The sequence below is a fragment of the Schistocerca cancellata genome, chromosome 1, assembly GCF_023864275.1.
Source record: "Schistocerca cancellata isolate TAMUIC-IGC-003103 chromosome 1, iqSchCanc2.1, whole genome shotgun sequence".
NCBI classification, from domain to species: Eukaryota; Metazoa; Arthropoda; class Insecta; order Orthoptera; family Acrididae; genus Schistocerca; species Schistocerca cancellata.
Genome location: NC_064626.1, coordinates 1,062,424,492 through 1,062,568,670, shown reverse-complemented (window position 1 = coordinate 1,062,568,670; position 144,179 = coordinate 1,062,424,492).

The window sequence follows — 144,179 nt, the reverse complement described above, 5'->3', positions numbered from 1 at the left end:
CGCGAAACTCTGGAATCACAGTGCTTCGCAAGCTGGCAATCTCTACAATAGATCTGTCCAGAATAGTGAGCAGAGGGCGGAAGTGTGGTTCCTGAAACAGAAGATATTCCCTGACTAAACAGATTTTGTGCTTCGCCGTGCTTATATTTCAGATGGTTATATCTTACATTTTTAAACAGTTTTGTGCTCAGTTTTTAGAGAACTGAATAAAAAGACTTGCTTCACTGATATCACATATATAATAAAGGATGAATACAGGAATCAATCGTGCATCAATATTTATTTTATTGCAGATTTGTCTAGATTTCAGCTACAGTATAGCCATCACCATTGCTTTTAGAAGCGAGTCACATAGACCCAGAAAGCTCTTATGGATAGTTAAAGGGCGTTTTAACAACATGTACTTGTACAAGAGTTCAGGGTATATGTGACACGCTACTAAGCGCAAAAAATGGTTCAAATGGCTCGGAGTACTATGGGACTTAACATCTGAGGTCATCAGTCCCCTAGAACTCAGAACTACTTAAACCTAGCTAACCTAAGGACATCACACACATCCATGCCCGAGGCAGGATTCGAACCTGCGTCCGTAGCAGTCGCGCGGCTCCGGACTAAAGTGCCTAGAACCGCTCGGCCACCACGCCCGGCTACTAAGCGCATTATGGTGGCTGTACTGCAATTGAAATCTAGATAAATCTGCAATAAAATACATATCGATGCGCGAATGTTTGCTGTGATAACCCCTGGTTATAATCATTTCACAGTCGCTGGGCAGAACTGTTCCTAATGGTATCCAACCTCATCTCACATATGTTTATAGTTAGTTGTACGGAATTTATATGTAAACATAGATTTCAAAGACAAAAGTCGTCCATTGAAGAGAGATTACTCGTCTGGGTGTTGAAGGTATCTAACGCATGCTCGTACGGGGTGGCATCCGTCTCGGAGATAGCCGGATCTAATGGAAATTTGCATAGATATTAGTTAGCTAGCGAGGGAGGAGAGGTGTTGGTGCTGATCATTTTATGATAACTCGAGTTGGGTTGCCACGTTGGAACTATGCCTCCTGCTGTTCGTAAGGGGATGCCATTTGTACACGATTATGCACTGCCCCAGTTCGATATTAAAAGCCGGGTGTACACTGTAAAAAGAAGCAAGATGTTTAAAATTCTGAGGAAGCTGGAGTAAGATATAGGGAGAGACGGGTAATACACAGCATGTACAAGAAAGGAGAGGAAAAAGTAAGAATGGAATCCCAAGGGCGGAGTCTTCGGATTAGGAAGGGTGTAGGAAGCAGTCTTTCAACCTTACTGTTCAATATAATCACGGTAAAAGCAATGATGGAAATAAGAGAAAGGTTCAAAATTGGGATTAAAATTCAGCGTGATAGGATATAATTATAAGACTCGCTGATGTCTTTACTATCCTCAGTGTACGTGAGGAAAAACTGCATGACCTTTTGAATGGAATGAATAGTTTAATTAGCACACGCTATGGATTGAGAGTAAACCGATGAAAGACGAAAGTAATGAACACCAGAGATGAGATTAGCAATAAACTTAACACCAAAATTGTGGACAATGAAATAGATGAAGTTAAGGAATTCTGCTAGCATGGAAGCAAATAACACATGACGGACGAATCAAGGAAGACGTTAAGAGTAATTGGCACAGGCCAGAAGGGCATTCCTGCCCAACAGAAGCCTGATGGTGTTAATCACAGACCTTAATTTTAAAAAGGAAATTTCTGAGAATGTACGTTTGGTGGACAGTGTTGTATGGTAGCTAATTACTGATTGTGTTAAAACCGAAAGAGCAGAGAATCGAAGAATTTAAGATGTGGTGCTAGAGAAGGATATTGAAAATTAGGTGGACTTACACGGAATTTAGAGATTCTATGCAGAATCAGCGAAGGAAGGAACACTGACAAGAAGAAGGGAAAGGATGATATGACAGGTGTTAAAGCATTAGGAAAGGACGTCCATGGTATTATAGAGCTGTAGAGGGAAAAAACCGTAGAGGAAGACGAGATTAGAACATATCCAACAAATAATAATTTGAGGACGTAGCATGCAGGTGGTAATTCTAGGTGAAGACATTGGCATTAGACAGGAATTCGTGGAGAGCTGCATCAATCAAGTCGCAGCGGTAAGCAAACTGGACTCGCATTCGGGAGGACGATGGTTCTAATCCGCGTCTAGCCACCCAGATCTAGATTTTCCGTGTTCCGTCAAAATCGCTCTATGAAAATGTCGGCAATGTTCCTTTGAAAAGGCACGCCCGATGTCGACAGGACTTTAAACCCTACCCTTATTTCGTTCCTTCCTAAAAACCAGTCAGAAGACCACTGGAAAAAAAGGCCGAGCTACACAAACCCTCAGGAGGGAAGGAGCGAAAGAGAGGGTGGGTCGCGAGAGTTCAGTACAATCGTCAGACTGCACTGCTTCTCTTACTACGAAGTTACACGAAGTTGGTGGTCTACCAAATCCTGCTAGAAGGTCGAGAACAACTGACTGACAGGCTCCTAGCTCGCTGGAACACTGTACAACAGGCAGCTGTATTTCAGACAGTGGAGCAAAAAATTATGCTCCACTGCAGTGCATACATTTGGACTGGCGGTGGTCACTTCGGACTGTTTTATCAGCTTAGTTATCGCTACAAAGTAACTTCTTGATATTAATAAAAAAAAATATTTATTTCCGGCTTGATCTTTTCAATGACATTCCTCGATCCTGTCCTGCAAATATCATTTGTATGCCGAGACTTTCCGGCTTCACCTAAGTACCAGACATAAATACGCAATCATCCAGTTCACTGATCCTATGGGCGCAAATCCTGGGACTTAATGCGCTACCAAGTGATATTAGTATCCTATCTGAAAATCATTAGATCTGAATTCCTATACTTCTCGACGATATTTAAAAATCTTATCAAAATTCAGTGAAAAACTTGGGTGTAACTTTGAGTGAGCATGTAAACTGAGCAGGAAATTCTATCACTACATGCAGGAAGTGTTCCGATTGCCTCTAATCTTTTAAAACGTTTCGGAATATATATCCACAGGATGTGAAACGTACACATAAGTATTGGGCGTTCTACAGAATGAACACGATGTAATCCGGTGCGGCATGAGGTTGCAACTAACCACGAATGTTTGTGTGCATCACATCTGCAACGTTCGTCTATTTGGCCACAGGTATCAGAACTTCATACTCCCAGTTAGGTTGGTTGCGGCCAGACAATTCACGTCAGTAATGTACGCTATGTTCATTCCATCGGCTTTTCATTGCACATGTACGCCAGTACAAGTCAGCTCATCATAATCTAAACACAAGGTCGCATTCGTCTGGTACACTCAACAACCGAGCTAGGTTAATAATTGGCTCCTTTTACCGACCCCCCGACTCAGCAGCATTAGTGGCAGAACAACTGAGAGAAAATTTGGAATAAATTTCACATAAATTTTCTCAGCATGTTATGGTCTTAGGTGGAGATTTCAATTTACCAGATATAGACTGGGACACTCAGATGTTTAGGACGGGTGGTAGGGACAGAGCATCGAGTGACATTATACTGAGTGCACTATCCGAAAATTACCTCGAGCAATTAAACAGAGAACCGACTCGTGGAGATAACATCTTGGACCTACTGATAACAAACAGACCCGAACTTTTCGACTCTGTAAGTGCAGAACAGGGAATCAGTGATCATAAGGCCGTTGCAGCATCCCTGAATATGGAAGTTAATAGGAATATAAAAAAAGGGAGGAAGGTTTATCTGTTTAGCAAGAGTAATAGAAGGCAGATTTCAGACTACCTAACAGATCAAAACGAAAATTTCTCTTCCGACACTGACAATGTTGAGTGTTTATGGAAAAAGTTCAAGGCAATCGTAAAATGCGTTTTAGACAGGTACGTGCCGAGCAAAACTGTGAGGGACGGGAAAAACCCACCGTGGTACAACAACAAAGTTAGGAAACTACTGCGAAAGCAAAGAGAGCTTCACTCCAAGTTTAAACGCAGCCAAAACCTCTCAGACAAACAGAAGCTAAACGATGTCAAAGTTAGCGTAAGGAGGGCTATGCGTGAAGCGTTCAGTGAATTCGAAAGTAAAATACTAGGTACCGACTTGACAGAAAAGCCTAGGAAGTTCTGGTCTTACGTTAAATCAGTAAGTGGCTCGAAACATCATGTCCAGACACTCCGGGATGATGATGGCATTGAAACAGAGGATGACAAGCGTAAAGCTGAAATACTAAACACCTTTTTCCAAAGCTGTTTCACAGAGGAAGACCGCACTGCAGTTCCTTCTCTAAATCCTCGCACCAACGAAAAAATGGCTGACATTGAAATAAGTGTCCAAGGAATAGAAAAGCAACTGGAATCACTCAACAGAGGAAAGTCCACTGGACCTGACGGGATACCAATTCGATTCTACACAGAGTACGCGAAAGAACTTGCCCCCCTTCTAACAGCCGTGTACCGCAAGTCTCTAGAGGAACAGAAGGTTCCAAATGATTGGAAAAGAGCACAGGTAGTCCCAGTCTTCAAGAAGGGTCGTCGAGCAGATGCGCAAAACTATAGACCTATCTCTCTGACGTCGATCTGTTGTAGAATTTTAGAACATGTCTTTTGCTCGAGTATCATGTCGTTTTTGGAAACTCAGAATCTACTATGTAGGAATCAACATGGATTCCGGAAACAGCGATCGTGTGAAACCCAACTCGCTTTATTTGTTCATGAAACCCAGAAAATATTAGATACAGGCTCCCAGGTAGATGCCATTTTCCTTGACTTCCGGAAGGCGTTCGATACAGTTCCGCACTGTCGCCTGATAAACAAAGTAAGAGCCTACGGAATATCAGACCAGCTGTGTGGCTGGATTGAAGAGTTTTTAGCAAACAGAACACAGCATGTTGTTCTCAATGGAGAGACATCTACAGACGTTAAAGTAACCTCTGGCGTGCCACAGGGGAGTGTTATGGGACCATTGCTTTTCACAATATATATAAATGACCTAGTAGATAGTGTCGGAAGTTCCATGCGGCTTTTCGCGGATGATGCTGTAGTATACAGAGAAGTTGCAGCATTAGAAAATTGTAGCGAAATGCAGGAAGATCTGCAGCGGATAGGCACTTGGTGCAGGGAGTGGCAACTGACCCTTAACATAGACAAATGTAATGTATTGCGAATACATAGAAAGAAGGATCCTTTATTGTATGATTATATGATAGCGGAACAAACACTGGTAGCAGTTACTTCTGTAAAATATCTGGGAGTATGCGTGCGGAACGATTTGAAGTGGAATGATCATATAAAATTAATTGTTGGTAAGGCGGGTACCAGGTTGAGATTCATTGGGAGAGTCCTTAGAAAATGTAGTCCATCAACAAAGGAGGTGGCTTACAAAACACTCGTTCGACCTATACTTGAGTATTGCTCATCAGTGTGGGATCCGTACCAGATCGGGTTGACGGAGGAGATAGAGAAGATCCAAAGAAGAGCGGCGCGTTTCGTCACAGGGTTATTTGGTAACCGTGATAGCGTTACGGAGATGTTTAACAAACTCAAGTGGCAGACTCTGCAAGAGAGGCGCTCTGCATTGCGGTGTAGCTTGCTGTCCAGGTTTCGAGAGGGTGCGTTTCTGGATGAGGTATCGAATATATTGCTTCCCCCTACTTTTACCTCCCGAGGAGATCACGAATGTAAAATTAGAGAGATTAGAGCGCGCACAGAGGCTTTCAGACAGTCGTTCTTCCCGCGAACCATACGCGACTGTAACAGGAAAGGGAGATAATGACAGTGGCACGTAAAGTGCCCTCCGCCACACACCGTTGGGTGGCTTGCGGAGTATAAATGTAGATGAATGTAGATGTAGATGTATCGTAGCTATGCCTACCCATAAAACAAAAACATTTGCGAACTGTCGTCCTCCTCTGCGAACAGCTACCTTGAAAATTCAATGCCCTGTTGCTTTAAACAAAAAATGAAGCACTCTTTTTGCCACCTACATAACATTTTCCCAAAAATTGAATATATAGCCACTTTCCCCTCTGTCGAATACTAACGCATATTCTCTTCTCTTCTTCAACTTACGCCCCCTTCTCTTTTCATTACTCCAACAGTGACGTCTTTTTCTTTTCCCCTGTCTTCCGCATCGACATCTTTCTTTTATATCCACTGCTGCTAGTCCTCGCCGGCCGCTGTGGCCGAACGGTTCTAGGCGCTTCAGTCCGGAACCGCACTGCTGTTACGATTGCAGGTTCGAATCCTGCCTCGGGCATGTCTGTGTGTGATGTCCTTAGGTTAGTTAGGTTTAAGTAGTTCTAAGTCTATGGGACTGATGACCCCAGATGCTAAGTCCCATAGTGCTTAGAGCCATTTGAATCATTTGCTAATCCTCATAGATTAAATCTGCTCTGTTTTTCCTCCTGTATTCTCCTGAACGATCGTAAATTATGTTTATCTTTTTCGTCCCCTTTTTGCACTATACTAATTTTTACTAACTTAACAGTGTTGTATATTAGATATAACGTGCCTATCGTAAAGAATGTAAGGCAAAATGGGTACACAATACGTACAGTACTTGTCTAGATGTTACAGAGGGACAATAAATAAATAAGAAATAAATAAATTTACTATCCTCTGTGAAAAAATTCTGACAGTAAAGGTTACGGGTACTTCGTACGCTGAAAGCGAATTTGGCACAGTAGATTGGACCATTCATGACGTTATCTTTGGTGCTGATCAACAATCTCTAATCATTTTACAATCAGGGAATATGGTCAGTCCAATCTCACATTCAGATAACTACCTCTGTCAACTATATAATAGATTCCATTCTATTTGAATGGAATTAGCAAAGAGTAATATGGATTGGCAGAAAGATTAGCGGTACCGTTATCAAAATTCGGGAGCACGGAATAGACGAAGTGGAAGGATTCTGTTATCTTGGAAGCATAAAAGCGCCTGGCGAGTGAATAAAATAGGAAACAGGTTAGCACATGCAAAGATGGCACTTTATCCTAAAATAGGACCTCTAGTATCAAACAGTAGTCTTAATCTCAGAAAGAAATTTCTGAGAATATACGTTTAAAGTACAAAATTGTATCTAAGTGATTTATGTGTTGCGGGAAAAACGGAAAAGACGAGAACCTAAGCGTTCGAGATGTGGTCCTATACATGGATGACAGGAATTATGTGGACTTTTAAGGAATGGGGTTCTGTGTGGACTCGACAAGGAAAGGAACATCCGCAAAACGCGACAAGGATGTGTGCTAGGTCGACAGCGAATAACTTACACGACACAGATACAGAGGGTAAAAGCTGTAGGAGCAGACATATATCAGAATATAAGCATAAAAAATTGTCGACGTTGTGTGTAAGAAGAAAGTTGCCTGTACAAGAAAAGGTCGTAGCAGGCCCGATGTGACCAGAAGAGTAATGCTGTCTCATCTCCTCCCCACCGTAACCCCCCCCCCTCCACCTCCTCGCCACACAGAAAAAACCGTATAGTACGATATTGAATTCATGATCGATATACGAAATCGTCCACCTCTGTAGCTGAGAGATTAGCATGTTTATTGGCTCTGAGCACTATGGGACTTAACATCTGAGGTCATCAGTCCCCTGGAACTTAGAACTACTTAAACCCAACTAACCTAAGGACATCACACACATCCATGCCCGAGGCAGGATTCGAACCTGCAACCGTAACAGTCGCGTGGTTCCGGACTGACGCGCCTAGAACCGCTCGGCCATTGCGGCCGGCCTAGCATGTTTAATTGGTAAGCATTCCATCTCTAGGGTTGGTGAGCATTTTTCTTTAATGTACTGGAAAAGGTTCCACCTCGCATCTTTAAGATTACTGAAAACCCGCTTGAAGGGCAAACACCCACTCTGGGCTTCGAAAGCCGACGCTGACGAACAGTGGAGAACTATGCGCGTGCTTCTAGTAACTGCCGTGCAATCGCATCCTAGAGCAGAGAATGAAACAGCGGTCTGTTAGCGTAGTTCTACCCCTTGGGTTTGCCTGCTGTCACCAGGATTAATGGCAGCTTCCTCTTCCGCACTTCTCGTTACTTTCGCCGCATCATGAGATGTCCACTGTAAGGGGGCAAGGGACACAGTAAGAGGAAAGCGTCTTATGCGCAAGCGCAGCACCAGTAATGAAGTCCTAACGGTAAACATCAGCCGTCTTGTTTTTAATGTGGTACGTGGCCAAACTCTGTTGTTCGGTATGCAACGTCACTGACACCTATCGTGCCTATACAAGCATTTGTATATTAGGTACAGTAGTAGAGTCCAATACCGGGAGCGGTTGCACATAGCAAAGCGGGCGACCGTGGCGCCACGGTGCCGCCTGCGCGAGAAGGCCGCAACACACAGATGGCGTTCCTACTGCGCCGGCTCAGCCGTCGCAACAGGTGCGCATGCGGTGCCCGGCTAGCCGCTTTTGAGTACAATTGAGGAGAAACGGGCGTCCTTCACACTTCCCGACGTTCTCTGCTGATTAGGCAACCTTTAGTCATAAGTACAACTGCTTACAGATTGTAAATAACCTGCGTAATATGAAACCTGCCTGTCTAATTACAGTAGACGTACGAAGCACTTCACACGAAGGCGAACGTAGATGGATACGTAACTGTAAATAGATGCTAAGCACGTGTTTTGAGCTACAGGGTGTTTCAAAAATGACCGGTATATTTGAAACGGCAATAAAAACTAAACGAGCAGCGATAGAAATACACCGTTTGTTGCAATATGCTTGGGACAACAGTACATTTTCAGGCAGACAAACTTTCGAAATTACAGTAGTTACAATTTTCAACAACAGATGGCGCTGCGGTCTGGGAAACTCTATAGTACGATATTTTCCACATATCCACCATGCGTAGCAATAATATGGCGTAGTCTCTGAATGAAATTACCCGAAACCTTTGACAACGTGTCTGGCGGAATGGCTTCACATGCAGATGAGATGTACTGCTTCAGCTGTTCAATTGTTTCTGGATTCTGGCGGTACACCTGGTCTTTCAAGTGTCCCCACAGAAAGAAGTCACAGGGGTTCATGTCTGGCGAATAGGGAGGCCAATCCACGCCGCCTCCTGTATGTTTCGGATAGCCCAAAGCAATCACACGATCATCGAAATATTCACTCAGGAAATTAAAGACGTCGGCCGTGCGATGTGGCAGGGCACCATCTTGCATAAACCACGAGGTGTTCGCAGTGTCGTCTAAGGCAGTTTGTACCGCCTTAAATTCACGAAGAATGTCCAGATAGCATGATGCAGTAATCGTTTCGGATCTGAAAAATGGGCCAATGATTCCTTTGGAAGAAATGGTGTCCCAGACCAGTACTTTTTGAGGATGCAGGGACGATGGGACTGCAACATGGGGCTCTTCGGTTCCCCATATGCGCCAGTTCTGTTTATTGACGAAGCCGTCCAGGTAAAAATAAGCTTCGTCAGTAAACCAAATGCTGCCCACATGCATATCGCCGTCATCAATCCTGTGCACTATATCGTTAGCGAATGTCTCTCGTGCAGCAATGGTAGCGGCGCTGAGGGGTTGCCGCGTTTGAATTTTGTATGGATAGAGGTGTAAACTCTGGCGTATGAGACGATACGTGGACGTTGGCGTCATTTGGACCGCAGCTGCAACAAGGCGAACGGAAACCCGAGGCCGCTGTTGGATCACCTGCTGCACTAGCTGCGCGTTGCCCTCTGTGGTTGCCGTACGCGTTCGCCCTACCTTTCCAGCATGTTCATCCGTCACGTTCCCAGTCCGTTGAAATTTTTCGAACAGATCCTTTATTGTATCGCTTTTCGGTCCTTTGGTTACATTAAACCTCCGTTGAAAACTTCGTCTTCTTGGAAGAACACTGTGTTCTAGGTGGTGGAATTCCAACACCAGAAAAATCCTCTGTTCTAAGGAATAAATCATGTTGCCTACAGCACACTTGCACGTTGTGAACAGCACACGCTTACAGCAGAAAGACGACGTACAGAATGGCGCACCCACAGACTGCGTTGTCTTCTATATCTTTCACATCACTTGCAGCGCCATCTGTTGTTGAAAATTGTAACTACTGTAATTTCGAAAGTTTGTCCGCCTGAAAATGTACTGTTGTCCCAAGCATATTGCAACAAACGGTGTATTTCTATCGCTGCTCGTTTAGTTTTTATTGCCGTTTCAAATATACCGGTCATTTTTGAAACACCCTGTAAATACATCACATCAGAAATATGTAATCCGCTACGTATAGATTCTTTGATCTTGGAAAGGGACAATACTTCTGCTACACGGAAGTGAGCCACAATTCAGTGGTTCGTACCCAAGGGAGACACAATGTTTCCTTTACTTGGATATAACTCTCTCGGCGATATCTCAAGCTCCCGACGACCTATTCCGCTATTGTCGCCAGGTGCTGACAATCGCAACTGAACCTCTCCATTATTTTATGTGTAAAAACTAGATGAATTGCGTTATGTTGACACTGTGCAGAATCCAAGGCATTCACATATTCCGTCAGAAATTATAGTGGTGCCTGCACGCACCTATATCACGGAAATATCCGCAGAAAACTCCACAGGGTAGGTGTCAGTGACTGCACAACTTGCCCCTCCGAGGAAATATCATTAAGTTCAAAAGTTCAAATGTGTGTGAAATCTTATGGGAGTTAACTGCTAAGGTCATCAGTCCCTACGCTTACACACTACTTAACCTAAATTATCCTAAGGACAAACACACGCACCCATGCCCGAGGGAGGACTCGAAGCGCGACCGCTACGGTCGCATGTTCGAATCCTGCCTCGGGCATGGATGCGTATGATGTCCTCAGGTTAGCTAGGTTTAAGTAGTTCTAAGTTGGAGGGGAGTGATGACCTCAGATGTTAAGTCCCCATAGTGCTCAGAGCCATTTGAACCTTTTTGACGACTCGAACCAACGCCGGGACCTGCCGCACAGTCCATGACTGCAGTGCCTCAGACCGCTCGGCTAATCCCGCGCGACTATCATTAAGTGATATAATTTATCTGTTGTTTTGTTGTGAGCATTATAGAGATCAGCAAGACACTTCGCGCAACACTACCCTAATCTAAACACCAGTTTCCCACTTGTATCGCAGCTGTCCTCGAATCAGAAAGCACAACATCTTACAGAAACATTAGCGGTTTTTTAGAAGGTCGTAACCCATACACATGAGTGTATTTGCTGAAGATTGAGCAGGAATGTCACTACGGAACAAATCAGTGCATTTGTATTTTGCCTGACGTTATTTTTCTCATCAAATTAAGAAACTATATTTGTTACCAATTATAATAATGCATTATTATGCTTGTCTGATAGAGAAGGAAAGAAAAGAAAAGTTGTTGTATGATACGACAGATTGGTTGGAAGTAGTGGTTGAAGTGAAGTAAGACACGGCTGTTGTCTTCTACTAGCTCTTTATCATGTACGAAGCTCGTTCGATAAAAAATACCGGTACATTTTTTTTTCTCAAATTTCATTCTTAAGAAGCGTTAAAATCTGATGCAATATCAATCAAAATCTCTTTTACGTGTACGATTTTTCTACACAATCCGCCAGCGTTGCATAAGAGCATGTATTCCTAGTTGGTAAAAGCCATTGTACTGCGCCTGTAGCCATGTTTTCGTTGCATTAACTGCGCTTTCGTCACCTTCAAAATGTGTCCCACGTACAGAATCCCTTACTGGATCCAAAAGGCGTAAGCCCGAGGGCGCCAGTTTTGGACTATGACGGCAATGGTGAAAGTGTTACAGCCACGTTTCGTTACCTGTAACGATCCATGACATACAAGCATTTCCATCGACATGAAACTGATCCAAAACGTCAGATGAAACACATATTTTAAGGAGGTGTCCATCTGCTGGGTGCCTGGTCATGTAGGAATATGGGGCAATGAACAGGCCGATCGGGCTGCCAAGGAAGCCTGCAGAGAGCAGGATGTGGTCCAGGGTCCTTTTCCCTTGCATCTGTCATTTCTGCACTCCACAAGAAGTGCATGGAGTTGTGGGAGGAAGAATGGCTGGCGGTGACGGCCAGTAAACTGCGGTTGGTGAAGTCAACTCGGTCGTGGCGTTCCTCCTGCCGGTTGCTCAGGCGGGAAGAAGTGACCCTCACGCGTCTCCGGATTGGGCACTGACCTCTCACACGTAGCTTTCTATTACGGCGGGAGAATCCCCCGTTTTGTGATGCTTGTGGTGTGCACATCTCTGTCCTCCACATTTTAACAGACTCTGTTTTATACTGTGCTGCAAGAGCAGAAGCACAAGTTGATGGGGATCTGCCCTGTGTTTTAGCTAATGATGAGATGTGTGTGTGTAGGGTTTTAAAGTTTTGTGATGTGTCTGGACTCTGGCCTAAACTTTTAGGCTGGAGGTTTTAGTGTATTGCACAGTGGCTGGCTCCTCCCTTTTTCCTTGCGGTCAGCCACCCACTTCCATCTGCTATATTGTTTTAGCTCCCTCTACCACTTTCTTCCTGTGTTGTCCATGTTTTACTGCTGGCGGCATGCTTCGTCCCACACTTCAGTGTGGTTAGGCCCATATTTTTCCAAGCTTGTTACCTGTGTCTTACTTTCAGTTTTATCTTACTGTTCTGAGTCTTTTCTTGACACCCGTCTCAATCTGTTACTGAGCGGGCGCTGAAGACCTTGCCGTCGTGCGCCCATACAACCCTCTCCATCTATCATCATCCTTAAATATCCAAGACGCCCAGTCCTTGCCCACGCACTTACAATGTTAATCCATACCTGATTATCCAGTTGTCGATTTATGATGCGCCTGTCTGCGAGCATAATGGAGCTTAGGTTTTGCAGTTAGTGACAGATAACTCTCTATTTACTGATCTACCAAACATAATTCTATTAACTGCGTCACTGCCACACATTTCACACAAATGTATATTGATTAATATCTCGGTTTCATTTTTTGCAACCGAGAATTCAGTAAAAGTAGGTTGGTTGTTACGAGTGTCTTGCGAAGACACCATTTCGATGGTTCACCATGGCCCTGGAATATGTCGGAATTGTTCGAAAATTAGCACATATGCTCGTATATGACAGACTTTATTATAAAGATGCTAGAAGTGTGTACTTAAATACTGTACGGTGTATATAACTGCAGAATTAATACAGTACCAGCATATATCATTCTAATGGCAACTTTATGTGCGAAAGAATAAAACAATTCTTACCATTGGACGTAGCTTCAATTTTTCTAGGTTCTGAATTTTCTTAATAAGAGACAGGCAACCACGAACATCCTTGCAGCGAGAAACTGATGTAACGGACGGCAGAGGCTAATTTTCGCGAGCTACACTCCTGGAAATGGAAAAAAGAACACATTGACACCGGTGTGTCAGACCCACCATACTTGCTCCGGACACTGCGAGAGGGCTGTACAAGCAATGATCACACGCACGGCACAGCGGACACACCAGGAACCGCGGTGTTGGCCGTCGAATGGCGCTAGCTGCGCAGCATTTGTGCACCGCCGCCGTCAGTGTCAGCCAGTTTGCCGTGGCATACGGAGCTCCATCGCAGTCTTTAACACTGGTAGCATGCCGCGACAGCGTGGACGTGAACCGTATGTGCAGTTGACGGACTTTGAGCGAGGGCGTATAGTGGGCATGCGGGAGGCCGGGTGGACGTACCGCCGAATTGCTCAACACGTGGGGCGTGAGGTCTCCACAGTACATCGATGTTGTCGCCAGTGGTCGGCGGAAGGTGCACGTGCCCGTCGACCTGGGACCGGACCGCAGCGACGCACGGATGCACGTCAAGACCGTAGGATCCTACGCAGTGCCATAGGGGACCGCACCGCCACTTCCCAGCAAATTAGGGACACTGTTGCTCCTGGGGTATCGGCGAGGACCATTCGCAACCGTCTCCATGAAGCTGGGCTACGGTCCCGCACACCGTTAGGCCGTCTTCCGCTCACGCCCCAACATCGTGCAGCCCGCCTCCAGTGGTGTCGGGACAGGCGTGAATGGAGGGACGAATGGAAACGTGTCGTCTTCAGCGATGAGAGTCGCTTCTGCCTTGGTGCCAATGATGGTCGTATGCGTGTTTGGTGCCGTGCAGGTGAGCGCCACAATCAGGACTGCATACGACCGAGGCACACAGGGCCAACACCCGGCATCATGGTGTGGGGAGCGATCTCCTACACTGGCCGTACACCACTGGTGATCGTCGAGGGGACACTGAATAGTGCACGGTACATCCAAACCGTCATCGAACCCATCGTTCTACCATTCCTAGACCGGCAAGGGAACTTGCTGTTCCAACAGGACAATGCACGTCCGCATGTATCCCGTGCCACCCAACGTGCTCTAGAAGGTGTAAGTCAACTACCCTGGCCAGCAAGATCTCCGGATCTGTCCCCCATTGAGCATGTTTGGGACTGGATGAAGCGTCGTCTCACGCGGTCTGCACGTCCAGCACGAACGCTGGTCCAACTGAGGCGCCAGGTGGAAATGGCATGGCAAGCCGTTCCACAGGACTACATCCAGCATCTCTACGATCGTCTCCATGGGAGAATAGCAGCCTGCATTGCTGCGAAAGGTGGATATACACTGTACTAGTGCCGACATTGTGCATGCTCTGTTGCCTGTGTCTATGTGCCTGTGGTTCTGTCAGTGTGATCATGTGATGTATCTGACCCCAGGAATGTGTCAATAAAGTTTCCCCTTCCTGGGACAATGAATTCACGGTGTTCTTATTTCAATTTCCAGGAGTGTATTTATAATATGGCAAATGCCTGAGCACAATTTCTTCCGTCTGCAAGCTGTGTTTGAGGAAATCTCAACACTTCCCCAGCTGCCGGCACCACTTATATTTCCACAGTAAAATAAATACTTCGCGCAGTATAAGTCTACATGGGAAGAAGCCATGCGAGAGAGATCATAATCGCAACATTGTAGATTTACTTCTTAAAGAACTCTGTTACAAAGAAACGGATAAACAAAGAATTTAAATAATTTAATGACCACGGTTCTCTAGTTCGACAACAAGAAACACAATTTGGTTTACAGCTCTCTGGAAGTAAAGACCCATAACATATTCGACAGTTTTGTGGAACATTGCATCTTATAAAAATTTTTTAATTTCCCTTCACTGTTACTATTTTGAATTGATTATCAAACCGTAAATATGTGTCATCATAAATCGCCGATACACCTGCCATTTATTTTTTGAAACTATGTTATGAAATACTAAAGTGTTTGTGTATTTTTTTAAGTCCGTAAATTTCGCAATTTGCAACGCTTTACTGTTAAATCTTCAGTATTTTCAGGCACTGCTTTGTATCACTGTAAACTGAATGGTGTCAAAAAATTAGTTTGCAACCTTTCAGTAGAGGAGGTGAAAGAGAAACATTTTCATGAGAACAAAATATCACAGACATATAGTTTCTGTCTGGATGTGCTTAGTGTGCTTTTCCTGCAGACACATACAGAAATGCATTGAGTCTATTAATGAAGTAACGCTTTCAATACGACTAAGAGATTCGTGAATAATCGCTGAAATATCAACGAAGCAGGAAGCTAACTGGTGTGGAGACTCTATCGGTGCTGCATACGACAGTTGCTTAATATCCTTATAGAAAAAGAATTCCTTAGTTGTTAAGCTGAGAGCAAAAAGTAGTCAAAGCACTGATTTACTTCCGGGAATTGATTGAGTACGTGAAAACTTCTAATTCAAATCCATCAGCAAGTGATGATCACTGTGTGATAGGTGAATGTGTGTACTTAAAGACCTTAAGTGTTTTTGCTTCACTGCACAAATTAGTTGCACGTTGATGGGAGTTCTGCAGTTAGCGAGTCTCCTGACAAAAACAAGACATGCCGCTCTACTTGATGAATAACCCGGAAAAGCCAAATGTGTGCCTGGAAGGATAACCGTACGTCTTAGAACTAGTAGAGGTTCCCCATATCTTTGACGTGAAGGCACTTCTTATCATAAGAGGAAACTAATAAGTACTACGTATAGTTACTTATAGTATTTCATTTATCATTCGCCACGAGGAAACGAGTAACTTCCGTTTCAGCGCAGGAAAACATTGCAGTTTCAGTGTATTCGTCTTCACTAGGAACGTGCTTTCTTGGTCTGTGGTTACAAAAACCGATTGACGGCAAATATAGCGACCGGCAGCGTACGTCAGAATACGTGGTTAAATGGTTCAAATGGGTTTAGGCACTATGGGACTTAACTTCTGAGGTCATCAGTTCCCTAGGGTTAGAACTACTTAAACCCAACCAACCTAAAGACATCACACACATCCATGCCCGAGGTAGGATTCGAACTTGCGACCGCAGTACGTGGTTAAGCGAGAACTTTTATTCGTGACGTATCACGAATGTGACGATACGAATCTAACTGTTGTATGTTCATTTCAGCATTTGCAACAAGAGGGAGCTGTCGTCTTTTTTTTCCTTTTCTTTTTCTTTCTTTTTTTTTTTTTTTTTTTTTTTTTTAACGAAACAGAGAGAGAGAAAGGAAGGGAGCTTATGGCTCAACGTTCTAGAAGAATCATCGTAATATTTTTAAGGAAAGTCCAATTTAAACGCTCTCTACAAGTACGTGAAATCTGCAGTATGTGAAAGTCTGTAAACTGCTGATCTTGCTGGAACGGTAATCGTTCTTTAGCTATGCTCTAACAGTTCTAAAAACAGAGGACAGTTTCCTCGAGGGGCAGTGATAGGCAGAAACTAAATATTAATCATATACCTCTTTCAAGTATCTTTAGCGTGTAAACAGTGCATTTCACAGACTTATCACATAAAGAACGGCATTTTCTTAAACTCCTCTCTCAAACCTGAAACGATGTAGTTGACGTTAGCCACTCACTGTGCAAGCGTCATTAGACACTTACCGGCTTCTAGGCTTACAACTAGCGCCTTATTGTAACCCTCATTCTCAATAATAACCTCTAATCTTTCTGCCTAAATTCTTTCTATTATTATTGCACAACATACGTTTCACCTTAGAGCGTCATCAGATTTGTGGTACAAAGAAGTAACTTTATAATGGAAGAAACACGCTTTCATAAAATAACAGTGTTTAGAGTAATTTCGGTGACGAAGAAGTTGAATAATACTTTATGGATTCACAGTAACTAGTCAACGCTAAACACCTTATTCAGCATCAGAGGCCAAACAGGCTTTCTCCAGGCGGCGCATTGCAAAGTAAACATTTTCGTTCACCGGATGGCTCAGTGTACGGCGTACACAGAATATGATTTCCACTGCAACTTTAATGAGAATCAATTATTCCCTTCCATAAATATTCTGCAGCCTAAACGTATTACATTATAAAAAAACGTAATTGCTTTACAATAAACGTTATTGTGCTCGAAAAATGTGTAATTTCAATCACATGACACTATATATAAAATATAATTTTTAAAAGAAGACAAATTGCAGTTGATACGTTTGCAGGAGAAACATATGACTGGACTACTATTACCAAAAACCTTAACTAACGGTGGTTCATTCGCTACCGCACGTGTATCAACTGCAGGTTTCGTTACTTTTAAAAATTTATAATCTGAGTGTAGCCTCATGTGATTCAATTATAAATATTAAAGCACAATAACGTTTAATGAAGAATAATAATAATGTGTTTCATAATTAATACGTTTACACTACAGTTATAATACATAGGGAAGGGGATAATTAGTCCACATTAAAATTCCATGGGAGATCCTATTCGATGTTCGCCGTTCACTTCAGCCACCTGGTGGCCGAACGTGTTTATTTTGTTATGCACTGCTCGACGAGAGTCAGTTCGACCTTTGACGCTGAGTAAGATGTTTAGCTTTGACTAGATACTATGCATCGATAAGGTATGTAATTCTACTTATGAGTCACCACTATTACTCTAGACATTATTTTATGGAAGTCTGTTCCATCCATTCTAATATTAGTCCTTCGTACCACAGATGTAGTGACGCTTTAAGGCGAAACGCGTTATAAGGAGTAATAACAAAAAGAAAAAAAATTGCAATGAAGACAAGAGTATATTATTGAGCCATACTTACCGCAGATCAAATGAACGACTTTATGTCCAGAGTAATGGTCTTCTTCTGTCATCTCATGATACGCGCCCGATACATACTATTAACTGCGCTGTCTTCGTACTTTACACGTAACCCTTTCAATATTTCCTGAACCGTTTTATTTTCTTACTTTGTGAATGTAGCCTTAAACCCACACTTACAGGAATATTTGTGTAGCCAGTGAAGTGCTTCACAAAACATTAAATGACCCTCTTTATTACTCGTGCAACCAATTTTGTGTAATGAGTGGAGTATTGGTGGTGTTTTGTAGTATCCTCACATAATTTCTTCCCAGTTTTATTTCTAACATTCTCCTTATAAGCCATTCGCGATAGAGAAACCTCAGTACTCCACACTTCACAGCTTTCAAGTATATACACTACTGGCCATTAAAATTGCTACACCAAGAAGAAATACAGATGATAAACGGGTATTCATTGGACAAATATATTATACTAGAACTGACATGTGATTACATTTTCACGCAATTTGGGTGCATAGATCCTGAGAAATCAGTACCCAGAATAACCACCTCTGGCCGTAATAACGGCCTTGATACGCTTGGGCCTTGAGTCAAACAGAGCTTGGATGGTGTGTACAGGTACAGCTGCCCAAGCTGCTTCAACACGATAACACAGTTCATCAAGAGTAGTGATTGCCGTATTGTGACGAGCCAGTTGATCGGACCCCATTGACCTGACGTTTCCAGTTGGTGGGAGATCTAGGGGATTTGTGCTGGCCAGGGCAGCAGTTGAACATTTTCTGTATCCAGAAAGGCCCGTACAGGACCTGCAACATGGGGTCGTGCATTATCCTGCTGAAATATAGGGTTTCGCCGGGATCGAATGAAGGGTAGAGCCACGGGTCGTAACAAATATGAAATGTAACGTCCACTGTTCAAAGTGCCGTCAATGCGAACAAGAGGTGACCGAGACGTGTAACCAATGCCACCCCATACCATCACGCCGGGTGATAAGCCAGTATGGCGATGACCAATGCAGGCTTCCAATGTGAGTTCACCGCGATATCGCCAAGCACGGATGCGACCATCATGATACTGTAAAGAGAACCTGGATTCACCCGAAAAAATGACGTTTTGCCAATCGTGCACCCAGGTTCGTCGTTGAGTACACCATCGCAGGCGCTCCTATCTCTGATGCAGCGTCAAGGGTAACCGCAACCATGGTCTCCGAGCTGATAGTCCATGGCCCTGAGCACTATGGAACTTAGCAGCTATGGTCATCAGTCCCCTAGAACTTAGAACTACTTAAACCTAACTAACCTAAGGACAGCACACAACACCCAGCCATCACGAGGCAGAGAAAATGCCTGACCCCGCCGGGAATCGAACCCGGGAACCCGGGCGTGGGAAGCGAGAACGCTACCGCACGACCACGAGATGCGGGCTGATAGTCCATGCTGCTGCAAACGTCGTCGAACTGTTCGTGCAGATGGTTGTTGTGTTGCATACGTCCCCATCTGTAGACTCAGGGATCGAGACGTGGCTGCACGATCCGTTACAGCCATGCAGATAAGATGCCTGTCATCTCGACTGCTGGTGATACGAGGCCATTGGGATCCAGCACGGCGTTCCGTATTACCCTCCTGAACCCACCGATTCCATATTCTACCAACAGTCATTGGATCTCGACCAACGCGAGCAGAAATGTCGCGATACGATAAACCGCAATCGCGATAGGCTACAATCCGACCTTTATCAAAGTCGGAAACGCGATGGTACGCATTGCTCCTCCTTACACGAGGCATCTCAACGTTTCACCAGGCAACGCCGGTCAACTGCTGTTTGTGTATGAGAAATCTTCCTCATGACTGCACGCTGTAGGTGTCGCCACCGGCGCTAACCTTGTGTGAATGCTCTGAAATGCTAATCATTTGCATATCATAGCATCTTCTTCCTGTCGGTTAAATTTCGCGTCTGTAGCACGTCATCTTTGTGGTGTAGCACTTTTAATGGGCAGTAGTGTGTCATCTAGAACTTCTTGACCACGATTCAGTGGGCAAAGGATCATCGAGAATGGACCTTGGATATGGAAACGTGTCTCCTGATCGGATGAATCCCATTTCCTGTTACACAATGTCGACGGCCATGTAGGGATACGCCGCCATCCAGGCGAACAGCTGCCCGAGCCGGCCGCGGTGGTCTAGCGGTTCTGGCGCTGCAGTCCGGAACCGCGGGACTGCTACGGTCGCAGGTTCGAATCCTGCCTCGGGCATGGGTGTGTATGATGTCCTTAGGTTAGTTAGGTTTAAGTAGTTCTAAGTTCTAGGGGACTTATGACCTAAGATGTTGAGTTCCATAGTGCTCAGAGCCATTTGAAAGCTGCCCGAAACACACAATGTGCCACGGACACAGGCCTGGTCTGGAGTTCGTTCTATGGGGGGAAATTCACAAGGGCGTCTATGAGACCTGTGGTAGTACTGGAAGACGCCGTGGCTCCTACGGACTATTCCACCATTATTACGGAACACCTGCGTCCCCTAATGCGTTTCTTCGACTCTGATGGCATATTCCAACAGGATAACCGCCCGGCCCACGACGCCAGAATCTTGCTACAATGGTTTGAGGAGCCTGGCAGTGAACCACGTTGACGGCTATCACATTGTCTAATCTGAAACCCATGGAAAACATCTGAGATGCCATTGGGCCGCCTCTGCACCCTCAAACCAATGGTACGTAATTTACAGGAATTGCTTGAACTGTTCGTTGGCATCTGGCACTACATTCTCCCGAAAACCTGCCACGGAGTTTAGAGTCGTTGTCACGCAGATTCCCTGCTGTATTGCGCTCCATATAGGGTGTCATATGTTTTGCCTCATCAGCGTGTAACTTCGAGCTGTGAGTAGATTTTCAACTACCACTTATCGAACGTCGACAAATTAACAAATATGCGAGTATCGTGCGCAGAGACGCAAATGAAAATTACAGTCACCGACCGTTCGAAATGAATATAATGTAGTTAGTAACAGAGTGAAAGAGACATTTACGCCAGTTACTCAGTGTTTCTTACTGTATCTCAGCAGATGGAAATGTTGATCTATCACGCGATATTCTGTATCCATTTTGCTTGCACTTACTCACTAGATAATTGCCGGCCTGGGTGGCCGAGCGGTTCTAGGCGCTGCAGTCTGGAACCGCACGACCGCTACGGTCGCAGGTTCGAATCCTGCCTCGGGCATGGATGTGTGTGATGTCCTTAGGTTAGTTAGGTTTAAGTAGTTCTCCGTTCTAGGGGACTGATGACCTCAGAAGTTAAGTCCCATAGTGCTCAGAGCCATTTGAATCATTTTTGAACTAGATAATTCAGTTTAATCAAGTGAATTAATGCTGCACGATAAGAAAATTTATCACTTACTGTGTACCTATGAAGAAGAAGACATGTGAAGATGATAAGAGCTGGCAGTAGCTACAAAGAAGGAGAACAACTGAATATCACGTTGTAGCGAAACAAGCGCTGTATCGTTTGTGAGATACAGAGAAGAGCCGGGACTTACCCCAGTTCACTGCTAGTAGCGCCACATCAGAATACGCGTCTGTCCGTAGCGCCCATGATTAAGAATAAAATAATAAAAGTTAAAGAAGTTGTTTTTTCAAACTTTGTAGCATATACTTGTATGTAATAATGTTTAAACTGCCGTGTCTCAGATTGATTAGTCAATATTTTACATAAATACATCGTTTTAAGAAAAAGAATAAGTGGCGCTAAATAATAAAGCTAGAAAACCAGAAATTAGTCATAATGTGCGAACGTATGTCAAAATTAACTGATGTAAGTCTCAAAATTAAACAAAAATTGTTGTCAGAATCCAGGTTTTAAGAAAAATTGAAGGCGCTAAATATTAGACTTAAGTGAAAATTTGTATGATGCTTCAGTTCAACCTGAAAATAATAACTACTTGGCCCCATTAAGATACCTCTAATAGTTTTGAAAATTTACAGAAAACTAAATCTGGAACTAAAACGTTCTTATTTGTAGTAGATTAAGTCTCTGTTATATTAATGCTAGAAAATTTTGGTTCCAGCATATGATAAAACCTATTAAATAATAGAGCTATAACAAGTTTAAGGACCGTGATGTTAATAACAACCAATACTAGGTTTCTTAAAGCTATAGTTCAGAGGTAATGATCTACTGTCAATTCCGTGCTAAAAATTCTAGAAGGCGGATTTTTATGCAAGCGACCTAAAACTTCTTCTGTGATCTCAACCAACTTTACTACATGCATGAAAAATTTATGAAGATTCTATATTGATTCGTAACACTGTTATTAAATATTATATGTCCGAGAAAGCGGCCGTTTGGTGACTGCTGCCGCGTGCATAGGGCGGATGACAGCAGGTGTTCGCTTGGCCGTCCGCTGCGCCACATATATAAATACAGCCCGAGGGGCAAAACAAGGCTTCACTTCGCACTCAGCCACTGCAAGATCCGCGTCAGTTAAACGCCGGAGTGTGCGCTGCCTCGGATGACGTCATAGACAGGCTGTTGCAAAACGCTTATTTTCAGTAATAGTAGATAGTGAACTCGCGAGGACTGTACACCGTACTGGATCGCTTATATTTCGCAAAAGTAACTGTAAGTGTGCCGCCCATAATGTTAACAAATGTGCGTGGCAACTGGTGCCAATTATTTTCCACTTTTGTGGCGAACATTTATTTTATTAGTATCCAGGGAGAAAGACAATTGTTACGAACTTACCGTAGAGCTCGCATGTGAACTGCTCATTTTGCTGTTTAGGATAGAGAGATTTATTGTCAATATGAACATAATGAATATCACAAAGTTGTGGACCGGCCGGTATGGCCGAGCGATTGTAGGCGCTACAGTCTGGAACCGCGCGACCGCTGCGGTCGCAGGTTCGAATCCTGCCTCCGGCATGGATGTGTGTAATGTTTAAGTAGTTCTAAGTTCTAGGGGACTGATGACCTCAGATGTTAAGTCCCATAGTGCTCAGTGCCATTTGAACAAAGTTGTTCGCGTCAAACTTTACCAAATATATGTATCAATTAGAACTCAAAATCTTCATTTATAATCATAGTCCTGATCCCGCTAAGCAAATAGAGAATAGAAACATTTCTTTCAATGGGCTGGACAAAAATGTAGACTTGCAGACTGGGAACTACGGTCAGTACGTTCTCCATCGCTTTCTGACTGACCACAAAAATAGTTACCAGGCTATCGTAAAAGACGGCGAACGACATTCAACGAATAGTTACAACACTTCCAAAGACTAATGATTATTATTATTATTACCAATTCCCTCCAATTCTTACAATTAACATCTACCCGCCACCCCACAACGTATTGCATCGTTACTAGTAATGGCGTAGCGAAACGTGCCTGGCAACACAACCGCAACTTTAACAGATGAAGCATCAAAATGTAATCTCCCAGTAACATTCAAACGAAATTCGACCAGAAAGTTGAGAAAAGCTTGACAGCTATTATCTCGGCCGCAAACGGCCCTGAAACTAGGACATAACGGAAAGAACACTACTATTATTACTCTACAAATGCCAAAGGATACACTGCGACATCTTAACGGAGATCTGAGTAATCTATCAGGAAGATCGTGTATCGCATCGAAGGCATTGCTGAGCACAAGATAATATACACCCCTGGAAATGGAAAAAAGAACACATTGACACCGGTGTGTCAGACCCACCATACTTGCTCCGGACACTGCGAGAGGGCTGTACAAGCAATGATCACACGCACGGCACAGCGGACACACCAGGAACCGCGGTGTTGGCCGTCGAATGGCGCTAGCTGCGCAGCATTTGTGCACCACCGCCGTCAGTGTCAGCCAGTTTGCCGTGGCATGCGGAGCTCCATCGCAGTCTTTAACGCTGGTAGCATGCCGCGACAGCGTTGACGTGAACCGTATGTGCAGTTGACGGACTTTGAGCGAGGGCGTATAGTGGCCATGCGGGAGGCCGGGTGGACGTACCGCCGAATTGCTCAACACGTGGGGCGTGAGGTCTCCACAGTACATCGATGTTGTCGCCAGTGGTCGGCGGGAGGTGCACGTGCCCGTCGACCTGGGACCGGACCGCAGCGACGCACGGATGCACGCCAAGACCGTAGGATCCTACGCAGTGCCGTAGGGGACCGCACCGCCACTTCCCAGCAAATTAGGGACACTGTTGCTCCTGGGGTATCGGCGAGGACCATTCGCAACCGTCTCCATGAAGCTGGGCTACGGTCCCGCACACCGTTAGGCCGTCTTCCGCTCACGCCCCAACATCGTGCAGCCCGCCTCCAGTGGTGTCGCGACAGGCGTGAATGGAGGTACGAATGGAGACGTGTCGTCTTCAGCGATGAGAGTCGCTTCTGCCTTGGTGCCAATGATGGTCGTATGCGTGTTTGGCGCCGTGCAGGTGACCGCCACAATCAGGACTGCATACGACCGAGGCACACAGGGCCAACACCCGGCATCATGGTGTGGGGAGCGATCTCCTACACTGGCCGTACACCACTGGTGATCGTCGAGGGGACACTGAATAGTGCACGGTACATCCAAACCGTCATCGATCCCATCGTTTTACCATTCCTAGACCGGCAAGGGAACTTGCTGTTCCAACAGGACAATGCACGTCCGCATGTATCCCGTGCCACCCAACGTGCTCTAGAAGGTGTAAGTCAACTACCCTGGCCAGCAAGATCTCCGGATCTGTCCCCCATTGAGCATGTTTGGGACTGGATGAAGCGTCGTCTCACGCGGTCTGCACGTCCAGCACGAACGCTGGTCCAGCTGAGGCGCCAGGTGGAAATGGCATGGCAAGCCGTTCCACAGGACTACATCCAGCATCTCTACGATCGTCTCCATGGGAGAATAGCAGCCTGCATTGCTGCGAAAGGTGGATATACACTGTACTAGTGCCGACATTGTGCATGCTCTGTTGCCTGTGTCTATGTGCCTGTGGTTCTGTCAGTGTGATCATGTGATGTATCTGACCCCAGGAATGTGTCAATAAAGTTTCCCCTTCCTGGGACAATGAATTCACGGTGTTCTTATTTCAATTTCCAGGAGTGTATGTATGTTAGGGAAGTTTGTGAGATCAGTAACATTTCCTGTTGAGTTTCAACTGTGGACCGTGTTGTTAAACAAGAGTGATGGAGAATTTTGCATTTTATATCTCTTGGAAATATTTCGTCCCTGTGAAATAATAATAATCGTCAAATAAAGCGTACTTGGTCGATGTCTACGAAGTGGCCTCATTTTACAACGGAACGGCAGAGTTTGATAACTGAAAGACTTTACATCTGCACCTACATTTATACTCCGCAAGCCACCCAACGGCGTGTGGCGGAGGGCACTTTATGTGCCACTGTCATTACCTCCCTTTCCTGTTCCAGTCGCGTATGGTTCGCGGGAAGAACGACTGCCGGAAAGCCTCCGTGCGGCTTCGAATCTCTCTAATTTTACATTTCATAGCTTTAATATTGCGCAACGATATAGCCGGATCGTCTGATAACTCTATATGTTTAAAATTAACATGAGCGAACTTTTTCCTTAAAAGTATGTCATAGAAAAGTCACATATGTATACCGGTCAGAATAAGAATTATATAAATTCATAGCGGACAAAAAGACAAGAGCAAATTTGCGAGATTTGATGGCGTGTCACTGAGCTAGCATTTCTGAAGTTTCGACAGCTGATTTTAGTCAGACCCGGCTGTATTGGTGTACGTTCCTTGAAAGGTTTCAACTGGGTTAGTATACGGTAACAATCAAGATCTCCACTTGTAACGAATCGTCTACAGCAAAATCCCTGTAACACAGACACTACGCAGTAAGCACTCTAAAACGTCGTGACTAATTCGATAATAACAAATAACCCGTTCGAACAAAAGGTAATGCAAAACCAGACATTGGTAGCAGCGAAAGACGTTGTAAAGTGACGACAATAGTGAGAAAGTATCGCCCCGTTCACCAGCGTCTGTTTTCCCTCGTAGCCGATATACACGCTTCGTAACGAGACTGTGGCCAGTGGCCAAATAGCGTAGCGCCAGTTATTCCCGGTCACGGATGGGTGTCGTTTTGTTGCTTGCCGTCGCAACAGTGGTAAAAATCCGTTTGTGCAGCAACGGAATCTTTAACTGTTTTGGTTACGCTTCATACTTCCCGCTCCACGAGTTCAGTTAATGATGTAAGTTTTCGAGAGCATACGCAATTCATTTTTCGCAATAAACATATAATGTTCAGTAGTTTTGTTGCAAACAACGTTCTTATCAGCTGGAATTTCGTTTGAAATACGTTCAGTATTGCAACCATCGCCGGCCGGTGTGGCCGTGCGGTTCTAGGCGCTTCAGTCTGGAACCGTGTGACCGCTACGGTCGCAGGCTCGAATCCTGCCTCGGGCATGGATGTGTGTGATGTCCTTTGGTTAGTTAGGTTTAAGTAGTTCTGAGTTCTAGGGGACTGATTTCTACGTTCTAGGGGACTGATGACCACAGATTTTAAGTCCCATAGTGCTCAGAGCCATTTGAACCAATATTGCAACCATCATTAGTCATTAGTCGTTCCACATGATCACACACAGTGACATGCAAGGCAGCGGCAGCAACAGTTTACCCCCGAAGAAGGACATGATGTCCCACGACTGACTTGGCATTGTTCTCAGAATCTCATACACAACAATTTTGTTCGCCGCTACTATCACATTGATGCTACAATCTATGTACTAATTTGATAGTGCTCCAAGACAACAGTGGTATTGAAAATTAGTGTTCAGTGCCTAGACATCGTTTAAAATAAGCGCGCAACACTAACGTGTACTCATGCAGTGAATAAGGTGATAAAAAAATAAAATTTGAAAATTTAATGACTTCAGAAAGGCTATTTTTACTAGCCCGTAAAATAACTTTTACGATAACCGTCCGAAAGGCTTGTTAATTTTGGACTACTGAAGACTTTTCTTCAAGACTTATGTTCATCGAGAACAAGGGAAAAATATTTCTTTACGACCTCCGGAGATACGTGATGGTGGGTTTGTAAGTAGGCCGTTTAGGTTTTCATGTTGCTAACGCCACGTAGCGCTCTGTATGAAAATCACTGACTGTGCTGTGTGCAGTATGCGGCTGGTTTGCATTGCTGCAATATTTGCTATTGTAGTGTTAGGCAGTTGGATGTGAACAGCGCGTAGCGTTGTGCAGTTGGAGGTGAGCCGTCAGCAGTGGTGGATGTGGGGAGAGAGAGGCCATAGTTTTGAGATGTTAATATGAGCGGACGAGCTGGACGTGTGTCCATCAGAAAAAGGAAATTTGCCAATCTGGATGTCACAAATTATATATATGTATTATGACTTTTGAACACTATTAAGGTAAATACATTGTTTGTTCGCTATCAAAATCTTTCATTTGCTAACTATATGTCTATCAGTAGTTAGTGGCTTCAGTAGTTAGAATCTTTTATTTAGCTGGCAATATTGGCGCTCGCTGTATTGCAGTAGTTCGAGTAACGAAGATTTTTGTGAGGTAAGTGATTCATGAAAGGTATAGGTTATTGTTAGTCATGGCCATTTTTTGTAGGGATTGTTGAAAGTCAGATTGCGTTGCGCTAAAAATATTGTGTGTCAGTTTTGTGATGATTAGGATAAGTAAAGAGAGAAATGCCTGATTATGTTCAGTTTTGCTCAGCTATTTGAAAATCAAATAAGGAAGAGGTTTTCCAGCACTGTCATTCATAAGTTATTCTAAGGGGACGTTTCACGTTAATGTACGTAATTAAAGAAAATCGTATCCAGCCAAATGACTCGCACGTCAAAAAGAAGTCACGTAATACGATAAAAGTAATAACTTTTGAGCAGTGTAAGTGGAAGTTTTCTTTCGACGCAGACGAAAAGCGTTCAATTGCTGAGAGATGATGCTAGGCAAATTTAACGCTGAAAGCTTCGATACTCCTGATTTGCCTCCGGTGTCCGTCGAATATCGCGAACACTAAAAATATATATTGGCTAGAGGTGGTTTATTAGTATGAAACACCTTGTTGATATACTTATTGGACAGATTCAAAAGCCGTACAGGATATATGAGCAATTAGTTTTGAAATTTCTTGCGTTTAGTTATCTGCGAACAAGGAGTAGTTTCCTCGCTTTGATCACTTGGGCGTCTTTAAAGGGCGTGATTGGCGCTGTACCGGAAAGCAACCGTCAGTGCGGCGATTACGCGGTTAAGATAAGTTGCTCCAAAAGAAACTGCTCCAAGACCAGATTTTCTACAGATACGTTGTGTCCTGTCTTCTCTACACACAATATCAAATTCTAAAATTTTGGCTCCATCAGCATATGGCCTCACTTCATAAAAATTTTGGCTCCATCAGAATATGGCCTCACTTCATATATATAGTGGCTAGTCATCTGCGAGTCTGACATTCAAGCGTTTTTCACGTAACTGCTACGTACGTTTCTCTAATGCTTCAGAAAGAAAACGATAGGTATACGTTAGTGACGGAAAATTTGTCTAACTTCTCATTTATAGACTTTACGGCTGTTGGACGTTTTTGTTTATCTGTCCAGTACGCGTTCCATATGTTGTTTTTCACGTAACTGCTACGTACGTTTCTCTAATGCTTCAGAAAGAAAACGATAGGTATACGTTAGTGACGGAAAATTTGTCTAACTTCTCATTTATAGACTTTACGGCTGTTGGACGTTTTTGTTTATCTGTCCAGTACGCGTTCCATATGTTGTTTTTCGAATGCTTGGAACTGTCATTAATGATTGAAATAATGAGACACTACACGAGTTACGTTTTCTCACGCATTTATCTGTTGGATTATGTTTAAGTAATGATTGAAATCATGAAACACTACACGAGTTACGTTTTCTCACGCATTTATGAGTTGGATTATGTTTAAGTAATGTTAAGATTGACAATAAAGTTCATCATAATCGTTGTTTTTTCGAATGCTTGGAACTATCACTAATGATTGAAATAATGAAGCACTACACGAGTTACGTTTTCTCACGCATATCACGACGAGTTACGAAATTTATTTACCTTTTTCAAATTCAGCTATTTATATTGGTATTGTATATGTTTACCCGCAATCGTGAAACATAAAGTTGGAATCTTTCGGACGTTAATGTCAAAAAATACGAAAAAAACATCATTTTCTAACATTAGCGTCTAAAAACTTCTAAGATTCATATAACATATTTTTTTCTATTGCAATAAAACCATTGAAACTAGATTTCAGGGCAAGACTAGCAGAACAACACACAAAAGTGTACATCACACCCAGTCTCAAGATAAATGATTGGAAATGATAATGCGTCGTCTTATGTTTGAGAAAAGTCACTGATGCAGCGTTTTATTATTTAAGTCATTATGATAGATTGTGCATATATTTTTCAGGACAACCTGTGGCACTGTCTTATTATGGTCGCCACCTGCTTTTTCGAATCGTATTTTCATTACACATTTAAGATCCTATACGCTGACATTACTACTGTTCCCATAATTTCGAAAAACTGAAATACGTAACCCAAATACGTAGAGGCAGTGTGTGAGCACTGACACATAGCGCCACACGTTGCCAAGACAATCGCAATCACGGACCATCTATGTTACGTTAATTTAAATGTATCCACCTGATGACAGAGGTATAATTGAAATGCGTAACGGAAAGATAAATGCGACGGGTTATAATTGTTAGTATGTTTAAATCGATATTCATAAGAGTCATGTCAGACTTAAGCCTAATTTGAATTGTTCCCATTGAAAGCACGTGATGTTGAATGCTTTACTGGCTACATTTATTCGCAGTAACAGAGCAGCCCCTGGTTTTGGGTGTTGCACAGCTGCGGTGTTCCCGGAGGTGTTACCTGTGGATACGGCGTGGAGGGCTGGACGACGCCGCCGGTACCAGACAGCGGACAGCAGAAGCGGTGGAAGCTGCGACCGCCTCGCACCTGGCCAAGCCGCCGACTGCCGCCGTCGCGCTCGCAGCTACCGGCCTGCGATCCACAGGCGCCGCTGGGCGCCAACGCGGCTCTCGCGCCGACCGCGCATGCGCGGATCGGCCGGCAAGTGGGGGGGCGTGGCGGACCGCCACCTCCCGCAAGACTGCACACCGAGTCGGACCGGCCAGGTGGTGCAAGCGCCGAACGGCTGCTACCGGCCTACGCGAGCGCCCGCGCGCCTCGAGCCAACACGGACTCAAAGCAAGACCTCGGCGCTTGTTCGTGACGTCACGTCAGCTAGGTACGGCGAACGTCAGGTCTGTTGCAGGCATACTCAGAATGGTGGTGTCTCCCTCTCTGACACAGCAAAATGTGAAACTATTGGCGGTAGTTGACCAACACACATTGTTGAAATGGCTCTGAGCACTATGGGACTTAACATCTGAGGTCATCAGTCCCCTAACACTTAGAACTACTTAAGCCTAACTAACCTAAGCACATCACACACATCCATGCCCGAGGCAGGATTCGAACCTGCGACCGTGGCGGTCGCGCAGTTCCAGACACACACATTGTTCTGAGAGATTTCTGCAAACAATTAATTGTGCAATTCATTACACTTCTTAACAAATATTGTACTCCTGAACTTAGATTTCCACCTGTTTCAAGGACTGACATACAAAAACAACTTCATGGTCCAGCAGCAACAGAATTCCTGCTTCAATACCATATTTGTAAATCTGAGGAAGTTACGTTTGTACTGGGTTGCTTTTACAAGAAACTGTGAACATATTGTTGCTCTTCTTTAGGTATCTTGGTTGACTATGGTGTGAGGAGCACTGAATGTCAATGAAATATCTTGCGATTGTACAGGTTCGGGGAGGAGGTGGGGGACAGAAGAAGAGGCAAAAGAGAGATACTTGTTTTATCAAATAAAAGTTTTTCATCTTATAAAGTTTCTCTTTTCAGTTGCAAGAGGGGAATATTTATCTTTTCTAATGTGCACGTTTAAAAAAGTATAAGCTCAGCAGTATTTTCGAAGTATGAAGCTATTTTGTTTTCTGTTTGGAATTCTTTCGTTGAAAACGACTGTAATCTAATGACTGGCAACAGTTGGACATTTACACATGGAAATTAGTTCACATTGCCAGTGACGATGTCAAACGAAAATAAATAACTAATAAAAGAAACGAGTTCATTGTAATGGGGTTGAGGTAAGTTTCGATAACAAAATGGATCAAGTAAATATAGTTACTTGAATGTAAAATTTCCGAAGCTTACAATGGGGAGAGCATCTTCTCATATTGATCTACGTTTGTTCCGACAGGATTCAGTAATACATAGCTATAATGTTCATTTGTAGCTTTACGATAGTAAGAAAATCTTTCATCTAAATAAAACTGCAGAATCCAAAACAATACCAAACATTTTGTCCAAAAATAAGAGATTTATAGTGATGAGCACGCCCACGCGTTTCTGCCTGCAACAGACCTGGCGTTCGCCGTGCCTAGCTGACGTGACATCACCAACAAGCGCCGAGGCCTTCCTTTGAGTCGCTGTTGTTCGAGCACGGGGGTGAACGGCACCTCCGCGCAGTTAATGTTTCTCAGCCAAACAGTGAAGAATGTTTTGCCCTCATTGCTGCAATGAAGGTTCTTCAAATCTTTCTAAGAGTGAGAGATACACTTATCTGAAATACAGTACAGTAGAACATCGCTAATCCGTCCTTTACGGGACCGGGAGCGAGGCCGGAAAGCAAAAGAGATCTTATCAGAGGAACACTTTTATTGACCTATAACGTCACAATACAGTACAGCACAGCTTTGATGTACAGCTGGAAATACCGTCTGAAATATTGTTTCATGTTAAAGCAGTAACAAAACAAAAACAAAACGTTCATAGATTAAAAAATCTTACACGATAGTGTAACATACAGTAGTGCCTGTACAGTGAAATACGTCTGTATCGCATGGTAAGATTTTATTGCTGCTAGTGTGTGACCTCCCTCTTACTGAGCAGCCTATCCTGCTTGCGATATAAAATACACTCCTGGAAATGGAAAAAAGAACACATTGACACCGGTGTGTCAGACCCACCATACTTGCTCCGGACACTGCGAGAGGGCTGTACAAGCAATGATCACACGCACGGCACAGCGGACACACCAGGAACCGCGGTGTTGGCCGTCGAATGGCGCTAGCTGCGCAGCATTTGTGCAGCACCGCCGTCAGTGTCAGCCAGTTTGCCGTGGCATACGGAGCTCCATCGCATTCTTTAACACTGGTAGCATGCCGCGACAGCGTGGACGTGAACCGTATGTGCAGTTGACGGACTTTGAGCGAGGGCGTATAGTGGGCATGCGGGAGGCCGGGTGGACGTACCGCCGAATTGCTCAACACGTGGGGCGTGAGGTCTCCACAGTACATCGATGTTGTCGCCAGTGGTAGGCGGAAGGTGCACGTGCCCGTCGACCTGGGACAGGACCGCAGCGACGCACGGATGCACGCCAAGACCGTAGGATCCTACGCAGTGCCGTAGGGGACCGCACCGCCACTTCCCAGCAAATTAGGGACACTGTTGCTCCTGGGGTATCGGCGAGGACCATTCGCAACCGTCTCCATGAAGCTGGGCTACGGTCCCGCACACCGTTAGGCCGTCTTCCGCTCACGTCCCAACATCGTGCAGCCCGCCTCCAGTGGTGTCGCGACAGGCGTGAATGGAGGGACGAATGGAGACGTGTCGTCTTCAGCGATGAGAGTCGCTTCTGCCTTGGTGCCAATGATGGTCGTATGCGTGTTTGGCGCCGTGAAGGTGAGCGCCACAATCAGGACTGCATACGACCGAGGCACACAGGGCCAACACCCGGCATCATGGTGTGGGAAGCGATCTCCTACACTGGCCGTACACCACTGGTGGTCGTCGAGGGGACACTGAATAGTGCACGGTACATCCAAACCGTCATCGAACCCATCGTTCTACCATTCCTAGACCGGCAAGGGAACTTGCTGTTCCAACAGGACAATGCACGTCCGCATGTATCGCGTGCCACCCAACGTGCTCTAGAAGGTGTAAGTCAACTACCCTGGCCAGCAAGATCTCCGGATCTGTCCCCCATTGAGCATGTTTGGGACTGGATGAAGCGTCGTCTCACGCGGTCTGCACGTCCAGCACGAACGCTGGTCCAACTGAGGCGCCAGGTGGAAATGGCATGGCAAGCCGTTCCACAGGACTACATCCAGCATCTCTACGATCGTCTCCATGGGCTAATAGCAGCCTGCATTGCTGCGAAAGGTGGATATACACTGTACTAGTGCCGACATTGTGCATGCTCTGTTGCCTGTGTCTATGTGCCTGTGGTTATGTCAGTGTCATCATGTGATGTATCTGACCCCAGGAATGTGTCAATAAAGTTTCCCCTTCCTGGGACAATGAATTCACGGTGTTCTTATTTCAATTTCCAGGAGTGTATGACCGTGGATCGCGTGTATGCGTGTTATACCGGGTGATCAAAAAGTCAGTATAAATTTGAAAATTTAGTAAACCACGGAATAATGTAGATACAGAGGTAAAAATTGACAAACATGCTTGGAATGACATGGGGTTTTATTAGAACAAAAAAAAAAAAAAAACAAAGTTCACAAAGTGTCCGACAGATGGCGCTGGACAGCAAAACGTCAGTTACTACGCATGACAATCGTGTATAAAAGGAGCTATAATGAGAGAGAGAATCAGATGCGCCAGCAGTCGCAGCATGTTGACGTTACCTGAAAAGGCGCTTTTAGTGAAGCTGTATTACCAGAATGGGGAATGTGCTAGTTCAGCGTCACGATCCTATCGCCATAGGAAGGGGATTCCAACGGGTAAAGGTCCGTTGACAAATGCAGCCGTGGCGAGAATGATTTCGAAGTTCGAAGCCACGGGTTGTTTAGACGATAGATTCCGTAGTGGCCGCCCGAGCACAAGGCGTAATGCTGCTGAGACAGTTCAGGACGAAATGGAGACTGTAGCGGGTTTGTCTGCGCACGAGGAAGTCAGCGCTCGTGCAGTCGCACGTCGCACCGGCATTCCATGCACAACTGTTTGGTTGGCACTGAAGCGTACCCTCCGATGCCATCCGTACAAAATCCATCGGCATCATGAACTGTTACCTGGCGATTTAGTGAAGCGGAGGGCATTTGCGGTGTGGGTGTTTCAAAAGATAGCGGAAGATGACGATTGGTTGAGTAACGTGTTGTGGCCCGACGAAGCTCATTTCACGCTACGACAACCTGTCAACGCCCACAACTGCAGAATTTGGGCTACTGAAAATCCCAGAACTGTCGTGGAAACTCCATTGCACGACGAGAAAGTCACGGTATGGTTTGAGTTCTCACATCTACCGTTATCGGGCCTTTTTTCTTCGAGGAAATGCGTGATTCTGGTTTTGTAACTGCTACTGTGACGGGTGAGAGGTACGCCGATATGTTACACAATCGCATCATCCCCAGCGTGGCTGATAAACACCTGCTGGAACGTACGATGTTTATGCAGGATGGCGCTCCACCCCATATTGCTAGACGCGTGAAAGATCTCTTGCGCGCGTAGTTTGGTGATGATCGTGTGCTCAGCCGCTACTTTTGTCATGCTTGTCCTCCCAGATCCCCAGACCTCAGTCCGTGCGATTATTGGCTTTGGGGTTACCTGAAGTCGCAAGTGTATCCTGATCGACCGACATCTCTAGGGATGCTGAAAGACAACATCCGACGCCAATGCCTCACCATAACTCCGGACATGCTTTACAGTGCTATTCACAAGATTATTCCTCGACTACAGCTATTGTTGAGGAATGATGGTGGACATATTGAGCATTTCCTGTAAAGAACACCATCTTTGCTTTGTCTTACTTTGTTAGGCTAATTATTGCTATTCTGGTCAGATGAAGCGCCATCTGTCGGAAATTTTTTGAACTTTTGTATTTTTTTGGTTCTAATAAAACCCCATGTCATTCCAAGTATGTGTGGCAATTTGTACCTCTCTATCTACATTATTCCGTGATTTACTCATTTTTCAAATTTATACTGACTTTTTGATCACCCAGTATATGGGTAGCAGGAGCAGGAGCAGTATTGCCATGAGGTAAAAATGTTCTGTTCTTAAGCTGGACAAGAAAAGTCTTAACGTGATTTTGCTTAGCAGACGACAACTTTGATTCTGACGCCATGATTCGCCATTTCTTAATCCACAAAATGTCTATTGGGGTGGACGTAACTCTTTTTTCGATGTTCTGAAGGCGTATAACGAATGCAGTTTTAGCATCTGTGTGTGATACTCGAGGAGTAGGTTCGTTGTAGTCATCATCTAAATCTACATCCACATCCATACTCCGCAAGCCACCTGACGGTGTGTGGTGGAGGATACCTTGAGTACCTATCTGTTCTCCCTTCTAATCCAGTCTCGTATTGTTCGTGGAAAGAAAGATTGTCGGTATGCCCCTGTGTGGGCTCTAGTCTCTCTGATTTTATCCTCATGGTCTCTCCGCGAGATATACGTAGGAGGGAGCAATATACTGCTTGACTCCTCGGTGAAGGAACGTTCTTGAAACTTCAACAAAAGCCCGTACCGAGCTACTGAGCGTCTCTTTTGCAGTCTTCTACTGAAGTTTATCTATCATCTCCGTGACGCTTTCGTGATTACTAAATGATCCTGTAACGAAGCGCGCTGCTCTCCGTTGGATCTTTATCTCTTCTATCAACCCTATCTGGTGCGGATCCCACACTGGTGAGCAGTGTTCAAGCAGTGGGCGAACAAGTGTACTGTAACCTACTTCCTTTGTTTTCGGATTGCATTTCCTTAGGATTCTTCCAATGAATCTCAATCTGGCATCTGCTTTACTGACGATCAACTTTATATGATCATTTCATTTTAAATCACTCCTAGTGCCTACTCCCAGATAATTTATGGAATTGCCTGCTTCCAGTTGCTGACTTGCTATATTGTAGCTAAATGATAAAGGATCTTTCTTTCTATGTATTCGCAGAACATTACATCTTTCTCTTTCTCATAGGCTGTTAGAGTTAGAGCGTCAATGACTTGGTCGTCAGTGCAGTCAATGTCGGCTGTACTGATGCACTTATTCACGTCACTGGACTCAACGTTCGGTTGTATCGACAGTCTCATGCCAGCCGAAGTGGCCGTGCGGTTAAAGGCGCTGCAGTCTGGAACCGCAAGACCGCTACGGTCGCAGGTTCGAATCCTGCGTCGGGCACGGATGTTTGTGATGTCCATAGGTTAGTTAGGTTTAACTAGTTCTAAGTTCTAGGGGACTAATGACCTCAGCAGTTGAGTCCCATAGTGCTCAGAGCCATTTGACAGTCTCACCTGTTGACGTTCAGTTGGTGCCATAATTTAATTTTGCGGACTTTAATAAGTAAGAAAAACACTGTAGCTAATTAATAAAACAAATGCGTGCACAATAATACTTCTTGGTCGAGATAGTAACAAGTTTTTTCATACTAAAGTAATCGAAGTATCACACATACCAACGGGAAACTGTCCACTGATCCGTAAGGCAGACGGCGAGTCATCGATAAGTCCAGTCTTCACTGGCCCTTGTAGGTAAAGAAACACCGGAAACTGGACGGTCGGCCTAAGCGGAGATTTGGACCAGCCAAAATGGATTAGCGACGTTGTACCGCAGCATTAACCCTAGTAACAGCAACATATTTTCCGAAACGTATATTACGAACGAGCGAGGGGGGGGGGGGGGCGGCGGGGCGGCATATTTATTCCATGCCCACGCTAAAAAATTTAAAGAAAGCAAGATTCCCAAAATTTCAAATTGCATTAAGAACATACTATTTAAAGAGGTGCGGATGTGTAAGTGGAATTTTGAACCTGAAAATAATATCTAGCACATTCATAGCAAAATCAACGCACTGTCAATATACGAATTACCAACCGGTGGGAGGGGGGAGGGGGCTAATTTATGACGACCACCACCAAAAACGTTTTAAAATATAAATTTCATCAATTGTCGTTGACTTTTAGTCACAACGTATTTGATGCGTAAATAGCGCCCTAAACTTGAAAATATTGAATCTGACATGCATTGTGAACAGTCACACGTGCTACTAAGACTTCAGTTTTTAGTCGGACACAACTTTATAGTCTGTGCAGCCACAGTTGTTGAAATTAATGGTAAACTGCATTCCAATAAATCGCAAACATTTGTTCAGTGAAGATTTATCAGCGACAGGATTCGCTGCGTTAAAGTAGTATATTGAGATTGTTCTACATAGGAAAGGAAGCATGCTTGCAATCTACATATTAAAAAATTAAGGAAGGACAACCAGTAAAAGTCAATCTAAATAAATCTACTTACGGTAGTGTAACATAGATAAGGATACGGAGACGTCAGTTTCATGTACTGGTATACTTGGACATGCAGTTGATGATAGGCACTTCTCGGTTCTTACTAGTGTTTGGTAAAAATCTTAGATAAAGTTTATAACATTACAAGGTATTTAATATGATTGAGTCTTCATATACATTCAGTTTGTACATGGATGCACATGCAAATCAAACAGTTTCATTAACTATACGTATGTTTTTGGATAGCAAAACACAATTTTGTTTTTTAACCCAAACATGTTTCACTGTGGTTGAAGCATCTTCAGTGAGCTTTTATTTTTCATCTGTTAAAGATAAAGAATGTTATTTACTGTTTGTATACATGTAACTATTAGGTTTTAAATCGTAATTACAGATATTTGAAAACACACATAAATTATGAATTCATACCTTTTTACCACATGGTGTGGTTTTTCTGATGTGTTGTGTTTCTACAGTGACTGTTTTGTTCCACAGTTTGTCATCTGCAACCAGTTACACCTTAAAGTAGATAAATTGTTTCAGCCAAAAAGAACGATTTGAAAATTGTTATTTCTATGCCTGAAATTTAATTCTATGTGTATGTGTGTGTGTGTGTGTGTGTGTGTGTGTGTGTGTGTGTGTGTGTGTGTGTGTATGGGTGTAGGTGTCTAAAGGCGGGCCCTATCCAAAAACATACGTATTGTTAAAGCAAAACACGGAAAAAAGAGCTTAAACCCCAAGATGATTAGTTTCATTAACATCTTGCTTCTCGATTTTTAATCTTGCCTAATTTTATTCTTCTGGAGTTTTTTATTTTTAAATTTCCTTTAGTTTACGTCTATGGTTACTAATTTTTTGTCATAAGCCTACCGGTTTCGGTCTATAATGACCACCTTCAGATCTGCAGCAAAATACGGGAAAAAACATAAATACACTAGCAGACTGTCTACAGCTTAAAACAATAAAATAGACCATAATGACTGCATATGAGCGCACTGAGTATGAAGAAGAACACCTTTCTCATTGTTTCATAAAAACATGTCCTAATATACTGGAGCCATAGTAGCATCCTCAAATGTTAAACAAAATCAGCAGCAGCATCCTCAAATATATGTAAATAACAGCGTATGCAAGAGTCATCTTGTCAGCAGCACTACTGTTAGAAACAAACTGCCTCACAGTAGCCACAAAATGTTTGTGTTGCTAGTTCACCAGATGCTATACATAAAGAGGAGTTCAGTGATTAAAGTAGAACATTGCCAAACAAAGCAAAGTAGGCAGTAGGCACAAAATTTCTGTGCCAGTTAAGCAGTTTTGTTGGTTCTTTCTTTTTGCTTTATAAATTTCAAGCTCCTCTAACAAATTAAGAGCACGGCCTTTTTCCACCCTGTGGAGAATACATATACTATTCACAATGTTTCCTACAGAAGGCCCAGTTTCAGATGAACGCTGTCCCAAAGTTCTTTTGTTCCGTGGCTGTGAATGTTCTTTAAAACTAAAATGGAAAGAGCGGCCCGCTTGACCGACATAATATTTGTCACAGCTACTGCAATCAATCCTGTATACTCCAGAGCCATCAAATTCTCTACTTATCTCTACTTATCGAGTCTTTATGTTTATATGATTCATGTATCTGGGCCCTAATCCAGTTGATCTCACTTTTATTTCTGTCTGCAGAGTAACGGGGCTGGTAATGAGTTATACTTCTCAGACAAACGCTCCAGCGATATATCTTACTTGTGCTTCTTGTATTACATTTTATCCACATTCGTACGCTAGATACGGTTCTTGTTGTCACAGTGCCTCATCCCTTGCGCTATTCGCTACAATACCCCACCGATTATTATTTGTTGACGACTTCGCTTCTTCATGGGGATGAATTATGTGACAACGAACTTTGCGGGCGTCTCCGTATCGTAGCTATGTGACTCTACTGTGAGTAGTTTTATTTAGATTCAGTTTTATTGGTTGTCCTTAACCAATTTTTAATAGATAAATTACAAGGATACTGTCTTTGTTATGTAGAACAACCGGAAGATGCTGGTTAAACGCGGCGAAACCGGTCCTTATAAATAATCACTTAACAGTTGTTAACGGTTTATACAAGTTCAGTTTACCTTAAATTTTTGGGTTAAGTTTAACTGAAAAATTTAAAACATTTATGGAATGTAGTAGAAGACTCCAATGATAACAATAAGCATTATTTTCTAAATTCTAAAATGTAAATTAACTGACTAGATTTCCCTCCCAACTGGTATTGCGAGGGTTAATACGCCCCCTCTCATAATGTAAAATGTGACTACATAGGCTTCCCCGGCGTATTTACTTGTGATACTCTTCTACGTTCTGCAGCCAGATCATACAATACACAGTAATTTATAATAATTCATAATAACTCAGAATACCGTGCGAGGTGGCGCAGTGGATAGCGCACTGGACTCGCATTCGTGAGGTCGACGGTTCAAAACCGCGTTCGGCCAACCCGACTTTTTTTTCCGTGGTTTCCCTAAATCGCTTCAGGCAAAAGCCGGAATGATTCCTTTGAAAGGGCACGGCTGATTTCCCTCCTCATCCTTCCCTAATACTATGAGACCGATGACCTCACCGCTTGCTCCCCTCCCCCATCAACCAACCAATAGCTCATAATATTTCAGCGGCCCATCAGGCCGCCATCTCCAGGTAAGAAAACAACATTCTCACTTGAAGATGTCGGCCAGATCGACAGCGGAAATATTATGAACAGTTAATCGCATGAAGCGGCTACGGACCCGACAAGAACACCGATATTGTAGAATCCCACAATCCTTGGGAGACATCTGCAATCTTTGGATGTCCAGGACTGCATGTCCATTAGTCAAGTTATTTGTTGATTGAGGTGTTTTTATTTTTACAAATAACTAACATTATTTTTTTTCCGGAAACAACGACACAACAAGTGAGACCCACTGAATTATGAATACAGCGTCATACTGAAATTTACGGTCTGTAGCTAGCAAAACGTCTGCATTTCGCACCTTTCGATATAGTGCCTGAGCTGACCGCAAATGTCCACGTTCAGCTCAGCTTGTTCCTCTTGCTCTGGTATTTTACGGTGTCACTCCTACGGCATGAAACAAGCCCCACGTCAAAATTACGACGTGACTTACGAATCAAATTCAGTTTCACATAAATTTAAGCTAGCCTGATAGTCAATTATATGGATAATAGGTAGCACCTGAATGTAATTCGGAGAACACAAAGTGCCATTCTGTTCGCATGTAAATCATGTTTACAATATTTTGATTGAATCAGGTTGAAAGCGGAGGTGCAGAAGCTTACAAAAACAAATATCACTAGCAAAATGCCAAAGTAAAATTCATACCGAATTTTATTGTGTTGTGTTCAAAATAGCTCTGAGCACTATGGGACTTAACTTCTAAGGTCATCAGTCCCCTACAATTTAGAACTACTTAAACCTAACTAATCTAAGGACATCCCACACACCCATGCCCAAGGCAGGATTCGAACCTGCGACTGTAGCGGTCGCGCGGTTGCAGACTGTAGCGCCTAGAACCGCTCGGCCATCTCGACCGGCTATTGTGTTGTGTATCAAACGATTCCGTTTGATTACAGAGTTACGAAACCGAAATGTGATTTCGTCAGGGCAGAGTATTTCGAGATTCATCTACGTAGCTTCATCGATGTTTTAATTAATTAATAGTAATTAAAAGATATTTGAAATTAAACTGGTTATCAAGATCGAGATATTTTAACCCCGTATTTGGACTGAAACCTGGTAAATATTTCAAAACGCATTTTCTAAAAAAATTAAAAATTAATTGAGCATTGCTGTCTTATCAAGTTTTCCTGGATTTCCTGAAAGTTATCTTCCACACCCCTCTCCCACCCCACTAAACAAATTACGTCGCTTCGAACAAGTTATGGTTCTGATATCCATTACATGTTAGTAATGATAGGCATTATTTGAGAAAGAAACTAAATACCAAAACCTAAACCAAACGAATAAAATTAATAAAGTAAACAGTTGTGAAAAGGTCGATATGGAAATGGGACGGATAATTTCAAGCACTTTTACGGAGCGGCTGAAAGTGTCAGTTGTGTTACATTAGAACCTTTATTACATGAAATTTTAGGTCATACTTCCTAGAAGAATTTTCATTTGAAGCAACTGACTGGATGTAGGTGGAGAGATATTAATTGAGCTCAGACTGACAAAAATGGCGGAGAGTTCAATAGAATTATATCACAAGTGTGTTCCATCCCTGTAGTGTGTTCCTGGAAACTGTGGAAAATATCCATTATCGGTATCCATTACGTCTTCATTTGACTCAAAAGTTTTAGTGATGAAGCTCCAGTTATCCGTGGTTAAAAATCTTCAATTTACCTGCTGCTATATGACCCTGGCCAACATATACACTACTGGCCATTAAACCACCTCTGGCCGTAATAACGGCCTTGATACGCCTGGGCATTCAGTCAAATAGAGCTTGGATGGCGTGTACAGGTACAGCTGCCCATGCAGCTTCAACACGATACCACAGTTCATCAAGAGTACTTACTGGCGTAATGTGACGAGCCAGTTGCTCGGCCACCATTGACCAGACGTTTTCAGTTGGTGAGAGATCTGGAGCATGTGCTTCCCAGGGCAGCAGTCGAACATTTTCTGTATCCAGAAACGCCCCTACAGGACCTGCAACATGCGGTCGTGCGTTATCCTACTGAAAAGTGGGGTTTCGCACGGATCGAATGAAGGGTAGAGCCACGGGTCGTAACACATCTGAAATGGTACGTCCACTGTTCAAAGTGGCGTCAATGTGAACAAGAGGTGACCGAGACGTGTTACCAATGGCACCCCATACCATCACGCAGGGTGATACGCCAGTATGGCGATGACGAATACGCACTTCCAATGTGCGTTCACCGCGATGTCGCCAATCACGGGTGCGACCATCATGATGCTGTAAATAGAACCTGGATTCACCCGAAAAAAATTTGTGCAACCAGGTTCGTCGTTGAGTACACCATCGCAGGCGCTCCTGTCTGTGATGTAGCGTCAAGGGTAACCGCAGGCATGGTCTCTGAGCTATTAGTCCATGCCGCTGCAGACGCCGACGAACTGTTCGTGCAGATGATTGTTGTCTTGCAAACGTCCCCATCTATTGACCTCAGGGATCGAGACGTGGCTGCACGATCCGTTACAGCCATGCGGATAAGGTGCCTGTCATCTCGACTGCTAGTGACACGAGGCCGTTGGGATGCACGGTGTTCCGTATTACCCTGATGAACCCACCGATTCCATATTCTGCTAACAGTCATTGGATCTCGACCAACGCGAGCAGTAATGTCGCGATACGATAAACCGCAATCGCGATAGGCTACAATCCGACCTTTATCAAAGTCGGAAACGTGATGGTACGCATTTCTCCTCCTTACACGAGGCATCACAACAACGTTTCACCAGGCAACGCCGGTAAACTGCTGTTTGTGTATGAGAAATCGGTTGGAAACTTCCCTCATGTCAGCACGTTGTAGGTGTCGCCACCGGCGCCAACCTTGTGTGAATACTCTGAAAAGCTAATAATTTGCATATCACAGGATCTTCTTCCAGTCGGTTAAATTTCGCGTCTGTAGCACGTCATCTTTGTGGTGTAGAAATTTTAATGGCCAGTGATGTACATCTTTTGCTATACAATTTTTTTTTCTTTTCAGGTACTTTTTCACCCAATTGGTTCTCAAGACTTGCGTAGTATTTGAACATTGCAGGCTGTGCTACTTTCTGTCTAAATAACGGATATCACCGATCTACTGGTTGTTTCAGGAGGAATAGGATATAACAGGAGCGATCATTCGAAGCAAAAAGATATGGTAAACGGCTCTAAATTACGAACCTTTCGAGTTATTAGTATGAGAACTTTTTCATCTTCTATACACTGAAACAAATGTCTTCTACTGCAAGCTCTTTACTTTCCATATTTTGGGAGAGGGTGGTGTGGACCAAAGCAAGAAAATACCGGGTGATCAAAAAGTCTGTATAAATTTGAAAACTTAATAAACCACGGAATAATGTAGATAGAGAGATAAAAATTGACACACATGCTTGGAATGACATGGGGTTTTATTAGAACCAAAAAAGAAAAAAAAACAAAGTATTTACTAGACGCGTGAAAGATCTCTTGCGCGCGTCGTTTGGTGATGATCGTGTGCTCAGGCGCCACTTTCGTCATACTTGGCCTCCCAGGTCCCCAGACCTTAGTCCGTGCGATTATTGGCTTTGGGATTACCTGAAGTCGCAAGTATATCGTGATTGACCGATATCCCTAGGGATGCTGAAAGACATCTCACCATAACTCCGGACATGCTTTACAGTGCTGTTCACATTATTCCTCGACTACAGCTATTGTTGAGGAATGATGGAGGACATATTGAGTATTTCCTGTAAAGAACATCGTCTTTGCTTTGTCTTACTTTGTTATGCTAATTATTGCTATTCTGATCCGACGAAGCGCCATGTGTCCGACAGTTTTTGAACTTTTGTATTTTTTTGGTTCTAGTAAAACCCCTTGTCATTCCAAGCATGCGTGTCAATTTGTAACTCTCTATCTACATTATTCCGTGATTTATTCAGTTTTCAAATTTATACTGACTTTTTGATCTCCCGGTACTTTCTAGTAAACACGCACCCTAAATCGCATACATTAAGAGATACGAGCACGCTTTCAGCAGAAGACCTATTTCACTGTAGCAAAGATGACCACTTGCTTAAAGCTCTTAAGGCATGCAGTTCAGAGCCCATGTTTACAGAAATTTTTTTCTTGTTTTGGTCCTTACTACCACCTCTCAAACAATTAAAAGCAAAGACCTTACAGTAGAAGAGACCTGTTTTACACTACCTAAGATGAAGTAGTACTCATATCTCTTCAGATTTGCATTTTAGATCCCATTTTTACTAGATCTGTTTGCTTCGAATTATCGTTCCTCACATACCCATAAATACTGATCAATCCTTCAGGAACACCCTGTGAGATAATGATCAGCGATCCTTAGGAACCAGGCTTTTCCTTCCTACTAACACATTCCAAAATAATTAGTTTCTGCGTTCCTTTCCTGTTTTCCTTTTTTAAAAAGATCAACGAATCAACTCAAATCACGTGATATCGCAACATCTAATTAACGTTACGAATAATCAGATTAATATTGTCAATAAACGAGTGAATAAGGACCAGAAATATCTTAGAGTAAATATTTTTGTAAGTGGCGATGTTTCAACAGTGATTATCAATTTGAATGAAATTTTTCGGGGCTTGAGGCCGAGTCATTCTGATAGTGGATTTAGTTTCAAAATCATGCGTGCTAATGCCATGAAGGAATTTACTAAAATATTTTTATGATCATAGACGATTTGGCACAAGAAAATATATTTTAAATGAAACATAGTATCTTTTATCCTGTGTTCATATTTTATGACAGGGACAGTGATCTCACGTAGAGTCTGCTTGCTGCGAAAAGTGTCGCCAAAATATCCGTGATGTCAAATACGATGACAAATCTTCGCACGCCCGTCCTCGTGGTACCCAGTCTCTTTGTTTACTTTTTATCCAACGCTTCCCGCGCCACTACACCAACAACGTTACATTCGTTCATAGCGAATTTCATATCGCGACGATACCGTGACTACAAATAGGCGACCAATGTCGCACTGATAGTAACACATTTTAGCCGTCAGTCACAGAGGGGCTGTGAATTCATTTAAAAATTTGTCATGTATTCTGCAAAACAGCTGCAAATATCGACATGTTACTTTCATTCTTTCATCAACATGTATCTGTATACATAAAAATGTAAATGTTCGTTTGTTCAAAATCGTGTATCCCCGAAAGTTCTTATCTTCACACAAACACACACACACACACACACACACACACACACACACACACACACACACACACACATTATATATACATATATAAGCTTACCTTATATATATATATACGTGTGTGTTAAAAATAGGCGTATAAAAACATACATACGCCAATGAAACGTTGTGTCAAAATTTCAAAGTACTGGATCAAAAACGTTCGGAGATTTGCGATTAGGAACATTTACACTTCCTAGACAAATGCAAACGTAGATTTTCGTATCTTCAAAATCTCAGATCTCAGAAAGTCATTGTCGAATCTCTTTGACAATTTGACACAACACTGCATTCGAACACTCACGTGTTTTATGTATCTACTGGAACGCCATTTGGTATATGCAGGGTGAGTCACCTAACATTACCGCTGGATGTATTTCGTAAACCACATCAAATACTGACGAATCGATTCCACAGACCGAACGTGAGGAGAGGAGCTAGTGTAATTGGTTAATACAAACCATAAAAAAATGCACGGAAGTATGTTTTTTAACACAAACCTACGTTTTTTTAAATGGAACCCCGTTAGTTTTGTTAGCACATCTGAACATATAAACAAATACGTAATCAGTGCCGTTTGTTGCATTGTAAAATGTTAATTACATCCGGAGATATTGTAACCTAAAGTTGACGCTTGAGTATCACTCCTCCGCTGTTCGATCGTGCGTATCGGAGAGCACCGAACTACGTAGGGATCCAAAGGGAACGGTGATGGACCTTAGGTACAGAAGAGACTGGAACAGCACATTACGTCCACATGCTAACACCTTTTTATTGGTCTTTTTCACTGACGCACATGTACATTACCATGAGGGGTGAGGTACACGTACACACGTGGTTTCCGTTTTCAATTACGGAGTGGAACAGAGTGTGTCCCGACATGTCAGGCCAATAGATGTTAAATGTGGTGGCCATCATTTGCTGCACACAATTACAATCTCTGGCGTAATGAATGTCGTACACGCCGCAGTACAACTGGTGTAATGTTGCCGCAGGCTGCCACAATACGTTGTTTCAAATCCTCTGGGGTTGTAGGCACATCACGGTACACATTCTCCTTTAACGTACCCCACAGAAAGAAGTCGAGGGGTGTAAGATCAGGAGAACGAGCTGGCCAATTTATGCGTCCTCCACGTCCTATGAAACGCCCGTCGAACATCCTGTCAAGGGTCAGCCTAGTGTTAATTGCGGAATGTGCAGGTGCACCATCATGCTGATACCACATACGTCGACGCGTTTCCAGTGGGACATTTTCGAGCAACGTTGGCAGATCATTCTGTAGAAACGCGATGTATGTTGCAGCTGTTTGGACCCCTGCAATGAAGTGAGGACCAATGAGGTGGTCGCCAATGATTTCGCACCATACATTTACAGTCCACGGTCGCTGTCGCTCTACCTGTCTGAGCCAGCGAGGATTGTCCACGGACCAGTAATGCATGTTCCGTAGATTCACTGCCCCGTGGTTTGTGAAACCCGCTTCATCGGTAAACAGGTAGAACTGCAACGCATTCTCTGTTAATGCCCATTGACAGAATTGCACTCGATGATTAAAGTCATCACCATGTAATTGCTGATGCAGCGACACATGAAACAGGTGAAAGCGATGACGATGCAGTATGCACATGACACTACTTTGACTCAGTCCACCGGCTCTCGCAATGTCCCGTGTACTCATGTGTGGGTTCATGGCAACAGCAGCTAACACACCAACTGCACCCGCTTCTCCTGTGACGGGCCTGTTAACGGACCCGTTTGCGTGCTACGACCATACCTGTTGCATACAGTTGGCGGTAGATGTTTTGCAATGTGCGGCACGTTGGATGCTCTCTGTCCGGGTACCGTTCTGCATACACCCTGCAGGCTTCAGCTGCATTTCGTCGACACTCGCCATAGGTGAGTATCATCTCCGCCTTTTCAGAGTTTGAATACACCATGGTCACAGTTCCTACAACACTACACTATCACAGACGTCTGGTAACACGGTGTACTACAGTTGGTCTGCATGCGGAGACGAATGCAGAATAACAATAGCAGCAAGTGCTACATGCGGACACTGCGACAGCTAGACCAAACCACAACAGTGCACTACAGCCACACTCGTAAACACGGTCGTCATCGTAAACATGTCCCTGCAGATGCTGCTCACCGACCGTGGCCCGTGTTTGTTACAACACGCAACTGAACGTCGGAGGTTTCAAGCGTCAACTTTAGGTTACAATATCTCCGGATGTAATTAACATTTTACAATGCACCAAACGGCACTGATAACGTATTTGTTTATATGTTCAGATGTGCTAACAAACGTGGTTCCATTTAAAAAAAACGTAGGTATGTGTTAAAAAACATACTTCCGTGCATTTTTGTATGGTTTGTATTAGACAATGACACTAGCCCCTCTCCTCACGTTCGGTCTGTGGAATCGGTTCGTCAGTATTTAATGTGGTTTACGAAATATATCCAGCGGTAACGTTAGATGAATCACCCTGTATGTAATATACACTCCTGGAAATTGAAATAAGAACACCGTGAATTCATTGTCCCAGGAAGGGGAAACTTTATTGACACATTCCTGGGGTCAGATACATCACATGATCACACTGACAGAACCACAGGCACATAGACACAGGCAACAGAGCATGCACAATGTCGGCACTAGTACAGTGCATATCCACCTTTCGCAGCAATGCAGGCTGCTATTCTCCCATGGAGACGATCGTAGAGATGCTGGATGTAGTCCTGTGGAACGGCTTGCCATGCCATTTCCACCTGGCGCCTCAGTTGGACCAGCGTTCGTGCTGGACGTGCAGACCGTGTGAGACGACGCTTCATCCAGTCCCAAACATGCTCAATGGGGGACAGATCCGGAGATCTTGCTGTCCAGGGTAGTTGACTTACACTTTCTAGAGCACGTTGGGTGGCACGGGATACATGCGGACGTGCATTGTCCTGTTGGAACAGCAAGTTCCCTTGCCGGTCTAGGAATGGTAGAACGATGGGTTCGATGACGGTTTGGATGTACCGTGCACTATTCAGTGTCCCCTCGACGATCACCAGTGGTGTACGGCCAGTGTAGGAGATCGCTCCCCACACCACACCTTAATGCCGGGTGTTGGCCCTGTGTGCCTCGGTCGTATGCAGTCCTGATTGTGGCGCTCATCTGCACGGCGCCAAACACGCATACGACCATCATTGGCACCAAGGCAGAAGCGACTCTCATCGCTGAAGACGACACGTCTCCATTCGTCCCTCCATTCACGCCTGTCGCGACACCACTGGAGGCGGGCTGCACGATGTTGGGGCGTGAGCGGAAGACGGCCTAACGGTGTGCGAGACCATAGCCCAGCTTCATGGAGATGGTTGCGAATGGTCCTCGCCGATACCCCAGGTGCAACAGTGTCCTTAATTTGCTGGGAAGTGGCGGTGCGGTCCCCTACGGCACTGCGTAGGATCCTACGGTCTTGGCGTGCATCCGTGCGTCGCTGCGGTCCGGTCCCAGGTCGACGGGCACGTGCACCTTCCGCCGACCACTGGCGACAACATCGATGTACTGTGGAGACCTCACGCCCCACGTGTTGAGCAATTCGGCGGTACGTCCACCCGGCCTCCCGCATACCCACTATACGCCCTCGCTCAAAGTCCGTCAACTGCACATACGGTTCACGTCCACGCTGTCGCGGCATGCTACCAGTGTTAAAGACTGCGATGGAGCTCCGTATGCCACGGCAAACTGGCTGACACTGACGGCGGCGGTGCACAAATGCTGCGCAGCTAGCGCCATTCGACGGCCAACACCGCGGTTCCTGGTGTGTCCGCTGTGCCGTGAGTGTGATCATTGCTTGTACAGCCCTCTCGCAGTGTCCGGAGCAAGTATGGTGGGTCTGACACACCGGTGTCAATGTGTTCTTTTTTCCATTTCCAGGAGTGTATATGCAATAAAATCGGAAACGTTATAAAAATGTAAATGTCGGTTTGTTCAAAATCGTTGATTTCCAAAGGTTCTTGACCGCTTGCTTTGAAATTTTGACAAAACGTTGAAATCTAATGTGGGCTTGTTATTAGGTAATAATTCTTTAATGTACCGGGTGATCAAAAAGTCAGTATAAATTTGAAAAATGAATAAATCACGGAATAATGTATATAGAGAGGTACAAAGTGACACACATGCTTGGAATGACATGGGGTTTTATTAGAACCAAAAAAATACAAACGTTCAAAAAATGTCCGACAGATGGCGCTTCATCTGACCAGAATAGCAATAATTAGCATAACAAAGTAAGACAAAGCAAAGATGATGTTCTTTACAGGAAATGCTCAATATGTCCATCATCATTCCTCAAAAATAGCTGTAGTCGAGGAATTATGTTGTGAACAGCACTGTAAAGCATATCCGGAGTTATGGTGAGGAATTGGCGTCGGATGTTGTCTTTCAGCATCCCTAGAGATGTCGGTCGATCACGATACACTTGTGACTTCAGGTAACCCCAAAGCCAATAATCGCACAGACTGAGGTCTGGGGACCTGGGAGGCCAAGCATGACGAATGTGGCGGCTGAGCACACGATCATCACCAAACGACGCGCGCAAGAGATCTTTCACGCGTCTAGCATCCTGCATAAACATCGTACGTTCTAGCAGGTGTTCGTCAGCAAGGCTGGTGATGATGCGATTCTGTAACATATCGGCGTACCTCTCACCCGTCACGGTAGCAGTTTTGCTGTCCAACGCTACTTGTCGGACATTTTGTAAACTTCGTTTTTTTTTTTTTGTTTCTAATAAAACCCCATGTCATTCCAAGCATGTGTGTCAATTTTTACCTCTCTATCTACATTATTCCGTGGATTATTAAGTTTTCAAATTTATACTGACTTTTTGATCACCCTGTATGTATATTTTCAACACATACACAATATTGCGAAATCTTCTTAGCGAACAGGGAAGTTGCATTTATTCGTTGATGACATTGCTATCCTGAGTGAAAGTGAAGAAGAATTTCAGGGTCAGTGAAGGGAATGAATAGTCTAATGAGCACAGAATATGGATTGAGAGTAAATGGAAGAAAAACGAATGAAATAAGAAGTAGCAGAAATGAGAACAGCGAAAAAATTAACACGAGAATTGGTGATCACGAATTAGATGAAGTTAAGGAATTGTACAGGTACTACCTAGGCAGTAAAATAACGAATGACGGACGGAGCAAGGAGGAGATAAAAAAGCAGATTAGCACTCACAGAAAGGATACTCCTGGCCAAGAGAAGTCTGCAAGTGTCAAAGATAGGCCTTAATTTGAGGAAGAAATTTCTGAGAGTATACGTTTGGAGTATAGCATTGTATGGTAGTGAAACCTGGACTGTGGGAGCAGAAGGGAGTCGGAGCATGTGAAATATTTTGCCACAGGAGAATGTTGAGAATTCGATGTACTCTTCCGCAAAATCGGCGAGGAAACGAATAGGGACAAGATGACAGGCCAAGTGTTGACACATCTGGAAATAACTTCCATGGTTTCAGATGGGGCTGTAAAGGAAGACAGAGATTGGAATGGATCCAGCAAATAAGTGAGGACGTAGGTTGCAAGTGCTACCCTGAGCTTAAAAGGTTGTCACAGGAGAGGAATTCGTGGCGGGCCGTACCAAACCAGTCAGAAGACTGGAGAGAAAAAAAGAGAAAAAGAAAAAAAACCGCTGTGTAGCTGGTGGCACGGGTAGGAAGTCCTGCACTTCGGTGGACATCTCTTCGTTAAGTGCTGCATCGATGCAACTGCAATTGGTCTCGTCGGCAGTTACGTGTACGAGCACAAACCCGCTCCCCAACTGCGCGAATCGAAGCACCGGATTTTGTTACCAGGATGCGGCTTCACTGCAGTGCGGCTGACTACAGTGCTCGCTGGCTCATCACCTGCGGTTGTTGGTGCTGCCACTGGTGTAAAGTCCAGTATTCTATGTAAATCACGTGGGAAATACAAGGTACGGATGTCGTGGCTGTTACCCGTTCACGTCACGGTGCGAGGGCTTTATGCACACCCTGCAGCCGGCGAGCTTGCCTTGGAGGACCCGGTCATAAGCGCATTTTCTATGGTTGACCATACCTAAGTCGATACACATTTCTCAAAAACTATTCGGGATCAGACCAAATTTGAAACGTGCATAAGGTTTCTTATCTACTTCAAAGTGTACTGCTTATATGACTGTAGCACTGTTATTGCAGTTAAAATTTACAGAAAAGGTGGTGACCTAAAAAATCAGCATTTTATTTGATTGCCATAGTGCTACAACATTGTAATGAAATTTGTGTAATAAATATCTGTACTAATTTCCATTGGCATAGATTATTAGTTTCAGAGAAAATTGTATCTAAAGCTAAAAATTTCATACTTTCGGAAAAAAGTATTTAAAGTTTTTGATAGCTTATGTTCAACATACATTCAAAGTTAAAACTCGCCAGCTCCATAGCCATAATTGTTTCGGGTTGCCATATCTTACAGCTTAGGTTTGGAGGTTCTCTTTTGAATTCTAGCCTCTTTTGCCATTTGTAGGGTACTTTTCTCAGCCTCCCGCACCCTCAGCTGGTCAACTGACAGTACAGCTCTCTTTATTTTCACTCTAGGTTCTATCCTCATGTCCGCTCTCTTTATCTTCACTCCAGGTTCTATCCTCATATCAATCTAAACTTTCGGCCTGCTGACTGACCCATCATTGAAACACAACACTGCCTCCAAGACGCCAGTTTTTACGGTTTTGAGCCGCGCGGGGTTAGCAGAGTCAGTCATGGACTGTCCGGCTGGTCCCGGAGGAGGTTCGAGTCCTCCCTCAGGCATGGATGTGTGTGTTTGTCCTTAGGATAATTTAGGTTAAGTAGTGTGTAAGCTTAGGGACTGATGACCTTAACAGTTAAGTCCCATAAGATTTCACACACATTTGAAAATTTTTTTACGGTTTTGAGACCCACAAATACTGCTTTAGGTATTCGTTCCAGCACACACCGTTAATGAAAATTTCGTGGAGATTTTGAGTTTTCGCGGGATGCTTGTAGTAAGCACGTCTTTGCCAGTTAATGACTTCGGCCCGTGGACCGTGATTTCGAGCGTTGAGCTTGACAAGTTTCTGACGCCATAACATGGAATAGCGCGTTGGGCAGTCTTTCTGAACGCGCAGAGCAATATCTAGCGTGTCAGATATTCTGAATGTGCGTATGAACGTTGACCATTGAGACGGCAGAACATCACATTCACGCCATCTCTCTCCAGCACAAAGTCGCGAGGCGCCATATTGGCTTTCAGTTGAATCCCATATATGTGTATGCCGTTTCCGAGCACCAGCAAATTGAGCATCTCTCGAAAATCCACAGTTAATTGTATGATCCGTTGTAATAAAATGACGAGAAGCGTTGTGTTCGAGGTTAAAGAATTATTACAACTTGCGTAATACCAGAGTGTGTCCTTAGAAGGCAAAGAACATTGAGAATCCATGAAAAATGCATTGTTCTTAGTACAATTTGTCTTAATCACATTTCATTTGGTAACATAGCTACGATTAAACCTTTCAGGAGACCTAAGATGTTACGATTAGTCATCTAACTGTCGTGGTAGGTTGAGCGCAGGTGGTAGCGTCACAGATTCGTAAGGAAAATTATGAAGTGTACGGTGGTTCGCGTTCCGTTTCACCGAAAATATTTCTTTAAACTAAACTTCCCGTTTTTACTAGGCTCTGATACTTTCTTATTGGTTTAACAGAAGTATATACTATAATATTCAGTGACCCAATACAAGAAACCTAGAGCGGCAATCATAACATACCGAGACTTAGCAGGACTACTTGTAACTACGACAACCAGCCCCTTGACCACAACACAATATTAGAGGCAAAAATCACAGAAAAAGTTAAGCAAAAAATAAGCCTCATTATGGAGGATTTTACGAACAGTGTACAGATTATGATAAGGGAAGAAATTCCGAGTAGAAGACAGAAGATGCCTAAACCTCAGCAAATACCCAACACCAAGAAGAGGGAAATCGAAAACGCGTTTCACACGAAAGACGACGCAACACCTACAACACGAGACATGACACAACACCAAGAACCGGAAACGAATGCAAACGAATAACACTGGGCGGAAGTTACCAATAGAAGAAAGAGAAGACCAATTAAGCAACATGAGACGCTGACTGGTGCTGGACCACGAGATGCAAGTCTACAAGCTGCAGATAAGACGGCCTAGCTTTATGTAGGACGGCTCAAATATGAGACAACACCGGAGTCAATGAAAACAATTCCTCATTAAGAAAGGAATCAAAGAAAACGTGAACTGGCTAACAACAATCATACGGAATACTTTAAAGTAGGCATCCCCTTTCACAAAAGCTGAATTCTGGCCAGCAGGAATCACTATCAGACGCTTTCGTTTTCCCCGTTTTTTTTCTTCGAGAAAACGAATGGGTGTCTCTTCCATAAGACACAAGAACGCCGCTCAAAGAAACGCAAAGAAGTAGGAGCAGTAGGAACCTTAAAGATCGTCCTGTGGTATATAGAAGGTCTAAAAACTGTAATGAGCACAGCTCCTAGAGACTTTATACTGGGATATGACGTAACTGTCTTAACTGAAACATTTTTAACCGAAAACTGGCAACATCCAGAAAATTTTACTGCACTCATTTCCATGCAAAGCAAGGCGACAGAGGAAGACCTAGTGGAGGAATAACTGTCCTCATTAAGCCGGAATTAACGCCAATAACTGCAACTATCAAAGAGGAACATACACTCCAGACAGAAACGAAGCACATTACAATAATATTAGCATACATCCAACCGAACAAAACACCCATTGATATAACAGACGCAATAGGCCAGCTGATCACTAAGAGTAAACATAGTAAATCACTAATTATTGCTGGAGACAAACTGTATACAAAATTACAAAGCAAAAGTAACAGAGGAAAAGTTGCAGGAAGAAGGCTTTATCCTATCTAATCCTATCATACCTACATATATTTCCCACAATGGCAAAAGTACAATACACATTGCATTCATGAGGGGACCAATCAGAGGTAATATATTAGATCTCTGGACTGCAGACCACACACCGATTGTGAAACATATCCCTCTGGAAATAAATATCCAAGGAGCATGGTGAAAAACACAAGAAAAAGAGGAAGAAGCACTTTCGAGGACAATAAACGCCGGGAAAGTGGAAGCAAAATCAAATGACCTAAAACTAATCGAAAAGCTAACAGACAATTCCCGACTAGAGGATGCAACAGAAGCGTTAGAAAAACTCCTAAGAAAAGCCGCCAATCCCAGGAACAAAAGAAGAGAGAAAAAATGGATTGACACAGAGTGTTACATTCTAAGAAAAGATGTACTTGAAAGCCGACATCAACGAAAACATTGCGCAGAGAACCCTATACCCCTCAGGGCTTAGGCCGAAATATCTATAATAAAACTCTAAAGGAAGAGAAGAGATCATTCTGGGCAAGAGAATGAAAGAAACTAGCGGAGGAAGCCTAACAAGATCCATACATTGCCCTACACCCCAGAAAAAGAGGTGAAACACATTACATCGATATGAAAATATGGGAGACGCACGTCGGCACTATACTGAACAAGGAAAGACTAAGAGAAAGACCAGAGGGCAAAGAGGATACAAGCCACAAACAACTCTGGAATGGATCCCACTGACCACAGAAGAGATCAAAGATGCCACTAACAGCACCAAGAAGAAAAAATCTGCAGGCCCTGACAGACTTTATAGCGAATATTTAAAGACACTGTCCAAATACTGACGCCAATGTGGACAAAACTATACAATATGTGCATAGAAACAGCCTACATTCCAGAACAGTGGAGACAGTCAATAGTAAAAGTGCTTCATAAAGGGAAAGGAGACCTCAAGGACCCTAGTAAATACGGAGGCATAGCCCTAGAAAACTTAACTTTCAAAGCGTTCACAAAAATAATAACAGAAAGAATAAAGCAAGCGATCGACAAACACCTCTCTGAAAACCAAACGTGATTAAGGAAAGGAAAATTAACTCTGACTGCAATAGAACTCCTGCTAAAGAGCGCATGGGAAGCCCTTGAAGACGGAGAAAAATTCTATGAAGTATTTATAGATTTCACAAAAGCCTTTGACTTTATAAACAGAAAATTAATGACCGAAAAAATAGAAGAAAATGTAGGAGAAAACAATACATGGGCACGAATCATAAGCGCAATAGTGCGATGGTACGAAATAAGGATCTCAGACAACCTCTCCCTATCGGAGCCGATACTCCAACAAAACGGAGTACTACAGGGAGACCAACTGAGTCTTCTGTTATTTATCCCTGCACGGGAAGAAATTGTAAGAATACTCCAAAGGGAGCGTGTAATCTAATATGATATGCAGATGATTTTGTAATAGGCGCAAAGGACATTGCAAAATTATAAGAAGCGATAAACGATGTGGAAGGTTAGTGTGTCGAACACGGCTTCGAAATAAATGTGGTGACAACAGAAATGATGGTACTCAGAAATGGAGGAAGAGCACCTGCATTAGCTGAGATCTTCATACGGGAGAGAAAACAAGATTGTACCAGATTTCAAGTACCTAGAGGTCAAATACAAACAACTGCAAAATGTTTCACAAAACATGCAACAGAGAAAGCAGTACAAGCAATAATGGCAATCCATGAAACACAATACATCAGATCCTTTAGCTTAGAGACAGCAGTGGCACTATTCAGAGTCAAAATCTTCCCAGTACTGACGCATAGAAATTATAGGACCGCATCTAACAGTGAAAAACCTAACAACACTTGAAAGATTGAAGGCGATCTATTTAAAGAAAGCAATAGGAGTGTCCAAAACAACACGATCCAGACTTTTATACCTGCTGGCGAGGGAACCCTTCCTCACTGAAAACCTACGGACAAACCTGATGCTATCCAACAGCAGCGCTTTGGAAAATCTACTTAAAACTTTGAAGGAAAAAAAGGGAAGAAATACCTTCAGAATTTTACTGCACAGGCACCATGATTGACCGAATGTGGACAGAGGAAAACTTCGAAATGATACGTGTGATCACCATGGTTTCCATCACCTTATTGCAACAATACGTCATATCATGAACCAAATGAAATGTGTGAGTGTAAACTGTGTCATCAAATATGCAAACATTAGCATGTAAAGCTCTATACCAAAAGGACATGTTCGATAAGTGACTATGCAAATCACAATAAGTAAAATTTATAATTTATTTTATGATTATCGCCGGCAGCTTTGTCGGAGTGGTTCTAAGCGCTTCAGTCTGGAACCACGCTGCTGCTACGGTCGCAGGTTCGAATCCTGCCTCGGGCATGGATGTGTGTGATGTCCTTAGGTTAGTTAGGTTTAAGTAGTTCTAAGTTCTAGGGGACTGATGATCTCAGATGTTAAAACCTGTAGTGTTTAGAGCCATTTGAACCATGTTTTTATGATTATCATTCTACTTTGAATTGGTATGGCTATTTGGCTGCAGTAAACTTATTATTATAGCATTCGATGTTACGTAAATATAAGTCCTCTCTTTTTGAAGAGTGAGTCAGTTCGATCGGCTTGATCTACAGGACAGTTCGCATTACTTGCAGTTAAGACATTTTGTTCTTTCTACTTTCAAGTTTTGGTTCTGCTACTGACTAGCAACAGTGATCAAGTAAGAATGGCCGTAGGGTTTTACTAAAAAGTGAGACTGGTGAAATAATTTTTACCTCATGTGAAAAAATATTGTTAAGTTTTATTGCACTATTAGTAATGGAAACTTTATAAGCAGATTTCCTTATTGACTGGATACGGTACTTTCCTTGTCGTCTTACAACATGATCACGGATACGGAAATTTTTATTTAGGTATACTACAGCCAGAACAACCTGACTAGCCTTTGGCCAAGGGAGGAAATGTATGCTTTAATACACTACTGGCCATTAAAATTGCTACACCAAGAAGAAATGCAGGTGATAAACAGGTATTGATTGGACAAATATATTATACTAGAACTAACATGTGATTACATTTTCACGCAATTTGGGTGCATAGATCCTGAGAAATCAGTACCCAGAACAACCACCTCTGGCCGTAATAACGGCCTTTATAGGCCTGGGCATTGAGTCAAACAGAACGTGGATGGCGTGTACAGGTACAACTGCCCATGCAGCTTCAACACGATACCACAGTTCATCAAGAATAGTGACTGGCGTTTGTGACGAGCCAGTTGCTCGGCCACCATTGACCAGACGTTTCCAAGTGGTGAGAGATCTGGAGAATCTTGACTTGCGCCATAGGGTGGTGGGGTTTCGGGTTCCGCTGAAGAGGTCAGGAGTTCACTACACTCAGCTGGAGGCTACAAGGGTAGCGGAGGCTGTGTGGCGTGGACTGGGCGGTTTTTTTAGGTTAGAAGGCCTCGGGGAAATACAGGGTGGGCTGCAATCTCAAAGGGTGCATGGCAAATACAGGACGTGCTTGGATCAAGGAACAGTCGGAATTGTAGTTGCAAATTGTTATAGTTGTGCTGGGAAAGTCCCTGAGCTTCAAGCGCTAATAGAAAGCACAGAAGCTGAAATCGTTATAGGTACAGAAAGCTGGCTAAAGCCTGAAATAAGATCTGCAGAAATTTTTACGAAGTCTCAGACGGTGTTCAGGAAAGATAGATTAGGCAGAATTGGTGGTGGACTGTTTGTGTCAGTCAGTAATGGTTTATTTTGTAGTGAAGTCGAAGCAGATACTCCGTGCGAATTGGTATGGGTGGAGGTTATACTTAACAGCCGAACTAAGTTAATAATTGGTTCCTTCTATCGACACCCAGACTCCGATGATACAGTTGCTGAACAGTACAGAGAAAATTTGAGTCTCGTAACAAATAAATACCCCACTCATACGGCTATAGTTGGTGGGGTCTTCAACCTTCCCTCGATATGTTGGCAACAATACTTGTTCAAAACCAGTGATAGGCAGAAAACATTTTCCGAGATTGTCCTAAATGCTTTCTCCGAAAATTATTTCGAGCAGTTAGTAAACGAACCCATGCGAATTGTAAATGGTTGCGAAAACACACTTGACCTCTTAGCCACAAACGATCCAGAGCTAATAGAGAGCATCATGACTGATACAGGGATTAGTGATCACAAGGTCGTTGTAGCTAGGCTCAATACCGTTTTTTTCCAAATCCACCAGAAACCAATGGAAAATAATTTTATTTAAAAAAGCGGATAAAGTGTCACTAGAAGCCTTCCTAAGAGACAATCTCCATTCCTTCCGAACTGACTATGCAAATGTAGACGAGTGTGGCTCAGATTCAAAGAGATAGTAGCGACGGCAATTGAGAGATTCATACCTCATAAACTGGTAAGAGATGGAACTGATACCCCATGGTACACAAAACAGGTCCGAACGCTGTTGCAGAGGCAACGGAAAAAGCATGCGAAGTTCAGAAGAAAGCGAAATCACGAAGATTGGCTAAAATTTACAGACGTGCGAAATTTGGCACGAACTTCAATGCGAGATGCCTTTAATAGGTTCCACAACGAAACATTGCCTCGAAATTTGGTAGAAAATCCGAAGAAATTCTGGTCGTATGTAAAGTACACAAGCGGCAAGACGCAGTCAATACCTTCGCTGAGCAGTGCCGATGGTACTGTTACCGACGACTGTGCCGCTAAAGCGGAGTCATTGAACGCAGTTTTCCGAAATTCCTTCACCAGGGAAGAGGAATGGAATATTCCAGAATTTGAAACACGAACAGCTGCTAGCAGGAGTTTCTTAAAAGTAGGTACCTTAGGGGTTGCGAAGCAACTCAAATCGCTTGATACGGGCAAGTCTTCAGGTCCAGATTGTATACCGATTAGGTTCCTTTCAGATTACGCTGATACAATAGCTCCCTACTTAGCAATCATATACAACCGCTCGGTCACCGATAGATCTGTACCTACAGATTGGAAAATTGCGCAGGTCGCACCAGTGTTTAAGGGTAGTAGGAGTAATCTATCGAACTACAGACATATATATCATTGACGTCGGTTTTCAGTAGGGTTTTGGAGCATATACTGTATTCAATCATTATGAATGACCTCGAAGGGATTGATCTATTGATACGTAATCAGCATGGCTTCAGAAAACATCGTTCTTGTGTAACGCAGGTAGCTCTTTATTCGCACGAAGTAATGGCCGCTATCGACAGGGGATCTCAAGTTGATTCCGTATTTCTAGATTTCCGGCAATCTTTTGACACCGTTCCTCACAAGCGACTTCTAATCAAGCTGCGGGCCTACGGGCCTATCGTCTCAGTTGTGCGACTGGATTCGTGATTTCCTGTCAGGAAGGTCGCAGTTCGTAGTAGTAGACGGCAAATCATCGAGTAAAACTGAAGTGATATCAGGTGTTCCCCAGGGAAGCGTCCTGGGACCTCTGCTGTTCCTGATGTATATAAATGACCTGGGTGACAATCTGAGCAGTTCTCTTAGGTTGTTCGCAGATGATGCTGTAATTTACCGTCTAGTAAGATCATCCGAAGACCAGTATCAGTTGCAAAGCAATTTAGAAGGGATTGCTGTAAGGTGTGGCAGGTGGCAGTTGACGCTAAATAACGAAAAGTGTGAGGTGATCCACATGAGTTCCAAAAGAAATCCGTTGGAATTCGATTACTCGATAAATAGTACAATTCTCAAGGCTGTCAATTCAACTAAGTACCTGGGTGTTAAAATTACAAACAACTTCAGTTGGAAAGACCACATAGATAATATTGTGAGAAAGGCGAGCCAAAGGTTGCATTTCATTGGCAGGACACTTAGAAGATGCAACAAGTCCACTAAAGAGACAACTTACACTACACTCCTTCGTTCTCTGTTACAATATTGCTGCGCGGTGTGGGAACCTTACCAGGTGGGATCGACGGAGGACATCGAAAGGGTGCAAAAAAGGGCAGCTCGTTTTGTATTATCACGTAATAGGGGAGACTGTGGCAGATATGATACGTGAGTTGGGATGGAAGTCATTAAAGCAAAGACGTTTTTCGTCGCGGCGAGACGTATTTACGAAATTTCAGTCACCAACTTTGTCTTCCGAATGCGAACATATTTTGTTGAGCCCAACCTACATAGGTAGGAATGATCATCAAAATAAAACAAGAGAAATCAGAGCTCGAACAGAAAGGTTTAGGTGTTCGTTTTTCCCGCGCGCTGTTCGGGAGTGGAATGGTAGAGAGAGAGTATGATTGTGGTTCGATGAAACCTCTGCCAAGCACTTAAATGTGAATTGCAGAGTAATCATGTAGATGTAGATGTAGAATGTGTTGGCCAGGGCAGCAGTCGAACATTTTCTGTATCCAGAAAGGCCCGTACAGTACCTGCAACATGCTGTCGTGCATTATCCTGCTGAAATGTAGGGTTTCGGAGGGATCGAATGAAGGGTAGAGCCACGGGTCGTAACACATCTGAAATGTAATGTCCACTGTTCAAAGTGCCGTCAATGTGAAGAAGAGGTGACCGAGACGTGTAACAAATGCACCCTATACCATCGCGCCGGGTGATACGCCAGTATGGCGATGACGAACACATGCTTCCAATGTTGCGTTCACCGCGATGTCGCCAAACACGGGTGCGACCATCATGATGCTGTAAACAGAACATGGATTCATCAGAAAAAATAACGTTTTGCCATTCGTGCGCCCAGGTTCGTCGTTGAGTACACCATCGCAGGCGCCCCTGTCTGTGATGCAGCGTCGAGGGTAACCACAGCCATGGTCTCCGAGCTGATAGACCATGCTGTTGCAAACGTCGTCGAACTGTTCGTGCAGATGGTTGTTGTCTTACAAACGTCCCCATCTGTTGACTCAGAGATCGAGACGTGGATGCACGATCCGTTACAGCCATGCGGATAAGATGTCTGTCATCTCGACTGCTAGTGATACGAGGCCGCTGGGGTCCAGTACGGCGTTCCGTGTTACCCTCCTGAACCCACTGATTCCATATTCTGCTAACAGTCATTGGATCTCGACCAACGCGAGCAGCAATGTCGCGTTACGATAAACCGCAATCGCGACAGGCTACAATCCAACCTTTATCAAAGTCGGAAACCTGATGGTACGCATTTCTCCTCCTTGCAGGAGGCATCACAACAACGTTTCACCAGGCAACGCCGGGCTACTGCTGTTTGTGTATGAGAAATCGGTTGGAAACTTTCCTCATGTCAGCACGTTGTAGGTGTAGGCACCGGCGCCAACCTTGTGTGAATGCTCTGAAAAGCTAATCATTTGCATATTACAGCATCTTCTTCCTGTCGGTTAAATTTCGCGTCTGTAGCACGTCATATTCGCGGTGTAGCAATTTTAATGGCCAGTAGTGAAATGATGGAAAATTTATAAGCTGCTTTCCTTATTGATTGAACATGGTACTTTCCTTTTCGCCTTATAATATGTTCACGTACACTGAAATTTTTATTTTGGTATGCTACAGACAGAATAACCTGACTAGCATATGGACAAGGGAGGAAATGTATGCTTTAATAGATCTAATATACGAATTTTACGCCAGTCAGTTTGGAAAACAGTGTGATCTACCAGCCAGACACAGCCGACAACTTTCGATGGAGCGCGTAGCAAATATCACGCCGGGTCTCACATGCCGTACGCACAAATCACATCGTTTCTGAGCGTTCAGCAGCACGTTTATCTCGGTGAGCTCAATGTTGTCGTTCAAAAGCACTGTCTGTCTGCCGATAGCTTGTCTCTACAGATAGTAGAGTGCGCTTAAAACGTAATGCCTCCGAATTATGTGAATACTCTTAAAGCTCTATATATAAACAACTTTATTAACATTAGACGTCCTAATTCTTCATGTCAACGCATCTGCACTCCCCTACCACCAAAGGGCTTCAATCTGTAGAGTGTAACATGACGGTGTGTAACGTAAAAATGTGGGTGCGTGAGAAACAGCGCGCTGTAATCGAGTTTCTTATTAGAAGAGTTCGCCCACATGTGAAGCACTGTCTCTTTCAGCGTGACAGTTTCAGATCACAACCGAGTGCCGTGATATCTGCAAGAATTGGACGCCTTGGGTTCACTGGCATCGATCATCCTCCATACAGTCTTGTCATGGCCCCGTCCGATTTTCAAAACTTAAAGAACACCCTCGAGGACTTCACTTCGATACTGACGAAGCGGTGCAACCAGAGATGTGTCGTGGCTCCGTCAACGACGCCAAACATTCTATAGTGATGGCATCAACAAACTGGTCTCTTGTTGGGAGAAATGTTTCGTTGGCAGAACGACTAAGTTGAGAAATAAATACGTAGAAATGAAGAATAGAATGTAGTAGTAGAATGCTAATAACGTTTGTTTTATTTAAAAGGCATTAATTTTCAGCACATCCTCTTTGGTTTTATAACGCATTCGCTATTGGCATTGATAATAGGTGGTTGTGACTATAAATATCACCAGTTATACTAGCTCTCTTTGCACACAGAGTGACGTGGGTTCTCATATTTAGCAATCCTGAGAAAGAAGGTAGCCTATAAAGGTTTTCTCTTTTAACATAATTTATTAGCATTTCTTCTCATTATTCTGCCCATTCTTAGGATTTATACAGACAAAATATGCATATAAACACAATAAGATTACTCCTTGAATCAATTGTAGTCTTCAAATGACTACAATGAGTAAAACGTAAACAGAACATTGAATTGTTTAACTATTACTTACACTTGCTTAATACCGGGGTGACCAACATAATAAGCAGTGGTCAAATAACAAATGGAATAAAAGCAGGGACAGTCTCCTGCAGCCGGGATAAACATAGCTGAGTCGACGAAAGAGGGCCTGTCGTTCAGAAAATGCTCTCATTTTCCTATTAACATACATCAAATATACGAAAACCATACACATTCTTTCTCAGAAAGGACTGGGGTTTAACTTAACACAATAAAATGTATTCGTTATGAATACGGATTTTCACTCTCTGCGTCTCTTACACTCGACCGGCTGTTCGACTGAATCTCGATCGCTTCGAGCGATGCGGTTCTTTCTTTTTAATCACATTGTATCCGGTGCGATTATCTTACGATCTCTTCAGGGTCACCAATAAGTAGATATAACAACATATCTATTTTTCAACATTTAACAAGCCTGGCTTACAGAAACGTGAGAAAGCTATACCTCTGGATACAACATAGCAACCAAAGAAAACCAAAGAATAAACAACGCTATCGGTCACGCTAACGTTGAATAACGCGCATTACAACATCTCTGTCTTTGAACACTGCGTCACGATAATTTTTCTGTATATACACTGCTACTACTCTGGTAAGAGATGGTAATCCAGTTCAAAGTTCGAAGGATGGCAAAGACCATGGCTAGTAAAATACTGTGGTGTTCACACCAATAGTCGTATAGAGGACAATTTACTTTACTTAAAGATGATTATATTCTGGGAATGGAGACACAGTACCCTTTACATATTTTTCCACTCAGTGAACCTTGTAGATGTACTTTGTATCAATGATTTATAATTCGATTTCTGTGTGTATGATGCTGTAGTGGATAATCTTTCATGACGTCAGATGCAGTGTTTATCTGAGTTAAAACCTCTGTACTACTCATTATACCTCTCATATACTTGTATTCATTTATTTGGGGGATTGCGCTCCGCCACATGACAAAGAAATTAACTTTTCTCTCAGATTCGTGAAACTGAGTAGAGGTGATCTGGAATATAATTGATGTTTCATGACTTTGTCACCACTCTAGGAGTCAGGGAAATCTCATCTACCTCCAGGTCTAAAGCCAGTTACTTGCGCGAGCAGCTGTTTGATACTACCGTTATTTAGGAAGACGGTTGCTACGGTAAACAGGTAACATGTACATGAGTAAAATCTCTTGTGTAGATTATACATGTATGTCTTCCGATCGTAATGAAGCTACCTTTTCACAGAAAATATTACGCGTATAAGAAATATAAGATACTCAGGAAAGATATATAAGACCACGTGTTGCTCATGTTCACAATATTGCTTCGCTAATAGTGCGGAAATCCCAGGGAAGCAACAGATTCGCTGACTGGAAAGTAGCAAGTAATCGCGAGGGCGTGGCATATAGTGCTGTTAATAAACACCGAGGGAATTTCCACTCATAGTAATTTTCCACTCTCTAAGGCCAGAAAGATTAAACATATTTGTGATACGTACTTACGTCTTTATCAGGGATTCCCGTCACTTTTAAGGGAAGGTGTGCATTTTATTTGCACGTTCCGGCTGTTCGACATGTGCGCTAAAAGCAGCGTTCATACTTGGTCTGCAACTGTTTTGGAACTGATTTTTAAAGTCTGTAAAACCTATATTTTTTTGCATTTTTATAGGAGAATAAAGCATGTGGAACACAATGGCGGGCTTTGGAAATGTGATGCTTCAGAATAATGATGAATATTACGCGAGTAGATCGAATAAGTAACGAATAGGTTGTACCATGACCATTTGTAATTATACTTATTTTTAAATGTTGACTTTAAATTTATATTTCACCAATAAGCCATACTAACGCCGATGCTTTTGCTATTTTTGTGAATGATCTTCTTTAACTGCCGCGAGTTGTGCCGTACCTTTACATTTGCGTGATTTAATTACACTTACATAATGCTAGATGCCAATTAGCTCAGCATAATAAGAGTTTAACACTACGACAACTAGACGCTGATTATACTGATTTATACTGAAGTTTATGATGAGCTTGGATTTTAAACACGTTTTACCGTGGTCTAGAACGGACAGGATTAGCATTAAAGCCCTCGTATCATTCCGGACTCTTTAGCAGGTATTAGGGACGGTCGTCCTGCAACATTTTATACGCACATTGCACTCCTTAACTTAGTCATTACTCAAATTACTTAGAAAAATCGACTTAACCACAGTGCTTTATTCATTACTGGGACGTGCATCAATAAAACTTCACCTTGTGCCTTCTCCATGTGAAAGAACATAGTTCTGCTGTTAGCGAAAGAAATTTGTTTTTGTATTTACACTCAAAATCATTAAAAGAATTTTATTTGAAATTGCGCAGCCTCACTTAAGAAGAAATATTGGGTCAAGCAACCACAAAATTGTTTCTCTACTTTTCTCACTAACATTACTAAACTTATTCAAAGAGATTTGATGTCACACACAAACTTTGTTATTTTCGTTAACCTTGCGAGATCTCAGGTGCTAGTTATCTATGTGATGTAACAGTGACTGTTCAGAAACCGAGTAAAAGGAATTCGCAGTTACATATTAATAAACGACTTTTTCTGTGCTCTGAAGGCATTCCATTTATTCTTGTATTAAGTAACATTACACTTACTGAATAAATATTTGTATTGCAAATAATTATTCTAGAATCAACAATATGTTGGAAGAAAATGGCGTCAAATTAAGAGACACAGTACATTCCTTACTTTTGCTGTTGAAGACCACGATTAGACACTTATTATAAAAGCGTTCCCTCAGGAAGATGTCAGTTACTTAATAACGAAAGTAACGAAAATAATTTGATATACAACATTGTCCAACAACACAAATTATTATGTATATATTACATATTTGTTAACAGCTAATCATTCATTTCATATCCGAAGTATACAAAATATAATCGGTATTAGATTTCGATGGCAAGTAATATGAGATGATAAGCGAAATGCAGTGCCCATTACATTTCAAGTTGCTGAACAGAATTGGGAAGAAAATAAATGTATGGCGTAATTTGTCGAAAATGAGGGACAGATTGATAGGACAGTTCTGATGAATCAAGGATTAGACAACTTGTTAATGGAGGCATGTGTGGAATGAAAGAATTATAGAAGGAAACTACGGCTTAACTATCAAGCAGGTTCTAATGGATGTAGGGTGAGTGGTTGTGGAAAGACGCGCACAAGATAGACCAACATGGAGAACTGCATTGAAACGGTATTCGGATTGATGGGTACAATAACATTAAATGCTAACATAAAACCTATATTAAAGAATGACACTGCATACAAGAAGTACATTGAAATTTGTTGGAGGGGGGGGAGGGTGGGGGGTTAAAAACGATTTTCATAATTTCCAATAAATGTCTCGGCAGCCACAGACAGTGGTCATATGTGTGAGAGTTGCATTTCCGTGAATGTGCCTGTGTTGCCTAATTCAGAATAAGACATTTTGGCCGAAAGCTTACTTGTTTATCAGTATTTTCGTTGTGCCTGTCTGCGACCAAACATTTCCACTGTATGGTGAGTGGCAGTCTATCCTTCCCATAATACTGTTATTATCCCATCCTGGACTTACCATTGCTTGATAATTTCCAATAATAAATTCGTAGTGTCCTCATAACGTAATCTCCATCGAAAGGAAATGTTTTTAAGGTCTTCAATGGTGTCATAGCCCCAGTTAGGGGCAGGGTGAGGTTAAAGGTGCTGGCTGCGGTTTTAGTGGTAAATCATAGCTGTGGAATTGTCATTACGATAATTCCTCTAAGATACAGACTGAAAAATCAGTTGCCAAAACTTCATCTACCGTCTTTGGTCCTCTTACCATGGGGGGAGGGGGGGGGGTGCTGGTAGTAGATACAATATCAATCAAGGGAGGGGGGGGGGGCGGCTTACAGGCGCTCATCGCCTATCATTGTAGTGGCTCCCTTTAATATGATATTAAATGTGGTTTCACTTCGTCCTGGAATGCATCTTAATTCTGTAAAGGAAAACGGTATCTGCAATTTTGTCATATTTAAACTCACTGGTCCCTACCAGTTCCCAGTTGCCTTTACTTCCTCGTATTATTTCTTGTTATGATTCTGAAGCTGACGTATCTCTTGAAACATTCTATAAACCAGATGATTATTCTGTGTGAGAGTATTTATTACCTGGCTGTAAACAGTACAATTGGCATAAGACAGCTAGACCCAACCAAGTCTGTCAACCGGAGCTGAAAGAGATGCAAAGCTTCGCCCTTTAGCGCTTTCCGCTGACATTTAAGAGTCAACTACTGTCTTAATAGCGCGCTTAAAGTGAGCGAGAGGTCACAGCAAAGCATTGTCGCTTCCCCATCCTCTTTCCCCAAGCACACTATCGCTTTAAGAGCATATTCAATTTCCTAAAGAGTTAACCTTACCCCTTGCTGGCGTCATTAGCAAAGCATCAGAAACATTTTGTAGAATACAAATCAGTTTGTACTGATACGTCCTTCTCGTCTTGGCAGAATAGGCAGCATTAATAAACCAGCGCGATGAAATATCAGAAAGATGTGTGTAAAAAGAAAACAACATAAACAAAAAATCAGCTAAGATTATAAAAGAAGATTGTATGAATATATTTTTCCCTAACCTCAAGGTGATTACACTGAACTCTAATGCAACACTATCAATGGACGAAAAATGTTTGTCTACTGTTGAAAAGAGCGAACATAGCGGAAGTCGAACACAAGGGCAGAGACAGAAAGTTATATAAATGAAGGACGATGAGTCTGAAAGATAGCGTCTTTAGACGCGTAAATATTTATGAAAATGGTGTAATTTTATGTCGATGTTTAGTGTCTTCGAAAATTTTAGTGAGAATGTATGAAATGCCATTCAAAATGTTCTGTTTTAGAAACGATATATCAGAAACGACTGATATCACAGACAATGAATTGAGTACAGTGATATTTGAAATTTAGTTAAAATTATTGATAGAATTATGTGCTTCAGTTTCTGTTGCGGTTTACTCGGCCAGTGTATATTCATACATATGGTGAATTAAAGAATTTGGAAAATTTTTGTTATCAACATGTAGTATCTGATGCAAAATACTAAAATCTCTATATCCACAGCATGAGATTCATCAGATCAAGGAAATAAAACATTTGGATGCCCTATAACAAGTTTAGTTTCTCATACTGGATTTGAAGATTGTAATGTTATTACTAACCAGACAACTGTTACATTCATGATGAAATACATCTTTTTCCACTGCCACACTGGTTTTTGACATTTAGTTTATTTATTTCATTAAATTATTACCATTTACATTTGTGGCCTAGTGGACCACGTAATCCTGAATAGAGACCATTTCAAAGTTTTTTCCTGATAATACTTTGTGCCAATTCTCTCTGAAAGGCTCACTTTTCTAACCCCATACCAAACAGTTCCGATCTTCTTGATTTTTTCTGCCCGGCCAGAAATTCTACCAAAAATTTCCTAGCTAAAACATTTTACTGGTTTCTATTATTTTTTTATCCCTGTTCCTTTAAAGTCTTCTTTTACTGCTGCGATCCATTTTTTTATCTCTATTTTAGCTATACTACTGGTTTCGTATAACTTAACAACTTATCCACTTAATATTGATAGTTTCATTCTTTTAATAGTTTTACCTTGACTCTTTTTTTTATAAACTTGAATAAACAGTGACCTATTTTTAAATTTTTTTATGATCTTAGTTTGTATGTTTCTTCTTCAATATAGTCTGAACCTAAAAATTTGCAAAACAATTTTTCCTATCTGTTCTAACATCAGTATTAAAATTTTTCGATAAAAAAAGGCAAATTACATCAAGCTATGATTCAAATAGCATACAAAGGACTGATAGAACATTCGGCTATGAAAATCTGCAGCATAATGTTTAAAATTTTCTGAACCATCTTGACTTAAAGTAGGTGCCAATTAAATTATATTACATCAAAGAGTAAATTTTAAGGAAATTCTAACCGTCTAGGTGTCCTACTGATTTTAATCGTAGGACGATGATAAATATCCAGAAACATCCCTCTATAAGACCTGTTTTCTGAGACACTTAGCCATGTTTGGTTTATGAAAGGACTGCATTCAAGATGCCAAGAGAAGTGACGTTTTTTAGTCTCCAAGACCCGCAGAAATCATTTGTAGCTTTGGCTGCATCGTGAATCATTTTTATGATTGTAATCATTTTTATGATTGTAGCACAAGGGGACCACATCGCATCTAATATCTTGTAACATTGCTTTGGTAAGAAGACGGTCGTTGATCTCTGAAAGTTGTTTCCGATGAACGTGCCAAGATAAGTACACTCCTGGAAATGGAAAAAAGAACACATTGACACCGGTGTGTCAGACCCACCATACTTGCTCCGGACACTGCGAGAGGGCTGTACAAGCAATGATCACACGCACGGCACAGCGGACACACTAGGAACCGCGATGTTGGCCGTCGAATGACGCTAGCTGCGCAGCATTTGTGCACCGCCGCCGTCAGTGTCAGCCAGTTTGCCGTGGCATACGGAGCTCCATCGCAGTCTTTAACACTGGTAGCATGCCGCGACAGCGTGGACGTGAACCGTATGTGCAGTTGACGGACTTTGAGCGAGGGCGTATAGTGGGCATGCGGGAGGCCGGGTGGACGTACCGCCGAATTGCTCAACACGTGGGGCGTGAGGTCTCCACAGTACATCGATGTTGTCGCCAGAGGTCGGCGGAAGGTGCACGTGCCCGTCGACCTGGGACCGGACCGCAGCGACGCACGGATGCACGCCAAGACCGTAGGATCCTACGCAGTGCCGTAGGGGACCGCACCGCCACTTCCCAGCAAATTAGGGACACTGTTGCTCCTGGGGTATCGGCGAGGACCATTCGCAACCGTCTCCATGAAGCTGGGCTACGGTCCCGCACACCGTTAGGCCGTCTTCCGCTCACGCCCCAACATCGTGCAGCCCGCCTCCAGTGGTGTCGCGACAGGCGTGAATGGAGGGACGAATGGAGACGTGTCGTCTTCAGCGATGAGAGTCGCTTCTGCCTTGGTGCCAATGATGGTCGTATGCGTGTTTGGCGCCGTGCAGGTGAGCGCCACAATCAGGACTGCATACGACCGAGGCACACAGGGCCAACACCCGGCATCATGGTGTGGGGAGCGATCTCCTACACTGGCCGTACACCACTGGTGATCGTCGAGGGGACACTGAATAGTGCACGGTACATCCAAACCGTCATCGAACCCATCGTTCTACCATTCCTAGACCGGCAAGGGAACTTGCTGTTCCAACAGGACAATGCACGTCCGCATGTATCCCGTGCCACCCAACGTGCTCTAGAAGGTGTAAGTCAACTACTCTGGCCAGCAAGATCTCCGGATCTGTCCCCCATTGAGCATGTTTGGGACTGGATGAAGCGTCGTCTCACGCGGTCTGCACGTCCAGCACGAACGCTGGTCCAACTGAGGCGCCAGGTGGAAATGGCATGGCAAGCCGTTCCACAGGACTACATCCAGCATCTCTACGATCGTCTCCATGGGAGAATAGCAGCCTGCATTGCTGCGAAAGGTGGATATACACTGTACTAGTGCCGACATTGTGCATGCTCTGTTGCCTGTGTCTATGTGCCTGTGGTTCTGTCAGTGTGATCATGTGATGTATCTGGCCCCAGGAATGTGTCAATAAAGTTTCCCCTTCCTGGGACAATGAATTCACGGTGTTCTTATTTCAATTTCCAGGAGTGTAAAATGATGTAAGGCATTTTTTGCTTCAACTTTCTTGCACTCGTAATGGTAACAACATTGCAACTTAAGTAAGCATTACAGCGCAAAAAAATTAATTTTTCCGTGGAAAGTATTTTTGTCGTAGATGGATGCCATATAACAGTATTATTCTTTGAAGCACAGACAGCCTCGACAATGTTGATATGTTTAAATAATTGCGAAGCGCCAAAGTATATTTCCATTTGCAGCTCCAACCTGTGTAAACGACCAGTCTCAGGAAAAATCCACACAGCGGTGCCATATGTGACGACACACAAACATACCTTCCTTTTCTTTGAAATCGAAATGACTTAAAAACTTCTAACTGAATTTCTGACGACGCTGTTCTAATAAACTAACATTGGCTTTTAACGTAGGAAAAATTGCTTTTTACGACGGAACTCTTCATTTAATATTACACACAATGTTCTACACTTATAACTTATGTACCACCAGTGGAAAGTTCGGACTATAAACTGACACACCGATTGCATGCAGTTATCCACCTGGATCACATTTTCTCATTTTTAAAGGCAGTAATGATCTTTTTGATGATTATCGACGAGTCATTGCTCCGACTTGTCGTATGTATAAACTTTGTGCATCACCAATGAACTGCTTCGGCAGCTCCCAAACCGATTTGCTAGATAAACACATTTAATAGCTGCATGGAGAAACTTCTTTTTCTTACACAATGAAATGAATTTCACCATATAGCTATTAAAAAACGAATATTTTACAAACCGGTTTCGGATCATTCTTTCCTTATACAAACTCCCATCCCCATTAACCTTGCCGGCGTGGGTGGCTTGCCTGCCTCAGCAATACAGGCAGACGTACCGTAGATGCATCCACAATGGAGGGGTGTATGTGGAAAAGCCGGACAAACAAGTGCTACCTGAAGACAGGAAACAGTCTGTGCCAACAGTCTGAATATTGAGTGATCTGGGCTTTTAAAATCAGTCAACATGGCTTGCGATGCTTGCACTGCATACAGCTCAAAGCAAGGGAAAAATACAGCAGTAATTATTCCAGAACGTGCAGATCTACTGTGTGGTTAAATGATGATGACATCGTCTTGGGTAAAATATTCCGTGGATAAAATAACCCGCAACAGCTACATGATTACCCACATGAACAGAAATAGTTTATATCATTGATAGTATTTATTTTGCTTGTATAAAATTTTTTTCAGGATGTTGGTTTGATGACAGAGTGATCTGTAACGTAGGCTGAAGTCTATGTTACGTTCAAATGTGACAGTTTGTGAGTTGGCGAACCCACTGAATGGAATGTCATAAAAATAGTTCTTGTTATGGTTCGTATTTTATACATACTGGATATCAACTAGAGGTTTATGTTCGACATTTTGATGAAATCATGAATCACAGCTGCCGGGTGGTATCATTAGAGTTAATACTCTTATGAGTACAGCACATTTGAATGAAGAGTTATCTCTTGGACTGTTTTCTGCGAGATGGGTGACCCATTTCTTCAGTGCTGACCAGAAGTAAATGACATAATGAAATTCTTAGCAGTATTATGATTACTTTAAATGGAATGGATCTGATTTGTTCGCTGTTTCATAACAGTGTTTGAGACAGGAAAACGAAATATCAATCGAAGCAGTAGCCGGAAGTCGGTCGGCTTGCAGAAAAAACTGAAAAGTCAATTTCATTTGCTGAAATCATCATTACGTCAACTAGAAGTCAAACTGGATTCTCTTATTGATAATCTTTGGAAGATAAAACGATAACAAAGTAAGTGTTCTGGACTAACTGGCTAAAAGTATACGTGATACAATGTCATAAATGTAAAAGAAAATAAATACGAATAAAAAAGAATACTGACGTTATGCTCTTACTAAAAAATAAAATAATTTCCAACAAATAATGAAAATTTTCAGAATGATGTTTTGAGATATTAGTATCTGGGAATGCATTACAGTACCCATTGTCGAGGATTTTGTAAACACAGAATTACATTCTTCTTCTTCTTCTTTTTCTTCTTCTTGCTTGTCCATTATTGTCTATAGTCTATTTCTGCTAACCAAATCAAAGACGTTTCCACACAATTAAAACAACATGGGTTTCTAAACTGGCTTCTTGATACTGTTATAAAAGTCTCTTGATACTAGAAATATTACCGCTGCATGAGAGTCCTTTCCTAAACCCACGTTGCTCCAAACAAGCATCTGTGTTTACTTTCAATCGACTGTTTATTATTTCTGAGTAAGCTTTATAAACTGTATTCGTGATAAATACAGAAATACATTTTACGAACGGAATTTAAAAGGGGACAACAAAATTAATTTTCATGTAGATAGCAAGGTCTAAAGACTTTCTGGCAGAAGTAATATGGATCATAAGCGTAGGCATTCCAAAATATTGATTTATTCGCACCTCCAATATTTACAGCGAGAAACATAATACAGTACGAAGAAGAAGTTTAAGATACTATTACAGGATCCGGCCGCGGTGGCAAGCGGTTCTAGGCGCTTCAGTCCGGAACCGCGCGACTGCTGTGGTCGCAGGTTCGAATCCTGTCTCGGGCATGGATGGATGTGTGTGATGTCCTTAGGTTAGTTAGGTTTAAGTAGTTCTAAGTTCTAGGGGACTAATGACCTCAGATGTTAAGTCTCATAGTGATCAGAGCCATATGAACCATTTGAACTATTACAGGGTCCGGCCAGAGTAGCCGTGCGGTTCTGGGCGCTACAGTCTGGAACCGAGCGACCGCTACGGTCGCAGGTTCGAATCCTGCCTCGGGCATGGATATGTGTGATGTCCTTAGGTTAGTTAAGTTTAATTAGTTCTAAGTTCTAGGCGACTGATGACCTCAGCAGTTAAGTCGCATAGTGCTCAGAGCCATTTGAACCATTTTTGAACTATTACAGGATGCCGAGCACTGGATTTATACTTCTGGCGTACAGTGCTGGCCAGATACGTCACAACTAATAGCTGGCGTGCTTTTTCCGGCCAGGTTTCAACTTTCAATATCACAGAGAGTCTATCACACAGGCCAAATGGCTCTGAGCACTATGGGACTTAACATCTGAAGTCATCAGTCCCCTAGAACTTAGAACTACCTTAACCTAACCAACCTAAGGGCATCATACACATCCATGCCCGAGGCAGGATTCGAACCTGCGACCGTAGCGGTCGCGCGGTTCCAGACTGAAGGGCCTAAAACCGCTCGGCCACACCGGCCGGCTATCTCACAGGACAGATATGGTATTGCATATTGAGGCAGTATTACATAGTTTTTGGAGAAGCGAATAATGTTTGATTTTAGACGGTTACTCTTATAACACGAACCCACCCACGCCCAACAACCCACCCTTCCACCCACCCACCCAACCATCCACCCCACCCACACAGAAACACATACACACACACAGACACACACACACACACACAGGCGTGCGTTATGCGCGCTCTCATAAACGCGCTCTCATGCGCACGTGTACACACCGAAAGGGTCGGGGAACACGTAAGAGCATATAGGGCTGAGATTACAGGAGCATCGGAAACTAGTACGACCCGAATTACCCGATGCACATCATGAATGGTTTCCGCTATCAAAACATCGTTTCCGGTCCCGTGACTGTGCACTTCATCAGCTGTGCAGTGGGTAACGTCCTGCAGTTACCGCGGGAACACTAATGAAGGCGGGAAGCTACCGCTGGCAGAGAGAGAGAGAGATAGAGAGAGAGAGAGAGAGAGAGAGAGAGATTGGCTTTGCCGGCGTATTACCTCCGCGGCACACTTGTGGCCGTGCGGCAGCTGTTCAGAACCGCAATATCCGAGCGAGCGTGCGCTATGAGCACACTCTGGAAAAAGTTGTTGCCGTTGCGATATACAGGCGACAACAAGTGAACTAGGCCGCCGTATGAAGAACCCGCCCGGCTGCAGCGCCAGGCGTACCACCACTTCGTTTCATCCGGCGCGGCGCCTTCAGACCACGGAAAGCTACTTGTCGGGACGAAAATCGCTGCTACAAGAATGCTAAAACACAATTACAAGCATCAGTAACGAGTAAGTTTCTATGCTTCATGTAGCGGAGCATTTGTTTCGAAAAAGACGAACTTTCAGGAAATATATAATCACTAAATTCGGTAAGATTTATTTGAAGATCAACTAACTATATTGAGATTTTGCGATTGCAGCCGGGTTTTGTAGATCTCGTCCCTTCATTTTCGGATGACAACCAAGCAGAAATCTTCAGCGAAATTTTACGATTGTATGCTATTATTATTATTCTTACTTTATAGTTATCTGATTCACTCCGACACTGGTACATTGCCGCTCTTCAGTCAAGAGTATTTGTAAGGATCGTATTCTAAAAATTTAAACATGTGAAAACCTGTTTTTAAAATTATTAAGATGGGCGTCAGTACGCTGAAGATATTTACTAAAATAACATTGTCTTTTAAAACATAAGCACTTGATAATAGTATGGTGTCCCTTTTAAAATCGCCAGGTGCCTTTTTTTCTCGTATATGGACGTACATTTGAAATTTCATTTTTGCAAAATGTGGAGGGAGTCAGTCCAAAAACACTGATCGTCACATCTTCATGCGACGCAAAATGTCGACGGAAAGGTTCGGTATTTTTGCCTTTACAAACAAAATCATTTTTAAAGCGGAGTTTTACGTGCCCATTCTATTGCGTGGTCCAAAATTATTGTAGCGCAACATTCGTCTTATCTAAGTGTGTGAACAGGCACAGTAGCACACGAGGAATAACCAGTACTCGAACAGCGACAACACCAAACTGGCTCTCGCCACGCAGCAGTGCTGCTTAGTCGCTGCCGAAGTACTGGTTAGTCTTGTTTTGCGGTCCCTGATACTATATATAAACGAATGTCGCAACAGACTAATTTGAAACCAGTCTATAGAATGGGCACGTAAAATTCCTCTTTAAAAATGATTTTGTTTGTAAAGGGAAACAAACCGAGGCTGACGTCGGATGAGAGTCCGGCTGACAGAATTTGTTTGGCTGGCTACAGCTACACACTATAAAGACTAAATTGCAAAAATCTACCGAAACACACAGCTCTTAGGAAAGGCACACTATATATATGTAGTATCAGGAGTGTAAGTGCAGATATTGCGATCATTGGTAGCCTAATACGTACTCACTTAAGTGTGTTACTTGCTTTTCTCTGAGTCTAACAGTCTTCCTGCAGACACATTACATACACTACTGGCCATTAAAATTGCTACACCAAGAAGAAATGCAAACAGGTATTCATGGGACAAATATATTATACTAGAACTGACATATGATCACATTTTCACGCAATTTGGGTGCATAGATCCTGAGAAATCAGCACCAGGAACAACCACCTCTGGCCGTAATAACGGCCTTGATACGGCTGGGCATTGAGTCAAACAGAGCTTGGATCGCGTGTACAGGTACAGCTGCCCATGCAGCTTCAACACGATACCGCAGTTCATCAAGAGTAGTGACTGGTGTATTGTGACGAACCAGTTGCTAGGCTAACATTGACCAGACGTTTTCAATTGGTGATAGATCTGGAGAATGTGATGGCCAGGGCAGTAGTAGAACATTTTCTGTATCCAGAAAGGCTCGTACAGGACCTGCAACATGCGGTCGTGCATTATCCTGCTGAAATGTAGGGTTTCGCAGGGTGGAATGAAGGGTAGAGCCACGGGTCGTAAAACATGTGAAATGTAACGTCCACTGTTCAAAGTGCCGTCAGTGTGAACAAGAGGTGACCGAGGCGTGTAACCAATGGCACCCCGTACCATCACACCGGGTGGTAACGCCAGTATGGCGATGACGAGTACACGCTTCCAATGTGCGTTCGCTGCGATGTCGCCAAACACGGATGAGACCATAATGATGCTGTAAACAGAACCTGAATTCATCCGAAAAAATGACGTTTTGCCATTCGTGCACCCAGGTGCGTCGTTGAGTACACCATCGCAGGCGCTCCTGTCTGTGATGCAGCGTCAAAGGTGACTGCAGCCATGGTCTCCGAGCTGATAGTCCATGCTGCTGCAAACGTCGTCGAACTGTTCGTGCAGATGGTTGTTGTCTTGCAGTCGTCCCCATCTGTTGACTCAGGTATCGAGACGTGGCTGCACTATCCGTTACAACCATGCGGATAAGATGCCTGTCATCTCGACTACTAGTGATACGAGGCCGTTGGGATCCAGCACGGCGTTCCGTATTACCCTCCTGAACCAAACGATTCCATATTCTGCTAATAGTCATTGGATCTCGACCAACGCGAGCAGTAATGTCGCGATACGATAAACCGCAATCCCGATAGGCTGCAATCCGACCTTTATCTAAGTCGGAAACGTGATGGTACGCATTTCTCCTCCTTACACGAGGCATCACAACGACGTTTCACCAGGCAACGCCGGTCGGCTGCTGTTTGTGTATGAGAAATCGGTTGGAAACTGTCCTCATGTCAGCACGTTGTAGGTGCCAATCTTGCGTGAATGGTCTGAAAAGCTAATAATTTTAATATCACAGTATCTTCTTCCTGTCGGTTAAATTTCACGTCTGTAGCACGTCATCTTCGTGGTGTTGCAATTTTAATGGCCAGTAGTGTAATTTACTGCCTGATGTTTTCCGCATGGTCGTAACTGAAACACTATGTGGACTACACCTGTCAGTATAGACTACCCGCTTTGCGTCCACGTTTCAACATTTGAGCACCTGACCTGCCGCCGAGGGAAAATAAGCATTAATGGTTTGTTCTTGCCGCATTTGCATGGGGGTACAAACCAACCTAAAAGCGTACGACTCGTAATAGCTATAGTTATTTGTCTTCAAATGAAATAAATTCTGATGTAATATTGTCCAACACCATCCGAACACCAATAAAAGTATATAAAATTGCTAACACACTGTATATTCTGTGTGGAAGGATATCAAAGATAAGATTCGCTGAAGAAATTGCTATCTACAGTAAAAACGATGAAGAATTACAGGTCATAGTGAAGAGAATGAACAGTATAATGAGTACAGAATATGGACTGAAAGTAAATCGAAGGAAGACGTACGTAATTACGAGTAACATAACTGAGAATAGTGGGAAACTTGAGATCAAAATTGGAAACTAAGAAGTAGCCAAGTTACGGGATTTTGCTTCCATCGGAACCAAAATAACCCATGACAGACGAAGCAAGGAGGAATACAAAGCAGACTAGCACTGCAAAAAAAGGCATTTCTGGCCAAAAGAAGTGTGCTGCTATCAAACATACACTTCAATTTGAGGAATTACATTCTAAAAATGAACGTTTAGGGTTCAAAATTATATGATAATGAATTATAAAAGAAGAGAAACGAAGCTTTTGAGGTATGTTTCTAGAGGAGGAATTTAAAATAAAATTGGACTGTTAATATGAGGAATGAGGAGAGTCTCCACAGAATCGTGGAAGAGAGGACAAAGGTGTGTGTTATGACATCATGGATTAACTTCCATGATAGGAGGAGCTGCAGAGGATAAAAACTGTAGGGAGAATTGGAATACATCCAACACATAATTGTTTACGTGACATGAAAGAGTAACTCTAAGTTTGGCACGAGAGAGGAATTCATGAATTCGTGGTGTGAACTCATCGAACCACTCAGAAGGCTGATGACTCAAAACGAGTATACACTGATGAGCCGAAACATTGTGACCACCTGCGTAATAGCTTGTTTGTCCGTCTTTGGGACGGAATACGTTACTGATTCTGAATTTGGTTCAAGAGACATCAACGGGAGTTCTTTATAATGCTCCTCAAACCACTGTAGCACGCTTCTGGCTCCGAGACGCGGGTAATTGTACTGCTGAAAGATGACATCGCCGTCGGGGAAGACATCACGCATGAAGGGATGGAGGTGGCTCACAGCTCTCAGCGTGGCTTCGACTACTACCACAGGTCCCATGCAAGCTCACGAGAATGTCTCCCGTAGCGTAATACTTCTCCCACCAGCCTGCGTCCGTAGCGCGCTGCATGTTTCGATATGCACGCGCCTCAGGTGTTTGCCCACCCGGACTCGTAAGCGCCCGCCTGACCGGGGGCGGGCAAGCGAGCCGAGAAAAGTCTTCTAGAAAACGTAGGTAAGGCAGTCGGTGGCTCAGTGGTAATTTGCCAGCCTACCATAAGAAAGGTCTCGTGTTCGATCCCTGGTCAGACCTAGGATTTTCCTCTGTCACTTATCACTGCTTTTCCCCTCTGATTATGCTCATTGATGAGGGAAAATGCCGAGCTGCACCTTGGTTCCGAGTCCACGTTAGACTGTAGGTGACCCCTTAACTGGCCAGGTCAGTCAGTTCAAAGGTCAGAGAAGGGCAACGGCAACCACCTCGAATATTACTATTTCCAGCAAAGCCCTGTGGTGTTCAAAATCATCTTCTGATTGGTGACTGCTTTGCTTTGCTTTAGAGCTTTAGATAAACGTACGATTGGGGTTATGTCATGCTACGAGCATGGCAGAGTACCGGGTACAACTAGAGTACTTGTGCTCCTCATCTTTATACAAAAAACTGGCGCGTTAATGAATTGGTCTTTTAAGGGCTGTATCACGACCTGTAGTCGAATTTTGTGCCTGCTGAAGCTGAGTCTCGCAGACATATGCATAACAGTGTTCTTGCTTGCATGCCCTCTCTCAAATACTGCTCCAGTGTAGCCAATATTCGATAGTCCGCAAAATAAGTGTCACTGTGTCATTGGGCATGGCACTCGAAAGTGCAACTTCCTCTTTGTAAATGAATTAATGAGAAGACCTGGTCCCACTAATCATTCAGTTTCAAGCAACTGTCACCATAAATAAGCTCCTCTGGGAAATTTATTTCCACAGATTGCTTCATTATGGAATCGTGGAATGATGCACCGTATATTCCGTGGACACAATGCTCAGCTGCTGAAAGGCAAGTGTGGGGATGGTCTTCCAGACAGTTTTCAAGTACCGTCTGATCAGGTCAATGTGGCTTTCGCAACGTTTATAGGAGTTTCTACAGATTCAAGCTTGCTACATATTCAGTTCGCCTGCTACCGTTATGAGAAGAGCCAAGGTGATTGCAGGTGGCCGGAACTTTACTTTAACTACAATATTTTTAGAATCCTCTTTAATTTTAATGCAATATTTCAAAGATACTGGAGAGATGGACTTGGTTTAAACAGCTCCACATCCTTCCTGTGACTGGTAACGGTATTCCTCACTGAAGGTTGGCAAATCCGACTACAGGAGTATCGATTATTCTTGACCGCAGAACAGACAGAATGATATTTCAGTCGTAATGGAGACGTTTGTTATTAAATTACTAAAATTTTTCGCACATTCAACAAAATCACATAAAATTTCAAAGGAAAATTGTAGGTCTCTGCCTCATTGGTTAGCTTCGGATCGTAAGGAAAAATGGTAGTTCATTTACGAGCAGTTTGTCTAACAATACGCTTTTCTCAGCATGCTTGTGAGTTAACTACTACCTTCTCTTGTAAAGATGTCCAGTGACGCCTGAAATGGAATATTTCAGTTAGAAATTTACCATGGCTGTGCCGGACAATGAACATATATTGTAGGTAACTAAAGTTCTTTCCAAGTCTTTACTATCGTATACAACTTGTAACCAGTGCCTCAGTGTTTGAAAGACGCCTACAGATAATTAGAAACATTCGTGTTATCAATTGTTAGTGTTGTTCATATAGGACTCGTGCCACCGTTCTATCGGAAGAAAACGTCTTCACGTGCACACTGATACTCCCGAGGCATTGTCTAGCAGATGTGTTTCTGACGATCAGTCACTAGCCTTCATACCCATCAAATGTACTCTCTGTAAGCACTGTATTCATGGACGGTAGAACAAAACAAATCCATTCCTCACCAATAGCGCCAAACGATATGGTACAGGTTTGTTGATCAAAGTGCAGTTTCACTGTCTCGTTTCACAAGAACTATGCTCTTCGACGCCACTCTTCATCGCTGACATTATACCCTACCTGTTTCAATCTTTCCATCCAATCATAATCTCCCCCTTTACAATCTAATCTGAACGTTCTGTTACAGATTTCACGATTTTACCTTCACTGATTACAATATACCATCAGTTTCCGCCGGCCAGTGTGGCCGTGCGGTCTAGGCGCTTCAGTCTGGAACCGCGTGACCGCTCCGGTCGCAGGTTCGAATCCTGCCTCGGGCATGGATGTGTGTGATGTCCTTAGGTTAGTTAGGTTTAAGTAGTTCTAAGTTCTAGGGGACTAATGACCACAGATGTTAAGTCCCATAGTGCTCCGAGCCATTTGAACCATCAGTTTCCTTTCCTTGTAAGGTGAATCTGGACAGTGGCGGGGAGATTTTGGAACGCACTAATCCGCAGAAAAATAGCATTAGATTCATCACATATATGTGTAATATCACAGAATAACTGTTATTCGGTAGCGTTCTCGCTTCCCACGCCCGGGTTCCCGGGTTCGATTCCCGGCGGGGTCAGGGATTTTCTCGGCCTCGTGATGGCTGGGTGTTGTGTGATGTCCTTAGGTTAGTTAGGTTTAAGTAGTTCTAAGTTCTAGGGGACTGCTGACCATAGATGTTAAGTCCCATAGTGCTCAGAGCCAATTTGAACTGTTATTGTTACCCCACGGCAGTTATAACAAAATTCCTATTATTTAATCCCTTACTCCACGGTCTAGAAAGCCAACAACAGCCGGGAAAACGATGAGTTGACCCGATGTCCCTCCACACCGCATTCGTATGGCGCCGCAAGGCAGAGTATGATATGACGGTCGGTCGGTGGTCCGTCTCTGCCAGAAGGTGGAGGTTTGCTTTGCTTGTATACATCATTTCGGTATATGAAGATGTTGTGTTGTTGTTGTGGTCTTCAGTCCTGAGACTGGTTTGATGCAGCTCTCCATGCTACTCTATCCTGTGTAAGCTTCTTCATCTCCCAGTACCTACTGCAACCTACATCCTTCTGAATCTGCTTAGTGTATTCATCTCTTGGTCTTCCCCTACGATTTTTACCCTCCACTCTGCCCTCCAATACTAAATTGGTGATCCCTTGATGCCTCAGAACATGCCCTACCAACCGATCCCTTCTTCTGGTCAAGTTGTGCCACAAACTTCTCTTCTCCCCAATCCTATTCAATACTTCCTCATTAGTTATGTGATCTACCCATCTAATCTTCAGCATTCTTCTGTAGCACAACATTTCGAAAGCTTCTATTCTCTTCTTGTCCAAACTATTTATCGTCCATGTTTCACTTCCATACATGGCTACACTCCATACAAATACTTTCAGAAATGACTTCCTGACACTTAAATCTATACTCGATGTTAACAAATTTCTCTTCTTGAGAAACGCTTTCCTTGCCATTGCCAGTCTACATTTTATATCCTCTCTACTTCGACCATCATCAGTTATTTTGCTCCCCAAATAGCAAAACTCCTTTACTACTTTAAGTGTCTCATTTCCTAATCTAATTCCCTCAGCATCACCCGACTTAATTCGACTACATTCCATTATCCTTGTTTTGCTTTTGTTGATGTTCATCTTATATCCTCCTTTCAAGACACTGTCCATTCCATTCAACTGTTCTTCCAAGTCCTTTGCTGTCTCTGACAGAATTACAATGTCATCGGCGAACCTCAAAGTTTTTGTTTCTTCTCCATGGATTTTAATACCTACTCCGAAATTTTCTTTTGTTTCCTTTACTGCTTGCTCAATATAGAGATTGAATAACATCGGGGAGAGGTAGGCTTGCTAAATTACTGGTCGCACGTCGATAAGTCGCCAGTTATTCTATCTAGGGCAATGTTTTAGATCGATAGAACACTGGCCTGAAATTGTGGTGGAGGCTCTACAAGGGGATACTTTGTGATAACTCAGCTGAAAGAAAAGATATTTTATAGAAAATTTCAAATTAAGGGTATAACGCGGCGATTAAGATTTATTCTTCAGTTGCATACAATTCTGCTATCCAATTTATTATTTAATATATTCATAGGACTTTTTTAAAGAAAATGCCAGCAATATTGGTATTATTAGATATCTGCTTGCTACAGTGACCACTTCAAACGTCACCCGAGTCGTTGGGTGATATTTGAAGTGGTCCCTTTAACAAGTACTACCGGTATTACTGGTTCGTGCTTTCATCACAAGGGAGGAAGATTATTCCCATACGTCGTTCAGGGGCCTGAAGATGGCGTAATAAAGTGCTGAAACTGGTTGACTAATAAAAGATTGAAAATTGCAGAAAGATGTTTAATTTGATATCCCCAAAGTATGATTTTGTGTATTTGCATGACAGCCGCTACCATCCCTGTTACCTGCAATCCCACGGAGGCCTCTTCGAATATCTGTTGTGACGTGGATGCATGCAGCTGTGTATTGTGTTCCGGGAAGATTTGTTGTCGTTGCACGCACATCGTCCATTTCCGGATACATGTTCGTAGGACCTTTTATCCTGTATTTCCAGTCAGGAATCCGTCCCTGCAGTCTGTCGATTTTATTAATGTTCCCCTTGCATACGCAACCAGCAACTTTCAAAATGGATACGGCTGTTAGGTTTAGCCGTTCGGCAGTATGGATTACGTCCACGTCTTTTACGATTATAAGAGGATTTACCATGTAATACATGGTAGTTATAATAAACTTTCGCTACTTCAGAAGACGTCCATGGAAAATGTGTGGTCGTAGGACAATGAAACGTTGTGGAAACATTTTTAAGGACATGAAGAAGAGAAAGAAAGAATAAACCACTGAAAGAAACACGACAAGAGAGGGTAACATTTGTTAATTGCTTACCATGTTTACGTTCCAGGTTACAATCGCTGCTCATTGCCACAAGCATCTGCGTCCACGACAGCCTGGAACCGCACATTGCTCTGCTGCTCCCCGTAACAACGGCGGGGCGTGGAATTTTCCACTGACGTGACACAGCTCGTTGTCAGGAGTACATGGTTAATTCCCGACACAGTCAAGATGAAGACAAGCGATCTAAAGTTTTATGTAAAGTTAAAAAACAAAATTTTCATAAAAACTTTTAACCATCAGAACCGCAAGTAAATAACATTAAGTGATGACCAGTTTCAGCTTATTACACAGCTGTCTTCAGATCTCAAAGACTAACAGAAAACTGCATTAAGAAAAAGTACCACAAGGAATTACATAAATCTTAATAATACAGTATAAGTCAAAGGTCAATTACATACATATTATAAAAGCATGCGTAGTCTTTGTTTGCAAAGACACAACCTCTGCATCACAATGGACGCTCATGTAAGAGACGGAGCTCAATAAAATAATTACATATACGGCTGATTTAAAATTATAGGTACTGAAGACCTAGCATATAATTGACCTATTTCTTATATTATTAAGATTTCTGTAATCCCTTCTGGCATTGTTTCCTTAGCGCAGTTTTCTGTCTTTATTCCAGATTTCAAGATGGTTGTATTATTAGCCGAAACAAGTCACCGTTTAATATTATTTACCTGCGATCTTTTTTATTAAAACATGTTTTAGCTTTAAGTTAAGGGTACATGGATCTTTGATTATAGTTTTATAGGGCAACGAGAGTAAATAGCTATTAATCAATGTGAACTGGACAACAGCACAATTGCCGAAACCGATCGGTAGTGGAGAGCAAAAAAAATTATTACAACTGAACAGCATTGGCGGAAATGTCTTTCTTTCCTTTCGGCATTTGCCTGTAGTGACTCAGGACAAATATGGAAAACATTATTAGGGACGACTGGAGGAGGATTTCAACATCGTGATTCCCGAGTACGAGTCCAGTGTCTTAACCAGCGCACCAAAGTCCTCGGCGAGATAAAAATGAAATACATGCAAGTTTTGCGTTTTCGGAACAGATCGGCTCTCTTGTGTTCTAGACTATGTGTCCAGTCAACATGCCTCTGGTTACAGATGTAGTCGAAAATTCAGTGACGGAACACTGAAGTCACGAGTGCAGTAAATCAGTGCGGTGTTAATGACGTGCTGTAACAAGCAACATGTATGTAACAAAATTCGGACACATACAACAGCGAGAAAGTGGTGACTCACCGAATGTAATAGTGGACGCATACGGAGCTGACTACTTCACACATACACACACACACACACACACACACACATGCGCGCGCGCATACGTGTTACCTTGCAAGCGGGAGAACAGTGGGAGAGAGAGAGAGAGAGAGAGAGAGAGAGAGAGGTGGGGGGGGGGGCAGACACACAGAAAAAGACATACAAATAAACGACACCGTCGGTGGGATGAATATGAGGCAATTTTCTGTTCGTGTTAGTTCTGACGTCACGACCACAGCGATCCCAAATAAGGAAATGTCCAATTGTGAGCCACGTGTTTTGCTGCAGTAATGAGACGTTAGGTAGATTTGTGACCGCTAACACGTCCTTATAGGGTTGCAGTAGCCTCGTAAGTCGGACATGGCACAGTATAGCAATGGTGATGCGATCTTCGCGGCACGATGCGCAGTTGTATACCTTTTCGATTTGATGGAAGTGGCGCACGTTTTGTTGAGGAGAAGAGTGGTAATAGCAGAAAAGAGACGGAGTAGACTAAATAGAACGAACCCCAAGGAGACAAAATATACTTTAACGGGTGAGAGAAGGGATTACAGCAACGTGGTAAGATATCAGAAGACACATTTTAGACAATGTGTGTGTGTGTGTTTGTGTGTTTCGATTCTTGCTACCACCTGAAATATTTATTTCCGACCATTGGTCTCTTGTCCTAAAAGTCTCAATCTTCTGCCATATGTATACACATAAAAAAAAGTTTTGCATGACCCCCGTTCCCAGAACTCCTGAAGATAGACGTTGACTGTGGATATTGTATTACATACACAGTCCCTTTGACTGTTCAGAGGTGTCACTAAAACCGCCCAAAGCTGTAAACAACCATGCATGAGCAACGCCTATTAGACGGAGGAGGCCGGCCGCGGTGGCAGTGCGGTTCTGGCGCTGCAGTCCGGAACCGCGGCACTGCTACGGTCGCAGGTTCGAATCCTGCCTCGGGCATGGGTGTGTGTGATGTTCTTAGGTTAGTTAGGTTTAAGTAGTTCTAAGTTCTAGGGGACTTATGACCTAAGATGTTGAGTCCTATAGTGAGCCCATCAGTTCCAGTCATTCCACCAGGAAGGAGGTACACGGCTCGTGTTGTCTGTACTTCAACCATGCGTAGACAGTCAATATCGCGGTTCGGTTGCGTCCGCGTTGTTACATCGTGCCAGGAAGAGCTCTCAACAAGGGATGTGTCCAGGCGTCTCGGAGTGAACCAAAGAGATGTTGTTCAGACATGGAGGAGACACAGAGAGACAGGAACAGTCGATGACATGTCTCCCCCAGGCCGCCCAAGTGGTACTATTGCAGTGGATGACCGCTACCTTTGGATTATGACTCGGAGGAACCCTGACAGTAACGTCACCCTGTTGAATAATGCTTTTCGTGCAACCACAGGACGTCGTGTTACGACTCAGACTGTGCGCAATAGGCTGCATGATGCGCAACTTCAGTCCCGAAGTCCATGGCGAAGTCAGTCATTGCAAAAGAAAAAAAAAATTGTGTGTGTGAATTCCTAACGGACCGAACTGTTGTGGTCATCGGTCCCTAGACTTACACATAGACTTACACACTACTTAAACTAACTTATGCTAAGAACAACACTCACACCCATGCCTGAGGGAGGACTCGAACCTCCGGCGGGAGGGACCGTGCAATCCGTGATCTGGCGCTCTAGACCGCGCGGCCACTCCGCACGGCCCATCTTTGCAACCACGACACTATGCAGCGCGGTACAGATGGGCCCAACAACATACCGAACAGACCACTCAGAATTGGCATCACGTTCTCTTCACCTGAGTGTCGCAAATGAGTTAAGCACTGGACACTGTTACCACATTGGATAGGTGGTTGCAGATGTCATACCTAGCAGAGTCGCAGTAAATTATAGTGCTGTCTATTTTTCACAAAGCAGACGCCGGTGAGTGACTAAGGTATTTGTTCTCGTAGGGGAGACAGCTGCACTCTGCACATGAACTCCTAGTAAAACCTTTATCTACTCTGCCAGCGCTACTTGTGCCAGCAACTTGTAATGCTGCCAGATGTGCTGTTTGAGACTTTCCCGACGCAATAGTTGCTTCATTGGTTCAAGGGCGTCTCGTCGGATAATGTTGTAAAGGTCGAACAATATTTCAACGAGACAGCTGATCCTTATCTTCAGGTGCTTACTGACGTGTTGCTAGAGTTGTCCACCAATGCACGAGCTGCCTCGCTAGAAAGGCGCAAGCGCGAAGGGGTGGGGTTATAGCGTCATCGTAGACGAATCATACAGCACGGCGGCATCGGGCCAAGGTCTTCGCGTGCACGATGCGAAAAAGTGCGGTTTTAAGTCGCGGCCCAGCATGCGAGCATGGGCAATTTTGGCGCCCAGATTCAGAGTGCAGGCACAGACGAACGTATCCGAGTCAACACAGACGGGGATTCGAAGTCTGCACATTTAACTGGGCGCCAACACTCTGCCCGCGCGGTTTTCCCGAGTCGCAAATTTGAAGACCGGGGCCCGTTTTTCCGGCAGTGGGGACTGGATGTCGCAGTGCTCTATGGTGACGCTATAACGACCCCCACCCCCCTTCCCCAACCCCCCGTCACCCCCTTGGCGCCTGCGATTTTGTAGCGAACCAGCATAAACACTGAAGCACCAAAGAAACTGGTATAGGCATGCGTATTCAAATATAGAGATATGGTAACATGAGAGTACGACGCTGCGGTCGGTATCGCCTATACAGGGTGTTACAAAAAGGTACGGCCAAACTTTCAGGAAACATTCGTCACACACAAAGAAAGAAAATATGTTATGTGGACATGTGTCGAGAAACGCTTACTTTCCATGTTACAGCTCATTTTATTACTTCTCTTCAAATCATATTAATCATGGAATGGAAACACACAGCAACAGAACGTACCGACGTGACTTCAAACACTTTGTAACAGGAAATGTTCAAAATGTCCTCCGTTAACGAGCATACATGCATCCACCCTCCGTCGCACGGAATCCCTGATGCGCTGATGCAGCTCTGGAGAATGGCGCATTGTATCACAGCCGTCCACAATACGAGCACGAGGAGTCTCTACATTTGGTACCGGGGTTGCGTAGACAAGAGCTTTCAAATGCCCCCATAAATGAAAGTCAAGAGGGTTGAGGTCAGGAGAGCGTGGTGGCTATGGAATTGGTCCGCCTCTACCAATCCATCGGTCACCGAATCTGTTGTTGAGAAGCGTACGAACACTTCGACTGAAATGTGCAGGAGCTCCATCGTGCATGAACCACATGATGTGTCGTACTCGTAAACGCACATGTTCTAGCAGCACAGGTAGAGTATCCCGTTGAAATCATGGCGGTGAATCGAGGAAGTACAGTACATACTAACGAAACTAAAATGAGCTCTAACATCGAAATTAAGCGTTTACGTACACCATGTCCACATAACATCTTTTCTTTATTTGTGTGTGAGGAATGTTTCCTAAAAGTTTGGCCATACCTTTTTGTAACACCCTGTATATGGCAATAAGCGTCTGGCGCAGTTATTAGATCAACTAATGCTGTTACAATGGCAGTTTATCAAGATTCAAGAGAGTTGGAACGTGCTGTTACAGTCGGCGCATGAACGATGGGGCACAGTATCCCTGAGGTAGCGATGAAGTGGTGATTTTCCCGTACGACCATTTCACGAGTGTACCGTAGATATTTTTTTTTTCACTAGCTGCTTATATCTTATGACCCACAGTCTAATTTCTTATGGTGGATCGTATGTTGCCACTTAGCCGCTGTGATTGGGTCCGGGGTCCGGAGTGACTGAAAGTAACACCACACCGGATCCCGTCCCCACTCACACCGTTGCCCGTGTCCCGCCACGTGGAGGCGGGCTCTATTTGTTTACATCCATCTGATATCTTTTATTGTGCAGCATTAGAAAAACTTATAACTAATAGAAAATCAAGTGAGATATTAATAAACAAAACGAAATTAAATGTTTAGAAAGAAGGAAGGAAGAGAATTGAATAGAGAAGAGACAGGTATAATATTGCCCGTCACCTAGTTGTGGGCGGCGGCCCGGGTCTTGGTTCAAATTGTTCAAATGGCTCTGAGCACTATGGGACTCAACATCTTAGGTCATAGGTCCCCTAGAACTTAGAACTACTTAAACCTAACTAACCTAAGGACATCATACACACCCATGCCCGAGGCAGGATTCGAACCTGCGACCGTAGCAGTCCCGCGGTTCCGGACTGCAGCGCCAGAACCGCTTGACCGGGTCTTGGAATGACCCTCAAGACGCTGGCCGTCGCTCACCATGCCTTTAACATCTACCATCCTAAAAACTAACTTAACTAGAAGAGATTAGGGTACGTTAAAGCTAGAAACTAAAACTAAGACCTCCATGTCCAGCCTGCTAAACTACACTACTGGAAATTGAAATAAGAACACCGTGAATTCATTGTCCCAGGAAGGGGAAACTTTATTGACACATTCCTGGGGTCAGATACATCACATGATCACACTGACAGAACCACAGGCACATAGACACAGGCAACAGAGCATGCACAATGTCGGCACTAGTACAGTGTATATTCACCTTTCGCAGCAATGCAGGCTGCTATTCTCCCATGGAGACGATCGTAGAGATGCTGGATGTAGTCCTGTGGAACGGCTTGCCATGCCATTTCCACCTGGCGCCTCAGTTGGACCAGCGTTTGTGCTGGACGTGAAGACCGCGTGAGACGACCCTTCATCCAGCCCCAAACATGCTCAATGGGGGACAGATCCGGAGATCTTACTGGCCAGGGTAGTTGACTTACACCTTCTAGAGCACGTTGGGTGGCACGGGATACATGCGGACGTGCATTGTCCTGTTGGAACAGCAAGTTCCCTTGCCGGTCTAGGAATGGTAGAACGATGGGTTCGATGACGGTTTGGATGTACCGTGTACTATTCAGTGTCCCCTCGACGATCACCAGTGGTGTACGGCCAGTGTAGGAGATCGCTCCCCACACCATGATGCCGGGTGTTGGCCCTGTGTGCCTCGGTCGTATGCAGTCCTGATTGTGGCGCTCACCTGCACGGCGCCAAACACGCATACGACCATCATTGGCACCAAGGCAGAAGCGACTCTCATCGCTGAAGACGACACGTCTCCATTCGTCCCTCCATTCACGCCTGTCGCGACACCACTGGAGGCGGGCTGCACGATGTTGGGGCGTGAGCGGAAGACGGCCTAACGGTGTGCGGGACCGTAGCCCAGCTTCATGGAGACGGTTGCGAATGGTCCTCGCCGATACCCCAGGAGCAACAGTGTCCCTAATTTGCTGGGAAGTGGCGGTGCGGTCCCCTACGGCACTGCGTAGGATCCTACGGTCTTGGCGTGCATCCGTGCATCGCTGCGGTCCGGTCCCAGGTCGACGGGCATGTGCACCTTCGCCGACCACTGGCGACAACATCGATGTACTGTGGAGACCTCACGCCCCACGTGTTGAGCAATTCGGCGGTACGTCCACCCGGCCTCCCGCATGCCCACCATACGCCCTCGCTCAAAGTCCGTCAACTGCACATACGGTTCGCGTCCACACTGTCGCGGCATGCTACCAGTGATAAAGACTGCGATGGAGCTCCGTATGCCACGGCAAACTGGCTGACACTGACGGCGGCGGTGCACAAATGCTGCGCAGCTAGCGCCATTCGACGGCCAACACCGCGGTTCCTGGTGTGGCCGCTGTGCCGTGCGTGTGATCATTGCTTGTACAGCCCTCTCGCAGTGTCCGGAGCAAGTATGGTGGGTCTGACACACCGATTTCAATGTGTTCTTTTTTCCATTTCCAGGAGTGTATTTACGATATACAATAGAGAGGTAACTGATTTTGTGCTTGGCTCAAAGTTGCTAATTAAAGGGTACTTGTGGTAAAAGTAATAAGGTAATGACGCTAACGGTTTGTGTTGAGCCTACAAGACCCCTAGTAGAGTACATCAGGCGCAAGCACCTCCCGGCCCCGCCGACAACACGACCTGAACGCTGGTTTTTCCCGATCTACCATAGGTATCCGTCGGGTAGATATCAGGAAGCTGGTAAAACATCATATGTTCGACATCGCAGCGGCCGAAAAAAGACCCTGCAACAACGAGACCGCCGGCCCGTGTGGCCGAGCGGTTCTAGTCGCTACAGTCTGGAACCGCGCGACCGCTACTGTCGCAGATTCGAATCCTGTCTCGGACATGAATGTGTGTGATGTCCTTAGGGTAGTTAGGTCTAAGTAGTTCTGAGTTCTAGGGGACTGATGACCTCAGAAGTTGAGTTCCATAGTGCTCACAGCCATTTGAACCATTTTTGAACAACGGGACCAACGACGACTGAAGAAAATCGTTCAACGTGACAGAAGTGTAACCCTACCGCAAATTGAAGATTTCAATGCTGGGCCATCAACAAGTGTCAGCATGCGAACCATTCAACGAAGCCGGCCGAAGTGGCCGTGCGGTTCTAGGCGCTGCAGTCTGGAACCGCGAGACCGCTACGGTCGCAGGTTCGAATCCTGCCTCGGGCACGGATGTGTGTGATGTCCTTAGGTTAGGTAGGTTTAACTAGTTCTAAGTTCTAGGGGACTTATGACCTCAGAAAAATAGTTCGAATGGCTCTGAGCACTATGGGACTTAACATCTGAGGTCATCAGTCCCCTAGAACTTAGAACTACTTAAACCTAACTAACCTATGGACATCACACACATCCATGCCCGAGGCAGGATGCGAACCTGCGACCGTAGCGGTCGCGCGGTTCCAGACTGAAGCGCCTTTAACCGCGTGGCCACACTGGCCGGCTATGACCTCAAAAGTTGAGTCCCATAGTGCTCAGAGCCATTTGAACCATTCAACGAAACATCATCGATATGCCCTTTCTTAAACGAAGGCTCTCTCGTGTACCCTTTATGACTGCACGACACAAAGCTTTATGCCTCCCATGGGCCCTTCAACACCTACATTGAACTGTTGATAACGGAAACATGTTATCCGGTCGTACGAGTCTCAGTCTCGTTTCAAATTGTATTTAGCAAATAGACGTATACGAGTATGGAGACAATCTCATGAATGTAATGGTGTGGGACGCGTGCAGTTGGACTGATATGGGACCTCTGATACGTCTAGAGACGACCTTGACAGGTGACACGTACGTAAGCATCCTGTCTGATCACCTGCATCCATTCATGTCATTGTGCATTCCGACAGACTTGGGCAATTCCAGCAGGACAATGCGACACCCCACACGTCCTGAATTGCTACAGAGTGGCTCCAGCAACACTCTACTGAGCTCAATCACTTGCGCTGCCCACCAAACTCCCCAGACATGAACGTTATTGAGCATACCTAGGATGCCTTAATGCCTTGCAACATGCTGTTCAGAAGAGAACTCCACCCCGTCGTACTCTTACGGATTTACGGATAATCCTGCAGGATTCAAGGTGTCACTAGCACTACTTCAGACAATAGTCGAGTCCATGCCACGTCATTTTGTAGCACCTCTGCTTGCTCACGGGGACCCCACACGATACTAGGCAGGTGTACCAGTTTCTTGGGTCTTCAGTGTATATTGGCGAGCCACTGCAGATCAACGTCAGCAAGTATCTGAAGATGACGAGCAACTGTCGCATTGAAATATTGTCTATCTTTCGCAACATTATCCGACGCGACACACGTCACTCAATGAAGCAATCTGCATGGGATTAGAAAATATGTGTAACTGATGACCGCATTAAACTTAAGAACTCCTCGCAGGCGAAATTTCGGTAGTTAGCGAATAATAACAACCACCTTTTACGGGACAAGAAACGTGCAGAGGAGTTAATAAGCTTTTTTGCTTGGTGCTACGGTTCATATCACGATTTGAAAACTACTATTGCGGGCATAGGCTTGGCGTCAAGGAAATTTCCTTTGAAATCTGCGTATGCCATATTTGGCCGGGAGTCCTCTACCGGCAATTTAGATTGCCTGGTGCGAGTGTTCTTTTTATTTGACGCCACGTCGGCGACTAGCGCGTCAATGATGATGAAGAAAATCTCCGACCCAGGCCAGAAATCGAACGTGGGTCTCCATGATCAAGTATCAGCAACTCTGAGCATGAGAGCGCGAACTGCCGCCGGATCTTCTTTTAACCTGATACAATAGTATCCGAATCATGAAGATGTTCGCTTGACCAAAACTGCTTATCGTTAAATAAATAAACAGTATTGCAGCTTTTGGTGTTTCCGTGATGTCGTCCTTTAAATAAGTTACATAGAAGCTGTGCAGAACTGTTTACAGAAACTATTTTCATTAGTGGAATACTTTGGTTCAAAGCAGCTAGTCAGAGTCTCCGTGTCGGTTGTCTGGGGATGTCATTCGATTTACCAAAGTTCTTAACGCTTCTGAAACTGCATTACGCCGTCCATCCACGACTGGATGGAACAAAACTGTCGTGCGAGCTGATATGAAGATGAAGCTAACTTTACGAGAAGAAACACTTTTGCACGAGTACTCGAAGCTACCGGAACCTGTTCAGATTTGCCTCTTATTACTTCAAATACAGGTAACGAATTCTTACAGCACACTCCATTAGATACTGCGTTTCGTGATGTACCTCTTGGTAGGTAGGTCTGCCATGCCTCTAAATACATATCTTCCTACCAGTTCGGAAATCAGTTATTTCGCAATCACCAAAAGTAAGTTATATGGTAAAATTGTTGGCACATGGAATGCTACAGCTTAGGAGCAGCTGTTATATCCATCGAGTTTACAGTTTCACAGAATACAGTCAGTGCAGTTTTCATTAGGCTTCGCATTTTTTATACTGGACTGGGAGAACTATTCTTACTCACTAGCTGATGTTGTTTCTTATAATTCTTTCGGTATGACTGCCGAGGCAATTCTGAGGCAAGACAGAGGTGTGAAGGAATCCGCGTACGTCTGGACTCTTTAGTGTAAAGGAGATTTCGGTCTTTTGGTTTCCACAGTCTGCGGTATCCGTAGGTACTAGCGTCAATACCCACGTATTCACGCCAATGTTAGTAAAGTGAATAACACAATAACATTTGTGAACGTAGAGAGTTTGTATTGTTTCGGGTTCCCAGTCACGTACAGTCTTTTACGAAACACGACGTATCGACAATGCACCTTCATGAGATATTTATAGAATGAGCCGAAGCAAGGTATAAATACTGAATTATGCTGCAAGGACCATAGCGCATAATACAAATCCAGAAGTCATGATCGACGAAACTGTAAGACTGTCAAGAGACAACCCAACTTCTCGATACCTCTTACAACGACAGGTAGCAAAAATGAAAAAGAGTAACAGATTAATGTTGATAACACACACAATTGCTAACGCTGTAGGAATAAACACAGAAAAAGCAAGTGTGGAGGGAAAAATATTGTCATTTGTGTCATAAGTCTGTACGCGAGCTTTCCACACTCGTAAACATCCCTAGGACCACTGTTTCCAATGTGATAGTGAAGTGGAAACGTGAAGGGACACATAGAGCACAAAAGGGTACAGGCCAGCCTCGTCTGTTGACTGACAGAGACCGCCGACAGTTGAAGAGAGGTCGCAATGTGTAACAGGCAGACATCTATCCAGATCATCACACAGGAATTCCAAACTGCATCAGGATCCACTGCAAGTACAATGTCAGGCGGGAGGTGAAAAAACTTGGATTTCATGGTCAAGCGGCTGCTGATTAGCCACGCATCACGCCGGTTAATGCCAAACGACGCCTCGCTTGGTGTAAGGAGCGTAAACATTGGAGGACTGAACAGTGGAAAAGCGTTGTGTGTGGTGACGAATCACGGTAAACAATATGACGATCCGATGGCAGTTGGTGGGCATGGAGAATGCCCGGTGAACCTAACCTGCCAGCATGTGTAGTGCCTACATTAAAATTCGGAGACGGTGGTGTTATGGTGTGGTCGTGTTTTCCGTGGAGGGGGCTTGCACGCCTTGTTGTTTTGCATAGCACTATCACAGCACATGCCTACATTGATAATTAAGCACATTCTTGCTTCCCACTGTTGAAGAGCAATTCGGGGATGGCGATTGCATCTTTCAACACTATCGAGCACCTGTTCATAATGCACGGCCTGTGGCGGAGTGGTTACACGACAACATCCCCGTAATGGACTGGCCTGCACAGAGTCCTGACCTAAATCCTACAGAACACCTTTGGGATGTTTTGAAACGCCGACTTAGTGCCCAGCCTCACCGACTGACATCGATACCTCTCTGCAGTGCAGTACTCCGTGAAGAATGGGCTGCCATTCCCCAAGAAACCTTCCAGTACCTGACTGAACGTCGTGCCTGCGAGTGTGGAAGCTGTCATCGAGGCTAAGGGTGGGCCAACACCACACTGAATTCCAGCATTACCAACCGAGCGAGGTGGCACAGTGGTTAGACACTGGACTCGTATTCGGAAGGACAACGGTTCAATCCCGCGTCCGGCGATGCTGATTTAGGTTTTCCGTGATTTCCCTAAATCACTCAAGGCAAATGCCGGGATGGTTCCTCTGAAAGGGCACGGCCGACTTCCTTCCCCATCCTTCACTAATCCGATGAGACCGATGACCACGCTGTCTGGTCTCCTTCCCCAAAGCAACCAACCAGCATTACCGATGGAGGTCGCCACGAACTTGTGAGTAATTTTCAGCCAGGTGTCGGGATACTTTTGATCACATAGTGTACATTCCCTGCTAGAAATACGTATATACATTACTACTGCAAGCCAGATGCAATGCAAAAACTGTAGAAATGCTAAAAGGTGAACATACATACTGTAAACACAGTTAAATATGTACACATAAACCCACAAACACACACACACACACACACACACACACACACACACACACACACACACACAATACGCAAAAACAGGGAGCATTAAGATACTGAGTCTTAAATCCTCGGAACTGAACGTAGTTTAAAGCCTTGATACAGTAACAAAGTAACTGAGCCGCGCGCGGCTCGTGTACCGGCCATCATGTATTTTATACCCCGTTTTTAACGTACTTCCACCTCATAACGTTAATTTAAATTACTACTGTCACTGAGTTGCTGCTTTGCCTGACCGTGACCGGCGCTAGCAGTGCGTATCGATATATCCCCTCTCGTAGTATCTTTGGTCGACTGATATTACTTCCCGGTCGTTGTCTGTCGTAAGGGGAGTCTGGGTTGCGAGTTCGGGCTGCCAGTCAGTTCGAACGCGTCTGGAGCGCAGTCCGGACATGCCAGTCGGGAAGTTGTAATGCGGCACTAGTGCAGTCGGGTTGGAGCAGCAGTGAGGTCTGCGTCGATATGGCTCGTCCGACCATTGCCGCCACGCATTACTCGAGCCGGGCCACGGGCTTGGTGGATCGTCGGTCGGTCGTCTTACCGGACGATACGTTTTGGCTCGCCGGACGTTCATGAGTCGGCTGTGTGTGTGTGTGTGCATCGACTCCCGTTTTGTCTTCTTGCGTGTTTCATTACTGTTGGGTATGTTTCAGGTCTTCATGCAAGAGTTTGTCAGGTTGTCTGTGTGGTTGGCATTATTTCCACCGAAGACTATTTTAGATGTTGTCGGCATACTGAAAGGAGTCGATCGGTTGCTGCAGACCAAGGAAGATACCTCCGCGCAGTGCAGTCGGCTGGGTCCGCTGGCGGTCCCTGCGCAGTGGTTTCAACTACCAGAGCCACGTCCATTCATGTGGTGTGATTCGTTTCGGTGGTTCACTTTGGGGTGGTTCTCCTGTGAGCATCACTGAGTGTTTCTATTGCTGAAATTTAGCCGCCATGTGGTCCAATTAACTATATTGGTTGAGTATAATTCGAGTGCAACAGCGGAATTTTCTGCCTTGTGGCCGTTCGTGTTCTGGTTACCTGCCCTGGCCACTGACGTAATTTCAGGCAGCGTCCTTTCCTCACCTGTTATTGCTGTCCAACATGGTGTGTAGTTTTGACAGCTAATACATATTTCATTGTGCATAATCACGTTCGTAACCTTCTTGTGTTTGCGTTCTCATGTACTGATTGGTGGCAAGCAAGTCGTTGTGTCGGTCGGTCCGTGGCTGTCTCCTGGTTGGGTTCCGACAGATCAAGTGTAGTTGGGTTCACCACATGTCTCACCTAAGTGAACGAGGGCAGACCGACCTCTCTGGAGGCTTCTGAGTGCCGTTTACTTTATTGTCTTTCTCACCGGTGTTTAATTGTCTGTTTATAATCTATCATAGCCAATGATTTAAAAATTCTAGTTTTTACTGGACTTATTCTTGAAATTACCCTTTAAGTATAAACATTGCGGCCTTCTGCCTTAAAAGATTGTGGTAATATGTTTTAAAATTTTCAAATTTAATGGTGGCCCTCAGCCGCTTGTATATTACACCTTGCATATGTTTGTTCTATCTATTTTTGCCTTGAGGCTTTCTAGGCTAGCTGTGATACCATATATATTTTAATTATTTTATTTGCTATTTTAACTGCATTTTTTATTTTGTTCACTTTTTAAGATTTCTTGTTTGGAGGCCCTCAGCCGTGAAATAATTGCCTTTTTGAAACTCGTAGTTCTAAAGGTTCGGCTACGCGCCGCTTTGGTTTAAAGGTGTTATTAAGTAAGTAGTTATAGGCGCTACAGTCTGGAACCGCGCGGCCGCTACGGTCGCAGGTTCGAATCCTGCCTCGGGCATGGATGTGTGTGATGTCCTTAGGTTAGTTAGGTTTAAATAGTTCTAAGTTCTAGGGGACTGATGACCTGAGAAATTAAGTCCCATAGTGATTAGAACCATTTGAACCATTTTTGTTATTAAGTTATAATAAGTTACAATTTTGAAGTGAAACTGACTGCCACCTTATTTGGTCCTTTCCACAATCCTAATCACCTGTTCTGCCCTGCGGGTTTAGCGGGCGTCTCAGTAATCAACAACAAAAAAAAAAAAAAAAAAAAAAAAAAGGAAAAGAAGTAAATCCTACGTTTAAGAATAGTTCGAAAGTTAGCTTACAAGTCAGTAATAAAGAGGCATTTTAAAAGAAATAAAAAATTGGAAAATAAACGGAACAAATGTACCATCCATTAAAGCGTATCCTCTCAGTGGCCCTTCCGACTCTTTCAGAATCAGGAATGAAAAAAGAAGACGTTCATTCTACAGGTGTTGCCAGATGATGTCGGCAAGGTAAGTTGTCGAAACATCGTATTTCTTAAACGACTGTACCCGGATGGACACTGGAGAGCAATACGAACACTACAGGAAGATATTAAAACTACGTGCCGGCCCGGATCTCTAACCTTGGACCTTCTCGATTCGCTGGATGGTTTTCTGCCGGTTGAGCTATACAAGCACGATTTGCAGCTGAGGCTGTGTCCTGATACTTGCTTGGATATTTTAATCTGTCTGCAAAAGCTAAAAGTCCTAAGTTCGAGTCCTTGCCCAGCACACAGTTTTAATCTGTCAAGAAGTTTAAAGTCACATACACTCTGCTGCAGCTGAGGCTGTAAATACAATAAGAGACTATGTAAATAGTACAAGTCTTATAATGATAATAGATAAAACAATTTTTTACAAATATGGAGCACATGTTAAATCTTCAAAATTTATTTTATGCATTCAGTATCTGGTACGCCGTCATGCTGGTGAATGTATGTCATGTACCGCAGAACAGAAAGTGATTATTTAGCTCAAAAACGCGTTCTCTACTTCCTGACAGGCTACATAGGGAACAAATGTCATAGGCCAACTCCGTAAATGGAGTCTGCTTGCCGCCAAATCAAAGTTGCACGTTAACAATGACTCCCGGCCGGTGCATAATGATAGCTGTGGTTACCGCACCTGCGACCACCCGTGATGACAGGGGCGGCCCTGAATGGACCTGTGATTAGGGCGATGGCGATTGATGGGGACGTGCAGAGAGTGGACGCCACTTCGCTAATGACCTCCACTGTCGCCTCTCCGCGCGGGGCTCGGCGAAGCTGGTGGTGTGGTTGCCGGCATTAAAGTGCTGTTACCGCGGAAAACAGCAAAACGCGAAGCAATGTTCCTCTTTACCCTGTATCATGGGATAGGACATAAAAATAGGCCAGAACAGACGTACGCCCGATCCCAATTTTCTCTACTATTCGTAATGTATGAAAATTTTCTCAAAAAATATAGGATTAATTTTCATAGATCTAGAAAAAGCATATGATACTGTTCCAAGAAAATTACTTTGGAGAGCACTACATATGGCAAACATAATTTTCATAGATCTAGAAAAAGCATATGATACTGTTCCAAGAAAATTACTTTGGAGAGCACTACATATGGCAAACATAAACTCTCCCTTGATTAAAATAATACGACAGATGTATAAAGATAACATTTGCCAAGTGAAAGTTGGTAATAAACTTTCAAAGAAATTTAGAACAAGCAAAGGCCTTTTACAGGGCTGTCCCATGTCACCATCATTATTTAAAATCTATATAGATATTAGCCTTAGAACATGGTCTCGTAAATGTAATAGTATGGGATTAGAAATAAGAGATGGAGTTTACCTACATCATTTATTATTTGCTGATGATCAAGTAGTCGTAGCACAAGATGGGGAGGATGCTAACTATATGTGCAATCAACTAGCAGTAGCATACAAAACTTGGGGTTTGAAGATTAATTACCAAAAAAAACAGAATACTTGACTAATGATTCAGATGAGCTATACATTGAAGGAAAGAAAATCAAAAAGATAAACACTTTCTGTTATTTAGGATCTATTTTAAAAATCGAGGGAAAATCAGAGTCAGAAATCAATAAAAGAATTAGTAGCGAACGGAGGGTCATTGGGATGCTTAACTCAGTCTTATGGAGCAGGCATGTAATGAGCAGAACTAAAAAACTAATATACAAATCCATATTAGAGAGTGTGGTTCTGTATGGAACGGAGACCTGGACAATTAACATGAAGCACATTAAAAAATTACAAGCTCTAGAGATGGACTTTTGGAGAAGATCGGCAAGAATCTCCAGAAAAGAAAAGATAAGGAACACCGAAGTAATAAGGAGAATGGAAATAAAAGAAAGAATATATGACGTAATGGATAGGAAGAAATTACAGTGGTACGGGCATGTACGACGAATGGAGAAAACCAGAATACCAAAATTGATACTGGAGTGGGAACCGGAGGGGAGAAGAAGAAGAGGACGACCTATGGCAACCTGGCTCCAAAATGTACAGCACGCAATGAGGAGAATGGGCGCAGAGGAAGAGGACACACAAGATCGAAACACCTGGAGAAATATTTTGAGATTATAGTTTAAGAACGTTTATTGTTTGTATTGTAATTTCCAAGTAAATTATTATGTTGGAGATAAGCCTCTGTAATGAGGAAAAGCTCAAAATAATAATAATAATGAAAATTTTCATAACTAGCATTTCATATAGAAAGATACTAATCCCAATAAATACATAAATTTACGAAGTACCAAAGGAGCACAAGGAAAGAATATCACTGTTGTTCAGAAATCAGCGTCAAGTGTAAACGAATTTTTCCTTCCTTGTCATAACCGCCACACTTCTGATACTCTCCTGCTTTCTTCTTGAAGAATTGAGTGTTCTGTGAAATCAAATTTGTTTTCTGATAAATATGCCTTTGAATAGCCCAACTCCATAAGAAGTGTGTCAGCAACAAAGTCAATATACTTTTTCATACAATCCCAATTCATGCCTATCATTGCTACAGGCAGTGTCTATGTTAAAAATTTATGTGCTCTCCGTACTTCACCTCTAATAACAGTAATCACTCCGCTTCTGTGGGCTCCTGAACAACACGCTTAAATGTAAGACATGTGAAGTCAAAATGAAGATCCTCTTCTCTAGAAATATGTTCTTTGTTAAATAGCATCAAACCTCTCTTCTTAAGCCGACATATAGCTGGAAAACTACCAGAAAAGAATAAGGCTTTCACATCAGCACTTCGCAACCACACACTCTACAAATGTCCCTGATGCATCAGTAGTCCATCTGAGTCCTCAATCGGCCTTGTTTTTCACACTTAGCAGAGCTTCACTTGCGTTGAAAAGAAGCCCTCTTTTAACACAACCCCGTCATGTGTGCATCAATAAGAAGAGTGTACATGGCAAATACACGTTTCTTAGCAGTTTGGAAACCACAGAAACATCTTACTTCGGGTAGTTTCTCTTCATGACTAGACCTTTCAACTAGGGTTTCGTTAAAATGCCATCACTTGGAACAAAACAGCAAGAACGTGTGAAATAAAGTTGTTGTCTTCAGGTTTAAGCTGCTGCCAGTGAAACAATACCTTCGATAAATCCACTTCTTCTGCCGTTCAAGAACGAAGCTTCTGCTTTTTTGTATACAGTCCACATATCATGGTGCTGAATTGGAAAAATGGCAAATCTTCTTTTCTTCCACCTCAGTAACGGTTCCAGCTGAATATCAATCTTTTTGGAAGACTTCTTGTACTTTGAAATCAGATATTCATTGCAAAATCGGTTTTCTTTTTGTCTATTCTACCATAAATTATAGTCCAATCCAAGATTGTATTTCTACACCTATCACTTGAAGTCACATTAGGATGAAACTTTACAGAGTAAGTAGCACATTTTCTGTGTCATTAACCGCTTGCAAAGACATCTTAACAAGGATTACGCTTCCACTGAACTACACCAGAATACCATGCCAGACTTACCAAGTTATCACTTGCTCTCCGGTTGGTAAATATAAATAATTGTTTCAATAAAAAAATTTCTTAATATAATATGTTTTTAAATTGGTCTCCTCCTCTCTCTGTGTCCATCTCCTTCTCCGCCTCCTCCGTCTTCTCCTCACCCTTCTCTCTGTCCATCTATTCGTTATCCTGCTCTCTCCCCATCTCCTCCTCTCTCTGGCTCTCTGCTTCTCCCCCCTCTCTATCTCTTCCTAATCCTCTTTCTGTGCACTTCCTCCTCTACTTCTATCTGTAAATTTCCTCCCCTCCCACATCTCTCTGAGTCCTTCTCCTCCTTCCCCAGTCTCATTCCATCTCATCTCATCTCTCACTATTCATCTCGTTCTCCACCCATCTCTGTTCTGTTGTGCCTGTCTGCACACGTTCTTCCTAAAACACATTATTGTACTATCCACACAACACACCAGTTGTTCAGGGCAACCTAGATCCCAGGCACTATCAAACTTTTTCACCTCTACAGCCACACCTACCAAATAGACCGACAATAAAGCGAGTTAATGTTGCATTGTAATCCAGTTCTGTGCAGTGTATAAAATTTCAAGTCTCCAGCTCATTCAGAAGTTGGTTTAAAATTAAATGCACCAATAGGAACATAATCTCTCTGAGCATAATATTTAGGAAAGTGTACGTCATATGTAAAGAAGATATGCATAAAAAACTAGTGTGATCCTTTCTTGAGTACTGTTTGCATGTTTGGGATCACTGCTTGGTCAGATTAAAGGAAGATGTGTAAGCAATTCAGAGAACTGCTGCTAGATTTGTTACTAGAAGATTACATCAATACACAAGTAATGTGGAGATGCTTTGTAAACCCAAAATGGGATCCCTGGAGAGAAGAATACGCTCTTTTCACGAAACACTACTGAGAAAATTTAGAGAACCAGCATTTGAAGCTGGCTGTAGAACGATTCTACTGCTTCCGAAGTACATTTTGCGTAGGAACCACGAAGATAAGAGAAACTAGGGCTCATACAGACGCATATATACAGTTGTAGAACTTGTTTCAAGAGATGTGGGTCTGCATTGTGACTTCATATGCCTCATTCTGAAGCAAGGTGTTTAGATTTTCAGAAGCGCATAGTAATGGATATAGGTAACGTTGTTGGGGATGGTGTTCAGATACAACAATAACTTTTAACAATGGTACTTTCTGTAGCAATGATGGGTGTGAACGGTGATCTTATCAAAGATTCACTGTAGTTGGCTGTTTGAAGACATATTTGCCAGAAAAATCATTCAACTTCGTCGGGCACATATCTTTGGAGAAACAGAATAATTTCTTTGAGAAGAAAGTAATAGATTGCCAGACGTGTGGAGCTGTGGCAGGAGAAGAAGAATATGTCTTTATATTTCATGCTGATTTCTGAACAACAGCGATATTCTTTCCTTGTGATACTTTGTAAATTTGTATACTTTATTGTGTGTCTATACCTGCCACTCTATTTCTTGTGTCATTTCTGTAGATACTTCTCAAATCATTATTCAAAGCATGGCGGAAAATTATCAGTCTTTCACAGTCATATTCCATCCATACCGAGTGAGGTGGGTTAGTTTTTAAGGTACTGGGTTTTTATATGGAAGAGATGGGTTCAAATCAGTGTTTAAAGTAGAAAATAGCATAATATCGCAAAAACGACAAATTTTACGTTTGTTTAAAATATGAAAAGTCTTTGCAAAATTCTGCTAATAGAAAATTTTGTAAGCTATACTATCAATGAAGGTTTTAAAAGTGAAATACATATATATTAAATTAAAGCTAACAGTAATCTGCTAAATGAAATTTCTTTTTTTTTTTAATTAACCCTTACACATGTGTACTCACACATTACATATCATATCTAAACTACAGCAAACTGTCAATATTGATATGTATATTTTGTGTTCCATTATACCATATCACATTAGAATACATTGGTTTTTGTGTGTACTCCACACAATGAATGCCTTTTCAAAGTCAAAGGTATTGCGAGGTGGTCGTTTAATATTACTCAGAAAACTTTTATTAATTTCTAATATCTGTTTTTCTATTGTCGATGCAGCTAAACCCTTGGTCACAGTCAACTGTGTGCATGGGAATACTAGCGGTATATTTTAGAACTAATTCCATAAGAGGGAATTGTCCCCTAATCGTATTAACATAAATGAACTCTACCAGCACTTTGAAACTAATTCCATTGGATATACTGTTCAACACCTTTGTAAGCAATGCCCATTCCAGTAACAGATTATTTTAAGTTTATAGACATTGCAGAATTTATTAGTGCATATGTATCTGTGACTTGCTTATTCCCATACTCGTCATCATTTCTGTAGTTTTCAGGATACAGTATATTAATTACTCTTATCTAAATTCTCTACTCTCCCATCTAAATTTATAAGCAAGTTACTTAAGAACTTGGAGATAGTGTACTTAATAACAATTCCATGCTGCAGTGAATCTTGTATACGTTCCTACAAAATTCTAACTCACTTTCTATAAATTCTGTATGTATTTAATCAAGAAAAGCACTGTAAATTGGACCAGGTTTCAATTTAAGGCTCTCAAGCCGTCGTATGCGCGAGTTCACGCAAATCTGTATGCGTTCGAAATCTAAATAATACTTTTGAAAATTTACTTGGTGTGAGTTTGCCGCCTCTCCCCTTGAGAGCCAGCGAGAGGCAAAAGGTTTAACAAATGTTTTCCTGGGCTCATTATGTATTTCTTGCATATCTTTTAATGCTTTGGAATTCTTTGGTGACCGTTCAAAATAGCTACAAATTCTGTTTAGAATATCTTGAAACTTGCTCTTTACAGGCTCCGAATTTTCTTCAGCTGGTTCACTGACTGCTAACCAGTGGGCCACTCAATACTCTGATAATATATGGGCTAACTTCTTTTAAACAGAATTGCCACCCTAGATCACTTCTGTCATGACAGTGCACCATCACTAGTAACTGAGCGGCATTTGCTCATATTAGTGTTATGCCTATCCAAAATTCCTACAAAACGCGAATGTATATCTCTCGCAGCGCAACCTGTTAGCGATCATAGTGTTAAGTAGTGCGTGTACATTTTCCACTTCTGCACTGATTTTACATATAGAATGATATAATAATCATATTTTGCTTTGCTTTTAGCATTAAAAAACTGTTTTAAACTGCTAAGTTCTCGAGTTTGTTGTGAATGTTAATTAATGCTACAGCTTTCCTGATGAGACGCCATACAGTTTTTTCTTTCGTGTTCCCGCACAAACTACACAAAAATAGCAGAGTTTCTGCAGAATACTGCACTTTGTACCACTTATACAATAGTTTCCACTTTCGTACTAACCGTTTATTAGCAATGCCTATTTTAGTATCAGATTTTGTTTCTTTTGTACGTCCATTTTTAGTTTCACTGGACTTTAGCACTGCGTTTCCCTTACTTCCTGAAAACACATTTATCCACCTCTTCTTAAAATGTACAAACACAGCCGTGTGCACTTGACAGGAGTAAGTGAAGACCCAGCGAGATCCACTACATCTACATCTACATCTACATTTATACTCCGCAAGCCACCCAACGGTGTGTGGCGGAGGGCACTTTATGTGCCACTGTCATTACCTCCCTTTCCTGTTCCAGTCGCGTATGGTTCGCGGGAAGAACGACTGTCTGAAAGCCTCCGTGCGCGCTCTAATCTCTCTAATTTTACATTCGTGATCTCCTCGGGAGGTATAAGTAGGGGGAAGCAATATATTCGATACCTCATCCAGAAACGCACCCTCTCGAAACCTGGCGAGCAAGCTACACCGCGATGCAGAGCGCCTCTCTTGCAGAGTCTGCCACTAGAGTTTGTTAAACATCTCCGTAACGCTATCACGGTTACCAAATAGCCCTGTGACGAAACGCGCCGCTCTTCTTTGGATCTTCTCTATCTCCTCCGTCAACCCGATCTGGTACGGATCCCACACTGATGCGCAGTACTCAAGTATAGGTCGAACGAGTGTTTTGTAAGCCACCTCCTTTGTCGATGGACTACATTTTCTAAGGACTCTCCCAATGAATCTCAACCTGGTACCCGCCTTACCAACAATTAATTTTATATGATCATTCCACTTCAAATCATTCCGCACGCATACTCCCAGATATTTTACAGAAGTAACTGCTACCAGTGTTTGTTCTGCTATCATATAATCATACAATAAAGGATCCTTCTTTCTATGTATTCGCAATAAATTACATTTGTCTATGCTAAGGCTTTCCAGTCAAATATTGTTACGGCCTGTTGAAACCTGAAAAGTTGCGTTTTCAGCCTCTATTGTTTGGTTCTGTGGCAAATTATTGTAGCATTCTGAAAGCGCAGGAGGCATTTCGTTTGTTTCTGTGACAGACTGTAAAGTCTCGTTTGTGTTCATAGCCTAAATGGGATCCCCCTGCCCCAGTGCCATCTTTCGCAAGGCTCAAAAGAACCAAGTTTTACAAGCGCCCGCTTTCTTTTCTCGGAGAGGGAATGAAAAGTGAGATAAGAAAAGTGGTTTGTTTCAGTGGAAGAATGTTGTCGCATTTTTGCGAATGTTATTTTATAGCTCATCGCATTCTTCGACCCCGACTGTCAAAAAGCGACGAAAGCGACCGTGGCTTAAGCCTTGGTTCAAATCAGCAGTCCGTCGAAACAGATTTGTTTTATTTAGTTTCCCTAAATATCTTAAGGCAAATACCGTCTCGTTCCTATGGAAACGACGTAACAGATTTCTTTTCCCCTCGAGTCGTTATTTTCCCTGCAATGACTTGATCGTCAACGGGACGTTAAACCCTTTTCTTTCTATTTCCCTCCTTTTGTCATTCATTATTGGAGCGCTGAATCATTTAGCCTCTCCAAGCTTCGTATACTCCCGAAATATCTATTATTTCGTTTACTCGACACCTGCGATGCAGTAGCTTCTGCTTGTCTTCTAAATTCCATTGTGGTAATAGCCTAAGCACAAGAATTAGAGACGTAACAATGGATTCATCCTTACCAATGTAGCAATCATTTCAGTAAAAGAATTCTCCTATCGAAGTGCAACTATCCTTAATACAGTCTGTTCCGGTGTAAAAATTGGTTATTACCGTTCCTCAAATAGTCCTATTTTGCCCTTCGTCCTCTTCACTGGATATTCTTTCTCTTTTTTCGTTGTATCTGCTTATATTTGCGTTCAAAACGAGTCGTTGTTATTATTTTCCCTGTCAGACTTCGTGAACTATTTTTCTGAATAAAAATTTATCATTTGAATGGACTTGCAGCAGAAAAAATAAGTTTGTGTCGTTCGGCTCACTGCACGTTACATTGTTCAGCAAATTGCTAAATATCCTTTTTCATTGGTAAGCTCCGACAGTTGAGCTACACTAAACATTGCTAACGCTGTTGGTTTTCGATTAACCTTAACCATGCTTTCAACAGATACAAACCCGTCTTCTTCAGAAGAACAACAGACAAATTTCTCATTAACAAATGGTCAGTTAGTGAAGCTATCTAACATATCCGCATGAAATGTATTTGAAACGATCTGTACAGAGCTACACGAATGTAGCTCTTAAAATTGTTTGGCAATTTCTGTGAGTGCTTTTAGTGATGTGAAAAGCCCTTCATTTTAGGGGCTTTGACTTTTACAAAAGGATGTACAAATTGTTGCCGACAGAGTTCATGTGGAGGTGTTAAATCACTTCGTTAACTGACTGTTTGTTAACGTAAAATTTCTCTCTCGTCTTTCTGAAGAAGAAGAGTTTATATCCGTTGAAACCATGGTTAGAGTTAAACAAGTTTGTTTGTGTGGCCATCCTCCGCAGCAAGAGTATAAAAACTTGTTTTGTAAATAAAACTGCGTTTTCCTGCTACTAGTTACTTTATTTATCCCATATGCGTTTCGCCTTATCCTGTTATAAGGCATCATCAGTGGGTACAGTTTTGTTAGTTATAGATTATCAAACAGTTCACTTCGCGATTTTTTGTAAAAAATGTAATTACTTACGATTTGCTGATCTGCGTTTCCTCACATCTGGCCTGGAGGTCGCACCACCACATTTATCACTGCCATATGATCACATCTTTGTGTTATCGTCTTCCACACAATGTTCACCATGTTTCTCACTCTTTTGTGTGGTGGACTATTGTTCTTTTGTTACTCGATACAACTATTTCTTCGTACACTGCTTTTCACAGCGTAAATATTGCGACTCCGTTACATGTTTCATCTTCTTTGGTATGTTTACCTATTTCTTGCCAACCTAACGAAGTATAGTGTGTGGTAGGCGAGAACACAAAGATGTGATTATATGGCAGTGATAAAAGTGGTAGTACGACCTCCAGAGAAGATGTGAGGAAACGCAGATCAGCAAATAGTAAGTAATTACGTTTTTTACAAAACATCGCGAAGTGGTCTGTTTGATAATCTATAACTAACAAAACTGTATCTTTATAAATCCCACTGATGATGCCTTAGAATAGGAGAAGGCGAAACGCGTATGGGGTTAATAAAGTAACTAGCAGCAGGAAAAGACAGTTTTATTTATAAAACATTAATGGTTAGGGTTAACTGAAAACCATCATTTGTTGCAACTGGTTGCCTGTCTTTCTCACCTGCTATTCTGTAACTGTTGCTGAAGGGCAGCCATGTTCAAAATACTGTCAACTCTGTCGTTAATGGACTCCGATAGTGCGATTTTTTATTATTTTTTAGAATTTAAGACAGGGAAGTATGACGTTTTAGCAGACTTCTGTAATGATCTTTGATTTCCTCGTATTTCTAAAAAATGGTTCAAATGGCTCTGAGCACTATGGGACTCAACATCTTAGGTCATAAGTCCCCTAGAACTTAGAACTACTTAAACCTAACTAACCTAAGGACATCACACACACCCATGCCCGAATCAGGATTCGAACCTGCGATCGTAGCAGTCCCGCGGTTCCGGACTGCAGCGCCAGAACCGCACGGCCACCGCGGCAGGCCCTCGTATTTCTAGACGAATGATATAGTTCCGATCAGTATTTCGTTTCCGGCGATTTGTGTTGGTCTGCAAAGAGCTTTGATGATATCACTAACCATGTTTTAGTTACGTTAATTACGTCGTTGGAAGTATCTCATGTTCTGAGTTCGGCAAAATGCGGAAAGTGAGCGGATCACCAATTGCCAGTGGATTACACACACACACACACACACACACACACTCGCACACACGCAGTAAGAGAGAGAGAGAGAGAGAGAGAGACCTGTGGGCCCGAGGCAGAACGTCGAACACGAACGGCAGCAGCGGAGCTGTACAGACCTAATCACGGCCAAATGCAGTTACTGTGCTTTTGACTTGCGCTATGCCTGTAAATTGCATTGACTCGGAAATGAGCCCTTGTCCTCCGGGCTAGGTGAATATGCCTTTCGGGTGCAGAGCCTGTGTGACACTGGACAGTGTACGTACCAGTGTGAAGGAGGGAGAGTCGGATGGGAGAGGATGCATGGATCCAGTGCGCACAAGCAAAGTGCAAGGGTCGGAGAACATGCAGCGACTAATTGCGTTTCCTGTCGGTTATCGATAACCAGCATAGCCCGTCAGCTAACAGAAATGGCTGGCTTCTGTTACCCGGTAAAAAACAGCAGAATTCTCTTTGCTGCCTACTGCTGTACGAACGGCAGTCGTTTATGTAATTGCGCAGTGTTGTATGAATCGACTGATAATAAAGTTTCCTGTAGCGTGTTATGAAATTAGAGTTTCCAGAATCCTGGACAAAGGCAACCTGTAACTCCGGAAACTAAACGAGTGATAAAGTGAGTAGGACGAAGTTACTTGGGGAGGGGGGGGGGGGGTCAGTAAGTAATGCCACATATTGTTTTGGGCCAATTTAGTTTAAAAAACGCTAAACTTCTTGTGGGACATCGGGGAATATTACCGCTTCAGCCCCTATAGTTTTATGAAGTTCCGATAGGTGGCGGCGCTATAAGTAGCTTCCAAAATGGCGACTGTAAAGGAAGTGAGTTCTAAGCAGAGAGCTATTATTGAGCTTCTTTTGGCGGAGAACCCCAGAGCATCGCAGATATTCGTAGGCGGTTGCAGAATGTCTATGAAGGCCTGGCAGTGAACAAAAGCACGGTGAGTCGTTGGTCGAGGTGTGTGTGTGTGTGTGTGTGTGTCATAACTGCAAGAAGATTGTGCAAACGTGTCCGATCTCCAGTCGCAGAGCTGTGCCTCAAACAATGCTGGAACGTGCGTACACTCTCATTCGAGGTGACTGATGGATGATAACCAAACACTTCGTTACACAAGTGGACGTCTCTGTTGGCACTGTTGACACTTGTCCACCAGTTGTGGACTCAGAGATGTATGCCCGTTGGGTTCGTTGCAGCATCACAAAAGGCCATAAAGGGCAACGAAGAACAATCTGTGAGGAATTGCTTGCGGTTTATGAGGGTGATTGTGACCCTTTTTTTATCGAACTCGTCACAGGTGATGTCCTCTCTAAGAGTGCAACAATGAAGTCTTTAGTGTTTTTGAGGAAACTGAAGAAATGACTTTAGAGTGTTCGTCGCCACAAAAATGCAAACGAACTTCTCGCTCTCCAAGGCAACGCAAGGCCTCGCAGAAGTCTGGACACCGAGAGAAGCTCACAAGACTTCATTGGACTGTTCATCTTCATCTAACCTGCAGACTGGATCTCTCTTCATCAGACCTCCATCTATTTGGCCAAATGAAGGATGCACTCCACAGGGATCAGTACGTGGATGATGGGAAGGTTATTGATGTAGCAAAATGTTAGCTCCGACGTCGACCAGTAGAGTGTACAATGTTGGCATACAGGCCCTCTCAGAAAGGTGGCGTAAGGTCATCGTATTTAATTGAGATTGAGTTGAAAAATAGTGTTTTGTAACCAAAAGATAATGGAAACAAGAGTAGAGGAAAATCAAGACATCTTCATAGGCTTTGCCGACCCGGAAAAAGTGCTCGATAATGTAAAATGGTGGAAGGTATTCGAAATTCTGGGAAAAATATGGGTAAGGATAATATACAATATGTACAAGAGCCAAGTGTGAATAAAAATAGTGAACGACCAAGAACGAAATGCTCGGATTAAAAAGGATGTAAGAGAGTCATGTAGTCTCTCGCCCCTACTTTTCAATATGTACGTCGAAGAAGCATGGATGGAAACAAAACAAAGGTTGTGGAGTGCCATTAAAATTCAAGGTGAAAGGTTATCAATAATACGATTGGCTGATGACATTGCTATCCTGAGTGAAAGTGAAGAAGAATTACATGATCTGCTGTATGGAATGAACAATCTAATGAGGACAGACTATGGATTGAGAGTAAATCGAAGAAAGACTAAAGTAACAGAAATGAGAACAGCGAAAAACTTAACAGCATGATTGATGTTCAAGAAGTAGATGAAGTTAAGGAATTCTACTGCCTAGGCAGCAAAATAACCAATGACGGACGTAGCGAGGAGGACATCAAAAGCATAAAACTGGCAAGAAGGGGAGAAGTCTACCAGTATCAAACATAGGCCTTAATTCGAGGAAGAAATTTCTGAGAATACACGTTTGGATCACGGCATGGACTGTGGGAAAACAGGGTCAGAAGAGAATCGAAGCATTTGAGATGTGGTGCTATAGGCGAATGATGAAAATCAGACGGGGTGATATGGTGACGAATGAGGAGGTTCTGCGTAAAATCGGAGAGGAAAGGAGTACGTGGAAACCACTGAAATGGATAAGGGTCAATAAGATAGGACATTTGTTGAGACATGAGGGAACGACTTCCATGGTATTAGAGGGAGCTGTAGAAGGCAAAAACTGTAGAAGAAGACTGAGATTGGAATACACCCAGAAATAATTGAGGACGTAGGTTGTAAGTGCTACTCTGGGATGAAGATGTTGGCACTAGAAAGGAATTCGTGGCCGGCCGTATCAAACCAGTCAGAAGACTGATGACTCAACCAAAAAAAAGTGTGGTATAATGTGATGTATTGGAACATCCTTCGTATTAAAGGAAAGACAAACACCATTCAGGTCACGTTTTTATTTAATTGGATAAGAAAGTCGCATACTGCGCTGGGCACACGTATCTCAACAGATACTCAGACAATCTCGGATTTGGATACGAACACGGATATTCTGTACAAAGCCAACAAAATTGGGGGGAGCTTGAAATACATTACGCGAAAGGAACAGATTCACAAAAGATTTTCAGCGAGCAGAACGTATTTTCTCGGAATGTTTGTTTCAATGTATGGTATGATGTACCAGGCTAAACCCAGAATGCCTGACGTCTAATTACGTAAGCGTGAATTTGTTGGGCGGTCAGAGCGACCGGCATGCTATAGCGTGCATACGCAAACACCATTACCTTGCTCGACGCTCAAATTGTTGTAGGTGGTGCCCTCTTCTGGAAATTTGTACGTTTTAAGTCTTTTAATATGTTTCTAAATTTTTAACCTTTCTGGTCAAAATTAACATGTAGTAATTTTAATCCTTTTATTATATGTAATTTTAATCTTTTTTTTTTGCTTAGGATTTAACATTAGATTGTTAGCTTATTACGAAGGTGGCTTTTATTATATGAGGGCGTTAAAGTTTGTTCTCTGCCATGTGACAATATGTGTGTAGCTTTGATTGTAGGTTAACTGCCAAAACTTCAGTAGTTTTTAGTAAATATTTGACAACTGACGACCTGAGCTCGCTGTACTTCGGTGTGATCTGCTTCTATTTTCGTCTTGTGTACTCCCACTATATGTATTCTTATGTCACTTTATGACTGCCTTTGTACTATCGTATTCCATTTTTCTAGTTTTTAATTAATACTGAATGACATAAGAAAGCTCGAAAAGGATTAAGCAGTAAAATAAATCAGCGGCTCAGGCGCTGTTTTGCTTTTTATGCGTTGGGAGTGGTCAAGATTCTCTGTGGATATTACTGTCTTCAGCTACGAACTTACTAAATCTAGAAGGATTGGTGGAATATGACCTGATGTCAGAGAAAGACTGTAATTGACAAGCTTTAACTCAAGTCACGGCTGGATTCATCTCAGCAGTGATGAAAGACCCTGTCCACAATAGTGGACATGTCTGGATTCTGGAGTACGTAGTACTTGTTCACATACGATAAACGTTTAGCATATAATTCCCTCAGATTTGTTTAGCCTTCTGAGTGATTATGTACTAGATCCAGTCTAGTCTATACGAGTGTTTTGTGATAATCTCTGTACGAAATTGGCAAGGAAGGAAGAGAGAATGGGTACAGCGTCTCACTGACGCCGATGTCATGAGGCAGAAGCTCGGAATGGAGAAAGGTAACTAAGGAATTTAAAATTATCCTTTCGAGAAGGACATCCTTATATTCACCTTAATTAATTTACAGAAAGTACAGAAAAACCTAAATCTGAATGACAGGAATGGAATTCGAACCCGGCCCCTACCGACCGCGAGTTCAGTGCCATAAACACTTTACTCGATATGAAATTAGGATAGGAACCATTTTCTATATCTAGATTTATATCTTCATATATTCTCCGCCAGCCCCCAAGCGATGTGTGGCGGCGGACACAATTCGCGCCAGTCATATTTCCCCCCTTCTGTTCCACTCGCAGATAGCGCGAGTGATAAGCGACTGTCTGAACGCCTCAGTACGAGCTCTAATTTCCCTTATCTTTGAATGGTGATCATTGTGCGATTTGAAAGTTGGTGGTAATAATACATGCTTTACATCCTCGGTGAAGATCGGATTTCGGAATTTAGTGAGCAGCCCCTTCCGTTTAGCGCGCCGTCTATCTGCAAGTGTGTCTCACTTCAAACTTTCTATGAGATTCGTAACGTTCCCGTGATGGCTAAATGTACCAGTCACGAATCTTACCGCTCTTCTTTGGACCTTCTCAATCTCTTGCATCAGACCCAACTGGTAAGGGTCCTGCCCGCATCTCGTGGTCGTGCGGTAGCGTTCTCGCTTCCCACGCCCGGGTTCCCGGGTTCGATTCCCGGCGGGGTCAGGGATTTTCTCTGCCTCGTGATGGCTGGGTGTTGTGTGCTGTCCTTAGGTTAGTTAGGTTTAAGTAGTTCTAAGTTCTAGGGGACTGATGACCATAGATGTTAACTCCCATAGTGTTCAGAGCCATTTGGTAAGGGTCCCATACAGACGAACAATACTCTAAGACTGGACAACTAAAGTATTGCAAACAATTTCCTTTGTTGAAGGACTGCATCGCTTCAGGATTCCACCAATAAACCGTACTCTAGAGTTTGCCTTACCCGTTACTTGTGTAATCTGATCATTCCTCTTGAAATCATTTAGAATAGTCACACCCAGATACTTGACTGATGCCGGCCGAGGTGGCCGACGGTTCTAGGCGCTACAGTCTGGAACCACGCGACCGCTACGGTCGCAGGTTAGAATCCTGCCTCGGGCATGGATGTTTGTGATATCCTAGGGGACTGATGACCTCAGAAGTTGAGTCCCATAGTGCTCAGAGCCATTTGAACCATTTGAACGTGACTGTTGTTACCGCTTCCAAAGATTGGGCATTTATTTTGTACTTGTACATTAATGGGAATTTTCGCCTTATTATACGCAGTAGGTTGCACTTACTAATATTCAGAGATAATTGCCAGTCATTAAGCCACGCATTTATTTTCTGCAAATCCTCATTGATTTGTTTACAACTTTCGTGTGATACTACTTTCCTGTAGACTACAGTAACATTGGCAAACAGTCTAATGCCGCTGTCAATACCATCAAGCAGATCGTTTATGTAAATTGTAAAAAAGCAACGGACCTCCTACACTGTCCTGGGGCACACCGGAAGTTACGCTTGTTTTTGTTGAAGTCACCTCGTCCAGGACGACATACTGCACCCTGTCCGTTAGAAAACTTTCTATCGAACCGCATATGTCATCGGATAGACCACAAGCGCGCACTTTTTGGAGCAAGCGACAATGGGGAACTGAGTCGAACGCCTTTCGAAAGTCGAGAAATATGGCATCAACCTGGGAGCCGGTATCTAGAGCCTGTTGTATATCATGCACAAAGAGGGCCAGCTGTGTCTCGCATGACCGCAGATTCCTAAAACCGTGCTGGTTTCTCCAGATGAGCTTCTCAGAGTCTAGAAAGGTCGTTATGTCTGAACACAAATGTTCAATTTTGAGAAAAGGATCTTAGTAATTCTGTTAAAAATACTGTCTGAGACTTCCTGTGTTGCTGTATGCCCACCACGATACGTTACGACTCTCGTCTCATCTACAGGAGCGTCGATATTGAATGGTGTACGTGTTAAAGGCCTTCGGAAAGTACTTCTATCGGAGCACATAAAAGTCGAATATGCTCCTGTTTGAAAGGCTTTGAAAAGTGGAGTACCAGCTGCATCATTCTATATGCCTCAGCACTTTTAAAAACATTCCCAAAAATTTTGGCATGCTAACATATTTGCGCTTTGTTTCAACATGCAACTCATCTCTCACTCCTACGAGCTCCCTTAAGTGCAACTCGCTCACACCCAATAGTCTATCCCTGAAAATCGCTCCACCCACTCCTACTTGGGCATTCTCAGTCACTCTTTCAGCCCAACTTAGTGTCATTATCTGCTAATGTCTTTCCAACTATCACTGTCTCCACTCTCACAGCCGCAGTCTCCTTCGTTGTGTCCTCCTACTACCCACCTCTTATTGTCATTGTTTCCCTTTTGCTTTTGTTACTGCTACAATCTTTGATTCCTTCCCATGGCTGCTGCCTCTTCTCACTGACACTATCCATCCCTACCTCATTGTCAGTTTCATTGATTCTGGTTCTCATTATCACTACCTCTGACACACTTCCACTTTCCCCGTCTCTTCATCCCTCTTCCACCTGCACTGTCTCCTTCTCTTTTTCTAGAATTTTCACTGTCAACCACGCGTCCCTCTCTTTCTCGCAGACTTTCATTGTCTCCTTCGCTATTTCTGTGCCACATCCACTGTCTACTATCATCGGGAATTTATTAATTTTTCGTCTCCTTCCCACTGCCACTGTTTGCTTCTCCCTCAGTATTTAAAAGCGTGAATATGCTCGTATGTCAAAACGTTTTGAAAAAAATTTAAAAAAATTAAAGGCTCTGAGCAAGGTAGAATGAGGCAGCTGTTACCCCATTTTTAAATCGGTGCTTTAAACGCGAGTATATTCGCCTTTCATTTTTGCTCCAATAGAAGCCACAGAACGGCATGTGACTCATGAGCAAGGGAACTTCATGAATTAGGAAAATTATGATAGTTTACTTATGTGAAATTGAGATAACGTAAAACTAATTTTACTCCTCAGACCAGATTTAAAATACACAAAAATTTTTCATGTATTTCAGTAATACATCATGGGGATTCCCAGTACCCTTCTCATGATAACGGAAACACTTTACAGCATATTTTTCCGTGCTACTTCACTTTGTAAACCACATTTTCGCCTCGCACCGGATTTTACATGGATATTTTACATTTACAGGTAGGGTAACTTTGAACCTCTGTATCCCAGAAACAACTAAAGATGTCAAGAAAATTTTAAGCGTTCCTCGAAATCTGAATCTTAGCAGGATATCTTAAAAATTACACCTATTTGCCACGCACAGCCTTTTTGGAATCAACCCCTCGGTTCTGCTACCGAAGAACCAGGGTCTTTTCTTGATAACGAATGAAGATTTTTCAAAATGGGAACATGAAGTTTCTACATAAATGCCGGGATAACTTTAAACTTTGAGAAATTTGCTGAGGATATTTATTATTTTGATTTCGCCTCGTGCCTGATTTTACATGCGTATTTTAAGTGTGTGTGTGAGACAACTTTGAAGCTCTCTATTTCGGAAAGGGATATATATCAAGAAAATGCTCAAGGCTGTTCCAGATCTTAATAAAATATCGTGAAAATTTCAGCCATTTGCTGTGGATAGTCGTCTTGGTATACCCGGCTCGGTTTGCTACGAAATAATGGTAAAGCAATTTTTTTTATTTGGGGGGCGGGGTTTCTCGGAAACCTCCCTTGAACTAACGGTGTCTTAACCCTTAAAGACATCAAGAAACGGCATCAAATTTAAAAACAGCCCATCGACTTGCTCCATGTGCCTAAGCAGGAGGGAGTATAATATTCTTACTTTGACCCTGTACTGTAATATACCGAAACTATGAGGATCCTTCCGTTGGGTATAAAAATGGCTCCTAGCCCAAACGCTGTGCAAAACACTCGATCCTACCTATCTGTCACCAACACAATCCGAGGTATAAGCTCCGGAAGAACACTGGTTATATGTGCGGCGTTTCGAAACATATTAGGTAGCGCATGTTGTCACATGCATTCCGATTACAGAAAACATTCGTTAGAGTATTCACAGTGTTTTGTAATTAGAAGTACCATCCTCATACGCTTGAACGAACATCATGACGTTGATTAAGTCTTTATAAAGATTTTAGTTTTAATTTTCAGTACGTAGTGTGGTATTTTGCGCGAATAAATATTTACGCGATGGAACTACTTGCTGTAGTGTGGTCCAGAACGCAGGAATACAATCGCAGTGAGACCATGCATCTCGTTTTTTTTGCAGCCGTTGCGAGCCACACTTTACTACTTGTTTGCCGGAAAGAAGCCGTCAGCTACGTTTTATTACGAGTTTTATTTATAGCCTGTGAAACGCGAGAAAGACGACTTGGAAGTGACAGAAGTAATTAAGTGGCGTCATGGTTTCCTTGCAGTATGGCGGTTCTTGCAGTTGTTGTGAAAAGAGCGCTTCCTTCTTTCCTTACGTGCTTCATAGCAATGGTCAAATGTACGTGCATTCAAGTTACAACGCAGCCTCTGAAGGAAATTTAGCAGCCCCATAAACTGACTAGTCATTCTAGTATACGCGTAGAGTAACAAAACCGTTTGTTGAGTTGCATCATATTTCTGAGGAGACGCTTTATAATTTGAACTCTGACATACCTGGAAATGACCATGAATGGTTTAAACTAGCAATTTTGATGATATTGTTGATTGTTAACAAAAGCATTCTCTAGTTACTTTTCAACAAAAATTCTTTCACAGACAAACTGTCTGCTTTTAAATCTGTGTCCCCTCTTACAACCCAGCATTTATAATTTACCCATGTATTTAGCCCGACCAAATTAGGGGGCCTTTAGGACCTCTGTTATCAGACCAAAGTTTTACACACACTTTAGTTCTTTTATCACAGTTTCTTACGGAATGGTAATAATTTTAATGTGATATGTTGTATAAAATTATGGTAACAGATTTAAAATGGTTCAAATAAGATGAATCTAACGCCGTTTAGAATAACAGTGATGACTAACAGCTAATAACAATAACCGTAGCGATGCTCCTATCACTGTTAATAATAATTATAAGAAAAGTGAAAACATGGGGCGCAAAATGTATTTACGGAAGTACAAAAAATCGGTTTTACGACGTATCTAGTTCTGAAGGAGGGAAATTGAATTAGAATGCAATAGCTAGGGCTTTGAGAAATGAGGAACGTCTGGTGGGAAAGAAGGTTACTTAGTTGTGATGGGGTAAGGATCGCGTACACGACAGAGGTACAAATATTTGTTGTTTCAGTAGATATATCATTAGCTGTCTTTTTAAGCTTGAGATCTTATTCTGTTCTCTTATATAGTGAAGAAGGTTATTAAGGTTATTTTAAAGTAGGGTTCCTGCTACTGAAAAGGACTCAGTGAAGACGACTGAACGAACAAGTGTGACAGAAAGGTGTTTACTCTGCTGAGAACGAGTGTTTCTGCTGTGTCGTTCAGACAAGAGCTTTAAGATCGACGAGAGTTGTCAGGGACTGTATACGTTGATGAGACGGTAAAGGATACATTGTGTGTGGAAATCTCTGCACTCGTCTGCATATGGCAAGGATAGCTGTGCGTATGATATAAACAAAACGTTTGTAGTTTCTTCGTAGAAGCGAGATACCAGCCTCTTCTGGATCTCAGTTTGTATTTCCTTCACTTTGGTGAAGAAAACGGATAGGTTGTTAAAGATTTTCCTTTAGCAGGGAAACGATAGTTCAACTTAATACTTCGCGTAACAACCGAAATACGTCCTAATAAGGTGTTATTGTAAGAGGTGTTTCAGTTTATGACACTCCTCCGTTACGTTCTTGGTTCGCCTGTGAAGCACAGTGATCAGTGTGTGCGGCTGCTACTCTTATGACTCTCATGACATGTGCTTTCAGTTAGTTTTCCTCGGTGGGAAGGCTAGGGAGGTGTGCACACGAACTCGTGATGCCAACTGAGGTGCTATGTGAGTGAGAAGTGGTGGCTCCAAGGTCTGGACAGTGGTGTTCTGAGCCCACGCCACTGCGTACCGCCATACACGGCAGGTGGCCCATACTGAATGGTCCGTCTAGGACGGACGTGCGCCATTCATGCTAATTTCATGCAATGAAGCGCCAAAGAGCGTGTTCAAACAAAGAGACATGCAAACAGTCAGAATACGGCCCTGAGGTTGGCGACGACTATATTAACAACAAGTGTCTGGCGCAGTTGTTAGATCGAGTATTGCTGCTGCAATGACAGGTGATCAAGATTCAAGTGAATTTGAACGTGGCTTTATAGTCGGCGCACGAGCGATGGGACACAGCATTTCCGAGGTAGCAATGAAGTTGGGTTTTTCCCGTACGACCATTTCAGGAGTGTACCATGAGTATCAGGAATCCGGTAAAACATCAAATCTCCGACATCTCTGCGGCTGGAAAAAGATCCTGCAAGAACGGGAGCAACGACGACTGAAGAGAATCGTTCAACGTGACAGCAGTGCAGCCCTTTCGGAAATTTCTGCAGATTCCAATGCTGGACGATCAACAAGTGTCAGCGTGCGAACCATTCAACGAAAATCATCAGTTTGGAGTTTCGGAGCCGCCGTAGGCCCTCTCGTGTACCCTTGATTACTGTACGACACAAAACCTTACGCCTCATCTGGGCCTGTCAACACCGACATTGGACTGTTGAGGACTGGAAACATGTTGCCTGGTCGGACGAGTCTCGTTTCAAATTGTATCGAACGAATGGACGTGTACGAGTATGGAGACAACCTCACGAATCCATGGACCCTACATGTTAGAAGGGGACTGTTTAAGCTGGTCGAGGCTCTGTAATGGCCTGGGGCGTGCGCAGTTCGAGTGATATGGGACCCCTGATACGTCTACATACGACTCTGACAAGAGTCACGTACATAAGCATCCTGTGTGATCATCTGCACCCTTTCAAGTCTATTGCGCATTCCGACGGACTTGGGCAATTCCAGCACTACAATGCGATACCCTACACGCCCAGAACTGCTACAGAGCGGCTCCAGGAACACTCTTCTGAGTATAAGCGCTTCCGCTGGCCAGCGAACTCCCCCGACATGAACATTATTGAGCATATCTGGGATGCCTTGCAATGTGCTGTTCGGCAGAGATCTCCACCCCCTCGTACTCTTATGGCTCTATGGACAGCCCTGTGGGATTTATGGTGTCAATTCCCTCCAGCACTACTTCAGACGTTAGTCGAGTCCATGCCACATGGCGTTGCGGCACTTTTGTGTGCTCTCGGGGGTCCTACACGCTATTAAGCAGGTGTACCAGGTTCTTTGGCTCTTTATTGTATGTATTAATTTCTAAACTCCCGATATGAGATTAAACTGCAAGGCAGATCTCACTGGCTTCGAGAAATCAGAGAATAAAAGATCCAGTCACTGTAATGTGACAACCAGAGATATCTGAAACAACTATTTTCCGATTGTAGGCCGCATACATGTTTTTTTTTTCCATTCCAGTTTAACCTGAATATTAAAACCGCTCAAAATAATCGGTCTCGGTTTCTTATTCCTATTATTTCCTGTTTTTAAACTAGAAATCGAACAAAGATTGGAAACTTTTGACTTAGTTTCAGGATTCATAGAATCAAAATGCTAAATTAAATGAGCAAATAAGAGAAAATTTAGTCCACCCACCCTTTCCTGTTTTCCTCACAAAGTCGTAAGTGTTCGAATACTACAAGAAAATCACAGACACTCTCCGACTGAATGAAATTTTTTGTGCTCTCCTCAAAAATCATTTTGTCATCGGGGACTACACCATTATTTGGCCATTACGAATAATCACTGCTAAAGGGTGAATGACTCCCATTTTCTTATTAGTTTCTTCGTTTCAAAGGGCTACAAGCAGATAAAATCATATTATGCAGAGGCAGCTGATCCGCTACTTGCAACTTTTATTGTATACTATGAATGAACGGTTGCTGAGTTTTTGAGTTATTACTGTTATCTTTATATCCTTCCTCTTTTACTATTTTATGGAACTGGCAGATAAATCTTCAGTGTTTTAAAACAAATGAAACATTGTACTTCATTGCTTCGTCACTTCATAAGAATATTTTCTGCGTAGGGTTGGTGCCATTTTGCAACGACGACAGCGAGAAATTACCGTATAAGAGCACACTGCACATACACGAGTACATTAATTCGCGACACACGGAAATAGTTACATTATTGTCTCAGCAATGCTGTACCAATTCCCATGCCATGTGTTTCTTGCCCGTTTCAGTAGGAGCTGTTATTGAAATAGCAGTGATCGATTTTCCCATTTTCTATAATAACGCAATGATTCAAACAAATGAAAATTTTATAAACTTTTTTAAAAACTATTTTTAAAGACGAAAAATATTAGTACTGCTGCTGTGGCTAATCGATATTTCGGGTTTTTTACTTGATTATTAGTTTACAATCAAAAACATGTGTTATAACCAAGATCAAACCAATCCCGAAAAATATCCGTTATTCAGAACTAAAATATCGGTATCGGTTTTGACCGGTCGGTCTTTACCATCCCTAGTGATAACTGCCTTTGTTCGATGACCTTTCACAGATGGGTGAAAGGCGGCTATTCGTTCAGCCAGCCTCCATTCCCTTTTCAGGCTTTATTTGCACTATTTTTCTATTCAGTTATTGATAAGTCAATATTTCCTCAAGGAAGGGTGATAACGATGCATTTCATTAAGAGATTGACTAAGGCTGGCGTACATTAGGCAGCATATCTGCATGCATTAATATTTGGCCAGGAATAGTTTCTGTCTACTCTGAGTTCAGGCTGGCTGCAAGTTCGCTAACGAGCGGTGACCCGCAAGAAAGGTAAACGGAATAGCCAGGTTTATAAAGAATGGGCGGTGTCAGAAGTACTGTAAGACTGTATAATAGCCTCGCCTCATGCCTGCTAGACAGTCGCCGTACCCCACAGGGGTGGTAAACCTGTGAAAGTACACAGAGGCCACTCGGAGGTCGCGGAGCTTATTTCCTGCGAGCCAGTGCAGGGCGTTGACCGGGTAGAAAATGGTGTGGGGGACGCCACCCTACGCCACGACAATATAGAGCTTAGTATGTTTCTGAGGGGTAGAATGAACTTTTCACTTTGCAGCGGAGTGCGCTGATATGAAACTTCCTGGCAGATCAAAACTGTGTGCCGGACCGGGACTCGAAATCGGGAACTTCGCCTTTCGCGGACAAGTGCTCTACCAACTGAGCTACCCAAGCACGACGCACGACCTGTCCCCACAGCTTCAATTTTGCCAGTACCTCGCCTCCTACCTTCCAAACTTCACAGAAGTTCTTCTGCGAACCTTGCAGAACTAGCAGTCCTGGAGGAAAGGATATTGCAGAGACATGGCTTAGCCACAGAGTGGGGAATGCTTCCAGAATGAGATTTTAACTCTGCAGTGGAGTGTATGCTGATACTAAACTTCCTGGCAGATCAAAACTGTGTGCCAGACCGAGACTCGAACTGGGGACCTTTACCTTTCGCCGGCAAGTGCTCTACCAACTGAGCCACCCCAGCACGACTCACACCGCGTCCTCACAGCCAGTAGATCACTTGGCGGCAAAAGGCAAAGATTCCGAGTTCGAGTCTCGGTCCGGCACACAGTTTTGATCTGACAGGACGTTTCTGAGGGGTAGTTTTCTGTGCCAAAGGTACATTCTATGGCAGGAAGTCGTAATAGTTATGCACAGGCTACCATTACGACACCACACTCTGCACAATGAGAAGCCGTTTTCAGTATTTTTGCGTTTCAGTGTATATAAAAGATAGTATATCGATCTTGATCCGGCTAGTCCACTTATAACTTCCCCTCCCATCAGGAGTTTGAGTAGCTAGCAGTGGACGCTTCTTGCAGTCACAGGTGGCACCAATAGGAAGAAAAATTTTTATTGCTTAACAGGAAATACGTGTCTGACAAACACCGTTCAAAAAAAAAAAAAAAAAAAAAAAAGAAAGAAAGAAAGGTAAATGTTGCTTTATTGACAAAGAGCTACATTAATGTATTAGTATAATGAATAAACTGAACAATAACCAATAACTCAGTAAATATCCTCTATCAAGTAAGGATTCCAATATGTATTAAATTCGTGAATAAAACTGTATCGGAGCTCTAAAAAAATTACATGAATTGTTTTAAGAAAAAATTGATGTCAGTGATAAAATTCACAACATTTTCACTTAGTTAATCCAGTAAATACTCAAAACACATTTTTCTTGAACGTTCCAGACATTCAGGTATATCACAATTCACACACTTATTGCGGTGTTCCTCTTGTTCTGGTAAGGAGAAAGACTGCACATCATCTTTTATTTCATACATATCAGTAGGTTTGTAATTACTTTGCTGATGTACTTCCTGTTTCTGTTGCTGTTCCAGCTTGTAGTTTGTCTATTTCACAATTAGTTCTATGAGTTCATCATCAAACATTAAAAACCAACTTTCTTCTATCTTAAGAATAACACCTAAATTTTATTACCAATTGTTTTATCTAGTATTACCCGGATTAGGTTATCACGAGATATTCGCCCAGCTTTAGTTAGTTCTTTTGATTCCCAATAAAATCCATTTTCCCTTCGTAAACGAAATGAACCGAAGTATCGTTATTTGCTTGGTCACCTTGTCAGGGAAAGTCAACACCTGCAACAGAATGATGTTTATCAGAGGAAGACACAGGGGCTGCTTTTCAGGAGAAAAGGAAGGATCGTAATTGGAAGAGTCAGAAAATAAACCACCTACATCCATTTCCTGTCCATCTCCTTCTTCGTGCATCCCAACAAGTTTTTATTAAAAAATTGGACCATCCTCTCTCAGTATTGTGGTTCGTACTTTTTTCGTGACTTAGATGGAACTTGCGCCTTTCCCCCAACCTCGCATTTAAAAATGCGAGACCTTATTACTTAAAAGAATGTCTAATGGAAAAGGCAATTAGCTGCATTTAGTTCAGCTGACCAGAAATAAAAGTTTCACTTTTGGTAGTATGTGTCTAATAGGCACGCAACAAAGCTTGCATTACTGACAATATTTGTTTCACAGACACCGTCATATATCAGAAAACAACTGTTACTTCGCACATAATCGTCACCATCAACAATGATTCACACCACAAGAGAGGCAAAGGTTCAAAAATGGCTCTGAGCCCTATGGGACTAAACATCTGAGGTCATCAGTCCCCTAGAACTTAGAACTACTTAAACCTAACTAACCTAAGGACATCATACACATCTAAGCCCAAGGCAGGATTCGAACTTGCGATCGTAGCGGTCGCGTGGTTCCAGACTGAAGCGCCTAGAACCGCTCAGCCACATCGACCGGCGAGAGACAAAGAAATCGTATGGGGGTACAATAGTACAATAGTACAAAAAGTATCGCCAAACTAACATAATAAAAATGTGTGCCTGTCCCTCAGTCACCTACTTCCTTTTAAGAGTAAAACATGCCGGGGGACTCGAAAAACGATGCAGTCATTGTCGCTATGCGGAAACAGAGCGATTTATCTGGTGTCCAAAAGTGCACGAACATTCGCTTTTGGACCAAGACCAGAAGCATTATTGGAGCGATTAAGTTCGTGAAGTGTTGACGTGCCGCCGTGGTTAAAGTATACCGTGCATGGCATAACGGTGGTACCCAAAACCAGCGCCGAGGCAACAATGGTGCACCACGGGCCACAAATAATGGGGGTGAACGACGGTTACGGTGACGTGTACTTGCGAATAGACGTGCTCCTGTTGAGCAACTGATGACCCGGATGAATCGAGCGGCTATCAGCAGTGTGTCCGTAACGACCGTTCAGCGAGCATTGATTTGCAGGGACCTCTGCGGCAGGTGTCTGGTTAGTGCGCTCACGCTGGCTGCTGCTCATCGGCGACGAAACCTGTGATTTGCAAGCCAGTAACGCAACTGAGTGCTGACAGATGGCCTTTTCAAATGAATCTCTTTTTATGCTCCATCGGGTAGACGGCCATTGACGGCTGAAATGTGGAACGTCTGAGAGCAAACACCCTGCAACAATCATTGGAAGATAACGATCGAAACAGACGAAATGAATTAAAATTTGTGCTGCGGCCCCCAATCGAACGCAGGTCTGTTTTTGCATATGAGGCAGAAACGCTACCATTACACCAGCACAGACAACGGTCCACATTACTGCACGAACTATGTAAGCTGAGTGCCCTCTCCAACACAAACTTCAATTAATTTTTCCCTTACATCTTGTCACTACTGCCAGGGCTCTCCGATATTGGCAAGCACCCTAGCATTGGACGTAATGGGAGAGGCCTGGCAGTAGTGACAATATGTAAGGGAAAAATGAAGTTTGTGTTGGGGAGGACACCCAACTTAGGTAGCTCATACAGCAACATTTCCACCCGTGCTGTGTTGGTGTAGTGGTAGCAATTCTACCTAAGAAAAAAAAAAAAAAAAAAAGAAAAAGCAACAAGACCCGTGTTCGAGTCCTGGCCACAGCAGAAATTTTAATTCATTTCATCTGCTTTGGTCATTATCGTAGATTATAGAGAGAGACTTAAATGTCTCAGGCAAGCATTTCATTATAAAGATCTACAATCATTGGAAGGGTCCAGGCCGCAGTTGGGAGCGTTATAATCTGGGGGATGTTTTCTTGGCACTCCCTGGGTGATCTCTTCATTCTGGAAGACACAATGGATCAAAACAAGTAAGCATCTATCCTTGGGGACCAGTCCACCCGTGCGTACAGTTTGCTTTTCCACGGCACGTTGACATCTGACAGCAGGAAAATGCAACGTGCCACGTAGCTCGCAATATACAGGGTTATTACAAATGATTGAAGCGATTTCACAGCTCTACAATAACTTTATTATTTGACATATTTTCACAATGCTTTGCACACACATACAAAAACTCAAAAAGTTTTTTTAGGCATTCACAAATGTTCGATATGTGCCCCTTTAGTGATTCGGCAGACATCAAGCCGATAATCAAGTTCCTCCCACACTTGGCGCAGCATGTCCCCATCAATGAGTTCGAAAGTATCGTTGATGCGAGCTCTCAGTTCTGGCACGTTTCTTTCACGTAACCCCACAGAAAGAAATCGCATGGGGTTAAGTCGGGAGAGCGTGGAGGTCATGACATGAATTGCTGATCATGATCTCCACCACGACCGATCCATCGGTTTTCCAATCTCCTGTTTAAGAAATGCCGAACATCATGATGGAAGTGCGGTGGAGCACCATCCTGTTGAAAGATGAAGTCGGCGCTGTCGGTCTCCAGTTCTCACATGAGCCAATTTTCCGCGGGCTACGCGTGAATCTTGCCCGCACGCGTTCAACCGTTTCTTCGCTCACTGCAGGCCTACCCGTTGATTTCCCCTTACAGAGGCATCCAGAAGCTTTAAACTGCGCATACCATCGCCGAATGGAGTTAGCAGTTGGTGGATCTTTGTTAAACTTCGTCCTGAAGTGTCGTTGCACTGTTATGACTGACTGATGTGAGTGCATTTCAAGCACGACATACGCTTTCTCGGCTCCTGTCGCCATTTTGTCTCACTGCGCTCTCGAGCGCTCTGGCGGCAGAAACCCGAAGTGCGGCTTCACCCGAACAAAACTTTATGAGTTTTTCTACGCATCTGTAGTGTGCCGTGACCATATGTCAATGAATGGAACTACAGTGAATTTATGAAATCGCTTCAATCATTTGTAATAGCCCTGTATGTGCGCGGTTGAAAGAGCACCGGAGTGGGTTTACTGCACTACGTTGGCTACCAAATCTCCCCCACCTGCATTTAAATCCAACCAGAACGTCCGTGGGACCACCTTGATCGGACTGTTCGCGCCATGGATGCTTAACAGAGAAACCTAGCGCACCTGACCACGTCACTGTAGTCCGAATGCTCCACACTCTGTCGGTACTTTTCAGAATGTCATTGACTCTCTTCCTGGACGTCTTGGAGAGTCAGGATTTTGACAGGTGGTCACATTGATGTGACTAGATACTGTCTACCGTAAAAATAGGAACTGCATGGACGCAAAATTAGAGAATGATATAACAGAGAAGCACAGAGTGAGTGCTTTGCCTTAAATGGTGTAGAATATCTTTTCATGGAGTCAGAGAAGTCCATGCGTTTCCACGTAGTAACTCTGACTGTGCAGACTCATAAAGCTGATACTTGCATATATCTTAGGACTCGAGGAATTTCATCGTAAAGTGCGATAACGCTCAACTATACAGAGGGTATCTCATAGATGAATGCCGTCAATGGCAAACAATACAGCGTGTAGAGAGAAGCCGCTCGGGATTAGGCTAGCGGTCTAGGGTGCTGCAGTCATGGACTGTGCGGCTGGTCCCGGCAGAGGTTCGAGTCCTCCCTCGTGCATGGTTGTGTGTGTTTGTTTTTAGGATAATTTAGGTTAAGTAGTGTGTACGCTTAGGGCTGATGACCTTCGCGGTTAAGTCCCATAAGATTTCACACACATTTGAACACTTTTTTTTGTAGAGAGTATCCTAAAAACTTAGATGCGTAGCTAAAGGTGAACTTGGTACGGCGGATTATAAGCTCATGCTTCATCCACAGTCAGATTCGCTTGTGGCTTTAATGGCTGTATTCACCGTGCTCTAGGACTTACAGAACGTGTCTTCTAGGGTAACATGTGATTTCGACATGCTTTGTTGAATACAATACAATACAATACAAAATTAAAATACTTACATCGAAGCTAGTACTGGCTGAATGACAGGGATTAATGAGGGTGGCATTTCATTGTTGTCGTCTACGTACCAAAAATGTTGTCTTCACCACCACCGGCAAAAATATTCTACACATAACTTTTAGTTATTATTGCTTATTGACTCGGCTCCAAATAAAAGATATGAAAATATTAATTGTTCTCGAAAGAACAGGCACCATTGATGACCATGCAGCTTCTCTAGAATAAATGATAATTAATTGAAACCCGCAGCTGCCGACATATGTTGTTGATATACCTCGATGAGGACAGCTGAAAATGTGTGTCCCGACTGGGACTCGAACCCGGGATCTCCTGCTTACATGGCATACGCTCTGTCCGTCTTTTCCTTTCTTTCCTTAATGTCATTTTGTTCGTTTTAGTTGGTTGCATCTGCTCGGGGCGGACGTCGCAAGACACCCGTTTCAGTTTGTCGTTGATCCATTAACTCGTTCTTTTTTTCTTTTTTTCTTTTTTTTTTTAAATTACGGATGGCAGTTAACCCTCTGACCGACCACGCTGAGCTACCGCGCCGGCTCGGTCTGAGCCGCCGAGGACACAGATAAATAGCGACACTGCAGGGACTTATCCCTTGCACGCTTCCCGTGAGACCCACATTACCAACTGCGTCTGGCATGTAAACAGCAGATCCCGGATTCGAGTCCCGGTCGGGGCACACATTTTCAGGTATATCAACAACACTTGTCGGCAGCTGAGGGTTTCAATTAATTATCACCAAATAAAAGAGTTGAAACACCCTCCATTACCGTCCTGCCTCAGCGTGTTTCTCTACTGGAATACTTATCTAGAAATAGAATAATCATACACAGAATAAAATTGAATGCCCTTGTTAATTAAAATTTTATTCAAGGCTAGATCTCTAGTTACAGGTCTGTAAATACATTTTGAGGTCTTTACCGGCAAACGAGGGTTCACGTACATGAGTTTGTTTACGAACTACTGGAGATGAATTGGTGATGGTATGCATGGTATGCAACTCACCGTATCGAACTTGTGATTCGTTGTGCTTCGTGCTTTTGAATCGAAGACTTGAGGGTACCTTACCAGCTGCTGATGGTTACAAATGATGTAACGGATCCAGAATGGACTGCGAATTGTTGTATCTACTAGCACCGATTTTATGACACGAAAAATGCTGATGGTGTGTTGGGAAACGCATTTCAACAGGGCAGTAGTTGCGTCGCTGCGACGAGGCAGCCAGACCGTGCAAGTGGGGCGCCGGTTTGGGTCGCGAAAGCCTGGCGCCTGTCTTTCGGCACAGCGAGTATGCAGAGCAATTACTGGCTCCAGTTTACGTTCTGGAAGATACTAGCGGACGCGCTAACGAGTGATAATGAGATGCCAGAAGGCGGCGGGGCCGGTTTCAGAATTCACGACGTACCGCTGCTGCTGCAATTTACGACAGCGTGGCGGTTAATTCCAGTCACTGCAGCATATACTAGTGTGCAAAACTTAAGGCCTCTCGGACGCTGCCAAGTAACGTAGCGCGATTAAACTATGTCTGTACATACACTGAAGCGCCAATGAAACTGGTATAGGTATGCGTATTCAAATACGGAGATATGTAAACAGGCAGAATACGGCGCTGCAGTCAGCAAGACCTATACAGGGTGTTACCAAAAGGTACGGCCAAACTTTCAGGAAACATTTCTCACACACAAAGAAAGAAAATATGTTATGTGGACATGTGTCCGGAAACGCTTACTTTCCATGTTAGAGCTCATTTTATTACTTCTCTTCAAATCACATTAATCATGGAATGGAAACACAGCAACAGAACCTACCAGCGTGACTTCAAACACTTTGTTACAGGAAATGTTCAAAATGTCCTCCGTTAGCGAGGATACATGCATCCACCCTCCGTCGCATGGAATCCCTGATGCGCTGATTCAGTCCTGGAGAATGGCGTATTGTATCACAGCCGTCCACAATACGAGCACGAAGAGTCTCTACATTTGGTACCGGGGTTGCGTAGACAAGAGCTTTCAAGTGCCCCCATGAATGAAAGTCAAGAGGGTTGAGGTCAGGAGAGCGTGGAGGCCATGGAATTGGTCCGCCTCTACCAATCCATCGGTCACCGAATCTGTTGTTGAGAAGCGTACGAACACTTCGACTGAAATGTGCAGGAGCTCCATCGTGCATGAACCACATGTTGTGTCGTACTTGTAAAGGCACATGTTCTAGCAGCACAGGTAGAGTATCCAGTATGAAATCATGATAACGTGCTCCATAGAGCGTAGGTGGAAGAACATGGGGCCCAATCAAGACATCACCAATAATGCCTGCCCAAACGTTCACAGAAAATCTGTGTTGATGACGTGATTGCACAATTGCGAGCGGATTCTCGTCAGCCCACACATGTTGATTGTGGAAATTTACAATTTGATCACGTTGGAACGAAGCCTCATCCGAAAAGAGAACATTTGCACTGAAATGAGGATTGACGCATTGTTGGATGAACCATTCGCAGAAGTGTACCCGTGGAGGCCAATCAGCTGTTGATAGTGCCTGCACATGCTGTACATGGTACGGGAACAACTGGTTCTCCCGTAGCACTCTCCATACAATGACGTGGTCAACGTTACCTTGTACAGTAGCAACTTCTCTGACGCTGACATTAGGGTTATCGTCTACTGCACGAAGAATTGCCTCGTCCATTGCAGGTGTCCTCGTCGTTCTAGGTCTTCCCCAGTCGCGAGCCATAGGCTGGAATGTTCCGTGCTCCCTAAGACGCCGATCAATTGCTTCGAACGTCTACCTGTCGGGACACCTTCGTTTTGGAAATCTGTCTCGATACAAAAGGAGCGCGCCACGGCTATTGCCCCGTGCTAATCCATACATCAAATGGGCATCTGCCATCTCCGCATTTGTAAACATTGCACTGACTGCAAAACCACGTTCGTGATGAACACTAACCTGTTGATGCTACGTACTCATGTGCTTGATGCTAGTACTGTAGAGCAATAAGTCGCATGTCAACACAAGCACCGAAGTCAACATTACCTTCCTTCAATTGGGCCAATGGCGGTGAATCGAGGAAGTACAGTACATACTGACGAAACTAAAATGAGCTCTAACATGGAAATTAAGCGTTTCAGGACACATGTCCACATAACATCTTTTCTTTATTTGTGTATGAGGAATGTTTCCTGAGAGTTTGGCCGTACCTTTTTGTAACACCCTTATAAGACAACACGTGTCTGGCGCAGTTTTTAGATCGGTTACTTCTGCTACAATGGCTGGTTATCAAGATTTAAGTGAGTTTGAAAGTGATTTTATAGTCAGCACACGAGCGATGAAATGGGGATTTTCCCGTACGACCATTTCACGAGTGTACCGTAAATAACAGGAAACCGGTAAAACATCAAATCTCTGGCAGCGCTGCGGCCGGTAAAAGATCCTGCAAGAACGGGATCAACGAAGATTGAAGAGAATTGCTGCAGATTTCAATGCTGGGCCATCAACAAGTGTCTGCGGACGAACCGTTCAACGAAAGATTACCGACATGGGCTTTCTTGGTTCAAATGGCTCTGAGCACTATGGGACTTAACTGCTAAAGGTCATCAGTCCCCTAGAACTCGGAACTACTTAAACCTAACTAACCTAAGGACATCACACACATCCATGCCCGAGGCAGGATTCGAACCTGCGACCGTAGCGGTCCCGCGTTTCCAGACTGTAGCGCCTAGAACCGCACGGCCACACCGGCCGGCTCATGGGCTTTCTTAGTCGAAGGCACAGTCGCATACCTTGATCACTGCACGACACAAAGCTTTCACCATGGCTGGGCAGGCCGCTGTAGCCGAGCGGATCTAGGCGCTTCAATCCAGAACCGCGCTGCTGCTACGGTCGCAGGTACGAATCCTGCCCCGGCATGTGTATGTGTGTGATGTTCTTAGATAGTTAGGTTTAAGTAGTTCTAAGTCTAGGGGACTGATGACCCCAGATGTTAAGTCCCATAGTGTTTACAGCCATTTGAACCTCGTAGGGGCTCGTCAACATCGACTAGGACTGTTGATGACTGGAGACATGTTGCCCGGTTGGACGAGTCTCGTTTCAAATTGTACCGAGCGTATGCACGTGTAAGGGTATGGAGACAATCTCATGAATCCATGGATCCTGCTAGTCGTCAGGGGACTGTTCTAAGTAGCGGATATGGGACCCCTGATACGTTTAGATATGAATCTGACAGTAGGCACGAACTTAAGCATCCTCTCTGATCACCTGCATCCAATCATGTCCATTGTGCATTCCGACGGACTTGGACAGTTCCAGTAGGACAATGCGACACCCCACATGTCTAGGATTGCTACAGAGTGGCCCCAGGAACACTTTTATCATTTTAAACATTTCCGCTCGCCACCGAACTCTCCAGACATGAACATTATTGAGCGTATGTGGGATGCCTTGCAACATGCTGTTCAGAAGAGGTCTCCACCTGCTCGTTCTCTTACGGATTTATGGACAGCCGTGCAGGACTCATGGTGTCCATTCCCTCAAGCACTATTTCAGACATTGCTCTAGTCCATGCCACGTCATGTTGCGGGTCTTCTGCGTGTTGGTGAGGGCTCTACACGATATTAGGCAGGTGTACCAGTTTCTTTGGCTCTTCAGTGTATGAAGAACTGTTACAGTACAGTGCGGAAGGTAACTGAACGAAATATGCAATGAGACGAGCAGAAATGAACCATTATTCAAAGACAATAATAGCACTGAAGTGACAGCAATTTATGTGTAAGTTGGCAGCGCTGTGCAGCGCTTTGCATTGGATCTCTGACTGCGCTTTCTTTGTAAAAGACTCCGTGCAGCGCTACCTAGGAACAAGGCCTCATCGTGAGTCTAAGAAGCCTGTGACGTCACGGGTAGGGGTCTGAGAAGCTAGGTACCGACACACGTGATTCGTAGCGTTTCCATATTGTACTTTGTGCTGTTCGTGAGTGGTTATTTGATCTATACTCAGTTACGATGCCCCGAAGGTATTGTATGCCGAACTGTAGGGGCAATTACGATAATGGACCTAAAGTCAGTGTATTTTATTTTCCATCTGACGAGAATTTAAGACGAAAATGGTTATCGGCTCTTCACAGACAAGACTGGACACCGAGTAAGCACTCTGTTGTAAGTATCAGTGCATTTGTTTGGTTAGTGTGTCGTAGTTACTTGAAATGTAGTCCAGCTGAACAAAATACAGTAAACAGAAGAATGTATTTATAATCTCATACCTCATTAATTTTCGTTATATGTTTTAAAGAGAACTGTATGCTTGTTTTTAGATATGTGAACTGCATTTCAACAGGGACGATATTTTAGGCAGTACCAGCATGTATGACCCGAAAACTGGTATACTCTTGACAGCACCGTTGGATCGTCGACGCTTGAGAAAAGGTGAGTTACGAAACACGCTCTTAGTAAAGTACAGTGGCATAAGAACTATCTTTATTTCACTTATATGCTGTGAGATCGGTTTCATACATCGTTATTAATTTTTCAGATGCTATCCCATCGAAGTTGTCTGGATGCCCATCTTACTTGTCGAGTCATCAAACTGCAGTACGAGAGGACCCAGAAATTCGTAGGGGGGGTTTAGAAAATCGTGCTATTCAAATTGCTATCCAAGAAAGTGTGGACACACATGCGAAAATGATTGATGCGATATCGTTCGATAGTTTATAACAAATGAAAACAATGCTGAGTGAAATTGAAAAGCACAGTGACTGGGTAGTGATAAACAAATCTGACAGTGTGAGCCTAGTGTTACTAAAGCATAATCCTTACCCAAGAATTTTTTGCCACTTAGTTATAAGCAGTGGTTTATTACTCAGTGTCTTCAATAATGATATTGAAGTGAAATGTATGGAAACATGAAATTTCCCATGAAAGTAAACAACATACAGGTGGTAAGTGATGTTCTTAAGAACATTTATCTTCTGAGGCTCCTGTAGATAACATGTTGTCTTTAATTGACCAATTATTGCAAAATTTATTAGAAAAGTTGCCAGGAAACGAAACTAAAATTACATTTTTGAAGGAACAGATTTCATTTTTGAAGTTCAGAAGTTCAACTCAATTTAGGTATGATACTAACTCTATGATAATGTGGTCATTAGTACATTCTATAAGCCCACATGCTTACAAATTTTTGAGGAACACTGACAGTTTTTCTATGCCTAGTCCTAACACCCTTTCAAAGCTTTGTAGTAAACTCTCAACAAATCCTGTCATTGAGCAACAGGGTCATCAGTTTATGAGCTACATCACAAATAAAGTAGGTACTTTATCCTCAGATAATAAAACTGTGCTCCTGTTGATGGATGAAATTCATCTGAAGTCTCAGCTTGATTACAAAGCTGGAAATGTTGTAGGATGTGCCTTTAACACTGAAAAATTTTTGTGTGCAACCAGCGCCTATGTTTTTATGGTTCAGACCATGGAATCACCTTACAAGGATATGGTATCTATTCTGCCAGTTCATACTATTCAGGGTGATGTTCTGTTCTCTCACATTAAAGCAGTCATTCTTAAATTAGAAGCAGTTGGATTTGAGGTGGTTGGTATAGTAGCAGACAATAATGCAATTAATAAGAAAGCAGTGTCTAAGTTTTCTACTCCTCCAGATGTGAAAGTAAAGTATGATCAACCTGTACAGTCTTCTCCAAATCGCCCATAGTATTACTTTGTGGACACTGTCCATATTTTGAAGTGTATCCGCAATAACTGGTTTAACCAAAAGGAGCAGATCTTGTGTTTTCCTGACTACAATGACAGTTTGAAGGGAGGTTTGTCTTCTGTTGGAGCACTGAAAGAATTGCACTTCATAGAAAAAGATGAACTACTGCAATATGGCAGTTCCTTAACTTTGAAGTCTCTATTTCCTAACTCAATTGAGCACCAAAATGTCAAGTTAGTGTTGCGTATTTTCAATGATACGACAGTTGTTGCTTTGGACACATTTGGTTCAAAGAAAGCAATTAGCAACTGGGAAAGTGCTGCAGCATTCATAAAAATAATAAATCGTTGGTGGGATATTGTAAATGTAAAAACATTACTCAAGGGATAGAGGTTAAGAAATATTTTCCAAGAACCTGTGACTAGTAAATCCCATCACATACAAGAATTCTTACAGTGCTTCATCTCATGGTTATGTTCTTGGGAAGAGTGTAGTGATGAAAGAAAACTTACTCGAGATACACATAGCGCTTTGAAACACATAACTGCTGCTTTGATCGACTTCAGTGACTACCGGCTTTCTGAGAAAAATAGATCATATTTGCTGTTAGGAAAAGTACAGACAGACAGTTTAGAAGACAGGTTCGGCAAATACCGCCAGCTATGTGGGGGAAATTATCATGTTTCTCTAAGACAAGTTTTTCAAACTGAACAAAAACTAAGGGCACAGACTATGTTTGCCCTTGTGCTTCGGTCGAAAGTAGTTGGGGATGTTGTTATTAAGACCACTGGTATTTCTTCTACTCGTACTGAAATTCAGGGGTTAAAAGAAACATCAATACCAGAATTTTTAAGTGTGGCAGTCGATGAAAATGATATTGATGGAATAGATGAGAATACTTGTCCACTGTTGCATTACATAGCAGGTTACTGCTCACACCAAGCTATTAAAAAAACCATTGTGAATATTGTAAGGTATTCCTTACTACAGATGAAATGAAGCAGGGTGGTGATGATTTGATTATGGTAAAAGGCAGAGGAGGGTTGACATATCCTGCAGATTATGTAGTAGTGTGTATGACATATATCTATTGAACTCTACAGAAAATTCTGAAAGACCAGGAAATTTTATTTTTAGAACAGGCAAATCAGAGAAATGTACTTGTGAAGGTAGCATCCCACAACATTCCCAGCTATCTTTTTTATGGGTTTCACTGTAAAAATACACACTCAATTGATTCAGTCATGAATTGCATACTGTTTTGCCGTGCAAATATTTTGCTAAACAATTACACCAAGAGGAGAAATGATGAAACTACTGTTAAAAAAGTAACTGTGTACAAAAGATTGAAAAAATGTTAAATTATACTATGGTTGTATATTTTCACTGTTTGAGGCTTGGGAAGATGATGTGAAATAAATGTTTATTTCTATTTTCTGTTTTTATTTCATGCACAGTATCCCATACATATTGTTGGTAAATGTTATTTATTGGACCCCTTCTGCTCTCTTCGATATGGTGCAGCTGTAAACATGAGGCTTTGCTACAGATTAATTTGTTACCACAAATTCTTTGTGAAACCCCAATCTCATAGAATTAGGGGAATAGTCTTTTCTGTTCATCAGTAAATATATAATTAATGCTGCTCCTGCTCTGTGGTTGACAAGTTTTTGTATATACTTTTGTCCAGTCAGTAAATTAGTTATTCTCACACGGAGAACGATACATTGCTAGTATTAGCATGTTAGTCTGCCATCATCATAAGTAAAAATTAATCTGCAGAACAGGTCCAGTCTGTCAATACAACCAATTTTCAGGGAAGGGGGGGGGGGGGAGGACAATACATAACTTTAGCCTTTCTTCATTTGAGAGAAATTCTATGCAATTTTATTTGATAATGTTTTTGGAGTTTGGAATAGCAGTGCTTTTTTTCCTCTGGGACAACATTAAACACTGAATAATAAAAGAATTTTATTGTCATTTAGCTATTGCAGCACTAGGCAGTCAAATTACAAATGTTTAAAAAGTATACAGCATGTATACAAAAATTGCTTTACACAAATTAAAAAAACAATGTTACAACAGATTTTCCATAAAGTAAAATATTCAAGCTAAAACGATTTGTGTAGTACATCTTAAATTGAAATCATTAAGGAAATTATGGTACACTCACCGAGCACTTATCACTGTGATATTTACACTCATTCATTCAAGTGAGTAGGGAGGATTTACCGATAACCAACTGTACTACTTATGCTTGAATAAATCAAATAAAGCTTCTACCCATTCTAGAGGCAGTTTTTTAAACAGCTTCATACTCACTACATTGCTGTTCTATGATTTAGATAGTCTGCAGTAAGGTACGTGAAGATGGCTACTATTTCTAGTTCTGGCATTACTGAAGATTGGGATACCACTCATCTGCTTTCACAAATGGCCCTATAGATGACATTTTAAATTTTTACAACACTATAATACCCATTGCCAATGATCAGTGTATCAAATGACAAGTACTTTAATTAAAAGATGGGGATCAGTATGTGGATGGGTGAATAGAAAAGGATTAGTTTGTACAGTAAGAAAGTAATAACAGGTTCTTAAGATATGTCATTACATGAAGCTGATGGGTGGTGTCCCATTCTTCAGTTAAACCCTAGTTCCATGAGAGTGTAAATCCTGCCTAAGCTGGTATTCTGTTAAGTTAGTCTTTGTATACAGTAGAATAGTGTAAATGTGCAAGTTTATAACAGTTAATATTTTCAAGCTGATAAACAATGGCTTACAGTGGGTAAGTTTGTCAGAGTTTGTAATAATTCTAATGTGTGGTTCCCATGTCAATTTATAATGCCTAATAACTTAACACTACCTAGTCTTCTACTGGCAAATCTCTTAAACTAAGTAGTATGTAGAAGGTTCAGTGAAGTTTGCACATGTTTCTGTACGGTAATGTTTTCTTAAGTATAAAACTGTAGATGACTGCCAAATGAGGTATCTCTCATACGAAACTGGAATTTGACATAGATACAAGTCTCAAAGTACCTGCTTCGATTCATTGTTAGTCTTTACAATTACGGTTCCTCATTTTCAATTAAATTATGCAAGGCGACTTAAACGGTAAAAATAGTGCTGTCAGAGTTATGGAATCAGAAATTCGCATTTTCAAAACGCGAGCGACGGAAATTACGAAAAAGCATTTTCACCTTTGGAGCTATAGTTTACGAAATTTGAACAATTTAATTCTCCAGTGAGAAGGATTAGCGTTTGTTTACAGATTTATGTATAAAACACTATGAGTAGTCTACCAGGAAAGTGTTTAATGTTTTCATATACGTGGCGAGAGCCTAACAAGCCGCTCGGTATTTCAGACCCCCAGTCGTGACGTCACGAGTCGCGCTGTGAGGCCTTGTTCCTAGGTGGCGTTGCTCTGTGGCTGGTCAGACTCGTTGTCGGAAGTTAATCGCCAGTAGGTTTGGGCAGTTGGAAGTTAGTCGCCAGCAGTGATGGAAGTACTGTTGGGCAGTTGGAGGCGAACAGCCAGCAGTGATGGATGTTAGATGTGAGAAGTTAGCATAGGTGGAGGGTAGAAGTCTGAAGTTTCAGCGTAGGCTAACGATCTGAACATGTTCGACTTGGAGATTGAATGTTATTCATGATTATATATCTTTGTGCTAGAAGTCAATGACGATTTATATTCGTGTTTGAACTGGATTCACGTTACTAATATAATTACATTATATTATTCGTGTTTAAACTGGATATCACATTACTAATATAATTACATTATATTATTTCTTTTGTAACAAAATCTTTCCTTTGCTAATCACTTTCCTATTAGTAGTTAGTGGCTTTAGTAGTTAGAATCTTTTACTGAGCTGCAGTATTGACGCTCGCTGTATGCAGGAGTTCGAATTTCATGTGATATAGTCCGCTAGATATAACAAAATGTAGCACATGGTTCTTAATACGGTATGGGATCACCACGGATGCGATGTACGTTCTCCAATGACCTCCCATGTGTCTAGTTGAATTATGGATGGGAACACGTAATGCACCCAGGAACGTGATCGAAAATGAACGACTTGGCAGACAGGGTGTTACAGTGTGGGGAGACGTAATGTTACATTGGGGGACTGACATACAAATCTTTGCATACAGTTCACTCACTGGTCAACGTTATTGTGACGTTGCACTTCTCCTACATATATCTCTTTTCAGAGGTGCAGTCGGCCCCGACTTCATTTTTATGAATATGCTGGGCTGCATCGGACAGCGTAGATAGAGGAGCTCTTGAAACATGAGAATATTCGGTGAATGGACTGATTTGTCCGTTGCCCTCACTTAAATTCCAGGGAGCACATGTGGAATGCGTTGGGGAGATCTACTGCAGCACGTGCACATACATCACCGATCATCCAGCAGTGTCAACAGCGCTGGTCGAGGAGTGAAGTGCCCTACCTCAAGAGCTCCTTGCCAACCTTACGGTCAGCATAGGAGCACGTTCCAGAGCATGCACTGCCGTCCGTGGTGATCACGCACCGTATTAACAACCATGTCCGAACTTTTGCAAAATCCAGGGAACCATCATAATTACTGTCTTTGAATAAAAGTGTCATTTCTGTTTTTTGGTACCTTCTGTACTCTTCTATGTTGTAGCAGTTCCTTCTATCCATGGTCAAAGTTCCATCGAGGTATGTTATTTGGTAGGGACACGTCATCCGAAAGTTACTTTCGTTGGAACGTTTTGCACACCAACGTACGCTACTGGCCATTAAAATTGCTACACCAAGAGGAAATGCAGATGATAAACGGGTATTCACTGGACAATTATATTATACTAGAACTGACATGTGATTACATTTTCACTCAATTTGGGTGCATAGATCCTGAGAAATCAGTATCCAGAACAACCACCTCTGGCCGTAATAACGGCCTTGATACGCCTCGGCATTGAGTCAGACTGAGCTTGGATGGCGTGTACAGGTACAGCTGCCCATGCAGTTTCAACACGGTACCACAATTCATCAAGAGTAGTGACTGGCGTATTGTGACGAGCCAGTTGCTCGGCCACCATTGACCAGACGTTTTCGATTGGTGAGAGATCTGGAGACTGTGCTGGTCAGCGCAGCAGTCGAACATTTTTTGTACCCAGCAAGGCCCGTACAGGACCTGCAACATGCGGTCGTGCATTATCCTGCTGTAATGTAGGGTTTTGCAAGGATCGAATGAAGGGTGGAGCCACGGGTCGTAACACATCTGAAATGTAACGTCCACTGTTCAAAGTACCGTCAGTGCGAACAAGAGGTGACCGAGACGTGTTGAAACGTCCCCTTAGAACAATTGTACAGGACTGTGCTTAACCTGACACACAATATTATTTAGCGCAACGCAATCTGACCTGCAAAAGAATGGCCCTGAGTAACATTAAACTACACCTTTCAGAAATCACTTACCTCACAAAAATCTTCATTACTCGAACTACTGCAATACAGCGAGCACCACTACTGCCAGCTAAATAAAAGATTCAAACTACTGAAGGCACTAACTACTGATAGGGATAGTTAGTTCATAGAAAAGCTGTGGCTTTGGCAAAAGAATTCTAAATTGGTTTGTTGGCGTACATCTACACTTTTTCCAAAGATTGCACCTTGTAATTTAATCTTACGTAACGGAAGTGTGGGACAATCGTTCGATTTGTTGCATTTGCTAAAAGCTGTTTCACTAATTACTGAAATGGGACTGCCAGAGTCAAGTACTGCCGTAAATTTTACGTCATTTACTGTAATGTGAATCACAGGATGTGCAATGTTGTTAAGTTTTACGTCGTGTTCCTGGAGTAAGATGTCCCTAATGTGTTCCATTTTTACGTAATTACTAGCTACGGCAGCTGTGTCGTCAGTTTCATAAGTACGTCTTGTGGCTGCCAGCGGTGTGAGTCATTGCCTATTGTCTCTTTGTTGGCGCGCGTCCTTATTGGGATTTGGAGACCTAACTTCTACAAATTCACGTTTCCCAGAGGGCCCAGCCCTGTTTAAACCCCGCCAGTTCTGATGCAATTCAGGTCTGTCGTTACGATCATATCGTCTGTCGTCATGTCGGTAGATTCCATAGTTTCTTTCTTGTCGGTCACGTGGTGGAGAATTTCTCCCTGAGACATAACTGCGCGCTGGACCATTGCGTCTAAAGTTATTCTGTCTCCCTTGATAATAATTGTTTTGGTTCCCATATTGTCTGTTTCTCTGATTGTCTCTGTGATAGTCATTACCGTGGAGAGGTGATCTTTCCCTGTAATTATTACTACTCTGCCAACGGTTGTCATACGGGTAGTGTCTGTTTTGGTCACGATTTGTGTTGTGAGAATAGCCTTGTCGTGTCCAGTTATTATTTCTTTCATCGCGACGGATGTGACCTGTAGTTGCTGTGTTCCTGTTTTCGCGTCACGCGATTGTCAGTGTCAATTTCTAGTTCTTGTAACAGTCCCTGAAAAGCTTCAATGTCGTCTTTGCAACGTCCTGCTAAAATAATATGTCGTAAATGTTCAGGCAGTTTGATTAAGCAAATGCGGATGAGTTCTGAGGGGCTGTATGGGTTTGAAAGATACTGATTCTTATGCAACATGTCTTCAAAATATTTCATAAGACTGGAAAATTCAGATTGTTCGAAATGTTTCATCATTATGATGCCATGTTTTACTCGATCTTGTGTAGCTTGAGACCAATATGCTGAGAGGAAGGCATGATAAAATTCTCCTTCACTGTGACAATCGTGAATGACCGATCGCATTCTTACAGCTGGTTCATTCTCCAAGTAGCCACACATAAATTCTAACCTGTGCTCCAATGACCAGTTGGGAGGGAAACAATGAGAGAATTGATTGAGCCACGCTTGTGGATGAATTTCGTTGGCTGAGTTCTTAAACGTTTTGAATTTACGTGTAGTAATGAACAGCTTATAGTCAAAATCATCATGTCGGCGAGTCGCATGTCGGTCATTGTTACGTCTGTCGGCGGTTCCATCTCAAAATTCGGTGCACATTGCCAATTTCTTTCATAACTTCCGAAATGCCCTGTGTTATTATTTTGTGGCTGTTCCGTATTTCTATGTCCCTCTTCCCGTATTGGAGCGCGAGTGGCCTCTGAAATACGTAATTCATGTATTACCTGTGTCAGCTGATCTTGTACTTCCCGGATTTCTCTTTGGTGTTGCGTATTAATTTGATTCTGATTTTGTTTGAATTTCCTAATTTGTTCGCACTCTTCTGTGTCAGTGATGGCTACAGGTCTTGTGTCATTCAGATCATCATCTACCTTTGTAGATAAGTTAGTGACCTGATCCGAAAGTTCGGCTACTTTCTCCGATAGTGAACACATTTCCTCAGTGTGTCTTTCTACTGTGTCCTTTAAGTTTTCCTGAGATTTTGCAAGTTGCGAAACCGAATCGGTAGACGCAACTGAGTCCATTTTAGCTTGCAAGGTCTCATGATTTTCATGAACAATGGTTTGCAGTTCTTTTATGGCTGCTTCGTGATTCTGTAATGCATTTTCATGCCGCGAAAAAATAGGTTGGAAATGCTCACAAATTTGTGTTTTTACGTCATTACAGACCTTTTGACATTTCGATTCGATGTTATGTAACTCAGTAGTTAAATCTTCACGTGTTTGTTCAAGTGTGGTGTGCAGACTTTGTTCCATTGCGTCTAACTATTGCTGTGTTTGTCTCTGGTGTTGTTCCATTGTGTCTAACTTTTGAAGCTTTTGCTGTGTTTGTCTCTGATTTTGTTCCATTGTGTCTAACTTTTGAAGCTTTTGCTGTGTTTGTCTCTGATTTTGTTCCATTTGTTGCATTAGTTGTAATAACAATGCATTAGTGTCTGGAATCTGTTCCTCTACGCTTTTCGGCAGTGCATTTGCACCGGCAACATTCACATTTTGACAAGCTGAAAATGTGTCTTGACTTATTTGAGAAAACGGTGAGGACGCAAAACCTCAATCTACAGTATTTGTAAAATTGTGTCCTGTCATTTCGGATTCCTGAGGCGAGCTGTTGCCGACCGATCGATCGATAATGCATCCCTGTTGACTAATTGTTTCACTGTCTACACCATTGTTTGCAGCCCGCTCCATTTCCCTATGTACAATTACCAAATTACTACTTTCAACATTAGTTAATTCATTACTCGGTGGCGCTAACACACTGCTTTCGTCTTCACTGTCATTTCTCAGTTTACTTTGGAGCCGAGTGTTACGTTTTCCACACGCCATTATTGTCACAATATTTCACACGATAACACAGAAAAGCACAATTTGAAGAGCAAAAATAAGAGAACACATTAACATAGCACTGAAAATAATATCTAGTTAATTGCAGCTGCGAAATACTTGGTGCAAATCTACATGCATGCCACAACTGTTTTACTGTGCAACAATGAAAAACCACAACCACCAAGGAAATTCTCTCTATAATTACGCGCTAGCAATAAACAAAAGCTACACTAAATACACAAACTACAAGAAAAAATCAGAAGATTCCAGTGAGGTATCCTAGGCTAAGGGTCGACATATGAAACGTCCCCTTAGAACAATTGTACAGGACTGTGCTTAACCTGACACACAATATTATTTAGCGCAACGCAATCTGACTATCAAAGATTCCTGCAAAAGAATGGCCCTGAGTAACATTAAACTACACCTTTCAGAAATCACTTACCTCACAAAAATCTTCATTACTCGAACTACTGCAATACAGCGAGCACCGCTACTGCCAGCTAAATAAAAGATTCAAACTACTGAAGGCACTAACTACTGATAGGGATAGTTAGCAAATGAAAGATATTAATAGAGAACAAACACTGTATTTACCTTAATAGTCATAATATATATATCAGTTCATGACAAATTACAAAACTCCGCCATCTCTCTCCCCACATCCACCACTGCTGGCGGCTCACCTCCAACTGCGCAACGCTACGCGCTGTTCACATCCAGCTGCCGCTGCCTAACACTACAATGGCAGACAACAATGCAAACTAGCCACAGGCTGCACACAGCACAGCCAGTGATTTTCATACAGAGCGCTACGTAACGTTGCCAATAAGAAAATATAAACAGCCTACTTACATAAAGAAAACATAAACAGCCTACTTACAGTGTAACCAATGGCACCCCATACCATCACGCCTGGTGATACGCCAGTATAGCGATGACGAATACACGCTTCCAATGTGCGTTCACCGCGAAGTCGTCAAACATGGATGCGACCATCATGATGTTGTAAACAGAACCTGGATTCATATGAAAAAATGACGTTTTGCCGCTCGTGCACCCAGGTTCGTCGTTGAGTACACCATCGCAGGCGCTTCTGTCCGTGATGCAGCGTCAAGGGTAACCGCAGCCACCGTCTCCTAGCTGATAGTTCATGCTGCTGCAAACGTCGTCGAACTGTTCGTGCAGATGGTTGTTGTCTTGCAAACGTACCCATCTGTTGACTCAGGGATCGAGACGTGGCTGCACGATCCGTTACAGCCATGCGGATAAGATGCCTGTCATCTCGACTGCTAGTGATACGAGACATTGGGATCCAGCACGGCGTTCCGTATTGCCCTTCTGAACCCACCGATTGCATATTCTGCTAGCAGTCACTGGATCTCGACATACGCGCGCAGCAATGTCGCGATACGTTAAACCGCAATCGCGATACGCTACAATCCGACCTTTATCAAAGTCGCAAACGTGATGGTACTCATTTCTCCTCCTTACACGAGGCATCACAACAACGTTTCACCAGGCAACGCTGGTCAACTGCTGTTTGTGTATGAGAAATCGGTTGGAAATTTTCCTCATGTCAGCACGTTTTAGGTTTCACCACCGCCGCCAACCTTGTGTGAATGCTCTGAAAAGCTAATCATTTGCATATCACAGCATTTTCTTCCTGTCGGTTGAATTTCACGTCTGCAGCACATCATCTTCGTGGTGTAGCAATTTTAATGGCCAGTAGTGTATTTCGCTGCGGCATACAAGCAAATAACACGGACGACTTCGTCGATACAGAAATTCTC